Raw genomic sequence first — 144,179 nt, forward strand, 5'->3', positions numbered from 1 at the left:
GGGTACACAACAAGGGGGAGTCCATGAAGCCACTAGGTGTATCCAGAGCCACCGATGAGTATTCATTTGGGGCAACGCGGTCCCAGACCAGTACAATTGATAGAGTGGATCGAGTCTGGGTGGTGACTTGGTAATTCCAATTCCAGATGGATGGCAGTAAGTGGACAGGCACGCTGGGTCATCTCGACAACGCAGCTGACCCTGTGGTTGAGTCTAGGCAAGACACATCTTCTTCCCTTATCCTGCGTGGGTATTAGCCCCAGAACCTTGTCCCCTGGGTCCTTTCTCTAGATCAGAGGGAGCGAGTCGGGTGTTGCCTTCTGAGGGACCCACAGGGCCCACGTCACCCACAACAGTGACCCCTTTGCCCAAAGGCATGGGAAGGTTCTGTTAGACTAAACTGCTTGGACCAGGCACCTGGAACTTGGACACCTGGTATGACCTGGACAGAAGGAGCCATAAACGAGGCTGTCCGGCTGTCTGTGACCCGCTGATGAAGGGCTGGAGCCCAGAGAATATGTTCCTCTTGTGATTGCTTGTGATTGCTTTCAATCTGACCCAAGCTGGCTCCTTGGGAGTGCAGTGCTATGCCAGGTGTGCATGTTTCTTAATTCTGAAGGCCCTCTGGACCATTCCATACTTGGTTGCCATGCCTTTTACAACCACAAGGACTGACTGATTGGAAAGGGCGAGCAGCACACAGTGCGAGGTCAGGGTCCACCCAGGAGTGTTTCTGTTCACCACACTTCAGGTGGAGCCACTGGTGACAAACAAGGTCGTGGGAGATGCCACAGTACCACAGTCTGTCTTCCATTGCTACAGAACTAGCAGCCTCTCTCCTGCCTTGCACAGGTTGCGTCACTGTGTTACCCTCCAATCCGAGAAACGAATGCTCTTCCCCATTGTCACATTGGCACATGAGGATTTAAAGGGACACAGGTGTGACCATCTTCAGTAGGGGATTTCTTACTCTGCCCATCACTCTTCGTTGCCCCTATGTCTGTCTCAATCTAGGTCTCGTGCACCCTGCAAGGTTTGGAGATCTCTGTGCTACTGTGAAATAAACTGCAGAGAACCGAAAAATACTGTCTCTGGCTTTTGGAGCGTGGGCAGCAGAAACACGTGACAAGTGAGCACGTGGTCCGTGTTAGTTTGTAGAAAGAGAGATAAGAAGCTGGCATTAATAGAAGCCGAAATCAGTCCCTGATGCTTCTGTCAGGCCCCGCAGTCCATTCGTGCATCTACCAGGGGCACAGGAACAGGTCGAGGCCTGCGGTGTGTGTGGAGGTGTCCACTGTAGCACGGGCACACGTGGCCTCTCCTCCTCGGTCTCTCTGTTCTCCTCTGTCCTTCTACGCTGCGCTCTCGCTCCCTCTTCTCACCTCTCTGCACTCTCACTGTGTCTCCCCTTCTCTCCTGTGCAGTCTCTCACATCACCTCCCTACAACTCTCCTCCCCGAATCTCCCTCTCTGGCTCTCTTGCCGTGCCCTCGCTCTGCACTCTCTACACCTCTCCCTCCTCTGTCTCCCTTCCTTGCTCTTCTGTCTCTATCTCTTTCGTTCTCTCTGTCTCTCTCTCTCCAGCTCCCTGTCTGTCTCATGATGCTCTGTCTCTGCTGTCCTCCTCCCCTGTAGCTCTCTGTTTGCCTGTCTGTCCAAGCTATGTTTTTCTGTCTTCATCCTCTGCCTCTCTCCTCTCTCTCTGCCCCTCTCTTCTGTCCCTCTCTGCCTTTCTCCTCTGTCTTTAGCTGGCCCTCTCCTCTGTTTCTCTCTGCCTCTCTCCTCTCTTCTTTCCTTCTCTGTCCCTCTCTTCCTCTTTTGTCTCTCTCTGCCTCTCTCCTTTGTCTCTCTCTCTGCCTTCCTCATCTGTCTCTCTCTCTCTGCCTCTCTCCTCTGTCTCTCTCTCTGCCTCTCTCCTTCGTCTCTCTCTGCCTTCCTCCTCTGTCTCCCTCTTCCTCTTTCCCCTCTCTCTTCCCTCCTCCTCTCTCTCTCTGCCTCTCTTCTCTCTTCTTTCCTCCTCTGTCCCTCTCTTTCTCCTCTCTCTCTTCCTCTGCCTCTCACCTTCGTCTCTCTCTGCCTTCCTCCTCTGTCCCTCTCAGCCTCTCTCCTTTGTCTCTCTCTGCCTTCCTCTTCTGTCTCACTCTCTCTGCCTCTCTACTCTCTTCTTTCCTCCTCTATCTCTCGCTGCCTCTCCCCTCTCTCTTCCTGCCACCTCCTTCTCTCTGTGCCTATTTCCGCTCTCTGTCTTTCTCCTCTCTCTCTCTCTCTCTCTCTCTGTCTCACTCTGCCTTCCTCCTATGCCTCTCTCTGCCTTCCTCTGTCTCTCTGCTTTCCTTTAGCTCTCGCTGCCTCTCCTCTCTCTCTCCCTTGCTCTTTTTTCTCTCTCTCTTTCTTTATGTCTCTCCAGCTCCCTCTGTCTTTTATCATGCTCTGTGCCTCTCTGCCTGCCTCTCTCCTCTGTCTCTCTCTCTCGCTTTCTCGCTCCTTTGACTTTCTCTCTCTCTTTTTCTCTCTCTCTCTTCAGCTCCTTCTGTCGGTCTCATCGTGCTCTGTCACAGTGCCTCTCTCTCTCTCTCTCTCTCTCTCTCTCCTCTGCCACACTGCCTCTCTCCTCTGTCTCTCCCTTCCTTGCTTCTCTGTCTTTTTTCCTTTCTCTCTCCAGCTTCCCCTGTCTGTCTCTCATCATGCTCTGTCTCTTTCTGCCTCTCTCTTCCTTCCTCTTCTGTCTGTGTCTGCCTCTCTCATCTGTCTCTCTCTGCCTCTTTCCTCTGTGTTGGCCTCTCTCTCCAGCCCCGCATAACTGTCTCACCATGCTGTGTCTCTCTGCGTCTCTTTCTGTGTCTCGCTGCCTCTCTCTGCCTCCCTCCTCTGTCTCTCTACCTTCCCCCTCTGTCTCTCATCTTTCTCTCTCTCTCTGCCGCTCTCCTCTGTCCTTTCCTTGCTCATATCTCTCTCTCCCTCCAGCTTCCCCTGTCTCTCTCATCCTGCTCTGACTCTGTTGTCCTCTCTCCTCTGTCCCTCTCTGTCTTCTTCCTCTGGCTCTCTCCCCTGTCCCTTCCTTGCTCCTCTGTCTCTCTCCCTCTCTTTCCTCAGCTCCCCCTGTCTGTCTCATCCTGCTCTGTCTCTTTTGTCCTCTCTCTGTCTCTCTCTGCCTTCCTCCTCCTTCTCTCTCTGCCTTCCTCCTCTGTCTCTCTCTCCCTTCTTCCTCTGTCTCTCTCCCTCTCTCTCCCTCCAGCTCCCCCTGTCTGTCTTATCCTGCTCTGTCTCTGTTGTCCTCTCTGTCTCTCTCTGCCTTCTTCCTCTGTCTCTCTCCTCTGTCCCTTCCTTGCTCCCCTGTCTCTCTCCCTCGCTCTCCCCAGCTCCAAATGTCTGTCTCATCCTGCTCTGTCTCTTTTGTCCTCCCTCTCTGTCTCTCTCTGCCTTCCTCCTCTGTCTCTCTGCCTTCCTCCTCTGTCTTTCTCTGCCTTCCTCCTCTGTCTCTCTCTCCCTTCTTCCTCTGTCTCTCTCCCTCTCTCTCCCTCCAGCTCCCCCTGTCTGTCTTATCCTGCTCTGTCTCTGTTGTCCTCTCTGTCTCTCTCTGCCTCTTTCCTCTGTCTCTCTCTGCCTTCTTCCTCTGTCTCTCTCCTCTGTCCCTTCCTTGCTCCCCTGTCTCTCTCCCTCGCGCTCCCCAGCTCCCAATGTCTGTCTCATCCTGCTCTGTCTCTTTTGTCCTCTCTCTCTGTCTCTCTCTGCCTTCCTCCTCTGTCCCTCTCTGCCTTCTTCCTCTGTCTCTCTCTGTCTCTCTCCTCTGTCCCTTCCTTGCTCCTCTGTCTCTCTCCCTCGCTCTCCCCAGCTCCCCATGTCTGTCTCATCCTGCTCTGTCTCTTTTGTCCTCTCTCTCTATCTCTCTCTGCCTCTCTCCTCTGTCTCTCTCTGCCTTCTTCCTCTGTCTCTTCCTTGCTCCCCTGTCTCTCTCCCTCAGTCTGCCCAGCTCCCAATGTCTGTCTCATCCTGCTCTGTCTCTTTTGGCCTCTCTCTCTGCCTTCCTCCTCTGTCTCTCTCTGCCTTCTTCCTCTGTCTCTCTCTGTCGCTCTCCTCTGTCCCTTCCTTGCTCCTCTGTCTCTCTCCCTCGCTCTCCCCAGCTCCCCATGTCTGTCTCATCCTGCTCTGTCTCTGCTGTCTCGGGTCCTCCTCCCCCCCCTGTCTGGCTGTGGGCTGCGCTCAGTGACAGGAAAGACCTTTTGCATGCGGTTTTGAGGCTGAGGCTCGCTGGCGGCCCCACGCCCTCCTCACGCCTCATCATTCACCCTGCAGACCCTGCAAGACGAGCATCTCACTCACTCCGAGAGCAGAGACCAGCGCCCCCCACCCTCCAAGAGAGGTGAGTGAGGGCCCTAGCTATCAGGAGTGCAGTGCCACAGGGTGCGAGGCCCCCACAAGTGTGGCTCCCTTCTCCTTGCTCACATAGGGGTGCTTGGCACCCTGCTACACAGAAGAGAGGGGGCACATATGTGGGGTTCCTGGAGAGAGTAGCATAGCTACCAAGTTCCCCAGTCACGTGTGATGTGCTGTCTTTTCCTTTGAATTCTGGGACGTGTAGTCCTCTTTTACAATTGAATAAATAAGACTACACATCCCAGAATTCAACGGTAAACCCTGGACTGGAGCCGCACATCACGCATGGACCTTGGAAACCTGGCACTGCTGAAGTAGGGATGTGTAGGGTGGTGTGAAGGAGGCAAGGAAGGGCTTCGAGGTCCTGGTCACGATTCCTGCTGCAGGTGACTCCCATGGACCTCGTGAGCAACACTGTGTGATCTTGGGCGAATCCACTCAGCCTGTCTCAGCTTACATCCGTGTGCGTTGATCAGCTCTAGCTGAGTGAATCAGTCGATGATGGCGTAGATGTGCGAGTGGGGAGATGGGTGGCTGAGTGAGTGATTAGTGGAGTTGGTCCATTGGGTGAGTCTGGGTAGGTGAGTGATGAGAAGGGCGTTAATGAGCGATCAGTGGATGGATGGAAGTTTGAGTGGAAGGGAAGTGAAGCAGTGAATGAGTTTAAAGTGAATGTCTGTACTTGTACACGACTGAGATCCTTGAGTGAGTAAAGGAGACAGTGAGCAGTGCGTAAATGTGTGAGTAAGTCCCTTGGGCAGGCATGTGTGCTAAATTAGAGATTTAAAAAGAAAAATATTTACTTTTATTTTTCACAAGGTTAGAAAAATTAATGCATTGCAAATTAAAACAAATAAAAAATGTGAATTGCTAGCGACGTATTTATTTCTGCTCAAAGCAGGGAAATAAACAGCAGTAGATAACAAAAGTAAATAAAAAAATAAAAAAATTACCTGTAATGCGTCTGCTGTTTTATATCGCAACCACAATCGAGTAAAATATGTTGATGTTGACAATTGTTTCGCCCCGAGAAACGAATTGAGATGGGCCTTCTTCAGGGCAGGAAAACATGGAAAAGATACTTCTGTTATGAGCACAAGCACAAATCTTGGCCACGTAAGGGCTTATGTGTTATCCTTTATGTAAGGGTTTATGACAACACAAAACGTCTCAGGAAAGGAAAGTAATCAGTAATCAGAATGATAATTGTCATTAATATCAAGATATAACAGTTGCATCATTGTGATAGTGTTAACCTTTTGGGTGCTCTTTGTAATGACGCTGACTATAGAGATAAAAATGAAGAGTTTTTAGTCATCAGTACTGTACAATATTTTATGGGATTTTTAGGCTCCTCTAGGTGGAACCAGACGGTAATCAGAATCTACACCAATTGCAGCTCTTTTTGGCTGTTCCCTTGAATAGCTATAAATGTTTGTATTACTTTCCTGTGCCACACATGGGAGCACACTTGGGGCCAGATTTACAAGAAAGTGGCGCATCAGGTCAGATGCGCCATTTTTCTTGCGCCCCACCTGCACCCCGCTAACGACATCATGTATGCGCCATATTTGAAATACGGTGCACCGTGGCACACGTTATGCCAATAGCATTATAATTTATGACTCTGTTGTGGTACTTTGCCAGATTCGCGCCATAATTTGTGGCTCTAATCAAGAAAAGTAAAGGGAGGCCCATTGATTAAAATGGGTGCGTCATTTTAACGCCTGCTCTGAGCAGGTGTTAAAAATGACGCTAAAAATGGCGCAGTGAAATGTTGTAAATTTCTCTGCGCCATTTTTACAGGCCTCCCAGTGCCAGAACGCCCCCTTGCATACATTATGCCTGGCGCAGGGCTAATGTGGTGCAAGGGGTTCCAAAGCATTGCGCCACTTTGATATTTGTCGGAGAATGGCCTCCCTAACACCACATTAGCGTAAAAAAAAATAAAGCTATTGTGGCGCTAAGAGGTGCTAGGGCCTTGTAAATCTGGCCCCAGCATCCTTAGTAAGTTAGCCCGTTGAGGGTATACCATGTGGCCCTCGACTGTAAAGTATGCGACGGCCTAACCGTGGTTCAGCGGGACCAAGATGAGACTCCGTGTTCACAACTCAGCCCCTCGCTTGCTGCTTAACCTTCCAAGGTGACTGCCTGCGGGCCCTACTCTTGCTAAGCTGCATTGGTTCTTTTTTAAAGAAATGTGTTTCTGCCATCGTATTATTAACAGAAGAGGCCCTAGATACCTGCATCCTCTGGTTATACCATCCCATCCTAGAAGGAACTTAAGATCATCAGGTGACCACCGGGTGTGCATCCCTGTTGTAAAAAGAGTACGTTTCGGGGGTTGTTCTTTTAGTCTTGTGGCATCTAAAATGTGGAACTCTCCTCCCCTCTCTCTTAGGCAGGATAATACTGAACACTCATTTCCTAAAAACTTGCCTATTTAGAACTGACCGTGGCTAGTTGCTTGGATCTGTTTGGGGGTTATTTTTAGCGCCGGGATACTTCATCAGAAGTTACTAGGAGCTTTATAAATTGTCTTACTGTTACTAGATGCAGCTGCAAGGCTTGTGGGCAGAGGCAGGCATTGGAACCAGAGAACACCCACATAACACGACCTGCACTTGCTCCCCATATCCACAGGGACCAGCTGCACAACAGCCGCAACCTTAGAAAGCCTCAGGCCTTCTCAGATGGTTCCTCAGGAGGGGGGGGGGGTGCAGGGGGATAAATACGGCGCATTCCTGCCCTTTCCCTGTGACGCAGGGCAGCCAAGCAAGGTGACTTCTGCTACCCTGCTCTACAAAGCCCAGAAATGTGGGCCTAAGTTGGTATCCTCAGACTACTTTGTGGGAACAGTGCAAATGCGTTAAACAGAATATAGAATCGATGGTGAGTGGCCTCAACTAAATTTAGAAAAGCTCCAACCTTCCCATTAAAATGAACATTTAGATTTAAAAAAAAATATTTGACAGCTAAATAAATTATTTTCAGCATTTGTGTATTTGTTTGATGAAGGCTTGTGTCTGTAATTTTCGTGTATTGTTTAGGGATTTAAATTATCGAAAATATGTAGCCGAATTCCCCGCCTTCAAGTAATAACTCTGGGGGCGGTGTCTCCCTGGATTTCAATAATGAGTCAGTGGAGTCCCTGGGTTGCAGTAATGATAAAGTGGGGGTCCGCAGAAGTCTAACGGTTAAGAACCGCAGCAATATATAATTAAATGAATATAGTTGAAATCCAAGAATTTTGTGAAGCTTACCTAGATACCTGACTTTCGAACAATAGATACATTGAGGACACACTGTGCTGTTTCCACACCCTTTAAGTCCTGCATAACATGAGATTAATTCTAAGGTCCAAAGTAAATCCCTCTAAGCGCTTTGTCCCCTGAGAGATGGGGAGATGCGCTACGTAGTGACACAAACAGCATCACCAATCATTAGCTTTTGCATGGAAAGTGCTAAATGGTTTTGTGTTTGCGTCGCGTAGCGTCGGGCAGGAAGTGCGCATGACTAGCTAAGATTCCACGCAAAGCCAGATCAACTAAAATCACACAAAACAACAAGAAACCTAGCACTGAATGAAACCAGGTACAAACATGTGACAAAAGGATCCCACGTGTGACACAAGTACTTTGTGTGGAATTACACATGCCATACAAGTGAGTAGTTATGGGTTCCTTTGTTGGGGCTTTTCAAGCGCTGATCTTTTCTAGAAGGCAGTTCTAGCACCAGCAGTGATTAAAGATCAGATCAGGAACCATTCACATTTTAGAAGCAGCATCTGAAACTATTCCCATTTAGATGTCAGGACTACAGCTGTTCATGTTTAAAAGGAAGATCCAGAACTTTGATACTCACAAACATTGTCCTAGGGGATACAAAGTTTGGTTTGTGATGTGACCAAGGGCTAAATTGATGCCATCCAAGTGGCAGTCTTAGGGTAAGGGGGCAGTAAGGTGGGTATAGGTGAAGCAAAGCATGTACATCTAGTGGCTGAGTTGCACAATGTGAAACCAGAAAACCTGAGATTAATCCCAGCTCCCTCACTTAAATAAACTGTGTGATCCTAGGCAATTGTTTTATTTCAGTTTCTTCCTTTTTCCTTAGTTTCACATGTAAGAGGAGCTTTAAATTGCATGACTTCAGGATGTGCGCTATACAAAACTTTCTCCTGTGTTTGATTTAATAAGCTATAATGTTGTTCACGTATAATAGGAACCCAGGCCACCCCATGACTGCACATAATTGAGTTGCCTCTGAGCTCTCCATTGGCAATGTGGTCAGTGTGTGTGTAAGATTGAAAGTTTCTAAATACATGGTTAAAAACAATAACTTTCAAAAAATACTTCTCAATGCACTGTTATAACATGATGTACTACAGTAAAATGATTCTGCATGGTGATGGAATACATTTTTTTGAATTTTGAAGAGACCTTATCATATTTTCACACTTTTACTGCAAGATGGCTTTGAAAATGAATGTTTTCCTAAAGTCAAGTGATGCAGAACAACCTGGTTACTTCCTTGCTTTAACTTCAATGTAACTTCGAATAAAGACTTGCCTGTTCATTTAATATTGATTTAATGTTAGTGCTGAGCCACGTCCAATGCTGCTGTTGATCAGGGGGCCACACTTTGAGTATCACTGATCTAGAATGTTTAACTTTTTTCGGGCCAATCAGGAACTGTTCATGTTTAAAGAGCAAGCAATAACATTTCACTTTACAGGGCGGCTCTAGAACAATTGCCAATTAGAGGGCGGCTCTAGAACTATGTCATTTAGAAGGCAGCTCTAGAACTATGTCATTTAGAAGGCAGCTCTAGAACTATTGACATTTAGAAGGCAGCTCTAGAACTATTGTCATTAAGAAGGCAGCTCTAGAACTATTGACATTTAGAAGGCAGCTCTAGAACTATTGTCATTTAGAAGGCAGCTCTAGAACTATGTCATTTAGAAGGCAGCTCTAGAACTATGTCATCTAGAAGGCAGCTCTAGAACTATGTCATCTAGAAGGCAGCTCTAGAACTATGTCATCTAGAAGGCTGCTCTAGAACTATGTCATTTAGAAGGCAGCTCTAGAACTATGTCATCTAGAAGGCAGCTCTAGAACTATGTCATTTAGAAGGCAGCTCTAGAACTATGTCATTTAGAAGGCAGCTCTAGAACTATTGACATTTAGAAGGCAGCTCTAGAACTATTGTCATTTAGAAGGCAGCTCTAGAACCATGTCATCTAGAAGGCTGCTCTAGAACTATGTCATTTAGAAGGCAGCTCTAGAACTATTGTCATTTAGAAGGATGCTCTAGAACTATTGACATTTAGAGTGCACTTCTAGAACTGTTGTCATTTAGAAGGCAGCTCTAGAACGATTGTCACTTAGAAGGCAGCTCTAGAACCGTTGTCATTTAGAAGGCAGCTGTACAACTATTGCCATTTAGGAGGCAAATATTTTTCTAGTAATTTTACATGGTACATCTGAAACTATCTGTGTTCCAATTACCCTTAAAGCAGCATTTTTATTTAAAAAACGCATTTATGGATGTCATTTATTCCAATTCTGTTTTTTATTTAATGTAAAACACATCTGCATGTTTGTAAAACAGTGTGTGTGTGTTGCTGTATGAGTGTCACTGTGGGAATATGAGTCACTGTGAGTGCTTGCTGTGATATTCTGAGAGTAGCTCAGTGGGTGGCTGAGAGTGTGTTTCTATGCAGGTGATTGAATGACTAATGGTGACTATGGGAGACTTTTAGTGACAGACTGCAAGCGACTATGACTGAGTGACCATGGATGAGTGACTACTAGCGGCCCAGTGGGTAACTGCAAGTGTGGTTCTACGCAGGTGATTGAAAAACTGAGTGACTCTGAGAGACTTTCAGTGACAGACTACAAGGTATTATGTGAGTGTGACTGAGTGACCATGAATGAGTGTCTTCTAGGGGCTGTGTGTGTGACTGTGAGCATGTGTGACTGTTCGGTTATGAGTGACTCTGAGAGTGATGGAGTGTGCCAGTCAGTGCTACTTTGATTGACTCTGAGTGATGGAGTGTGCCAGTCAGTGCTACTTTGATTGACTTTGAGTGATAGATTTTAACTCAGTGAGTGACTGTGGTTGTTTTTTTTGCAGGGTAGTTAACTTTGTGAGTTGCTGTAAGTACCCATGAGTAAGTTACTGTAAGCATTGGACCTACTGTGAGATTAAAAGGAGATATGTGTGTGAGTGACTGATCTCTCCTAGTAAATGTGGTTGGCTTTGACTGATAGCTATTATCTGTGTCAGTAGCTGACAATTAGTGACTGTGGGGCTCATTATGACGGGGAGGTTGCCGCCATACATGCTATCTCCCTGCCGGCCTTATTAAGAGTTTCCCGCTAGGTCAGTGGGCCGAAACCTGAGTTTCCCCTTGCTGGCCTAGCGGGAAGCAGCCTACAGCATTATCTCCGCCTCGTAATCGAGCCAGCGGCAATGCTGTCGAGCGCAGGGTGCACTAGCACCCTCGCAATGTTAACTGTGTGCAGAGCAGACAGTGAACATTGCGAGGGTGCTGGCCAGGGGGACCCCTGCACTGCCCATACCAACTGCATGAGCAGAGCAGGGCCCCTGCGCCCGTTCTCCGCCAGCATTTTCATGGGGATGGTACCGCCTTGAAACCGCTGGCAGAGAAGGGGGTCGTACTCCCCAGGGCAGCTCTGCTTGCACCGTTGCCCTGGCAGATTATGACCGCCGCTATCTCCAGACCGCCGGGAACTCCGACCCTGGCAGAGGTGGAGGTTCACTGGCAGCCCGACCGTTAGGGTTGTGATGAGGCGCTCTGACTGCTGCATTTGCGGCAATCCAACCGCCTTCTGCGAGTCTGGTGGTCTAGTGACCGCCAGACTCGTAATGAGACCCTGTGTGTGAGACAGTATGAATGAGACTAACTGTGTGCGTTGCTGTGAGTAACCATGAGTTTGTGTCTGTGCATGTAACTGACTGTGAGTGGGTTGGTGATTGCTACTAACTGTGTGCGTTGCTGCGAGTAACCATGGGTGAGTGACTGTGTGTGTGACAGACTGTGTGTTACTGACTGATTGATATTAACTGGTAAGTTGCTGTGAGTAACCAGGAGTGAGTGACTGTGCATGTATGACAGATAGATTGTGAGTGTGTTAGTGACTGAGTGATAGCTATTATCGCTGTGAGTTGCTGTGAGTAACCATGAACAAGTGATTGCACGTGTGACTGACTGTTAGTGTGTTAGTGACTGAGTGACTGCTATTAACTGCCTAAGTTGCTGTGAAAAACCACGAGTGTGACAGACTGTGAGTGTGTTAGTGACTGTGTGATTGCTGTTAACTGTGTCAGTTTTTGTGAGTGACCATTTGTGAGCGGCTCGGCATGTGTGACAGACTGTGAGTGTGTTAGTGACTGTGTGATTGCTATTAAGTTATGAGTTGCAGTGGGTAACCAAGAGTGAGTGACTGAGTGTGAGTGTACTATTGACTGTAGTTACTGTGTGAGCTGCGAGTAACCATGAGTAAGTGCCTCTGCATGTGACTGACTGTAAGTGTGTGATTGACTGTATGAGAGTTACTATGTGAGCTGTGAGTAACCATGACTGAGTGACTCTGCATGTGACTGACTATAAGTGTATTAGTGACTGAGTGATTGCACCCATGTGAGTTGCTGTGGGAAAACACGAGTGAGTGACTGCATGTGTAACAAACTGTAAGTGTGTTAGTGACTGAGTACTGCTAATTGTCTGAGATGGTGTGAGTAACTACTAATGAGTGGCTGTGCGTGTGGGACAGAATGTGAGTATATTGGTGACTGAGTGATTGCTACTAACTGTGTGAGTTGCTGTAACCATGTGTGAGTGGCTATGTGTGTGTTGCAGACTGATTGTTAGTGACTGAGAGATTGATACTCACTGTATGATTTGCTGTAAGTAACCACTTGAGAGTGGATGTGACTGACTGTGAGTATGTTAGTGACTGTGACTGCTGATAACTGTGTGAGTTGCTGTGAGTAACCATGAGTGAGTGTCTGTTCTTGTGATCGACTGTGTGAGTGCGTTAATGACTGAGTGATTGCTACTAACTACATGAGTTGCTGTGAGTATCCAGGAGTGAGTGACTGTGACTGACTGTGAGTGTATCAGTGACTGAGTGACCGCTACTTTGTGAGTTGCTGTGAGTAACTATTCGAGTGGCTGTAAGTGTGTGACAGAGTGTCAGTATGTTAGTGACTGAATGATTGCTACGAACGATATGAGTTGCTGTGAGTAACCAGGAGTGAGTGACTGTGACTGTGAGTGTGTTAGTGACTGCTACTGTGTGAGTTGTTGCGAGTAACCAGGGGTGACTGTCTGTTAGTTACTGTGAGTGTGTTAATGACTGAGTGATTGCTACTCACAGTGTGAGTTGCTGCGAGTAACCAAGGGTGACTGACTGGCTGTTGGTGAGTCAGTGACTGAGTGACTGCAACTGTGTGAGTTTGCTGCGAGTAACCAAGGGTGACTGTCTGTGACTGGCTGTGAGTGTATCAGTGACTGAGTGACTGCAACTGTGTGAGTTGCTGCGAGTAACCAAGGGTGACTGCCTGTGACTGACTGTGAGTGAGTTAGTGACTGAGTGATTGCTACTCACATTGTGAGTTGCTGCGAGTAACCAGGGGTGAGTGACCCCATACCAGTGTGTGCTCTTGTAAGTGCCCCCCTCGTCCTGTGGTGAGCCCTCGCTCCCCAGGATGTGGCTATTATCTGTCATCCTCCACACATGAAGCGCTGCACGTGCTCAGAGGAAGACGCTCACACGGCTCCGGAAGTGCCCTCCCCAGACTCTGCTGACAAAAGCTACTTTTAGCAATCTCTGTAACCCTGAGGTATTCAGAGGCACAGGCACCTTCAAGTGTAATGAGATGGCACCGGTAAGTAGAAGAGGCTACAGGGTTAACACACTGCAGCTGGCAGGGGAGTGGTACAAGGCAGAGGTGGCCACCAGCCCCTCAAGCCCAGGACATTTTTGGCCAGTTCAGGACCAGGTCTGTCAGGGAGTATGAATGCCATACTGGTGCCTTGGGTGGAGCACTAGGGTAGTCGTAGGACCACCTGGGCATGAGTGCTAGACAGCTAAGGGCTTCTGATGGTAAGATGCCAGTGTCCGAAGGCCGCCTGGAAGTGACCGAGATACAATGGAGGGACTTCAGCCACCGCTGACGTGAGACTAGCAGTGTTTAGGCTCTGGCTGGGTACTCCCTGAAAGGGAAGGGGCAGGAATACACCGTACTTAACATTAAACAGACCATTTCTGTCCTTTCCTAGCCCTGGCCCACTTTTGGCTGCGATAACCCACGCAGGCACTCTTGCGTCATTGTACAAGGGTGCCTGGTTGCATGCAGGACTGTTTTTGTGCAGGAAGGAACACCTTCATGCACAAAAACAATCATCAGAGACTTTTTCCTCTTTCTACGTGTGCAGGGGACGTAGAAAGAGGAAAAAACGAGGAGAAATAAACATATTTCTCCTCCTTATGCCTCTCCTGGGTAGGCGTAGCATTTTGACGCATTCCCACGACTACTACTAATGGTAAATCTGGGAATGCGTCAAAATCCATGGGTGGATGCGTGAGACCACCCATGCTTCACACACGAACGCCTCCCTGCCGCATTTTGCAGCAAACTTTGAAAGAGGACAACACCATTAAGAATTGTTTTGGGCAGGAAGGTAATCCTGCCTGTAACTGAGGCACCCCTTCACCATGGCGTAAGGATGTCTGTGTTGGCACTAGGAACCACACTGTGCACCAGAGGTTGGAGGCAGTAGACGTGCACCATACCTTAGTTGGTATGGTGCATTTCTGCTGTCTCCTTTTCATGCAGTGCAGAGCAGCAGGTTGCCTTGCTGATTGTGTTGCATGAAATTTAATAATATTTGGAACATGCTTTTATCCTAGAGATTTTTAAACCACATTCAGCTCATGAAAACACATGCCAGTATGAACAGAGATGTAGAACAAACATCTCATTATAAAAAACGGGTGGATTTCACTCCAGTCGGTATACGACCAGGCTACCAGAAAATTGGTTGCCCCCTCCTAAATTGGCATGGTTGGCAAGTAAACTCCCCTTTCACAGGCCTGGGCTTGTGCTGACAAGTTATGTAACATAAAAGACCAAGGGCCTCATTACGACCCAGGCGACCGGCGGTAAGCTGGCGGTAACACTGCCATGGAAAGGCCGGCGGTAAGGGGGACTTGGGATTGCCCATGGGGACTCCTGCACTGCTCATGCACTTGGCATGGGCAGTGCAGGGACCCCTAGGCATAGACCCATCGCGCATTTCACTGCCCGAATTTCGCTACTGCACCCGCTGCACATCAGCATTGCCGCCGGCTCTATTTCGAGCTGGCAGCAATGTTGATGTGACTTCTCCGCTGGGCCAGCGGAGGGTAACACTGATACCGCCCGCTGGCCCAGCGGAAAAGTCAAAATAGGGAGCCAGAAATAGCACTAGCACTGGCAGTATTCTGGCGTCCGCAGCCTCAGCGGTTTTCTGTGAAGACCGCCGAGTTTGTAATGAGGGCCCAAATATTGCTAAAGTGTACCTCTCTGCTGGGCTCTACTGAAGCCTACGTATTTTCAGTTTCCCTTAACGCCCACTGTACTGCGTGGAAGCCATGCTACCCAGATGCTGAATAGCCACTCCTCTGGGGTGTTTGTAATTTTCCATCATGAGCACAGTTTTCTCAGTTTGTGTGTGTATAGGAAGCTGGCTCTTCATATAGTATACCAAGATGAGGTATACTGTGCAGAGTCCAGGGATTATTTTACTAGTGGACAGGGGCTTGCTCTAGCAATCCCAATGTGCTCTTTTAGGGGGTAGTCTGGCCGAGCAGCTTAATGCTTATCAGAAGGAGTGTTAGACATCCATCATAGGCACACAATAAATGAGACACACGACTCAAGGAGGAGATCAACACCAATTTACAAAAATAACAAGTATCTTATAAATGTTTTGGCACCACAATGAATTTGTTCAGGTAAGAACTTTTTGCAATAGAAATCATCACTGGTTTGAAAAGCTGGCTGTGCATTTTTCGGAAGCTGTAATTTTACCCTATGAGAGAGAAAACATACATGGCCAACAGGTACTCCACACCAGCTTACAAGACCAATCTTCCAAACTCAAGGTGAGTATAGGGGAGGGTCCTAGGCCACACCAACAGGTCACCTTGGGCGGCACTGGTTTGGCGGGTGCAGTGGTGCAGTTCAACCTCAGGTGCCCCGTGGAAGTCAAGTGGGAATGGTCCGGTGAGAAAGGTGCTGCAGACGGGGACTGTGGGACCAGTCCAGGTGAACCAACAAGGGTGTTCCGGTTTTGCAAAGTTCGGAGATATAGGGACACCTGTGGTCCTTTTCTCCTCAGTCCGGGGCAGCGAGGTGCGGAGGTGTCCTGGACTGTTGGGTCTCTGTTGCTGGTGGCGGTCGTGGTAGAGGAGACTGCAGAAAGAGGCTGCAGCGTGGACTGGGGGGGTCCAACAACAAGTGGGCTCAGGTCCCAAGGGGACGTAGAAACACCGGTGATCGTCTTCTTCTCGGTCCAGGGCACCCGGAGCAGTGGACCATCAGGATTACATCAACGTAGGCGGTTGATGTAGAGTAGGGCCTGCACAAAGAGGCTGCAGGCATCAGTGTAAAGGTCGCAGTGGAGAGACCCACGATGGACTTTGCCTCTGGAGATACTGGGGACCAAGCTAACGCCTTTGACCCTCTTCAACTCTAGCAAAGCATGTTACGTTAAATTAGGTGAATAGCTTATATATGTTTTAAAATTAACAAATATGGTCTGTAACACACAAAACATGCTTGCACTCATTTGCACCTAAATGGAAAAAGAAAGACAGAGATAATTGAAAAGCTTGAATTAAAGCCCACATTTCATCAAGATAATTCTCGCTGTACTATAGCTTTCAATCATCTGTGCTTCAACTCTGTTCCAAGTATGTGATGTTTGCCTTCCTCTCATCCTTTTCTGCAGTACATATAAAACTGTCCATCTCAAATCATTTTCATTATGATTATTGATCTGATAAAGTTCCACCATGGGGGCTCCTGCCACTGCACATGTAATTCGTGATCTCTGTTGTAATATTCTGGTCTTGACTGGCTGAATAGTTTGCCCTATGTACGTTAAGTCACAGGGAAATTGAATGCAGTAAACAACATTTTTTGTATTACAATTAGAAAACATGATTTGTCGATGTATTTTTCCATTAATGGTCATTATTTATTTTTGCCATTGGAGCAATGTACGAGCATCCTAATGTGTATTTATACGTTTGGATTTGCTGTTATAATATCTGGACACAATGTTTTTCCATAATACGTTCCTTCGCCTCTTTTTATGGTTTAAAAACACCCAATATAATATATAAGGAAGTCCAATATGCCTATGAGTTACGCGCCACTGGTTGTCACATGGGTTTCACATTGTAGGAGGCTGGACTGGCTTGTAGTGAGTACCAAGGGGTACTTGCACCTTGCACCAGGCCCAGTTATCCCTTATTAGTGTATAGGGTGTCTAGCAGCTTAGGCTGATAGATAATGGTAGCTTAGCAGAGCAGCTTAGGCTGAACTAGGAGACGTGTGAAGCTACTACAGTACCACTTAGTGTCATATGCACAATATCATAAGAAAACACAATACACAGTTATACTAAAAATAAAGGTACTTTATTTTTATGACAATATGCCAAAGTATCTTAGAGTGTACCCTCAGTGAGAGGATAGGAAATATACACAAGATATATATACACAATAGCAAAAATATGCAGTATAGTCTTAGAAAACAGTGCAAACAATGTATAGTTACAATAGGATGCAATGGGGAAACATAGGGATAGGGGCAACACAAACCATATACTCCAAAAGTGGAATGCGAACCACGAATGGACCCCAAACCTATGTGACCTTGTAGAGGGTCGCTGGGACTATTAGAAAATAGTGAGAGTTAGAAAAATAACCCTCCCCAAGACCCTGAAAAGTGAGTGCAAAGTGCACTAAAGTTCCCCTAAGGACAAAGAAGTCGTGTTAGAGGAATAATGCAGGGAAGACACAAACCAGCAATGCAACAACTGTGGATTTCCAATCTAGGGTACCTGTGGAACAAGGGGACCAAGTCCAAAAGTCACAAGCAAGTCGGAGATGGGCAGATGCCCAGGAAATGCCAGCTGCGGGTGCAAAGAAGCTTCTACTGGACAGAAGAAGCTGAGATTTCTGCAGGAACGAAAAGGGCTAGAGACTTCCCCTTTGGTGGACGGATCCCTCTCGCCGAGGAGAGTCGTGCAGAAGTGTTTTCCCGCCGAAAGAACGCCAACAAGCCTTGCTAGCTGCAAATCGTGCGGTTAGCGTTTTTGGACGCTGCTGAGGCCCAGGAGGGACCAGGAGGTCGCAAATTGGACCAGCAGAGAGAGGGGACGTCGAGCAAGACAAGGAGCCCTCTCTGCAGCAGGTAGCACCCGGAGAAGTGCCAGAAACAGGCACTACAAGGATGCGTGAAACGGTGCTCGCCGAAGTTGCACAAAGGAGTCCCACGTCGCCGGAGACCAACTTAGAAAGTCGTGCAATGCAGGTTAGAGTGCCGTGGACCCAGGCTTGGCTGTGCACACAGGATTTCCGCCGGAAGTGCACAGGGGCCGGAGTAGCTGCAAAAGTCGCAGTTCCCAGCAATGCAGCCCAGCGAGGTGAGGCAAGGACTTACCTCCACCAAACTTGGACTGAAGAGTCACTGAACTGTGGGGGTCACTTGGACAGAGTCGCTGGATTCGAGGGACCTCGCTCGTCGTGCTGAGAGGAGACCCAAGGGACCGGTAATGCAGCTTTTTGGTGCCTGCGGTTGCAGGGGGAAGATTCCGTCGACCCACGGGAGATTTCTTCGGAGCTTCTGGTGCAGAGAGGAGGCAGACTACCCCCACAGCATGCACAAGCAGGAAAACAGTCGAGAAGGCGGCAGGATCAGCGTTACAGAGTTGCAGTAGTCGTCTTTGCTACTATGTTGCAGGTTTGCAGGCTTCCAGCGCGGTCAGCAGTAGATTCCTTATCAGAAGGTGAAGAGAGAGATGCAGAGGAACTCGGATGAGCTCGTGCATTCGTTATCTAAAGTTTCCCCAGAGACAGAGACCCTAAAAGAGGGTTTGGCTACCTAGGAGAGAGGATAGGCTACTAACACCTGAAGGAGCCTATCAGAAGGAGTCTCTGACGTCACCTGGTGGCACTGGCCACTCAGAGCAGTCCAGTGTGCCAGCAGCACCTCTGTTTCCAAGATGGCAGAGGTCTGGAGCACACTGGAGGAGCTCTGGACACCTCCCAGGGGAGGTGCAGGTCAGGGGAGTGGTCACTTCCCTTTCCTTTGTCCAGTTTCGCGCCAGAGCAGGGCTAAGGGGTCCCCTGAACCGGTGTAGACTGGCTTATGCAGAATTGGGCACATCTGTGCCCAACAAAGCATTTCCAGAGGCTGGGGGAGGCTACTCCTCCCCTGCCTTCACACCATTTTCCAATGGGAGAGGGTGTCACACCCTCTCTCAGAGGAAGTTCTTTGTTCTGCCATCCTGGGCCAGGCCTGGCTGGACCCCAGGAGGGCAGATGCCTGTCTGAGGGGTTGGCAGCAGCAGCAGCTGCAGTGAAACCCCAGGAAGGGCAGTTTGGCAGTACCAGGGTCTGTGCTACAGACCACTGGGATCATGGGATTGTGCCAACTATGCCAGGATGGCATAGAGGGGGCAATTCCATGATCATAGACATGTTACATGGCCATATTCGGAGTTACCATTGTGAAGCTACATATAGGTAGTGACCTATATGTAGTGCACGCGTGTAATGGTGTCCCCGCACTCACAAAGTTCAGGGAATTGGCTCTGAACAATGTGGGGGCACCTTGGCTAGTGCCAGGGTGCCCTCACACTAAGTAACTTTGCACCTAACCTTTACCAGGTAAAGGTTAGACATATAGGTGACTTATAAGTTACTTAAGTGCAGTGTAAAATGGCTGTGAAATAACGTGGACGTTATTTCACTCAGGCTGCAGTGGCAGGCCTGTGTAAGAATTGTCAGAGCTCCCTATGGGTGGCAAAAGAAATGCTGCAGCCCATAGGGATCTCCTGGAACCCCAATACCCTGGGTACCTCAGTACCATATACTAGGGAATTATAAGGGTGTTCCAGTAAGCCAATGTAAATTGTTAAAAATGGTCACTAGCCTGTTAGTGACAATTTGGAAAGAAATGAGAGAGCATAACCACTGAGGTTCTGATTAGCAGAGCCTCAGTGAGACAGTTAGTCACTACACAGGTAACACATTCAGGCACACTTATGAGCACTGGGGCCCTGGGTTACCAGGGTCCCAGTGACACATACAACTAAAACAACATATATACAGTGAAAAATGGGGGTAACATGCCAGGCAAGATGGTACTTTCCTTCACAACCCCCCCCCCAAACGAAGGACAATAAGACTAGCCATGACCTGATGAGTCTTCATTGTCTAAGTGGAAATATCTGGAGAGTCCATCTGCATTGGAGTGGCTATTCCCAGGTCTATGTTCCACTGTATAGTCCATTCCCTGTAAGGATATGGACCACCTCAACAATTTAGGATTTTCACCTTTCATTTGTTTTAGCCAAAGTAGAGGTTTGTGGTCTGTCTGAACAATGAAGTGAGTGCCAAACAGGTATGGCCTCAACTTCTTCAGAGCCCAGACCACAGCAAAGGCCTCCCTCTCAATGGCAGACCAACGCTTTTCTCTAGGGGTCAACCTTCTACTAATAAAAGCAACAGGTTGATCCTGGCCCTCAGAATTAAGTTGTGATAGGACTGCCCCTACTCCTAATTCAGATGCATCAGTTTGGACATAGAATTTTTTAGAGTAACAAGGGCTTTTCAGGACAGGTGCAGAGCACATGGCCTGCTTCAGCTCCTCAAAAGCTTTCTGACAGTTTGCTTTCTATAATACCTTTTTAGGCATTTTCTTGGATGTGAGGTCATTAAGAGGGGCTGCAATGGAGCCATAGTTCTTAATGAACCTCCTGTAATACCCAGTGAGGCCTAGGAAGGCTCTCACCTGAGTCTGAGTGGTAGGGGGAACCCAATCAATAATTGTTTGGATTTTCCCCTGAAGTGGTGCAATCTGTTCCCCACCAACAAGGTGTCCCAGATAAACCACCTTACCCTGCCCTATCTGGCACTTTGAAGCCTTGATAGTGAGGCCTGCCTTTTGCAGGGCCTCCAAAACTTTCCATAGGTGGACCAGGTGATCATCCCAGCTGGAGCTAAAGACAGCTATATCGTCCAAATATGCTGCACTGAAAGCTTCCAGCCCTTGCAGGACTGTGTTCACCAACCTCTGAAAAGTGGCAGGTGCATTTTTCAAACCAAAAGGCATTACAGTAAACTGGTAATGTCCTCCAATGGTAGAAAATGCAGTCTTAGGTTTAGCATCTTCTGATAATTTGATCTGCCAATACCCTGCAGTCAAATCAAAAGTGCTTAGATACTTGGCAGATGCCAGTGTATCTATGAGCTCATCTGCCCTGGGTATAGGGTGAGCATCAGTTTTGGTTACCAAGTTGAGACCTCTATAGTCTACACAAAACCGCATTTCCTTCTTTCCATCTTTGGAATGGGGTTTTGGTAGCAGTACCACAGGAGAAGCCCATGGACTGTCAGAGTGCTCAACTACTCCTAGTTCTAACATTTTCTGGACCTCTTGCTTTATGCAGTCCCTGACATGGTCAGGCTGCCTATAGATCTTACTTTTGACAGGTAAACTGTCTCCAGTATCTATAGTGTGCTCACACCAAGAAGTGGTACCTGGCACAGTAGAGAAGAGTTCAGAGAATTGATCTAGGAGATTTATGCAATTGTCTTTCTGCTCAGCAGTAAGACAATCAGCCAAAACTACACCTTCCACAAGAGCATCTTGTTCTGTGGAAGAGAAGAGATCAGGTAGAGGATCACTGTCTTCTTCCTGTCCCTCATCAGTTGCCATGAGCAGGGTGAGATCAGCCCTGTCATAGTAGGGTTTCAGGCGGTTGACATGGAGCACCCTAAGGGGACTCCTGGCAGTGCCTAAGTCAACTAAATAGGTGACTTCTCCCTTCTTTTCAACAATTGTGTGGGGACCACTCCATTTATCTTGGAGTGCTCTTGGGGCCACAGGCTCCAAGACCCACACTTTCTGCCCTGGTTGGTACTGAACCAAAACAGCCTTCTGATCATGCCATTGCTTCTGGAGCTCTTGGCTGGCCTGAAGGTTTTTACTGGCCTTTTTCATGTACTCAGCCATCCTTGATCTGAGGCCAAGTACATAATCCACAATATCCTGCTTAGGAGCTTTTAAAGGTTGTTCCCAACCCTCCTTTACAAGTGTGAGTGGACCCCTAACAGGTTGTCCAAAAAGAAGTTCAAAGGGGCTGAAGCCCACTCCTTTCTGGGGTACCTCCCTGTAGGCAAAAAGGAGGCATGGTAGAAGGATATCCCATCTCCTGCGGAGTTTTTCAGGGAGACCCATAATCATGCCTTTGAGAGTTTTATTAAATCTCTCCACCAGTCCATTTGTTTGTGGATGATAGGGTGTTGTGAACTTGTACGTTACACCACACTCCTTCCACATGGCCTTTAAGTATGCAGACATGAAATTGCTTCCCCTGTCTGATACTACTTCCTTTGGGAAGCCCACCCTGGAAAATATTCCCAGGAGGGCCTTTGCCTCTGCAGGTGCTGTAGTGGTCCTTAAAGGAATAGCTTCAGGATATCTTGTGGCATGGTCCACTACCACCAAGATAAATCTATTGCCTGAAGCAGTAGGAGGGTCAAGGGGGCCAACTATGTCAACCCCTACCCTTTCAAAGGGAACCCCAACCACAGGCAGTGGAATAAGGGGTGCCTTTGGGGTGCCACCTGTCTTGCCACTGGCTTGACAGGTTTCACAGGACTTACAAAATTCCTTTGTGTCCTCAGACATCCTAGGCCAATGAAACAATGGAACCAGTCTGTCCCAAGTTTTCATTTGCCCCAGGTGCCCAGCTAGGGGAATGTCATGTGCCAGGGTTAGGAGGAACTTTCTGTACTCCTGAGGAATCACTAATCTCCTGGCAGCTCCAGGTTTAGGATCCCTATGCTCAGTGTACAAGAGGTTGTCCTCCCAGTAAACTCTGTGAGAGTCACTGACATCCCCATTAGCCTGTTTGACAGCTTGCTGTCTGAGACCCTCTAATGTGGGACAGGTTTGCTGTGCCACACTCAGCTCCTCTCTGGCAGGCCCCCCTTCACCCAAAAGCTCAGCAGTGTCTGCTTCCAGCTCCTCTGGTGTAGGTTCTGCACAGGGAGGGAATTCTTCTTCCTCAGAAGTTGAATCCACTGTAGAGGGAGGGATAGTAGGAAGTGGTTTGCTTCTACTAGCCCTAGCTTTAGGGAGCACTTGGTCCATTGTTCCAGGATCCAAGCTTCCCTGTCCTTTTTGCTTTTTGGCCTGAGCCCTTGTCAAAGCAAAAATATGCCCTGGGATGCCCAGCATTGCTGCATGGGCCTCCAACTCCACATCTGACCAAGCTGATGTCTCCAAATCATTCCCTAATAGACAGTCTACAGGTAAATCTGAAGCTACCACAACTTTCTTTGGACCAGTAACCACCCCCCAGTTGAGATTAACAACAGCCATGGGGTGGCTAAGTGTGTTGTTGTGAGCATCGGTTACTTGGTACTGGTGACCAAGTAGGTGTTGTTCAGGGTGGACCAGTTTCTCTATGACCATAGTCACACTGGCACCAGTGTCCCTGTAGGCCTGAACCTCAACACCATTTATTAGGGGTAGCTGCTTGTACTTATCCATATTAAGGGGACAAGCAACTAAGGTGGCTAAATCAATAGCCCCTTCAGAGACTAACACAGCCTCTGTGGCCTCCCTAACAAGGCCAACCCCAACTAAGTTACCAATAGTGAGCCCAGCTACTCCCTTGGATTTGCTATTAGTAGGTTTGCTCCCACCACCACTGCTATTAGTAGGGACACTAGGTGTAGCAGTAGGGGTTGTAGTGGTAGGAGGCTTGGTGCCTTTCTTTGGACAACTGGGATCTGTTGTCCAATGGCCTTTTATTTTACATAAATAGCACCATGGTTTCTTTTCCTTGTTCTGATTAAAAGAGGATTTGGGCCCACCACCCCCACCAGAGTGTTTTTGTGGGGCTGATGAAGACTCATTTTTAGATTTGTCCCCACCCTTGTCAGAAGACTTACCATCCTTCTTTTTGTTGCCATCTTTGTCACCCCCTGTATGAACTTTTCTGTTCACCCTTGTTCTGACCCATTTGTCTGCCTTCTTTCCCAATTCTTGGGGAGAGATCAGATCAGAGTCCACCGAGTACTGGTGCAACAAATCAGACACACAATTATTAAGAATATGCTCTCTCAGGATCAAGTTATACAGGCTGTCATAATCAGTAACCTTACTGCCATGTAACCACCCCTCCAAGGCCTTCACTGAATGGTCAATGAAATCAACCCAGTCTTGTGAAGACTCATTTTTGGTCTCTCTGAACTTTATCCTGTACTGTTCAGTGGTTAAGCCATAACCATCCAGGAGTGCATTCTTAAGAACTTGGAAATTATTAGCATCATTTTCTTTCACAGTAAGGAGCCTATCCCTACCTTTTCCACTAAATGATAGCCATAGGATAGCAGCCCACTGCCTTTGAGGGACATCTTGTACAACACAGGCCCTTTCAAGTGCAGCAAACCACTTGTTAATGTCATCCCCCTCCTTATAAGGGGGAACTATCTTGTGCAGATTCCTGGAATCATGCTCTTTTGCAGGATGACTATGGGGAATACTGCTGCTGCCACCATGGGTTTCTAAACCCAGTTTCTGTCTCTCCTTCTCTACTTCTAAAGTCTGTCTATCCAAATCCAGCTGTTGCTTCTTGAGCTTCAGTCTGGTTTGTTCCACTCTCAATCTATTGAGCTCCCTTTCTAACAATCTGTCATCAGGGTGGGTGGGAGGGACATGCCTTGAAACAGAAGTATGGTGAGAATGGACAGAAGGAGACCTGTCCCTTACAGAAGCCACCCTAACAGCTTGGCTAACAGAAACATCACTACCAGTATGGTGAGAATAAATGCTTTTGCTATGATGTGAGACAACACTATTTATATGGTGTGGCTCATCATCATTACCAACTATGCTAGACTGTCTAGTAATGGGCAGGCTAGGAAGTTTCTTTCCTGAATCTTTTCCTGGGGGAGTCCCTGGATCAGATTGAGAACCATTAGCTACTTTTTCACCAGATTGGGCACTTATGGCCTTATCCTGTACTCTAAGCATGTTAATTAACAGTTCTAAGGAAGGATTCTTCCCTACACTCAAACCTCTCTCTATGCAGAGACTCCTTGCTCCTTTCCAGCTAAGGTGATCATATGCAAGTTTGGACAGATCAACATTTTGGCCTGTGCCAGACATTTTTAGAGAGAGTTAAAGTGATAGTAAAAGATAAAAAGTTTGTCAGAGCTTTTAGAAAGACAGAGAAAAAAAAACTTTTAAAACTTTTTAGAAAGTTAGAAGTACTTTTCAGCACTTAGAAAAGAGGAAAAAGAGGAAATGCAAAACTTTTTGGCTATGTGTATATACACTGACCTTGTTTTGTATATTTTTCTCTTATGAAAAGTACAATGACAAGAGTGGTAAGTAGTCTCAAAGCACTTATCCCACCGCTGCACAACCAATGTAGGAGGCTGGACTGGCTTGTAGTGAGTACCAAGGGGTACTTGCACCTTGCACCAGGCCCAGTTATCCCTTATTAGTGTATAGGGTGTCTAGCAGCTTAGGCTGATAGATAATGGTAGCTTAGCAGAGCAGCTTAGGCTGAACTAGGAGACGTGTGAAGCTACTACAGTACCACTTAGTGTCATATGCACAATATCATAAGAAAACACAATACACAGTTATACTAAAAATAAAGGTACTTTATTTTTATGACAATATGCCAAAGTATCTTAGAGTGTACCCTCAGTGAGAGGATAGGAAATATACACAAGATATATATACACAATAGCAAAAATATGCAGTATAGTCTTAGAAAACAGTGCAAACAATGTATAGTTACAATAGGATGCAATGGGGAAACATAGGGATAGGGGCAACACAAACCATATACTCCAAAAGTGGAATGCGAACCACGAATGGACCCCAAACCTATGTGACCTTGTAGAGGGTCGCTGGGACTATTAGAAAATAGTGAGAGTTAGAAAAATAACCCTCCCCAAGACCCTGAAAAGTGAGTGCAAAGTGCACTAAAGTTTCCCTAAGGACAAAGAAGTCGTGTTAGAGGAATAATGCAGGAAAGACACAAACCAGCAATGCAACAACTGTGGATTTCCAATCTAGGGTACGTGTGGAACAAGGGGACCAAGTCCAAAAGTCACAAGCAAGTCGGAGATGGGCAGATGCCCAGGAAATGCCAGCTGCGGGTGCAAAGAAGCTTCTACTGGACAGAAGAAGCTGAGGTTTCTGCAGGAACGAAAAGGGCTAGAGACTTCCCCTTTGGTGGACGGATCCCTCTCGCCGTGGAGAGTCGTGCAGAAGTGTTTTCCCGCCGAAAGAACGCCAACAAGCCTTGCGAGCTGCAAATTGTGCGGTTAGCGTTTTTGGACGCTGCTGAGGCCCAGGAGGGACCAGGAGGTCGCAAATTGGACCAGCAGAGAGAGGGGACGTCGAGCAAGACAAGGAGCCCTCTCTGAAGCAGGTAGCCCCCGGAGAAGTGCCAGAAACAGGCACTACGAGGATGCGTGAAACAGTGCTCGCCGAAGTTGCACAAAGGAGTCCCACGTCGCCGGAGACCAACTTAGAAAGTCGTGCAATGCAGGTTAGAGTGCCGTGGACCCAGGCTTGGCTGTGCACACAGGATTTCCGCCGGAAGTGCACAGGGGCCGGAGTAGCTGCAAAAGTCGCGGTTCCCAGCAATGCAGCCCAGCGAGGTGAGGCAAGGACTTACCTCCACCAAACTTGGACTGAAGAGTCACTGGACTGTGGGGGTCACTTGGACAGAGTCGCTGGATTCGAGGGACCTCGCTCGTCGTGCTGAGAGGAGACCCAAGGGACCGGTAATGCAGCTTTTTGGTGCCTGCGGTTGCAGGGGGAAGATTCCGTTGACCCACGGGAGATTTCTTCGGAGCTTCTGGTGCAGAGAGGAGGCAGACTACCCCCACAGCGTGCACAAGCAGGAAAACAGTCGAGAAGGCGGCAGGATCAGCGTTACAGAGTTGCAGTAGTCGTCTTTGCTACTATGTTGCAGGTTTGCAGGCTTCCAGCGCGGTCAGCAGTCGATTCCTTATCAGAAGGTGAAGAGAGAGATGCAGAGGAACTCGGATGAGCTCGTGCATTCGTTATCTAAAGTTTCCCCAGAGACAGAGACCCTAAATAGCCAGAAAAGAGGGTTTGGCTACCTAGGAGAGAGGATAGGCTACTAACACCTGAAGGAGCCTATCAGAAGGAGTCTCTGACGTCACCTGGTGGCACTGGCCACTCAGAGCAGTCCAGTGTGCCAGCAGCACCTCTGTTTCCAAGATGGCAGAGGTCTGGAGCACACTGGAGGAGCTCTGGACACCTCCCAGGGGAGGTGCAGGTCAGGGGAGTGGTCACTCCCCTTTCCTTTGTCCAGTTTAGCGCCAGAGCAGGGCTAAGGGGTCCCCTGAACCGGTGTAGACTGGCTTATGCAGAATTGGGCACATCTGTGCCCAACAAAGCATTTCCAGAGGCTGGGGGAGGCTACTCCTCCCCTGCCTTCACACCATTTTCCAAAGGGAGAGGGTGTCACACCCTCTCTCAGAGGAAGTTCTTTGTTCTGCCATCCTGGGCCAGGCCTGGCTGGACCCCAGCAGGGCAGATGCCTGTCTGAGGGGTTGGCAGCAGCAGCAGCTGCAGTGAAACCCCAGGAAGGGCAGTTTGGCAGTACCAGGGTCTGTGCTACAGACCACTGGGATCATGGGATTGTGCCAACTATGCCAGGATGGCATAGAGGGGGCAATTCCATGATCATAGACATGTTACATGGCCATATTCGGAGTTACCATTGTGAAGCTACATATAGGTAGTGACCTATATGTAGTGCACGCGTGTAATGGTGTCCCCGCACTCACAAAGTTCAGGGAATTGGCTCTGAACAATGTGGGGGCACCTTGGCTAGTGCCAGGGTGCCCTCACACTAAGTAACTTTGCACCTAACCTTTACCAGGTAAAGGTTAGACATATAGGTGACTTATAAGTTACTTAAGTGCAGTGTAAAATGGCTGTGAAATAACGTGGACGTTATTTCACTCAGGCTGCAGTGGCAGGCCTGTGTAAGAATTGTCAGAGCTCCCTATGGGTGGCAAAAGAAATGCTGCAGCCCATAGGGATCTCCTGGAACCCCAATACCCTGGGTACCTCAGTACCATATACTAGGGAATTATAAGGGTGTTCCAGTAAGCCAATGTAAATTGGTAAAAATGGTCACTAGCCTGTTAGTGACAATTTGGAAAGAAATGAGAGAGCATAACCACTGAGGTTCTGATTAGCAGAGCCTCAGTGAGACAGTTAGTCACTACACAGGTAACACATTCAGGCACACTTATGAGCACTGGGGCCCTGGGTTACCAGGGTCCCAGTGACACATACAACTAAAACAACATATATACAGTGAAAAATGGGGGTAACATGCCAGGCAAGATGGTACTTTCCTACACACATGAACAGCGGTATGTGGTTTAGCCACGCACAATGTTAGCACACAATACGGACGGCTACTAGTTGTTTTGCATCGACCTCGGAATGGTTTCTCCTCCGGTTTGCATGCTCCTCAGCTCTCCCCCTGCAATTTAGTAACACTGGTATGCAGTTACATGTTTTTTAAGAGCGCTCGTAAATGCATGAGTTTATGGTCGGAGCGACTATGCAGGAAGGACGATCTGGTGACATCCTCCTACGTTAATTCAGATATGAGTTAGCACAGCCTCCTACGCTCGCCACCTTTGGAGGTGAGGAAGAGCGTCTTGCGTAATGCTACACGAGTGGTAGTTACATCCCGCTATCGGTATAATCTAACTCGTGTATATAAGTAAACTTAAATGGTCTTTACTTTTTATTTACAATCTGTGGTTTTCTTTGCATGCCAACAATTTATTACTTTACTTTTAGCATGCGGCCAGGCATTATAGATGGTTGAGGTGTTTCCCATGGCATGTACTGCCGAATACAGCCTTTTTGCAGCAAAAAGCTTTCTTTAAGGTCAGTAGAATATAGCTTCTGTTTTTAGTGTTGGGCTTCACAATTTTTAAGTAAGGTGGCAAGGCTTTATCTTGTCTGTATTATAGGGCATTCCTCTATTTCGAGAGGTCTCTTACACTAACCGCTTGTTACATGGGTGACTTCTAAATTAAATTATGCTTGACAAAATGGTTTAATCTTCTATTATGGTTGACTTTTTTTCTGATTGATTACACGGGCACCAGTGGGTGCTGTTTTATAATGACCATGGTCGCCTATTGGACTTGCTCTTTATAAGTGTGGCACACCTGGAGGACCCATATTAGCTTGCCGAGGTACGCTGAGGTTTTTTTAATACATTTAATAATTGTATTATTTACTTTAATTAGGCTGATGATTTCTTCCATGCTCCTGAGGAGGCCCATAGCCAAGAGGGCCGAAACGCGTCAACCTTTTTGATTTGAAGGAGTCCATATAACGTGGAATGTTTTTGGAAGTAATCAGTATACAATGTAAAGGAACTGAAGCCAAAGATGTCTTCTATCTTGTTTACGTTTTCTTAATTCAGACTACCTTGGACTGTGGACTTTGTATATAAAATAATGTGTAAAGCCACATAACAAAAAATGATGGAAAAATCCAGTTAAGCCTTATTTCTTTTATATGTCATGGCTTTTTGTATTATTTTCTTTTTGTGTATATATTTATGTTCATTGACAATATCTCCAGGTATGAGTAATTTAAGAAGTAGGTTTGGCTTGTATATAGTGAAATTATAATTCATCATGATATCGGTGATTCATTTAGTGTTTTCACTTTGGAAAGGGTTTCTTGATTGGTCCCTACTGTGCCACTTGTTTTTTTTAATTATAGTTTCTGTCCAGGCAATGTAGGGTTAGGTGGGCAAGCCCAGTTAATATGCACAATTGTCAAAATCAGCAGGCAGGCTTGGCGCCGAGTCGGTCACTGGTCTTCAGCTCTTGCTTTTGCATCTCTGGAGTGTCTTTCTTCTTCAGGTCAATAGAATCTGATTTTCTGGTGCCAGGGGTTCCCCTACATAATGAATTTCGGGGTGTTAGGGGAGTGTAGTGTTGTAGGCAATGGGCTACTTACCCCTGGGTCACTACGCCCCCTATATGACCACTTCCTGTGGGAAGTGGGCATAACCTTGTCCTACAGTTTCTAGTTCTGCCATCACCTAGATGACAGCCGTTTACATTTAAAATTTGTGTCCACATCAGGCAGCTCATCTTAGGGGTGGAACTGACCCAAGGGGTGATCACGCCTCTCTGAATACTGATTTTCCTGCCTGTCCAGGTGCCAAATGGGCCCTGGTCAGGTGGGTCAGCAACCCCTCTGAGGGAAGCCAGATCTACATATCAATGGTAGTGGGTTCTTTGAAGCCCCCTACCTTCAAATGCAGATTTGCATGTCATCCTGTTGGGAGGGGTGTTACCACCCTTGCCAGAGCAGGCTTTGTGCCTGAGCTCCCAAGAGCACAGGCTCTCACACTTGGGGTTCAGAAACATGTCTGTTGGTGTCAGGCTGGCTAAAACTAGTCTACCAGTACACCAGCAGTTGGTAAGGCTTTCAGGGGGCAGTCTAAGGTGCCCTCTGGGTGCATGTATTATTAACTCCATCACTGGAATCAGCGAGGGTTTATTAACACAAGATGTTTGATACCAAACATCCCTAGTTTCAGTGAAGCCATCATGTAGCTAGGGAACTCGTATTGACCAGTGTTCAGAACATGTACTTAAAATGACTTCCATGATTGCTTACTTTAACTAAGAATCAGCAAAGACGGCAGGGGCATATCTGCTCTTGCAGATATGTCCACACATGTAATATAGTGCACCTGCCTTAGGACTGGAAGGCCTGTTGTAGGTGTGACTTACATATATTGCATGTAGTGTTAATGGGCATGGCACACCGGCTGTGTGCCATGTCATTTTTTCACTTTTAGCTCCACCAAGATATGCAGCCTGCAATAGCAGTCTGCATGAACTAGGTGAGGGGTCCCTGAGGATGGCACAATACATGCTCCGTCCCTTCGGGCCCTTTTTAGTACCTCAGACCCTATATCACTGGGCTGCCATTTACTAGGGACTTACAGGGGGGCCGAAGGTATTGGCAATTGGGAAACAATCGTACAGTTTTAGGGAAAGAGATATGGCACTGGGGGGCCAGGATAACAGGAACCTGCAGCATTTTTTTTGTCAAAATTGCATCACACACTAGGTAAAAAGTGGGGGTGACCATGTCAAAAAGGGTCACTTTTCTACAATTTGGTTTTATGTATTTTTTTTTTTGTAGCAGAGGAATATTTCAGTGTGGGACTGCATTTATAAATTAGCTGTGTATTTTGACTTACTTTTTTGGTGTGCAGTTTAAGACAACTGGGACACCCTTTACTTATTTGGTGCTCAGTTTTCTAAATCACATTGTATGTAGGTTTGATATTCCACATTCATTAAGCTAAAAATGCCAATATTTTAGATTTCTTTCGTATAAAACGTTCTAGATTCATATGCTGGTTAATTGGTGGAATAAATGACCCTATTTTATTCTCTAAATCTCCCTGTTCGTTGAACCCAAATGACGACATGTAAGAGAGTTGTTTGTGTGTGGTGAAGATCTGACCTACTTTGCTGTAACTTTCCTCAAGTGACACCTTCAACCAATCCTGTTGTTTTTTTTGCCAAAATCACTTTGCATGCTAGAGTTTTCAGGCCATGCTTACACTGTTGAAAGTGAGTGGCAGACTGCACCTGTGGACTAGTAAGCCAGGAGTGGGTAGATCATTGGCTTGGCACTTGTTTGTTTGCAGGACCTTGCCTGCTGACTTCCTTCACACCTGCAGGGATTGAGGCTTGCATTCTCCATGACTCTGCAGTGCTTTCCCTCTGCAGCAGTTGGTTGTATCAGTCTTGTGTTTTTGTGGTCTTTGGAGAAAGTGCTAATGTTGCATATTGTCACCTCATTTTAATGTGCTTATGTTTAATCTTGATGATCCCTTTCAACACATTGGTTTGTAGCATCATAAAGATTATCGGAGAGCTGGACATAACTAGGTAATGTAAGAAAATACGATTTGATTTGCTGGTGGCTGGAGATGCCAGGTTCAGGTGTGGAGCATCCAGGCCTGGAGCACTGCAACAGCAAAACATTCTGAGACGAATTTAAGAAAAGTGGCGCTGCACCCAAAGCAGCACCACTTTTCTTGTGTGCCGCTGTGCCCCCCTAATGCCACCATGTATGCGGTGTATTTAAGATACTCACCATGGCGGTAGTTAGAACAATAGGTTTACATTTTTTCACAATATTGTGCTGCTTTGCTGCACTAGTGTCAAAAATGTTGACGCTAGTGCAGCAAAGTGCAAGGAGGTCCGTAGGTTTCTACGGGTGCGTCATTTTAAGGTCTGGTCTGAGCAGGCATTAAAAATGACAGAAAAAATGTGCCGTGAAATCTTTTAGATTTGCATACATTATGCCTGGCACAGGCATAATGTGGCTCAACAGGTTACAAAGTGGGGCAATGCGAGCATTGCCCACTTTGTAAATAGGGTGCAGGGAAAAGGCCACTTTAGCATAAAAAAATTACGCTAAGGCGGCGCTAAATTGGTGCAAGGGTCTCTTAAATCTACCCCTATTTTTGCAAGAGCACTGAGCATCCTTGTTCCATCCCTGATGAGGTAAACTGATCTGTATATTATAAATAGGGCTCCCGGATCTATGGTATTTATTCTTTTGACATTTACGTCTGTATTTATTCATATTAATTTTCTGCTAATTCTATCTGTATTTATCCATATTCATTTTAGGTTTTGTGGAAAAAGAAACTGAAAATAGTATATTTCCATATTTATTTAACAGAAAAATGTACATTCTTATTTGAATGTCTACCAGTTTTCAATGATATTAAGACCGATAGATGATAAATCAATACACTTTTAGGAAAATATGGTACTTTTAGCATTAATCCTATGCATATATACTGCTCTCCAAGCATCATTATTAAAATGTCTTTATTTTTTGACCTACTTACCTGTCAATCTGCACAGCTTTTGTCCTGACAGTCACGACTATCAAAATTTAGAATTACTCAGAAAAGATCCTCATTTCCACTCTTATCCACATTTAAAAATAAACAGACAGAAAAATAAATGGTTTTCTGTCTGTATTTATCTGTAAATATCTGTAAAAATGAAAAACAGAAAGCCTTAATTATAAACAGAAGTTTCTCTTTAGCTGTAGACCCAGATAGTTCTGGCCATACTGAATATTCTTTGGAATCAGATTTCAGAAGAGGAAAGTTAGAGATTAAAAAAAAAAATTTGAACCTCAAATGTGTAGATGTTCTCTTAACCCCATCATGGATTCCCTCATATTGTTTGGGAGAAAGAGGACCCCCCAGAATCTCATGCCACTGGCCATGCACCAGCAAGGTGCCCAGAGGTAAGTCCTCCTGTGGAGCTCTGTAGACATGTGTGATCAATTGTTGGCCCCCGGCCATATTCAGTAAGGCTCCCAAACGTTGGGATTCATATTGAGCATTATAGAAGGAGGGCCACATCCCATGGGCCGTGGCCGCTATCTTAGCAAACTTTAAGAGCTGACCAGTCCCAAAGGCAAACGATTCCACTGCATCTGCCAGTGTGATTAATGTATCCGTAGGGTATAAGTTGCGCAACGTGCCACATCCACCTTCACGTCAACGATCAACTGGCATAGTTCGTGCAACTAGCGCCAACGGGCGCGATTATCTCTACTTCTGCCCTCGCAGCCTGTGTCCTGCTCGTGGGCTGAACAGTAGTGTTAGAGGGCTGAAAGCGATGCGTGAAGGAGCGTTTTTGGATACACTGAACAGTCTGGCTGCTCCAAGAAGCAGATGAAATATGACTTGTCCCTCATTCTCTGAGGACCCCCTTGCGAATAAATAAAGTAAGGAGAATCAGGTAAGCATGATGCAAGCATGCATCCCTTCCCTCACCTTCCACCCCTCGCACGCTCCCCTCTGTCCCCTCACCCCCACTTTTACTGTACTTTGAGTCTGTCTTTTTCTGTCTCTGTAGCTTACGGTCACAGCTTCGCAGACATCCGGGGGGGCTTGCCATCTGTCAAGGTCACAGCAGACAAGCCAGTGGCATGCAAGTTTAGTGGGCAATCATACTGTGCTGTGTGGGAAGGTTCACACTCAACATGGCGCTGGACTAGAACGCCGTATCTTCGATGAGGGATTTATCCCGGGACATCTTATCAATATATCAGAATCGAATATTCTCACTGATTTATACAATGGATTTCCTTTAAAGAATAATACTAGCCTTGAAAAAGCCCCAGGTGAACCCACCATTAGAGGGCGAAACACATGTCGGCTGTACGTCTACAAGTCAAAAACTCCTTATTCAAAGAGAAACATCTAACTAGTGTTTTTGATCTTCAGACCATATGCTCACCAATAAATGCATTTGGATTCAACATTTGGACTTGATGTATTAATTTCTGACGATAAATCGTATCATAACTGCTAATTCGGTATCTTATAACAAAGTGGGTTTTCAATCCTCCATTACTTCATGTTTCAGACTTGGGGCAAACTGGTCCACACCTCTTTTTGTTAACTCACAATATGGAAGTTAATTGGGCATTTTCCCGGAAGAGAGAAGTGGACCACACAAACTTTATTCTTTGCACAATCATACCGACTGTGTGGGAAGGTTTACTTGCTGTGTGATGCTGAGGGCTCCTAGACACTGACATGGGCTTATCATAGTCCACACCTCTGGCTCTCTCCCAAAATCAAGATGAGCTGCTGAACAGGAGAACTCAGACATTTCCACTCTCCTCCACCACCACATAACAGCAAAGAATTTTTTTCATTGTGTGCCCCTGGGCCTCCAAGGGAGAACTGATTTGTAGAACAGAGAGGTGAAAAGCACCACTGTAAATGTAAAGGGTTTCTCTGCAGGGGATGAATACAAAGTCATCAGTGTGAACGCCTGTTAATGGGGTCCCTTGTTACACCCTACCCTTATGTTTGGAAGAGGGAAGAGAGGTTGGCTTAGCTCACACTTGGAAGGCAAAACATGGCAGACTCCAGGGTGTTTTATACATTCCTAATTTAATTAGAAGTGTGTGCGCAGTACCGGCTTTAGCACTGGTGGCTCCCGGTGCGACAGCCTCTGTTGGCACCCCCCCAGGGCCTTCTCCAGGGATTTCCCTCACCACCACTCTACAGCAGTGCCCTTGTCTCTCCATTGCCCCTCTCTGACATACATTTAGGGGCATACTGTATTTAAGAGCCCCTAGCGTCACCGAAGAGTCACTTTTTGTGACACTCCAGTGGGGCTAAGCACTGCTCCATATTTACAATGAGGTGTAACGCCACTTTTTTAGGGGCTTACGCCTCCTTGTAAATATGGGCCCCTCCAATGCAGTTTTCTGCATCAGAGGGGCGTGCAAGGGGTGTTGCAGTGGGCGTTCCACAGCAGCACCCATTGCTTTTGACTCTGCCTCAGATTTACGAGTTGTCGTAAACCTGGGCAGCGCCAACAACTAACACCACCCCACGGGTGGCATTAGCATGGCAAAACGAGGAGGAATGCTTTTATTCCTCCTCGTATTTTGCCTGTTTTTCTATGTGTGGTGCATTCTGCAGCACACAAAGAAGAAGCAAAATGCCATGGACAATTGTTTACATGCAGGAGGGACACCTTCCTGCACATAAACAATCATTCAAAATGACATTTGGTACTTCTATGTGTGCTGCATTTTGCAGGACACATAGAAGTGCCAAATCTCCATTATAGATGGTTTATGTGCGGGAACAGACACCTTCCTGCATGTAAACATTCTATCCCCTCAATGCAGACACCTTTGCACTATGGTGCAAGGATACCTGCGTTGGCGGTAGCAGGCTTAATTCAGCGCCAGCACAGGGGGAAAAACAGGGGTGCGTCATATTCCTCTAAATACGGTGCACCTCTGCGTTTCTAAAGTGGTGCAGCACTGCTATTTTTGGCACAGCACTGCACCCCTTTAACATAAATCTGGGCCTTACTTTTTTATGGCTCTACTCATAGTTCCCTCACACTCAGTTCTGTGATCTGCATGGTACACATTCTTTGCAGCAGGCACATTAACCCCCTGCGCTACTGTAGAATGAGTCAAAACTACCACCTGATTTAATTCCGATCTCTCACCAGTAGGAACATTAATCACCAAAGTTATCATAACATTTTTATTGTTGCCTGAAAACTGCTGGACGCACAAGGAAGTTCAGGTGCTTTTAAACCACTAGTTATTTTTAAAAAAGGCACCCCCATCAAACTCAGCACCGGGTGCGGCTGCACCGGTCGCACCGCCCTCAAGCCGGCCCTGTGTGCGTGTTCCTGGAATTGAGATGCAGGGCAGAGTAAGAAAGCTGTGCACACAGTCAGGCTGCACCTTAGAGGGAACATAGCTCCTGAAGGTTAATCTAGGAAACTACATTTCCCAGGAATCTTCATCACTCTCACTATGTATGCAGATGGCAGTGGCCTTTTTAAAGTTTTTGAGTATAAGTTCCTTATGGTCCAGAGCGTCTTTGCCAGGCACTGTTTCTGCAGCCAGGACCTTCTTGCCAGACTTCAAGGCGAACCTTGGAGATTGTTGACCTTTTTGGAAGGGACTGAAGTCCGACCTGAATAGGGAGAAGTATTCATAGAAATCCAATTATATTGTCGAAACAAACTTTCACATCACACAGTTTTTACTATAAAAGTATACAGGCTGCACCTTGAATGATATTGACAGCAACCCCATTCTAACAAACTGTATGGGATTAATAAAATATGAAAATGTAGTACTAGTGTGTCAGTTTCAACATTTCTATCCACTTAAGGGGCATTTTTATGGGGATTTGGCGCAGGGCAGCATGTCATCCTGCTGCGCTGCCCTGCGTCAAAGTGTAAGGACAGGAATGCGCCGTATCTGTGGCATATGACGCATTGCTGTCCCTTCCCCCTAGGCTGGATCACGATGGGATGCGTAGCGCCAATGCAGGCATCCTTGCGCCATGGTCCAAGGCTGCCTGTGCTGTAGGCAGGATTGCTTTGGTGCAGGAAGGGGCAATCCTGGGAGGCAATTTGCGCTTTCTGTGTGTGCTGCAGAATACAGTTCACATGGAAAGAGGTAAAAACGAGGAGAACTAGAAATATTGCTCCTCACTGCACTTCCCATGGGAGGCGTAAGGTTTTGGCACTTCCTGGGAATGCATTAAAACCCATGGGTGTTGCGTGAGAAAACCCACCGCAACGTACAAAGATTGCCTCCCTTGTGCATAGTTAGGCTATGAAGCAATTTGTGCTGCGTTGCCTTACGTCATACCTATGAGTCCATTCAAAACTCCCAGGGTGGCTTTGCGAGGCCTCATAGATATGATGCGATGGATTACAACGCCAGAGCGTCACAAAAAGTAATACAACGGTAGTGCAAGGGGCTCATCAATATGCCCCTACGTGTGTATCAGTGGGGCTCATCTTGTATATGCAAACACGTGACTGTGCCCTGTACAAGCTAGAAGAGCAATCGAAAGGCCCATTAGGAGTAAATGGCTCAGGGTCACACCGCTGTGACCCTGAGTAGTTTTATACCACAAAGCACCACATTTACAAGAATTTTGCACCGCCCTAGCATAATTTCTTTTGAGACTAAGGTGGCACAAACCAGTCCCCCACCCCACATTTACAAACTGGTGCAACGTTACCATTGCGCCAGTTTGTAAAGCCTTGCGCCACATTATACCTGGGCCAGGTATAATGTATGCAAGGTAGGCATTCCACCGTTAAAAGCCCAGCAGAAATGGCGCAGTGAAATCTACAAGATTTCACTGCGTCATGCTGCGCCAGCATAGCGTCTTTTTTCTAACACCTGCTCAGAGCAGGCTTCAAAAGTGACACTGTGCTGTTGTCTATGGGGCCCTCTTAAAATTGCTGAACTAGCATAAAAATGTTGACAATAGTTCAGCAATGTTAAGCGCCACAACAGCGTCAGAATTTCAGACGCTGTTGTAGAAACATTGGGGCATATTTACAAGCCCCTTGCGTCACACTAGCGTAATTGTTTTTGCACTAATGTGGCGTTAAGGAGACCATTTCCCTGCTCCATATTTGCAAAGTGGTGCAATGCATTTATTGCGCCACTTTGTATCACTTTGCACTGCATTATGCCTGCACCAGGGATATGTATGCAAGGGGGTAATTCCCCCGCTAGGAGGCTCAGAAAAATGGCGCAGTGAAATCTATGAGATTTCACTGCGCCATGCTGCACCAGCAAAGCCTCTTTTTTTCTAACGTCTGCTCAGGGCAGGCGTCAAAGTTGACCGTTGTTCAGCAATGTTAAGGTTAAGTGCCACAACAGCGTCAGAATTCCTGACGGTGTTGTGGACACTTTGGGGCATATTTACAAGCCCCTTGCATCTCCTCTCGCCACTCTAGCATAATTTTGTTTACGCTAATGTGACGTTAAGGAGGCCATTTCCCCGCACCATATTTACAAAGTGGCGCAATGCGTGAATTTCACCACCTTGTAACCCCTTGTGCCACATTGTGCCTGCGCCAGGCATAATGTATTCAAGGGGGGAATTCCCCCGTTAGAAGGCTCAGAAAAATGGAGCAATAAAATTCACGAGATTTCTTCGCACCATTTTTCCCATCATTAAAGTGACGCTCCCACTGTTTCCAAAGGGCATCCCCACGCATTGCTGGACTAACTTCAATATTTTGGGCGTTAGTCGACCAATGCACCACAAACCCGTAAAAAGTTTTGACGCTATTGTGTTAATGCGCACCTTGGTGCGCTGTATTGTAAATACGGCGCTACCATGGTGGCATTAGAGGGTGCACAAAAATTGGCCCATCATGGCTGACGCACCACTCTCTTGTACTTGTACATATGCCCCATTGCACCATGGAGCACTGTATTGTAAATGCAGCGCTACCGTGGCATCGTTAGGGGGCGGCGCAAGAAACCTGGTGCCACGATCACGATGCACCAGTTTCTTGTACACGAGCTCCAGAGTCTGTGATACGGGCTGCAGCAGTTTTTCATCCACTCTACAGAGAACCAGGCCTATGGTAATTCCGATGATAGAAAGGTGCACATACGACAACAAGCACAGTCTTGTTACTGAAGAGGCAGGAAGAGGAAATGAGTCAATGTTTCGGCCTCGGGGTCACGTGGGTGTTGTATGCAAAGCAGAGGAAGAGAATTAAGGAGAACATCATCTGAGCTCACCCTATGGAGTGATGAGAGATGTTGGAGCTTTGATTGCAACAAGAATGTGAGAAGTAGAGGGGGATTTATTTGTGGTCCCTAAAATCCGGCAAAGCACCTACAATTTTGAGCAGTGTGTACATATGTCTTTGTGTAATGTCATGCACTAGTCACCTGAACGCAGGACAAGTCACTCGTACGGTGTCTTTCCTAAAATGGGAGGACCAGACGGGTTAGACCCTGAATTGAAGTAAAATATTGTTGATGCAAGAAGAAAAACTAGCGCCTAGCTCAAACGAAATGGCGTTACCAATGGTTGTTCAAGCTTCCTTCAGCTCACACGAGGCAGGGCAGCTCGCGGTTTAGACATTTTTGCATGCCCTGTTTCTGGAAGTTTAGGGAATATTTCAGGCCAGTCATTCTGAGAGCTTACATTAACTGGAAATGGGTAATAAATGCAAAGTTATTAAAAAAATAGGACCTCAAAATATACTTTGCCAAAGGCCCACACAGCTCCTTAGCTGTACTGCTGACCCTAGCAGCTGCCGGAAATCCTGGTGGAGCAGGTGTAGAGTCAGGCACATGTCAAGCATACCTGACATGAGCCTGACTCCCTCTCAGCCCTGTGTGCCTGACTCTCCCTCAACCCTGTGTGCCTGACATGAGCCTGACTCTCTCTCAGCCCTGTGTGCCTGACATGAGCCTGACTCTCTCTCAGCCCTGTGTGAGCCTGACTCTCTCTCAGCCCTGTGTGCCTGACATGAGCCTGACTCACTCAGCCTTGTGTGCCTGACGTCTGCCTGGCTCTCTCTGAGCCCTGTGTGCCTGACATAAGCCTGACGCCCTGTCTGCCTGACATGAGCCTCTCTCAGCCCTGTCTGCCTGACATGTGCCTGACTTTCTCTGTCAGCCCTGAGTGCCTTACATGAGTGTGACTCTCCCAGCTCTGTGTGCATGGTGTGCCTGGCCCTCTGTCAGCCGTGTGTGCCTCACATTGACCTGACACTCTCTCTCAGCCCTGTGTGCCTGACATGTGCCTGTCTCTCTCTCAGCCCTGTGTGCCTGACATGTGTCTGACTCTCTCACAGTCCTGTGTGCCTGACATGTGCTTGGCCCTCACTCAGCCCTTTGTGCCTGACATGTGGCTCTCTCAGCTTCGTGTGCCTGACATGTGCCTGACTCTCTCTCAGCCCTGTGTGCCTGATATGTGTCTGACACTCTCAGCCCTGTGTGTCTGAGGTATGACTGACTCTCTCTCAGCCCTGTGTGTCTGACATGTGCCAGCCTCTCTCTCAGCTCTGTGTGCCTGACATGTGCCTGACTTTCTCTCAGCCCTGTGTGCCTGACATGTGCCTGATTCACTCTCAGCTGTGTGTGCCTGACATGTACCTGACTCTCTCACAGCCCTGTGTGCCTGACATGTGTCTGGCTCTCTCTCAGCCCTGTGTGCCTGACATGTGCCTGATTCACTCTCAGCCCTGTGTGCATGACATGTGTCTGACTCTCTTTCTCCGCCCTGTGTGCCTGACATTGCCTGGCTGTAGGAGGCTGGACTGGCTTGTAGTGAGTACCAAGGGGTACTTGCACCTTGCACCAGGCCCAGTTATCCCTTATTAGTGTATAGGGTGTCTAGCAGCTTAGGCTGATAGATAATGGTAGCTTAGCAGAGCAGCTTAGGCTGAACTAGGAGACGTGTGAAGCTACTACAGTACCACTTAGTGTCATATGCACAATATCATAAGAAAACACAATACACAGTTATACTAAAAATAAAGGTACTTTATTTTTATGACAATATGCCAAAGTATCTTAGAGTGTACCCTCAGTGAGAGGATAGGAAATATACACAAGATATATATACACAATAGCAAAAATATGCAGTATAGTCTTAGAAAACAGTGCAAACAATGTATAGTTACAATAGGATGCAATGGGGAAACATAGGGATAGGGGCAACACAAACCATATACTCCAAAAGTGGAATGCGAACCACGAATGGACCCCAAACCTATGTGACCTTGTAGAGGGTCACTGGGACTATTAGAAAATAGTGAGAGTTAGAAAAATAACCCTCCCCAAGACCCTGAAAAGTGAGTGCAAAGTGCACTAAAGTTCCCCTAAGGACAAAGTAGTCGTGTTAGAGGAATAATGCAGGAAAGACACAAACCAGCAATGCAACAACTGTGGATTTCCAATCTAGGGTACCTGTGGAACAAGGGGACCAAGTCCAAAAGTCACAAGCAAGTCGGAGATGGGCAAATGCCCAGGAAATGCCAGCTGCGGGTGCAAAGAAGCTTCTACTGGACAGAAGAAGCTGAGGTTTCTGCAGGAACGAAAAGGGCTAGAGACTTCCCCTTTGGTGGACGGATCCCTCTCGCCGTGGAGAGTCGTGCAGAAGTGTTTTCCCGCCGAAAGAACGCCAACAAGCCTTGCTAGCTGCAAATCGTGCGGTTAGCGTTTTTGGACGCTGCTGAGGCCCAGGAGGGACCAGGAGGTCGCAAATTGGACCAGCAGAGAGAAGGGACGTCGAGCAAGACAAGGAGCCCTCTCTGAAGCCGGTAGCACCCGGAGAAGTGCCAGAAACAGGCATTACGAGGATGCGTGAAACGGTGCTCGCCGAAGTTGCACAAAGGAGTCCCACGTCGCCGGAGACCAACTTAGAAAGTCGTGCAATGCAGGTTAGAGTGCCGTGGACCCAGGCTTGGCTGTGCACAAAGGATTTCCGCCGGAAGTGCACAGGGGCCGGAGTAGCTACAAAGTCGCGGTTCCCAGCAATGCAGCCCAGCGAGGTGAGGCAAGGACTTACCTCCACCAAACTTGGACTGAAGAGTCACTGGACTGTGGGGGTCACTTGGACAGAGTTGCTGGATTCGAGGGACCTCGCTCGTCGTGCTGAGAGGAGACCCAAGGGACCGGTAATGCAGCTTTTTGGTGCCTGCGGTTGCAGGGGGGAGATTCCGTCGACCCACGGGAGATTTCTTCGGAGCTTCTGGTGCAGAGAGGAGGCAGACTACCCCCACAGCATGCACAAGCAGGAAAACAGTCGAGAAGGCGGCAGGATCAGCGTTACAGAGTTGCAGTAGTCGTCTTTGCTACTATGTTGCAGGTTTGCAGGCTTCCAGCGCGGTCAGCAGTCGATTCCTTATCAGAAGGTGAAGAGAGAGATGCAGAGGAACTCGGCTGAGCTCATGCATTCGTTATCTGAAGTTTCCCCAGAGACAGAGACCCTAAATAGCCAGAAAAGAGGGTTTGGCTACTTAGGAGAGAGGATAGGCTACTAACACCTGAAGGCCTATCAGAAGGAGTCTCTGACGTCACCTGGTGGCACTGGCCACTCAGAGCAGTCCAGTGTGCCAGCAGCACCTCTGTTTCCAAGATGGCAGAGGTCTGGAGCACACTGGAGGAGCTCTGGACACCTCCCAGGGGAGGTGCAGGTCAGGGGAGTGGTCACTCCCCTTTCCTTTGTCCAGTTTCGCGCCAGAGCAGGGGCTAAGGGGTCCCTGAACCGGTGTAGACTGGCTTATGCAGAATTGGGCACATCTGTGCCCAACAAAGCATTTCCAGAGGCTGGGGGGAGGCTACTCCTCCCCTGCCTTCACACCATTTTCCAAAGGGAGAGGGTGTCACACCCTCTCTCAGAGGAAGTTCTTTGTTCTGCCATCCTGGGCCAGGCCTGGCTGGACCCCAGGAGGGCAGATGCCTGTCTGAGGGGTTGGCAGCAGCAGCAGCTGCAGTGAAACCCCAGGAAGGGCAGTTTGGCAGTACCAGGGTCTGTGCTACAGACCACTGGGATCATGGAATTGTACCAACAATGCCAGGATGGCATAGAGGGGGCAATTCCATGATCTTAGACATGTTACATGGCCATATTCGGAGTTACCATTGTGAAGCTACATATAGGTAGTGACCTATATGTAGTGCACGCGTGTAATGGTGTCCCCGCACTCACAAAGTTCAGGGAATTGGCTCTGAACAATGTGGGGGCACCTTGGCTAGTGCCAGGGTGCCCTCACACTAAGTAACTTTGCACCTAACCTTTACCAGGTAAAGGTTAGACATATAGGTGACTTATAAGTTACTTATGTGCAGTGTAAAATGGCTGTGAAATAACGTGGACGTTATTTCACTCAGGCTGCAGTGGCAGGCCTGTGTAAGAATTGTCAGAGCTCCCTATGGGTGGCAAAAGAAATGCTGCAGCCCATAGGGATCTCCTGGAACCCCAATACCCTGGGTACCTCAGTACCATATACTAGGGAATTATAAGGGTGTTCCAGTAAGCCAATGTAAATTGTTAAAAATGGTCACTAGCCTGTTAGTGACAATTTGGAAAGAAATGAGAGAGCATAACCACTGAGGTTCTGATTAGCAGAGCCTCAGTGAGACAGTTAGTCACTACACAGGTAACACATTCAGGCACACTTATGAGCACTGGGGCCCTGGGTTACCAGGGTCCCAGTGACACATACAACTAAAACAACATATATACAGTGAAAAATGGGGGTAACATGCCAGGCAAGATGGTACTTTCCTACACAACCCCCCCCCCAAACGAAGGACAATAAGACTAGCCATGACCTGATGAGTCTTCATTGTCTAAGTGGAAATATCTGGAGAGTCCATCTGCATTGGAGTGGCTACTCCCAGGTCTATGTTCCACTGTATAGTCCATTCCCTGTAGGGATATGGACCACCTTAACAATTTAGGATTTTCACCTTTCATTTGTTTTAGCCAAAGTAGAGGTTTGTGGTCTGTCTGAACAATGAAGTGAGTGCCAAACAGGTATGGCCTCAACTTCTTCAGTGCCCAGACCACAGCAAAGGCCTCCCTCTCAATGGCAGACCAACGCTTTTCTCTAAGGGTCAACCTCCTACTAATAAAAGCAACAGGTTGATCCTGGCCCTCAGAATTAAGTTGTGATAGGACTGCCCCTACTCCTAATTCAGATGCATCAGTTTGGACATAGAATTTTTTAGAGTAACAAGGGCTTTTCAGGACAGGTGCAGAGCACATGGCCTGCTTCAGCTCCTCAAAAGCTTTCTGACAGTTTGCTGTCCATAATACCTTTTTAGGCATTTTCTTGGATGTGAGGTCATTAAGAGGGGCTGCAATGGAGCCATAGTTCTTAATGAACCTCCTGTAATACCCAGTGAGGCCTAGGAAGGCTCTCACCTGAGTCTGAGTGGTAGGGGGAACCCAATCAATAATTGTTTGGATTTTCCCCTGAAGTGGTGCAATCTGTTCCCCACCAACAAGGTGTCCCAGATAAACCACCTTACCCTGCCCTATCTGGCACTTTGAAGCCTTGATAGTGAGGCCTGCCTTTTGCAGGGCCTCCAAAACTTTCCATAGGTGGACCAGGTGATCATCCCAGCTGGAGCTAAAGACAGCTATATCGTCCAAATATGCTGCACTGAAAGCTTCCAGCCCTTGCAGGACTGTGTTCACCAACCTCTGAAAAGTGGCAGGTGCATTTTTCAAACCAAAAGGCATTACAGTAAACTGGTAATGTCCTCCAATGGTAGAAAATGCAGTCTTAGGTTTAGCATCTTCTGACAATTTGATCTGCCAATACCCTGCAGTCAAATCAAAAGTGCTTAGATACTTGGCAGATGCCAGTGTATCTATGAGCTCATCTGCCCTGGGTATAGGGTGAGCATCAGTTTTGGTTACCAAGTTGAGACCTCTATAGTCTACACAAAACCGCATTTCCTTCTTTCCATCTTTGGAATGGGGTTTTGGTACCAGTACCACAGGAGAAGCCCATGGACTGTCAGAGTGCTCAACCACTCCTAGTTCTAACATTTTCTGGACCTCTTGCTTTATGCAGTCCCTGACATGGTCAGGCTGCCTATAGATCTTACTTTTGACAGGTAAACTGTCTCCAGTATCTATAGTGTGCTCACACCAAGAAGTGGTACCTGGCACAGTAGAGAAGAGTTCAGAGAATTGATCTAGGAGATTTATGCAATTGTCTTTCTGCTCAGCAGTAAGACAATCAGCCAAAACTACACCTTCCACAAGAGCATCTTGATCTGTGGAAGAGAAGAGATCAGGTAGAGGATCACTGTCTTCTTCCTGTCCCTCATCTGTTGCCATGAGCAGGGTGAGATCAGCCCTGTCATAGTAGGGTTTCAGGCGGTTGACATGGAGCACCCTAAGGGGACTCCTGGCAGTGCCTAAGTCAACTAAATAGGTGACTTCTCCCTTCTTTTCAACAATTGTGTGGGGGCCACTCCATTTATCTTGGAGTGCTCTTGGGGCCACAGGCTCCAAGACCCACACTTTCTGCCCTGGTTGGTACTGAACCAAAACAGCCTTCTGATCATGCCATTGCTTCTGGAGCTCTTGGCTGGCCTGAAGGTTTTTACTGGCCTTTTTCATGTACTCAGCCATCCTTGATCTGAGGCCAAGTACATAATCCACAATATCCTGCTTAGGAGCTTTTAAAGGTTGTTCCCAACCCTCCTTTACAGGTGTGAGTGGACCCCTAACAGGGTGTCCAAAAAGAAGTTCAAAGGGACTGAAGCCCACTCCTTTCTGGGGTACCTCCCTGTAGGCAAAAAGGAGGCATGGTAGAAGGATATCCCATCTCCTGCGGAGTTTTTCAGGGAGACCCATAATCATGCCTTTGAGAGTTTTATTAAATCTCTCCACCAGTCCATTTGTTTGTGGATCATAGGGTGTTGTGAACTTGTACGTTACACCACACTCCTTCCACATGGCCTTTAAGTATGCAGACATGAAATTGCTTCCCCTGTCTGATACTACTTCCTTTGGGAAGCCCACCCTGGAAAATATTCCCAGGAGGGCCTTTGCCACTGCAGGAGCTGTAGTGGTCCTTAAAGGAATAGCTTCAGGATATCTTGTGGCATGGTCCACTACCACCAAGATAAATCTATTGCCTGAAGCAGTAGGAGGGTCAAGGGGGCCAACTATGTCAACCCCTACCCTTTCAAAGGGAACCCCAACCACAGGCAGTGGAATAAGGGGTGCCTTTGGGGTGCCACCTGTCTTGCCACTGGCTTGACAGGTTTCACAGGACTTACAAAATTCCTTTGTGTCCTCAGACATCCTAGGTCAATGAAACAGGGGAACAAGCCTGTCCCAAGTTTTCATTTGTCCTAGGTGCCCAGCTAAGGGAATGTCATGTGCCAGTGTTAGGAGGAACTTTCTGTACTCCTGAGGAATCACTAATCTCCTGGCAGCTCCAGGTTTAGGATCCCTATGCTCAGTGTACAAGAGGTTGTCCTCCCAGTAAACTCTGTGAGAGTCACTGACATCCCCATTAGCCTGTTTGACAGCTTGCTGTCTGAGACCCTCTAATGTGGGACAGGTTTGCTGTGCCACACTCAGCTCCTCTCTGGCAGGCCCCCCTTCACCCAAAAGCTCAGCAGTGTCTGCTTCCAGCTCCTCTGGTGTAGGTTCTGCACAGGGAGGGAATTCTTCTTCCTCAGAAGTTGAATCCACTGTAGAGGGAGGGATAGTAGGAAGTGGTTTGCTTCTACTAGCCCTAGCTTTAGGGAGCACTTGGTCCATTGTTCCAGGATCCAAGCTTCCCTGTCCTTTTTGCTTTTTGGCCTGAGCCCTTGTCAAAGCAAAAATATGCCCTGGGATGCCCAGCATTGCTGCATGGGCCTCCAACTCCACATCTGACCAAGCTGATGTCTCCAAATCATTCCCTAATAGACAGTCTACAGGTAAATCTGAAGCTACCACAACTTTCTTTGGACCAGTAACCCCCCCCAGTTGAGATTAACAACAGCCATGGGGTGGCTAAGTGTGTTGTTGTGAGCATCGGTTACTTGGTACTGGTGACCAAGTAGGTGTTGTTCAGGGTGGACCAGTTTTTCTATGACCATAGTCACACTGGCACCAGTGTCCCTGTAGGCCTGAACCTCAACACCATTTATTAGGGGTAGCTGCTTGTACTTATCCATATTAAGGGGACAAGCAACTAAGGTGGCTAAATCAATAGCCCCCTCAGAGACTAACACAGCCTCTGTGGCCTCCCTAACAAGGCCAACCCCAACTAAGTTACCAATAGTGAGCCCAGCTACTCCCTTGGATTGGCTATTAGTAGGTTTGCTCCCACCACCACTGCTATTAGTAGGGACACTAGGTGTAGCAGTAGGGGTTGTAGTGGTAGGAGGCTTGGTGCCTTTCTTTGGACAACTGGGATCTGTTGTCCAATGGCCTTTTATTTTACATAAATAGCACCATGGTTTCTTTTCCTTGTTCTGATTAAAAGAGGATTTGGGCCCACCACCCCCACCAGAGTGTTTTTGTGGGCCTGATGAAGACTCATTTTTAGATTTGTCCCCACCCTTGTCAGAAGACTTACCATCCTTCTTTTTGTTGCCATCTTTGTCACCCCCTGTATGAACTTTTCTGTTCACTCTTGTTCTGACCCATTTGTCTGCCTTCTTTCCCAATTCTTGGGGAGAGGTCAGATCAGAGTCCACCAAGTACTGGTGCAACAAATCAGACACACAATTATTAAGAATATGCTCTCTCAGGATCAAGTTATACAGGCTTTCAAAGTCAGTAACCTTACTGCCATGTAACCACCCCTCCAAGGCCTTCACTGAATGGTCAATGAAATCAACCCAGTCTTGTGAAGACTCCTTTTTGGTCTCTCTGAACTTTATCCTGTACTGTTCAGTGGTTAAGCCATAACCATCCAGGAGTGCATTCTTAAGAACTTGGAAATTATTAGCATCATTTTCTTTCACAGTAAGGAGCCTATCCCTACCTTTTCCACTAAATGATAGCCATAGGATAGCAGCCCACTGCCTTTGAGGGACATCCTGTACAACACAGGCCCTCTCAAGTGCAGCAAACCACTTGTTAATGTCATCCCCCTCCTTATAAGGGGGAACTATCTTGTGCAGATTCCTGGAATCATGCTCTTTTGCAGGATGACTATGGGGAATACTGCTGCTGCCACCATGGGTTTCTAAACCCAGTTTCTGTCTCTCCTTCTCTACTTCTAAAGTCTGTCTATCCAAATCCAGCTGTTGCTTCTTGAGCTTCAGTCTGGTTTGTTCCACTCTCAATCTATTGAGTTCCCTTTCTAACAATCTGTCATCAGGGTGGGTGGGAGGGACATGCCTTGAAACAGAAGTATGGTGAGAATGGACAGAAGGAGACCTGTCCCTTACAGAAGCCACCCTAACAGCTTGGCTAACAGAAACATCACTACCAGTATGGTGAGAATAAATGCTTTTGCTATGATGTGAGACAACACTATTTATATGGTGTGGCTCATCATCATTACCAACTATGCTAGACTGTCTAGTAATGGGCAGGCTAGGAAGTTTCTTTCCTGAATCTTTTCCTGGGGGAGTCCCTGGATCAGATTGAGAACCATTAGCTACTTTTTCTACAGATTGGGCACTTATGGCCTTATCATGTACTCTAAGCATGTTAATTAACAGTTCTAAGGAAGGATTCTTCCCTACACTCAAACCTCTCTCTATGCAGAGATTCCTTGCTCCTTTCCAGCTAAGGTGATCATATGCAAGTTTGGACAGATCAACATTTTGGCCTGTGCCAGACATTTTTAGAGAGAGTTAAAGTGATAGTAAAAGATAAAAAGTTTGTCAGAGCTTTTAGAAAGACAGAGAAAAAATACTTTTTAAACTTTTTAGAACTTTTTAGAAAGTTAGAAGTACTTTTCAGCACTTAGAAAAGAGTGAAAAGAGGAAATGCAAAACTTTTTGGCTATGTGTATATACACTGACCTTGTTTTGTATATTTTTCTCTTATGAAAAGTACAATGACAAGAGTGGTAAGTAGTCTCAAAGCACTTATCCCACCGCTGCACAACCAATGTAGGAGGCTGGACTGGCTTGTAGTGAGTACCAAGGGGTACTTGCACCTTGCACCAGGCCCAGTTATCCCTTATTAGTGTATAGGGTGTCTAGCAGCTTAGGCTGATAGATAATGGTAGCTTAGCAGAGCAGCTTAGGCTGAACTAGGAGACGTGTGAAGCTACTACAGTACCACTTAGTGTCATATGCACAATATCATAAGAAAACACAATACACAGTTATACTAAAAATAAAGGTACTTTATTTTTATGACAATATGCCAAAGTATCTTAGAGTGTACCCTCAGTGAGAGGATAGGAAATATACACAAGATATATATACACAATAGCAAAAATATGCAGTATAGTCTTAGAAAACAGTGCAAACAATGTATAGTTACAATAGGATGCAATGGGGAAACATAGGGATAGGGGCAACACAAACCATATACTCCAAAAGTGGAATGCGAACCACGAATGGACCCCAAACCTATGTGACCTTGTAGAGGGTCGCTGGGACTATTAGAAAATAGTGAGAGTTAGAAAAATAACCCTCCCCAAGACCCTGAAAAGTGAGTGCAAAGTGCACTAAAGTTCCCCTAAGGACAAAGTAGTCGTGTTAGAGGAATAATGCAGGAAAGACACAAACCAGCAATGCAACAACTGTGGATTTCCAATCTAGGGTACCTGTGGAACAAGGGGACCAAGTCCAAAAGTCACAAGCAAGTCGGAGATGGGCAAATGCCCAGGAAATGCCAGCTGCGGGTGCAAAGAAGCTTCTACTGGACAGAAGAAGCTGAGGTTTCTGCAGGAACGAAAAGGGCTAGAGGTTCCCCTTTGGTGGACGGATCCCTCTCGCCGTGGAGAGTCGTGCAGAAGTGTTTTCCCGCCGAAAGAACACCAACAAGCCTTGCTAGCTGCAAATCGTGCGGTTAGCGTTTTTGGACGCTGCTGAGGCCCAGGAGGGACCAGGAGGTCGCAAATTGGACCAGCAGAGAGAAGGGACGTCGAGCAAGACAAGGAGCCCTCTCTGAAGCCGGTAGCACCCGGAGAAGTGCCAGAAACAGGCACTACGAGGATGCGTGAAACGGTGCTCGCCGAAGTTGCACAAAGGAGTCCCACGTCGCCGGAGACCAACTTAGAAAGTCGTGCAATGCAGGTTAGAGTGCTGTGGACCCAGGCTTGTCTGTGCACAAAGGATTTCTGCCGGAAGTGCACAGGGGCCGGAGTAGCTGCAAAGTCGCGGTTCCCAGCAATGCAGCCCAGCGAGGTGAAGCAAGGACTTACCTCCACCAAACTTGGACTGAAGAGTCACTGGACTGTGGGGGTCACTTGGACAGAGTTGCTGGATTCGAGGGACCTCGCTCGTCGTGCTGAGAGGAGACCCAAGGGACCGGTAATGCAGCTTTTTGGTGCCTGCGGTTGCAGGGGGAAGATTCCGTCGACCCACAGGAGATTTCTTCGGAGCTTCTGGTGCAGAGAGGAGGCAGACTACCCCCACAGCATGCACAAGCAGGAAAACAGTCGAGAAGGCGGCAGGATCAGCGTTACAGAGTTGCAGTAGTCGTCTTTGCTACTATGTTGCAGGTTTGCAGGCTTCCAGCGCGGTCAGCAGTCGATTCCTTATCAGAAGGTGAAGAGAGAGATGCAGAGGAACTCGGCTGAGCTCATGCATTCGTTATCTGAAGTTTCCCCAGAGACAGAGACCCTAAATAGCCAGAAAAGAGGGTTTGGCTACTTAGGAGAGAGGATAGGCTACTAACACCTGAAGGCCTATCAGAAGGAGTCTCTGACGTCACCTGGTGGCACTGGCCACTCAGAGCAGTCCAGTGTGCCAGCAGCACCTCTGTTTCCAAGATGGCAGAGGTCTGGAGCACACTGGAGGAGCTCTGGACACCTCCCAGGGGAGGTGCAGGTCAGGGGAGTGGTCACTCCCCTTTCCTTTGTCCAGTTTCGCGCCAGAGCAGGGGCTAAGGGGTCCCTGAACCGGTGTAGACTGCCTTATGCAGAATTGGGCACATCTGTGCCCAACAAAGCATTTCCAGAGGCTGGGGGAGGCTACTCCTCCCCTGCCTTCACACCATTTTCCAAAGGGAGAGGGTGTCACACCCTCTCTCAGAGGAAGTTCTTTGTTCTGCCATCCTGGGCCAGGCCTGGCTGGACCCCAGGAGGGCAGATGCCTGTCTGAGGGGTTGGCAGCAGCAGCAGCTGCAGTGAAACCCCAGGAAGGGCAGTTTGGCAGTACCAGGGTCTGTGCTACAGACCACTGGGATCATGGAACTGTACCAACAATGCCAGGATGGCATAGAGGGGGCAATTCCATGATCTTAGACATGTTACATGGCCATATTCGGAGTTACCATTGTGAAGCTACATATAGGTAGTGACCTATATGTAGTGCACGCGTGTAATGGTGTCCCCGCACTCACAAAGTTCAGGGAATTGGCTCTGAACAATGTGGGGGCACCTTGGCTAGTGCCAGGGTGCCCTCACACTAAGTAACTTTGCACCTAACCTTTACCAGGTGAAGGTTAGACATATAGGTGACTTATAAGTTACTTAAGTGCAGTGTAAAATGGCTGTGAAATAACGTGGACGTTATTTCACTCAGGCTGCAGTGGCAGGCCTGTGTAAGAATTGTCAGAGCTCCCTATGGGTGGCAAAAGAAATGCTGCAGCCCATAGGGATCTCCTGGAACCCCAATACCCTGGGTACCTCAGTACCATATACTAGGGAATTATAAGGGTGTTCCAGTAAGCCAATGTAAATTGGTAAAAATGGTCACTAGCCTGTTAGTGACAATTTGGAAAGAAATGAGAGAGCATAACCACTGAGGTTCTGATTAGCAGAGCCTCAGTGAGACAGTTAGTCACTACACAGGTAACACATTCAGGCACACTTATGAGCACTGGGGCCCTGGGTTACCAGGGTCCCAGTGACACATACAACTAAAACAACATATATACAGTGAAAAATGGGGGTAACATGCCAGGCAAGATGGTACTTTCCTACACTGGCCCTCTCTCAGCTCTGTGTGCCTGGCATGTGCCTGACTCTCTCTCTCAGCCCTATGTGCCTGACATGTGTTTGACTCTCTCACAGTCATGTGTGCCTGACATGTGTCTGGCTCCCTCACACTCCTGTGTGCATGACATGTGCCTGGCCCTCTCTCAGCCCTGTGTGTGTGACTCTCCCTCAGCCTTGTGTACCTCACATGTGCCTCACTCTCTCTGTCCTATCTGCCTGACTCTCTCTAAGCCCTGTGTGCCTGACATCTTCTGACTTTCTCTCAGTCTGGTGTGCCTGATATCTTCTGACTCTCTATCAGCCCTGTGTGCCTGCCATGTGTCTGACTCTCTCTCAGCCATGTGTGCCCGACATGTGCCTGACTCTCTCTCAGCCATGTGTCTCTGACATGTGCCTAACTCTCTCTCAGCCATGTGTGCCTCACATGTTTCTGACTGCCTCTCAGCTCTCTGTGCCTGAATCTCTCAACGCCCTGTGTGCCTGACGTGATTGACTCTCTCAGCCCAGTGTGCCTGACATGCGCTTGACTCCCTCAGCCATGTGTGCCAGTCTCTCTCTCAGTCCTGTGTGCCAGTCTCTCTCTCAGCCTTGTGTGCCTGACGTGTGCCTGACTCTCTCTCCCAGCCGTGTGTGCCTGACATAAGCCTGACTCTCTCTCACCCCTATGTGCCTGGCTCTCTCTCAGCCCTGTGTGCCTCTCTCTCTCACCCCTGTGTGCCTGACATAAGCCTGACTGTCTCTGATCTCTGTGTACTTGACATGTTCCGACTCTCTCTCAGCCGTGTGCCTGACTCTCTCTCACCCCTGTGTGCCTGACATAAGCCTGACTGTCTCTCAACTCTGTGTACTTGACACGTTCTGACTCTCTCTCAGCCATGTGATATGAGTGTGCTCGTGTACACCCACATTTTCACACTCGCTATCAATTCTTTGCCACATGAAGAGTGGCGCCCCCACCCTAAGCCCGCTACCCCCTTGCCACAGTCTGCTCAGTGCGTACAAAGCTCGAAGCACTTCCTTCCTGTGCGGCCGTGGCACGCGCCTCCACCCACCCACACGCGCAGGTTTCAGGGTGCAGAGGAACCTCAAAATAAACCAGATGGAAAGTAGTCAAATAACTCGCTCCAAAAGCAGGTCTTTTGGGTGGGTGAGGACCTGCATGAGATGAACTGATAAATAACCAGGAGAACAATAGGACTGCCAACCTGTGGGAGTGAGTGAGTACAGTAAGTGAGGCTTAGAACTTAGAGCTGCCAGCTTGTGCCATCTCAAGTGAGTGAGACTCTACTGAGTACAGTAAGTTAGGCTTAGAACTTAGAGCTGCCAGGTTGTGCCATCTCACGTGAGTGAGACGTCAGTGAGTGCAATAAGTGAGGTTTAGGGCTGCCAGGTTGTGCCATCTCAAGTGAGTGAGACTTCAGTGAGTGCAAGAACTGAGGCTTAGAACTTAGAACTGCCAGGTTGTGTCATCTCAAGTGAGTGAGGTGTTAGTGAGTTCAATAAGTGAGGCTTAAGGCTGCCAGGTTGTGCCATCTCAAGTGAGTGAGATGTTAGTGAGTTCAATAAGTGAGGTTTAAGGCTGCCAGGTTCTACCATCTACTGTAGAGGTGCAGGGCTGCCAGTCTGCACCATCCTATGCCAGTGAGTGAGACAGCAGTTGAGGTTCAGGAATGCCAGTCTTTGGCATGTCGGTGCAGTGAGTGAGACTGCAGTAGAGATGCATGGCTACCAGTCTTTGCCATCTCGTGCCAGTGAGTGGGATTGAAACAGAGGTGTGTGGCTGCCAATCTGCACCATCTCATGCCAGGGAGTGAGATTGTAGTAGGTGTGCAGGTCTGCTAGTCTTTTCCATCTCATATCAGTGAATGAGACTGCACTAGAGATGCAGGGCTTCAAGTCTCCACCATCTCATGCCAGTGAGTGATACTGCAGTAAGGGTGCTGGGCTGCCAGTGTGCACCATCTCATGCCAGTGAGTGAGACTGCAGTAGAAGTACATGACTGCCAGTCTGTACCATCTTCTGCCAGTGAGTGAGACTGCAGTAGAAGTACATGTCTGGCATTCTGTACCATCTCATGCCAGTGATTGAGACTGCACTAGAGGTACAGGGCTGCCAGTCTGCGTCAGCTCATGCCAGTGAGTGAGACTGCAGTAGAGGTGCAAGGCTGCCAGTTTGCACATCTCATGCCAGTGAGTGAGACAGCAGTTGAGGTTCAGGAATGCCAATCTTTGCCATCTCGTTGCAGTGAGTGGGACTGCAGTAGGTATACATGGCTGCCAGTCTTTGCCATCTCATGCCAGTGAGTGAGACTGTAGTAGAGGTGCAGGGTCGGCCAGTCTGTGTCATCTCATGCCAGTGAATGAGACTGCAGTAGAGATACATGGCTACCAGTCTTTGCCATCTCGTGCCAGTGAGCGGGACTGCAGCAGGGGTGCCAGGCTGCCAGTCTGCATCATCTCATGTCAGGGAGTGAGACTGCAGTAGAGGTGCAGGGCTGCCAGCCTTTGCCATCTCATGTCAGTGAATGAGACTGCACTAGAGATGCAGGGCTGCAAGTCTCCACCATCTCATGTCAGTGAGTGATACTGCAGTAAGGGTGCAGGGCTGCCAGTGTGCACCATCTCATGCCAGTGAGTGAGAATACAGTATAAATGCACAGCTGCCAGTCTGTGCCATCTCATCCCAGTGAGTGAGACCGCAGTAGAGGGACAGGGCTGCCAGTCTGTGTCAGCTCATGCCAGTGAGTGAGACAGCAGTTGAGGTTCAGGAATGCCAGTCTTTGCCATCTCGTTGCAGTGAGTAAGACTGCATTAGAGATGCACGGTTGCCAGTCTGTGCCATCTCATGCCAGTGAGTGAGACCTCAGTAGAGGTGAAGGGCTGCCAGTCTGCATCAGCTCATGCCAGTGAGTGAGAATACAGTAGAAATGCACAGCTGCCAGTCTGTGCCATCTCATCCTATTGAGTGAGACTGCAGTAGAGGTGCAGGGCTGGCAGTTTGCACATCTCATGCCAGTGAGTGAGACAGCAGTTGAGGTTCAGAAATGCCAATCTTTGCCATCTCGTTGCAGTGAGTGAGACTGCAGTAGGTATACATGGCTGCCAGTCTTTACCATCTCATGCCAGTGAGTGAGACTGTAGTAGAGGTGCAGGGCTGCCAGTTTGCACATCCAATGCCAGTGAGTGAGACTGCAGTAGAGGTGAAGGCCATCAGTCTGCACTATCTATTGCCAGTGAGTGAGACTGCACTAGAGGTGCAGAGCTGCAAGTCTTCGCCATCTCATGCCAGTGACTGAAACCGCACTGGAGGTGGAGGGCTGCCAGTGCGTATCATCTCATACCAGTGAGTGGGACTGCTGTAAAAGTGCAGGGCTGCCAATCTTCACCATCTGCCAGTGACTGAGACTGCACTAGAGGTGCAGGGCTGCCAGTCTGCACCATTTCATGCTAGTGAGTGAGAATGCAGTAGAAATGCACAGCTGCCAGTCTGCACCAACTCATGCCAGTGAGTGAGACTGCAGTGGAGGTGCAGGGCTGCTGCCAGTCTATACCATCTTATGACAGTGAGACAGCAGTAGAGGTTCAGGAATGCCGGTCTTTGCCGCCTCATGCCCGTGAATAAGGCTGCGGTAGAGATACATGGCTGCTAGTCTGCACCAGCTCATACCAGTGAGTGAGACTGCAGTAGAAGTGCATTGCTACCAGTCTGTACCACTTTATGCCAGTGAGTGAGACTGCAGAAGAGGTGCAGGACTGCCAGTCTGCACCATCTCATGCTAGTGAGGCTGTAGGAGAGGTGCCAGGTATCCATTTTGCACCATCTAATGCTAGAGAGTGAGATTGCACTAAAGGTGCGGGGCTGCCAGTCTGTACCATCTCAAGCCAGTCAGTCAGACTGCAGTAGAGGTGCAAGGCTAGCGGTCTATACTATCTCATGCCAATGAGAGAGACTTCAGTAGAAGTGTAGGTCGTGAGACTACTGCAGTCTCACTCACTGGCAGAAGATGGTACAGACTGGCAGTCATGTACGTCTACTGTAGTCTCACTCACTGGCATGAGATGTGCAAACTGATAATCTTGCACGTCTACTGTAGAGGTGCAGGGCTTCCAGTCTGCACCATCTCATGTCAGCGAGTGATACTGCAGTAAGGGTGCTGGGCTGCCAGTGTGCACCATCTCATGCCAGTGAGTGAGACTGCAGTAGAAGTGCATGACTGACAGTCTTTACCATCTTCTGCCAGTGAGTGAGACTGCAGTAGAAGTACATGACTGCCATTCTGTACCATCTCATGCCAGTGATTGAGACTGCAGTAGAGGTACAGTGCTGTCAGTCTGCGTCAGCTCATGCCAGTGAGTGAGACTGCAGTAGAGGTGCAAGGCTGCCAGTTTGCACATCTCGTTGCAGTGAGTGAGACTGCAGTAGGTATACATGGCTGCCAGTCTTTACCATCTTCTGCCAGTGAGTGAGACAGCAGTAGAAGTACATGGCTGCCAGTCTGTACCATCTTCTGCCAGTGATTGAGACAGCAGTAGAGGTTCAGGAATGCCAGTCTGCCATTGCATGTCAGTGAGTCAGACTGCAGAAGATATGTAGGGTCGGCCAGTCTTTGCCATCTCGTGCCAGTGAGTGGGACTGCAGCAGATGTGTATGGCTGCCCGTTCTGCACCAGCTCATGCCAGTGAGTGAGACTGTAGTTGAGGTGCAGGGCTGCCAGTTTGCACATTTAATGCCAGTGAGTGAGACTGCAGTAGAAGTGCATGGCTACCACTCTGTACCACCTCATGCCAGTGAGTGAGAGTGCAGAAGCGATGCAGGGGTGCCAATCGGCACCATCTCATGCCAGTAAGTGAGACTGCAATAGAGGTGCAAGTCTACCAGTCTGCATCATATCATGCCAGCGAGTGAGACTGCAGTAGAGGTGTAGGGCTGCCAGTCTTCGCCATCTCATGCCAATGAGTGAGACCACAGTAGACGTGCACAGCTGCCAGTCTGCAATATCTCATGCCAGTAAGTGAGACTGCAGTAGAGGTGCAGGGCTGCTTGTCTGCACCATCTCATGCCAATGAGTGAGACCACAGTAGAAGTGCATGGCTGCCAGTCTGCAATATCTGAAGCCAGTGAATGAGACTGCAGTAGAGGTGCAGGGTCGGCCAGTCTGCGTCATCTCATGCCAGTGATTGAGACTGCAGTAGAGGTACATGGCTGCCAGACTTTGCCATTTCATACCAGTGAGAAAGTCTTCAATGGGGGTGCACAGCTACTAGTCTGTGCCATCTCATCCCAGTGAGTGAGACCGCAGTAGAGGGACAGGGCTGCCAGTCTGCGTCAGCTCATGCCAGTGAGTGAGACTGCAGTAGAAGTACATGACTGCCAGTCTGCACCATCCTAGGCCAGTGAGTGAGACAGCAGTTGAGGTTCAGGAATGCCAATATTTGCCATCTCGTTGCAGTGAGTGAGTCTGCAGTAGATATACATGGCTGCCAGTCTTTGCCATCTCGTGCCAGTGAGTGAGACTGCATTAGAGATACACGATTGCCAGTCCTTGCCATATCGTGCCAGTGAGTGGGACTGCAGCAGCGGTGTAAGGCTGCCAGTCTGCACCATCTCATGCCAGAGAGTGAGACTGTAGTAGATGTGCAGGGCTGCCAGTTTGCACATATAATGCCAGTGAGTGAGACTGCTGTGGAGGTGCAGGGAGTGATACTGTAGTAGAGGTGGAGGGCTATCAGTCTGTCCTGTCTCACATCAGTGGGTAAGAATGCAGTAAAGGTGCTGGGCTGCCAGTCTGCACCAGCTCATGCCAGTGAGTGAGAATATAGTAGAAATGCACAGCTGCCAGTCTGTGCCATCTCATCCTAATGAGTGAGACTGCAATAGAGGGACAGGGCTGCCAGTCTGCGACAGCTCATGCCAGTGAGTGAGACTGCAGTAGAGGTGCAGGGCTGCCAGTTTGCACATCTCATGCCAGTAAGTGAGACAGCAGTTGAGGTTCAGGAATGCCAGTCTTTGCTATCTCGTTGCATTGAGTGAGACTGCAGTAGAGGTGTAGGGCTGCCAGTTTGCACATCCAATGCCAGTGAGTGAGACTGCAGTAGAAGTGCATGGCTGCCACTCTGTACCATCTCATGCCAGTGAGTGAGACCACAGTAGATGTTTATGGCTGCCAATCTGCAATATCTCACACCAGTGAATGAGACTGCAGTAGAGGTACAGGGCTGCCAGACTTTGCCATTTCATACCAGTGAGAAAGTCTTCAATGGGGGTGCAGGGCTGCCAGACCTTGCCATCTCATGCCAGTGATAGAGACTGCACTAGAGATGGAGGACTTCCAGTCACCGCCATCTCATGCCAGTGAGTGAGACTGCTGTGGAGGTGCAGGGATTGAGACTGTAGTAGAGGTGAAGGGCTACCAGTCTGTCCTGTCTCACATCAGTGGGTGAGAATGCAGTAGAGGTGCTGGACTGCCTGTCTGCACCATCTTATGCCAGTGAGTGAGAATACAGTAGAAATGCACAGCTGCCAGTCTGTGCCTTCTCATCCCAGTGAGTGAGACTGCAGTAGAGGGACAGGGCTGCCAGTCTGCGTCAGCTCATGCCAGTGAATGAGACTGCAGTAGAGGTGCAGGGCTGCAAGTCTTCGCCATCTCATGCCAGTGACTGAAACCGCACTGGAGGTGGAGGGCTGCCAGTGCGTACCATCTCATACCAGTGAGTGGGACTGCTGTAAAAGTGCAGGGCTGCCAATCTTCACCATCTGCCAGTGACTGAGACTGCACTAGAGGTGCAGGGCTGCCAGTCTGCACCATTTCATGCTAGTGAGTGAGAATGCAGTAGAAATGCACAGCTGCCAGTCTGCACCAACTCATGCCAGTGAGTGAGACTGCAGTGGAGGTGCAGGGCTGCTGCCAGTCTATACCATCTTATGACAGTGAGACAGCAGTAGAGGTTCAGGAATGCCGGTCTTTGCCGCCTCATGCCCGTGAATAAGGCTGCGGTAGAGATACATGGCTGCTAGTCTGCACCAGCTCATGCCAGTTAGTGAGACTGCAGTAGAAGTGCATTGCTACCAGTCTGTACCACTTTATGCCAGTGAGTGAGACTGCAGAAGAGGTGCAGTACTGCCAGTCTGCACCATCTCATGCTAGTGAGGCTGTAGGAGAGGTGCCAGGTATCCATTTTGCACCATCTAATGCTAGAGAGTGAGATTGCACTAAAGGTGCGGGGCTGGCAGTCTGTACCATCTCAAGCCAGTCAGTCAGACTGCAGTAGAGGTGCAAGGCTAGCGGTCTATACTATCTCATGCCAATGAGAGAGACTTCAGTAGAAGTGTAGGTCGTGAGACTACTGCAGTCTCACTCACTGGCAGAAGATGGTACAGACTGGCAGTCATGTACGTCTACTGTAGTCTCACTCACTGGCATGAGATGTGCAAACTGATAATCTTGCACCTCTACTGTAGAGGTGCAGGGCTTCCAGTCTGCACCATCTCATGTCAGTGAGTGATACTGCAGTAAGGGTGCTGGGCTGCCAGTGTGCACCATCTCATGCCAGTGAGTGAGACTGCAGTAGAAGTGCATGACTGACAGTCTTTACCATCTTCTGCCAGTGAGTGAGACTGCAGTAGAAGTACATGACTGCCATTCTGTACCATCTCATGCCAGTGATTGAGACTGCAGTAGAGGTACAGTGCTGTCAGTCTGCGTCAGCTCATGCCAGTGAGTGAGACTGCAGTAGAGGTGCAAGGCTGCCAGTTTGCACATCTCGTTGCAGTGAGTGAGACTGCAGTAGGTATACATGGCTGCCAGTCTTTACCATCTTCTGCCAGTGCGTGAGACAGCAGTAGAAGTACATGGCTGCCAGTCTGTACCATCTTCTGCCAGTGAGTGAGACAGCAGTAGAGGTTCAGGAATGCCAGTCTGCCATTGCATGTCAGTGAGTCAGACTGCAGAAGATATGTAGGGTCGGCCAGTCTTTGCCATCTCGTGCCAGTGAGTGGGACTGCAGCAGATGTGTATGGCTGCCCGTTCTGCACCAGCTCATGCCAGTGAGTGAGACTGTAGTTGAGGTGCAGGGCTGCCAGTTTGCACATTTAATGCCAGTGAGTGAGACTGCAGTAGAAGTGCATGGCTACCACTCTGTACCACCTCATGCCAGTGAGTGAGAGTGCAGAAGCGATGCAGGGGTGCCAATCGGCACCATCTCATGCCAGTAAGTGAGACTGCAATAGAGGTGCAAGTCTACCAGTCTGCACCATATCATGCCAGCGAGTGAGACTGCAGTAGAGGTGTAGGGCTGCCAGTCTTCGCCATCTCATGCCAATGAGTGAGACCACAGTAGACGTGCACAGCTGCCAGTCTGCAATATCTCATGCCAGTAAGTGAGACTGCAGTAGAGGTGCAGGGCTGCTTGTCTGCACCATCTCATGCCAATGAGTGAGACCACAGTAGAAGTGCATGGCTGCCAGTCTGCAATATCTGAAGCCAGTGAATGAGACTGCAGTAGAGGTGCAGGGTCGGCCAGTCTGCGTCATCTCATGCCAGTGATTGAGACTGCAGTAGAGGTACATGGCTGCCAGACTTTGCCATTTCATACCAGTGAGAAAGTCTTCAATGGGGGTGCACAGCTACTAGTCTGTGCCACCTCATCCCAGTGAGTGAGACCGCAGTAGAGGGACAGGGCTTCCAGTCTGCGTCAGCTCATGCCAGTGAGTGAGACTGCAGTAGAAGTACATGACTGCCAGTCTGCACCATCCTAGGCCAGTGAGTGAGACAGCAGTTGAGGTTCAGGAATGCCAATATTTGCCATCTCGTTGCAGTGAGTGAGTCTGCAGTAGATATACATGGCTGCCAGTCTTTGCCATCTCGTGCCAGTGAGTGAGACTGCATTAGAGATACACGATTGCCAGTCCTTGCCATATCGTGCCAGTGAGTGGGACTGCAGCAGCGGTGTATGGCTGCCAGTCTGCACCATCTCATGCCAGAGAGTGAGACTGTAGTAGATGTGCAGGGCTGCCAGTTTGCACATATAATGCCAGTGAGTGAGACTGCTGTGGAGGTGCAGGGAGTGATACTGTAGTAGAGGTGGAGGGCTATCAGTCTGTCCTGTCTCACATCAGTGGGTAAGAATGCAGTAAAGGTGCTGGGCTGCCAGTCTGCACCAGCTCATGCCAGTGAGTGAGAATATAGTAGAAATGCACAGCTGCCAGTCTGTGCCATCTCATCCTAATGAGTGAGACTGCAATAGAGGGACAGGGCTGCCAGTCTGCGACAGCTCATGCCAGTGAGTGAGACTGCAATAGAGGTGCAGGGCTGCCAGTTTGCACATCTCATGCCAGTAAGTGAGACAGCAGTTGAGGTTCAGGAATGCCAGTCTTTGCTATCTCGTTGCATTGAGTGAGACTGCAGTAGAGGTGTAGGGCTGCCAGTTTGCACATCCAATGCCAGTGAGTGAGACTGCAGTAGAAGTGCATGGCTGCCACTCTGTACCATCTCATGCCAGTGAGTGAGACCACAGTAGATGTTTATGGCTGCCAATCTGCAATATCTCACACCAGTGAATGAGACTGCAGTAGAGGTACAGGGCTGCCAGACTTTGCCATTTCATACCAGTGAGAAAGTCTTCAGTGGGGGTGCAGGGCTGCCAGACCTTGCCATCTCATGCCAGTGATAGAGACTGCACTAGAGATGGAGGACTTCCAGTCACCGCCATCTCATGCCAGTGAGTGAGACTGCTGTGGAGGTGCAGGGATTGAGACTGTAGTAGAGGTGAAGGGCTACCAGTCTGTCCTGTCTCACATCAGTGGGTGAGAATGCAGTAGAGGTGCTGGACTGCCTGTCTGCACCATCTTATGCCAGTGAGTGAGAATACAGTAGAAATGCACAGCTGCCAGTCTGTGCCTTCTCATCCCAGTGAGTGAGACTGCAGTAGAGGGACAGGGCTGCCAGTCTGCGTCAGCTCATGCCAGTGAATGAGACTGCAGTAGAGGTGCAGGGCTGCCAGTCTGCACCATCTCATGCCAATGAGTGAGACCACAGTAGAAGTGCATGGCTGCCAGTCTGCAATATCTGAAGCCAGTGAATGAGACTGCATTAGAGGTGCAGGGTCGGCCAGTCTGCGTCAGCTCATGCCAGTGATTGAGACTGCAGTAGAAGTACATGACTGCCAGTCTGCACCATCCTAGGCCAGTGAGTGAGACAGCAGTTGAGATTCAGGAATGCCATTCTTTAACATCTCGTTGCAATGAGTGAGACTGCAGTAGATATACATGGCTGCCAGTCTTTGCCATCTCGTGCAGTGAGTGAGACTGCATTAGAGATACACGATTGCCAGTCCTTGCCATCTCGTGCCAGTGAGTGGGACTGTAGCAGCGGTGTATGGCTGCCAGTCTGCACCATCTCATGCCAGAGAGTGAGACTGTAGTAGATGTGCAGGGCTGCCAGTTTGCACATCTAATGCCAGTGAGTGAGACAGCTGTGGATGTGCAGGGAGTGATACTGTAGTAGAAGTGGAGGGCTATAAGTCTGTCCTGTCTCACATCAGTGGGTAAGAATGCAGTAGAGGTGCAGGGCTGCCAGTCTGCACCATCTCATGCCAGTGAGTGAGAATACAGTAGAAATGCACAGCTGCCAGTCTGTGCCATCTCATCCTATTGAGTGAGACTGTAGTAGAGGGACAGGGCTGCCAGTCTGCGTCAGCTCATGCCAGTGAGTGAGACTGCAGTAGAGGTGCAGTCCTGGCAGTTTGCACATCTCATGAAAGTGAGTGAGACAGCAGTTGAGGTTCAGGAATGCCAGTCTTTGCCATCTCGTTGTATTGAGTGAGACTGCAGTAGATATACATGGCTGCCAGTCTTTGCCATCTCATGCCAGTGAGTGAGACTGCAGTAGGGGTGCAGGGCTGCCACTCTGTACCATCTCATGCCAGTGAGTGAGACTGTAGTAGAGGTGCAGGGCTGCCAGTTTGCACATCCAATGCCAGTGAGTGAGACTGCAGTAGAAGTGCATGGCTGCCACTCTGTACCATCTCATGCCAGTGAGCGAGACCACAGTGGATGTTTATGGCTGCCAGTCTGCAATATCTCACGCCAGTGAATGAGACTGCAGTAGAGGTGCAGGGTCGGACAGTCTGCGTCATCTCATGCCAGTGATTGAGACTGCAGTACAGGTACAGGGCTGCCAGACTTTGCCATTTCATACCAGTGAGAAAGTCTTCAATGGGGGTGCAGGGCTGCCAGACCTTGCCATCTCATGCCAGTGAGTGAGACTGCTGTGGAGGTGCAGGGAGTGAGAATGTAGTGGAGGTGAAGGGCTATAAGTCTGTCCTGTCTCACATCAGTGGGTAAGAATGCAGTAGAGGTGCTGGGCTGCCAGTCTGCACCATCTCATGCCAGTGAGTGAGAATACAGTAGAAATGCACAGCTGCCAGTCTGTGCCATCTCATCCCAGTGAGTGAGACTGCAGCAGAGGGACAGGGCTGCAATCTGAGTCATCTCATGCCAGTGAGTGAGACAGCAGTTGAGGTTCAGAAATGCCAGTCTTTGCCATCTCGTGCCAGTGAGCGGAACTGCAGCAGAGGTGTATGGCTGCCAGTCTGCATCATCTCATGCTAGGGAGTGAGACTGTAGTAGAGGTGCTGGGCTGCCAGCCTTTGCAATCTCATACCAGGGATAGCGACTGAAGTAGGTGTGCAGGTCTGCGAGTCTTTGCCATCTCATGTCAGTGAATGAGACTGCACTAGAGATGCAGGGCTGCCAGTGTGCACCATCTCATGCCAGTGAGTGAGAATACAGTATAAATGCACAGCTGCCAGTCTGTGCCATCTCATCCCAGTGAGTGAGTCTGCAGTAGAGGGACAGGGCTGCCAGTCTGTGTCAGCTCATGCCAGTGAGTGAGACTGCAGTAGAAGTACATGACTGCCAGTCTGTGCCATTTCATGCCAGTGAGTGAGACTGCAGTAGAGGTGCCAGGCAGCCAATCTGCACCATCTCATGCAAGGGAGTGAGACTGTAGTAGAGGTGCAGGGCTGCCAGTTTGCACATCTAATGCCAGTGAGTGAGACTGCAGTAGAGGTGCATGGCTGCCAATCTGTACCATCTCATGCCAGGGAGTTAGAGTGTAGTAGAGGTGCAGGGCTGCCAGTTTGCACATCTCATGTCAGTGAGTGAGACTGCAGTAGAGGTGCAGGGCTGCCAGCCTTCGCAATCTCATACCAGGGATAGCGACTGAAGTAGGTGTGCAGGTCTGCAAGTCTTTGCCATCTCATGTCAGTGAATGAGACTGCACTAGAGATGCAGGGCTGCAAGTTTACAGCATCTCATGTCAGTGAGTGATACTGCAGTAAGGGTGCAGGGCTGCTAGTGTGCACCATCTCATGCCAGAGATTGAGAATACAGTATAAATGCACAGCTACCAGTCTGTGCCATCTCATCCCAGTGAGTGAGACCGCAGTAGAGGGACAGGGCTGCCAGTCTGTGTCAGCTCATGCCAGTGAGTGAGACTGCAGTAGAAGTACATGACTGCCAGTATGCACCATCCTAGGCCAGTGAGTGAGACAGCAGTTGAGGTTCAGGAATGCCAATCTTTGCCATTGCGTTGCAGTGAGTGAGACTGCAGTAGATATACATGGCTGCCAGTCTTTGCCATCTCGTGCCAGTGAGTGAGACTGCATTAGAGATACACGATTGCCAGTCCTTGCCATCTCATGCCAGAGAGTGAGACTGTAGTAGATGTGCAGGGCTGCCAGTTTGCACATCTAATGCCAGTGAGTGAGACTGCTGTGGAGTTGCAGGGAGTGATACAGTAGAAGTGGAGGGCTATCGGTCTGTCCTGTCTCACATCAGTGGGTAAGAATGAAGTAAAGGTGCTGGGCTGCCAGTCTGTGCCATCTCATCCCAGTGAGTGAGACTGCAGTAGAGGGACAGGGCTGCCAGTCTGCATCAGCTCATGCCAGTGAGTGAGACTGCAGTAGAGGTGCAGGGATCCAAGTTTGCACATATTATGCCAGTGAGTGAGACAGCAGTTGAGGTTCAGGAATGCCAATCTTTGCCATCTCGTTGCAGTGAGTGAGACAGCAGTAGATATACATGGCTGCCAGTCTTTGCCATCTTGTGCCAGTGAGTGGGGCTGCAGCAGGGGTGTATGGCTGCCAGTCTGCACCATCTCATGCCAGAGAGTGAGACTGTAGTAGTGGTGCAGGGCTGCCAGTTTGCACATATAATGCCAGTGAGTGAGACTGCTGTGGAGGTGCAGGGAGTGATACTGTAGTAGAGGTGGAGGGCTATCAGTCTGTCCTGTCTCATATCAGTGGGTAAGAATGCAGTAAAGGTGCTGGGCTGCCAGTCTGCACCATCTAATGCCAGTGAGGGAGAATACAGTAGATATGCACAGCTGCCAGTCTGTGCCATCTCATCCCAGTGAGTGAGACTGCAGTGGAGGGACAGAGCTGCCGGTCTGCGTCAGCTCATGCCAGTGAGTGAGACTGCAGTAGAGGTGCAGGGCTGCCAGTTTGCACATTTCATGCCAGTGAGTGAGACAGCAGTTGAGGTTCAGGAATGCCCGTCTTTGCCATCTCCTTGCAGTGAGTGAGGCTGCAATAGATATGCATGGCTGCCAGTCTTTGCCATCTCGTGCCAGTGAGTGGGACTTCAGCAGAGATGTATGGCTGCCAGTCTGCACCAGCTCATGCCGGAGAGTGAGACTGTAGTAGAGGTGCAGGGCTGCCAGTCTGTGCCATTCCATGCCAGTGCGTGAGACTGCAGTAGAGGTGCCAGGCAGCCAATCTGCACCATCTCATGCAAGGGAGTGAGACTGTAGTAGAGGTGCAGGGCTGCCAGTTTGCACATCTCATGTCAGTGAGTGAGACTGCAGTAGAGGTGCAGGGCTGCCAGCCTTTGCAATCTCATACCAGGGATAGCGACTGAAGTAGGTGTGCAGGTCTGCGAGTCTTTGCCATCTCATGTCAGTGAATGAGACTGCACTAGAGATGCAGGGCTGCAAGTTTACAGCATCTCATGTCAGTGAGTGATACTGCAGTAAGGGTGCAGGGCTGCCAGTGTGCACCATCCCATTCCAGTGAGTGAGAATACAGTATAAATGCACAGCTGCCAGTCTGTGCCATCTCATCCCAGTGAGTGAGACCGCAGTAGAGGGACTGGGCTGCCAGTCTACGTCAGCTCATGCCAGTGAGTGAGACTGCAGTAGCAGTACACGACTGCCAGTATGCACCATCCTAGGCCAGTGAGTGAGACAGCAGTTGAGGTTCAGGAATGCCAATCTTTGCCATCTCTTTGCAGTGAGTGAGACTGCAGTAGATATACATGGCTGCCAGTCCTTGCCATCTCATGCCAGAGAGTGAGACTGTAGTAGATGTGCAGGGCTGCCAGTTTGCACATCTAATGCCAGTGAGTAAGACTGCTGTGGAGGTGCAGAGAGTGATACAGTAGTAGAAGTGGAGGGCTATCGGTCTGTCCTGTCTCACATCAGTGGGTAAGAATGCAGTAATGGTGCTGGGCTGCCAGTCTGCACCAGCTCATGCCTGTGAGTGAGAATACAGTAGAAATGCACAGCTGGCAGTCTGTGCCATCTCATCCCAGTGAGTGAGTCTGCAGTAGAGGGACAGGGCTGCCAGTCTGCATCAGCTCATGCCAGTGAGTGAGACTGCAGTAGAGGTGCAGGGATCCAAGTTTGCACATATCATGCCAGTGAGTGAGTCAGCAGTTGAAGTTCAGGAATGCCAATCTTTGCCATCTCGTTGCAGTGAGTGAGACAGCAGTAGATATACATGGCTGCCAGTCTTTGCCATCTCGTGCCTGTGAGTTAGACTGCAGTAGAAGTGCATGGCTGCCATTCTGTACCATCTCATGCCAGTGAGTGAGACTGCAGAAGAGGTGCCAGGCAGCCAGTTTGTGCCATTTCATGACAGTGTGTAAGATTGCACTAGAGGTGCAGGGCTGCCAGTCTGTACCATCTCATGTCAGTGAGTGAGATTGCACTAGAGGTGTAGGGCTGCCAGTCTGTACCATCTCATGTCAGTGAGTGAGATTGCACTAGAGTTGCAGGGCTAGCAATCTGTACCATTTCATGCCAGTTAGTCAGACTCTAGTAAAGGTACAAGGCTAGCGGTCATCAGTATCTCATGTAAGTGAGCGAGACTGCAGTAGAAGAGCAGGGCAGAAGACTACAGTACAGGGTTGCCAGTCTGCACCATCTCATGCCAATGAGTAGAGATGCAGTAGGGGTGCAGCGCTGCAAATCTCCACCATCTTGTGTCAGTGAGTGATACAGCAGTAGAGGTGCAGGGGTGCCAATCTGCACCATCCCATGCCAGTGAGTGAGACTATAGTAGAGGTGCAATTCTACCAGTGTGCACCATCTCATGCCAACGTGAGACTGCACTAGAGGTGCAGGGCTGCCAGTCTTTGCTATCTCATGCCAATGAGTAAGACCACAGTAGAGGTGTACGGCTGCCAGTGTGCAATATCTCATGCCAGTGAATGAGACTGCTATAGAGGTGCAGGGTCGGCCAGTCTGCGCCATCTCATGCAGGTGAGTGAGACTGCAGTAAAGGGGCAAGGCTGCCAGTTTGCGTGTCTCATGCCAGTGAGTGAGACTGCAGTAGAAGTGCCTGGCTGAGACTGTAGAAGAGTTGCATGGTTGCCAGTCTGCACCATCTCATGCCAGTGAGCGAGACTGCAGTAGAGGTGCACGGCTGTCAGTCTGCACCATCTCATGCCAGCAAGTGAGACTGCAGTAGAAGTACAGGGCTGCCAATCCGTTCCATCTCATGCCAGTGAGTGAGACTGCAGTAGAGATGCACGGCTGCCAATCTGCACCATTTCATGCCAGTGAGTGAGACTGGAGTAGGGGTGCAGGGTTGCCAGTCCGTACCATCTCATGCCAGTGAGTGAGACTGCTGTAGAGGTGCCAGGCAGCACATCTCATTCCAGTGAATGAGACTGCAGTAGAGTCACATGTTTGCCAGTTTGCACATCTCATGCCAGTGAGTCAGACTGTGGCACGTGAGACGAACGACTGTTCTCTGCCATCTCAAGTGAGAGAGAGTACACATAGTCCAGTGGGCACACACTGGGATGTCACCTATTGGGCACTGATGCAAGAAGTCAGTTCTTTTCTAAGAAGCAGCCCACAGGGCGCGGTGTGGGGGACGAAATTCAGTCAGCACGGTTTCATGCAAGTATCTAAAGCCTTTACCAGTCTAGTCACATCCGACGTGTAGTTTTGGTAAATGTTTTTGTTCTTTTCACTAAATTATTTTCTGTAATTTAAGATTAGGTTCGAACTGTATATGCACCTGTCCTTGTGTGGACTCTGCTGCTCCAGAACTGGGACCTTGGGCGCAGCTCCATCAGTGCACCGCGGTTCACACACTCCAAGCCCTCAGCCGTGCCACTGCCAGGAACCCCACACACGATGTCTGCCAGAGCACCTCAGTTCTTACAGTCAGTACACTATGCTGTTCCAGGACTGGGACCTCGGATGCAGTTCCATCAGTGCACCTCAGTTCACACACTACATGCCCTCAGCTGTGACTGTGCCAGAACCGCACACACGCTGTATGGCAGAGGACCTCAGTTCTTACAGTCAGTACACTATGCTGTTCCAGTACTGGGACCTCGGACGCAGCTCCATCAGTGCACCTCAGTTCACACACTACATGCCCTCAGCTGTGACTGTGCCAGAACCCCACACACGCTGTCTGCCAGAGCACCTCAGTTCTTGCAGTCAGTACACTCTGCTGTTCCAGTATTAGGACCTCGGGTGCCGCTCCCTTCCTTTCCTATACTGGGGCCCCGCTCATGTACAATTCCATTACAGCAGCTCAATTCTAATATTCAGTCCCACTGCCAAGCCAATACTAGACCCAAAAGAGCAACACACAGCTCAGTCAGTGCATCTCAAGTCTAACATCCAACACCACTGTTGATGGGAACCATCACAGCTCCCCCAGAATTTATCAATTCCAACATTCAGGGCACATTTCTACCCAGTACTGAGGCTCACACACACGCCTTCAGGACCCCTCGCTTCTGTGGTTCAGAGGCAACGCCACTCCCATACTGGGCCCCACTCGCAGGTTTACCAGGGCACCCCCAGACTAACACTCAGCAACACTGGCACGTTTGCTCTATTTCTTCCCTTAGTTGTGTTTTCATTTTCTCGCTCTTTCTTTACCTTCTTTCTTTTATGTCTTTGTGACCCCTTCTCTTTCTTCCTTTTGTCTGTTGTATTCCTTTCGCTTCTCAATTTCTGCCCCATCCGCTTTCTCTCCTGGGGCCTAGTTATTAATGGAGCAACAGGTGCAGTGGCACCGAGGCCCATAGACCTATGGGCCTCACATAACTCTAATTACTGCTGTGTTTTCCTACCGAAATTGCAGTGAACCAGTTCCTTTCTTACTCCAGGGCCCATAACACCCTTACTACACTACTTGTCCTCTGCATCTTTACTCCTGACTCCCTCTTTCTTTTTACCCTTCAATCCCCAAATGATATTTTTGTTATGGTGTTTTGAGCATTTCACTCTAATGCCAAAAGTCTATTTCTGATAAAGGTTAATATGATAATTGCATATGTTTTAGGATAGAGGAAGAAGGTAAATGGAAGTGCTTTAGTTAAATGCTAGACCACTGGAATTATATGGTAGGAAAAAACAAAATTATGAGGCAGGGTTGACCAATTTATGTGGCAAGAATAGTCCAGTTATGAATTTACAATACCAAAAGCTCTAACTTAATAAAATGCAAGACCTATTGCATTGCAAGCACTTGTTCTCATCTTATTCTCCTAAATATAGAACATGTGTTGGTAATGGCAGCTTAAGTACTTTTTAAGTCGTTTGTGGAAGATTCTATTCTTTAATTTCTTGTTCATTTTGCTAATTACAATTAGCATTTGATATAGTCACCTTTCTGCATGAAGGAGACGAACCCATTGTGACAAGAAGTGTTCAAAGGAGTGAGAAAGGGAACTGTCAGCCCCCGGGTGAACATTTCTTTCTATATATTTTTTCAAGGTAGCCGCATCCTTCTAAAGAGAGAGTTCTTTTTTTTTAACTCTTTCTGGTTTCATGCATTTTTCTTGCAGACCTTCCGTTTTTTTGCCGGTGGTTGCGGTGTTGGTACTATTGGTGCACATATTACTTTTTCAAGTTTCTGGCTCTGATGGTATTCTTATCATACCCTGAGCCACGGGTGGACTGCAGACAACCCAATAATGTTGCAAATATTACAGTGGTACCCATGGGGGATATTACCATGCACACCCACAGCAAGTGGCAAGTGTTCATTATTGTTTCAAATTAGGACCTCAATTAAAGTTATAGAACTGAGAGAAGCTGCAGGAAGTGAGGTGATCGGATGTAGTCTGCATGTGTAGACTGCAGGAAGTGAGGTGATGGGGCGTAGTCTGCATGTGTAGACTGCAGGAAGTGAGGTGATGGGGCGTAGCCTGCATGTGTAGACTGCAGGAAGTGAGGTGATGGGGTGTAGCCTGCATGTGTAGGCTGCAGGAAGTGAGGTGATGGGGTGTAGCCTGCATGTGTAGACTGCAGGAAGTGAGGTGATGTGGTGTGGTCTGCATGTGTAGACTGCAGGAAGTGAGGTGATGGGGTGTATTCTGCAAGTGTGCGTGTATAGAGACTGCAAGTGTGAGTGTAGAGAGACTGCAGGAAGTGAGGTGATGGGGTGTAGTCTGCATGTTTGAACTGCAGGAAGTGAGGTGATGAGGTGTAGTCTGCATGTGCAGAGACTGCAGGAAGTGAGGTGATGGGGTGTATTCTGCAAGTGTGAGTAGAGACTGCAGGAAGTGAGGTGATGGGGTGTAGTCTGCATGTTTGAACTGCAGGAAGTGAGGTGATGAGGTGTAGTCTGCATGTGCAGAGACTGCAGGAAGTGAGGTGATGGGGTGTATTCTGCAAGTGTGCGTGTATAGAGACTGCAAGTGTGAGTGTAGAGAGACTGCAGGAAGTTAAGGAATGGGTTGTAGTCTGCATGTTTGAACTGCAGGAAGTGAGGTGATGAGGTGTAGTCTGCATGTGCAGAGACTGCAGGAAGTGAGGTGATGGGGTGTAGTCTGCATGTGTTAACTGCAGGAAGTGAGGTAATGGGGCGTAGTCTGAATGTGTAGACTGCAGGAAGTGAGGTAATGGGGTGTAGTCTGAATGTGTAGACTGCAGGAAGTGAGGTAATGGGGCGTAGTCTGCATGTGTAGACTGCAGGAAGTGAGGTGATGGGGTGTAGTCTGCATGTGTAGACTGCAGGAAGTGAGGTGATGGGGTGTAGTCTGCATGTGTTAACTGCAGGAAGTGAGGTGATGGGGTGTAGTCTGAATGTGTAGACTGCAGGATGTGAGGTGATGGGGTGTAGTCTGCATGTGTTGACTGCAGGATGTGAGGTAATGGGGTGTAGTCTGAATGTGTAGACTGCAGGAAGTGAGGTAATGGGGCGTAGTCTGCATGTGTAGACTGCAGGAAGTGAGGTGATGGGGTGTAGTCTGCATGTGTAGAGGCTGCAGGAAGTGAGGTTATGGGGTGTAGTCTGCATGTGTAGAGACAGCTGGAAGTGAGGTCATGGGGTAGTCTGCATGTGTAGACTGCAGGAAGTGAGGTGATGGGGTGTAGCCTGCATGTGTAGACTGCAGGAAGTGAGGTGATGGGGTGTAGTCTGCATGTGTAGAAACTGCAGGAAGTGAGGTGATGGGGTGTAGTCTGCATGTGTAGACTGCTGGAAGTGAGGTGATGGGGTGTAGTCTGCATGTATAGAGACTGCAGGAAGTGAGGTGATGAGGTGTAGTATGCAAATGTAGAGATTGCAGGAAGTGAGATGATGGGGTGTAGTCTGCATGTGTAGACTGCAGGAAGTGAGGTGATGGGGTGTGGTCTGCAGTCTGCATGTGTGAACTGCAGGAAGTGAGGTGATGGGGTGTAGTATGCATTTGTAGAGACTGCACGAAGTGAGGTGATGGGGTGTTCTATGCATGTGTAGAGACAGCTGGAAGTGAGGTGATGGGGTGTAGTCTGCATGTGTAGAGACAGCTGGAAGTGAGGTGATGGGATGTAGTCTGGATGCATAGACTGCCGGAAGTGAGGTGATGGGGTGTAGTCTGCATATGTAGAGACTGCTGGAAGTGAGGTGATGGGGTGTAGTATGCATGTGTAGAGACTGCAGGAAGTGAGGTGATGGGGTGTAGTCTGCATGTGTAGAGACAGCTGGAAGTGAGGTGATGGGATGTAGTCTGGATGCGTAGACTGCCGGAAGTGAGGTGATGGGGTGTAGTCTGCATATGTAGAGACAGCTGGCTGTGAGGTGATGGGGTGTAGTATGCATGTGTAGAGACTGCACGAAGTGAGGTGATGGGGTGTTCTATGCATGTGTAGAGACAGCTGGAAGTGAGGTGATGGGGTGTAGTCTGCATGTGTAGAGACAGCTGGAAGTGAGGTGATGGGATGTAGTCTGGATGCGTAGACTGCCGGAAGTGAGGTGATGGGTTGCAGTCTGCATATGTAGAGACAGCTGGATGTGAGGTGATGGGGTGTAGTATGCATGTGTAGAGACTGCAGGAAGTGAGGTGATGGGGTGTAGTCTGCATGTGTAGAGACAGCTGGAAGTGAGGTGATGGGATGTAGTCTGGATGCGTAGACTGCCGGAAGTGAGGTGATGGGGTGCAGTCTGCATATGTAGAGACAGCTGGATGTGAGGTGATGGGGTGTAGTATGCATGTGTAGAGACTGCAGGAAGTGAGGTGATGGGGTGTAATCTGCATGTGTAGACTGCAGGAAGTGGGGTGATGTGATGAATTCTGCATGAGTAGACTGCAGGAAGTGAGGTGATGAGGTGAAGTGTGCACGTGTAAAAAGACTGCCAGATGTAAGGTGATGGGGTGTCACCTGTGTGTGCATGTGTAGAGAGACCGCTGGAAGTGAGGTGATGGGATGCAGTCTGCAAGTGTGCATGTAGAGAGACCGCTGGAAGTGAGGTGATGGGATGCAGTCTGCAAGTGTGCATGTAGAGAGACTGCAGGAAGTGAGGTGATGGGGTGTATTCTGCAAGTGTGAGTAGAGACTGCAGGAAGTGAGGTGATGGGGTGGATTCTGCAAGTGTGCGTGTATAGAGACTGCAAGTGTGAGTGTAGAGAGACTGCAGGAAATGAGGTGATGGGGTTAGTCTGCATGTGTAGACTGCAGGAAGTGAGCAGGTGGGGTGTAGTCTGCATGTGTAAGTGCAGAGAGACTGCAGTAAGTGAGGTGACTGGGTGAAGTGTGTGCGTGTAAAGAGACAGCAGGAAGTGATGTGATGGGGTGTAGTCTGCGTGTGAGTATAGAGAGACTGCAGGAAGTGAGGGGATATGGTTTAGTCTGCGTATGAAGTGAGGTGATGTGTGTTAGAAATGGGGTTTCTGATTGGCCAGGATATTCACCTCAGCCGGGCACAACCCACCACTCTAGTCAGGGCGAGTAAGTTACACACAAAAGATAACCTGTGCTCACCCCCTGGTAGCTTGGCACAGAGCATTCAAGCTTATTCCCAGAGGCCAAGTGTTAAGCATTTGCGTAACACACTCACACCAGTGACACAATAAATACACCACAAAAGAGACTTCACACCGGATTATATAAAAATATAAAGTATATTATGCATAAACCATAGACTATTACAACATAAATCCTAATTACTGTGCATATTATGTAATTCCTGGAATAGTACTCGTTATCCTGACAATGGCAGGCAAAGCATCATGTATTATTCGCACGGGTCATGGAATGCATCAGTGGATTGGAACATAAACATATAAATCACCTATGTCCAAAGTACCCAAATCTCCTGGCATCCTCACCCATATACCTGTAACAGTGTGTCTAGATATGTACAGGGTCTCCTGCCCTCATACATGTGCGACTACGGTAATCCTGGGAACATCTGGTGGGGAAAGACGTACTTAGAGCACTGGGCCTGCGTGGAAGATCTAACCCGTAATAAGAGGCCACCAGGTAAGCACCCCCAGGTGTGGGCCAAACACAGTGAAGCACACACCCAGTAAGTCTGGCCCAGTGCACCAGTGCTACTCTTAAGATTATGGTAATACACACAGAGGCTCTCCCCCTTGCCTCCCTCTGTGCCCGCTATAGAGCTCCTACTCCGATAAACTATGCCCCGGGACAGAGGAAGCACCTCTACAGCGTATCCCCACAGGAACTTTCTGCGGAGATACCTAGCTGGGCCACACCTGTACATGGAGCTTGTCAGCCACGGGTGGTAAATGGCCATAAATTGTTACATTTATCCAAAGAGAAACAAACACAGATTGTGTGCATGCTGCACCTTACAGCACGCGCTGAGTGTATGAAATGTTTTGCAAATGTCTAGGCACAAGGATTTTGTACTGGAAGAGTATACTTAAGGTATAAAACCTATGCACCTATGCTGAACCACACACACACACTTTTGCGCACATGCCTCCACACTATGGTGCAAAGGTGTGTGTGTGTGATGCTAGACACACTGTTTGCGCCAGCGCAGAGGAAGAGAGAAACATGGTGCTGCGCAGCTTCCCCTTGCACAACGCAGAGCAGCAACTTTGGTTGGTGTGCTCTAGTTTAGTAAATCTGCCCCTCTGTTTAATATACCAACTCACAAAACACACACACCGCACTGTCTCAGGAGACTGACCGCGAATCATTCTCAAACAGAGGGTCAGATTTACCAACATTTTGTGCTGTGTTTGCATCTCAAACATGTCAAACAAACCAGCACAATATGCCGTGCTGTGTCACTTCTAAAACGCGGGGATGTGCCGTATTTGGAACAATACGCCACATCCCTGTGTATCTCCCTGTACCGGTGCTAAATTAGCTGCTGAGCGCCAACACAGCCACCCTTGGGCCATGATGCAAAGATGACCGAGTTGCGGGGGAGATTGTTTTTTTTGCAGGAAGGTGTCCCTTCCTGCAAAAAAATAATCTTTAATGGCGATTTGCTCCTTCTATGTGTGCTGCACAATGCACCACAGACCCCCATAGACAGACTTTGAAGAGACTGTCTTAGTCATATCAAGTTAGAGCATTGATGGGCTCCAAAGCTGTGACACTGGATTAGCGGGTAGAAAATACATCGTCAGAGGGAGTTAGAGGATGATGGATGAAGAGCAGCCTTTAGTTTCTCCCCTACTCATTGATACCTTCATTAGCCTTAGGATCAGGGAGAATAGCTTAGGGGCAGTGTGTGGCCAAATCCTCTACCTATAGGATGGGGTAGAGGCAGCCATTGATAAAGGATGTTAAAATCTTTCTCTCCTTCCTCGCCGTGTTTACAAGATTCTGTCGAGGCACAAGTGAGGTAAAATTATCAGGCGAGATCCTTCAGTGCGTGTGAGAAAATGGGGTGTTGGTTAAGGGGGTGAAATCCTACTCAAGCATGTGAGAAAGTAGCCTCTTTCTAGCCTTGTTACCCCCACTTTGGGCCTGTTTGTGAGTGTATGTCAGGGTGTTTTCACTGTCTCACTGGTATCCTGCTTGCCAGGGCCCAGTGCTCATAGTGAAAACCCTATGTTTTCAGTATGTTTGTTATGTGTCACTGGGACCCTGCTAGTCATGACCCCAGTGCTCATAAGTTTGTGGCCTATATGTATGTGTTCCCTGTGTGGTGCCTAACTGTCTCACTGAGGCTCTGCTAACCAGAACCTCAGTGGTTATGCTCTCTCTTTACAAATTGTCACTAACAGGCTAGTGACCAATTTTACCAATTTACATTGGCTTACTGGAACACCCTTATAATTCCCTAGTATATGGTACTGAGGTACCCAGGGTATTGGGGTTCCAGGAGATCCCTATGGGCTGCAGCATTTCTTTTGCCACCCATAGGGAGCTCTGACAATTCTTACACAGGCCTGCCACTGCAGCCTGAGTGAAATAACGTACACGTTATTTCAAAGCCATTTTACACTGCACTTAAGTAACTTATAAGTCACCTATATGTCTAACCTTTACCTGGTAAAGGTTAGGTGCAAAGTTACTTAGTGTGAGGGCACCCTGGCACTAGCCAAGGTGCCCCCACATTGTTCAGAGCCAATTCCCTGAACTTTGTGAGTGCGGGGACACCCTTACACGTGTGCACTACATATAGGTCACTACCTATATGTGGCTTCACAATGGTAACTCCGAATATGGCCATGTAACATGTCTATGATCATGGAATTGCCCCCTCTATACCATCCTGGCATAGTTGGCACAATCCCATGATCCCAGTGGTCTGTAGCACAGACCCTGGTACTGCCAAACTGCCCTTCCTGGGGTTTCACTGCAGCTGCTGCTGCTGCCAGCCCCTCAGACAGGCAGCTGCCCTCCTGGGGTCCAGCCAGGCCTGGCCCAGGATGGCAGAACAAAGGACTTCCTCTGAGAGAGGGTGTTACACCCTCTCCCTTTGGAAAATGGTGTGAAGGCAGGGGAGGGGTAGCCTCCCCCAGCCTCTGGAAATGCTTTGTTGGGCACAGAGGTGCCCAATTCTGCATAAGCCAGTCTACACCGGTTCAGGGACCCCTTAGCCCTGCTTTGGCGCGAAACTGGACAAAGGAAAGGGGAGTGACCACTCCCCTGACCTGCACCTCCCCTGGGAGGTGTCCGGAGCTCCTCCAGTGTGCTCCAGACCTCTGCCATCTTGGAAACAGAGGTGCTGCTGGCACACTGGACTGCTCTGAGTGGCCAGTGCCACCAGGTGACGTCAGAGACTCCTTGTGATAGGCTCCTTCAGGTGTTGCTAGCCTATCCTCTCTCCTAAGTAGCCAAACCCTCTTTTCTGGCTATTTAGGGTCTCTGTCTCTTGGGATTCCTTAGATAACGAATGCAAGAGCTCATCCGAGTTCCTCTGCATCTCTCTCTTCACCTTCTGCCAAGGAATCGACTGCTGACCGTGCTGGAAGCCTGCAAACCTGCAACATAGTAGCAAAGACGAATACTGCAACTCTGTAACGCTGATCCTGCCGCCTTCTCGACTGTTTTCCTGCTTGTGCATGCTGTGGGGGTAGTCTGCCTCCTCTCTGCACCAGAAGCTCCGAAGAAATCTCCCGTGGGTCGACGGAATCTTCCCCCTGCAACCGCAGGCACCAAAAAGCTGCATTACCGGTCCCTTGGGTCTCCTCTCAGTACAACGAGCGAGGTCCCTCGAATCCAGCAACTCTGTCCAAGTGACCCCCACAGTCCAGTGACTCTTCAGTCCAAGTTTGGTGGAGGTAAGTTCTTGCCTCACCTCGCTGGGCTGCATTGCAGGGAACAGCGACTTTGCAGCTACTCCGGCCCCTGTGCACTTCCGGCGGAAATCCTTTGTGCACAGCCAAGCCTGGGTCCACGGCACTCTAACCTGCATTGCACGACTTTCTAAGTTGGTCTCCGGCGACGTGGGACTCCTTTGTGCAACTTCGGCGAGCACCGTTTCACGCATCCTTGTAGTGCCTGTTTCTGGCACTGCTCCGGGTGCTACCGGCTTTAGAGAGGGCTCCTTGTCTTGCTCGACGTCCCCTCTCTCTGCTGGTCCAATTTGCGACCTCCTGGTCCCTCCTGGGCCTCAGCAGCGTCCAAAAACGCTAACCGCACGATTTGCAGCTAGCAAGGCTTGTGGCGTTCTTTCGGCGGGAAAACACTTCTGCATGACTCTCCACGGCGAGAGGGATCCGTCCACCAAAGGGGAAGTCTCTAGCCCTTTTTGTTCCTGCAAAAACCTCAGCTTCTTCTGTCCAGTAGAAGCTTCTTTGCACCCGCAGCTGGCATTTCCTGGGCATATGCCCATCTCCGACTTGCTTGTGACTTTTGGACTTGGTCCCCTTGTTCCACAGGTACCCTAGATTGGAAATCCACAGTTGTTGCATTGCTGGTTTGTGTCTTTCCTGCATTATTCCTCTAACACGACTTCTCTGTCCTTAGGGGAACTTTAGTGCACTTTGCACTCACTTTTCAGGGTCTTGGGGAGGGTTATTTTTCTAACTCTCACTATTTTCTAATAGTCCCAGCGACCCTCTACAAGGTCACATAGGTTTGGGGTCCATTCGTGGTTCGCATTCCACTTTTGGAGTATATGGTTTGTGTTGCCCCTATCCCTATGTTTCCCCATTGCATCCTATTGTAACTATACATTGTTTGCACTGTTTTCTAAGACTATACTGCATATTTTTGCTATTGTGTATATATATCTTGTGTATATTTCCTATCCTCTCACTGAGGGTACACTCTAAGATACTTTGGCATATTGTCATAAAAATAAAGTACCTTTATTTTTAGTATAACTGTGTATTGTGTTTTCTTATGATATTGTGCATATGACACTGAGTGGTACTGTAGTAGCTTCACACGTCTCCTAGTTCAGCCTAAGCTGCTCTGCTAAGCTACCATTATCTATCAGCCTAAGCTGCTAGACACCCTATACACTAATAAGGGATAACTGGGCCTGGTGCAAGGTGCAAGTACCCCTTGGTACTCACTACAAGCCAGTCCAGCCTCCTACAAAGCAGCAGCCACAATCCTTGTCAGGGTAAACCACAAACAGTCACTAAATTAACCTGTGCTTGACCCTCTTGGAGCTTGGCACAAAAGCAGTCAGGCTTAACTTAGAGGTAATGGGTAAAGCATGTATGCAGCACTCAAACACAACACAAGAAATATCCTACACCAATTTAGAATTTTGAAAAATTTAGAGTAAAATGTAATAAATGATTTGACATCAAAAGGACAGAAATCCAATCAGTAGAAAAATAGATATGCAATTTTACAGATTTAAGTTTAGTATAGTGCCTAAAAGCACAAATTGCCACTCGCGGCTATCTGGTAAAACAAACCTTTTGCTAAGTTTAAAACTCCCCAGTTAATACCTAATCATCACCCCTAGGGTAGGCCCTAAACAGCTCACATAACTAGGTACAGTATTTAAAAAGTTGGACATGTTCTTGTTAGTTTTACATGTCCTCATGGTGAAAAACACACACATTAGTTTTCCACTGCTATGAAGCCTACCTTTCCCATAAGATAACATTGGGTTACCCTAATACGTTTATTAAGTGCTAACTTTTATTTGGGAACAGGTAAAAATGTTATGTTTAGTGTTTAAAGAAGTGTAATTTAAAATCCTCTTTAATGGTAAAGTCAGATTTTAAGTCACAATTCTGAAAATACCACTTTTAGAAAGTTGGCATTTTCCTGTCCTAACCATTTGGTGCCTGAAGCCTGTATCCTGGGTACTTGGCAATTGGCCTTTGTGTATTCCTTTCAGAATGTAACACAAACTGGAGCTAGGTGTTGGCAGGATGGGAGATCCTGAGAGATGGGCGGGGAAGAGCTGTGCACAGCCCCACTTACATTTCAAAAGAGCTGCCTCAGCACACACAAAGAACTTCACACAAGCTTGCTTTCTGTGACTTCCCCACTACCCTGGACCCAGAAGAGCCTGGACAGGGATGCAGGAAATTCCAGGACCATCAGTGGGGGGGGGACACTCTAGAAGTTTCTTCCACTTCAAAGTTGGCACCTGGTATAAAAATATGACCCTCAGACAAACTCTTCAGTTCACTCCTGGACTTTCGGATACAACATAAAAAAAACTGCCCTGTTGCCAGGGGACTGACCTGCTGATTGAGGCCTGCCCTGCTCTCTGAGAAAGAATAATGGACCTTCTCCCTTCATCTCAGGCAGAGTGACTCCAAGGGTCAGAAGGCTGACCTCCTGTTCTGAACTACAGGGACCCGACAAGCTCCAGAAACATCCCTTCAACTGCCCAGCTGGTCCGCTGCAACTGGACCTGCCTAAACCATGCTGGCCTCTGCTAAAGTGAGTCCATGATCCCCAAGAGGCGACTTTCCCGGTCCTGGGCCCTTGGTTAGCATCAGAGTGCACTACCTTGGAGACATTTTGGGCTCTTTGTGACTGCAAACGAGCCTGTTCATGCTGAGATCCCACTGCCCGCAATGACCGCCAACGTGAAGCTTGGGTGGACCCAACTCTTTACACTACAGTGACCACCAGCAATGACTGACAAAGCTAGATCCTCACTTCGCCATACAGCATCTACAGCCTGTGGTGACTGCCAAAGCGAAGCTCCAGCAGCAACTGTCCAGGATCTCTGTACTAAAGCAATGACTGTCCATGATGTCTGGCCTACTCTTTGTGCTACTGTAACGGCCATTTGCCAGGCTCTCCCTGCTCCTCACAACCTCCTCCACCGCGAACTGGACACTTTGCATCAGATTTAAAAAAAGATAACTTTCTCGGTGGGACTAATCTGGTCTCTGTATCTGGCCAGCACTCCATATAAGTTGACCTGAACTTGTGACTTTCACCATAGTCTAGCATTACTGGATGACCATGAGTGGCACTTTGTACTTTTAGATGCTATACTTACCTAAACCTTTGAAACTGTATACCTCTAGTTCAACTCATTGGCTCTTTGTCATTGTGGTGCCACATCATTTACTACATTTTACTCTATTTGTCTAAACTTGAGTGGGATTTTTCTAGTGTTGTGTTTTCTCATTGTTATTGTCTGTGTGCTGCAAAAATATTTTACGCATTGCCTTTAAGTTTAGCCTGATTGCTTTTGTGCGAATCTACCAGAGGGTTAATCACAGGTTTAAGTTAGTGACTTTTGTGGGTCACCTTATCTGAGATTGTGGTTGCTGCTTGAGAAGGGTATTCACCCACCTCAACCAAAAGCCCAGTTTCCCACAGCAACATATTACGAATTCAGAGATCTTACATCATACCTAATACTTGATCAGTTGTTGGCCACATGCAACTGCAAGAGGTTCAAGAATGTTTGCATATCTGTGAAGACTCTACCTTAGACTAAGCAGTAGATAGTACCAGAAGCATGGAGAATTTATAAGAAGATGCCCAACAAATCAAAGCGCCCTTGTCTATCATGATTGTGGCCAGCGAAACAGCTTCCAAAACACAACAGAATCAAAACACCACAGTACAGCAAAGTAAATTCACACCACCTAATAAACAATTTTTAAGACTTATGTGTTACACATGTGGGTCACCCTCAAGTGTCAAGTGCAAAAACTGTCCCGCTGTAGCTTTAGAAGTGGTCAATTTGGAAATCACGATCACCAAAGTTGAGGCATAGGTGATTCCCATGCCAGACTAGCATGAACAAGGTATTTATTGAAAAGCAGGAAAGAAAGGATGGTAGACGCCGGGCCTGGGCTAACCTGACACAGAACCAAGAAGAGTCTGATTCCAAAATAGAATTTCCACACCCAACCCTAGCCCTGATGAGGGCCTTCCTTGGCAATACCACGTCTGTCAGGATCAAGGACAACAGTTTAGGAGCTGTGTTTGGGTTACTACCTACACATATAGGATGGGGGTGAAGCTGGCATCAGGGTAGTTTTCCAACCCCAAGTACCTGGAATGAATGATCCATTTAAATCTAGTTGGTGAAAGGACCATGGTGAGGGTGCCCTTACCAACTCATGACTTGGCTGAGCCTCGGTATGACCCCCTCCTTGAGCCCCAAGATCCTGTGCACACAAAATTTAATGAATGCTGTAATGGATGGGCTTTGAAAATCTGATCTTGGGTCAAACACTCAACTGGGTCCCTCTGGCTGCTAGGGTTGTGTAAAAGATCTGATGTTACTCCAGTGGTGTAAGTTGTGCTCAAAATATTAACATAGTGTTATAGAAAGATGTATACTGTTAGTTGCCCTGTGAATATCTGGTGCATTATATCAGTACTGAGTGTGAAAGACAGCAGAGAGATGTGTAACTGACAATGCCAGCTGTAAGTGACTGATAACTCTCTTCTTTCTCACAGAGACGCTTCAAACCTCTCCATGGCGCGTGCCAACCTCCTGCAGCTCTGGTGGCCTCTCTTCATCATTCCTACCGTCTTTGGGTCGAATGCTCGGACCACATCCGAACTGACCACCATACTTATCCTGCTTTTCGTCTTTCTGTTGCTGCTTATAGTCCTCATCTTCAGTTGGCACAGGCTGAACCTTGACACTGACAACAAGTATCACCCCCGGAGACTGTGCTGTGGAGGCAGCGATGACGAAGATGGCAGAGGACCCTTGGCGTCACTTGCCGGAGATGTAGCTGACAGGTGGCGGACCATTCGGAACCGAGTGATGGGGAGCTCATCTGCCCAGCTCAGCCAGTCCGAGGATGGCATGGAGCAGGAGCCGGCAGGACACCCAGAGGATGAAGACATGGAAAGCAACGAGGAGTATGATGACCATCATGATCGAACCAGCGATTTAGGTGATGAGACGGATGCCAACGATGATGATTACTCAAGCATGGAAATAGCACAGCCAAGGGCAAAGAAAGAGATGGACGCTTCTGACCCACCTGCTGAGAGAAGATCAACCAACAGCCAAACAGTGGACACCCTACAGGTCCTGCTACCCAACTTCTCCGGCTCTGCCGCCTGGGAGGACGAAGGCCCAGAGGGCAGCGTCAGTGTGCATGTCACCGCACTGTAACAAGCATTGGGTCACAAGATCAACAAATGAACCATTCCAGACATGACCATCCTGCTATCCTGAACAAAGAAAACATTGATATGTCTCAAGACCAAATCCTTGTACAAAGCCTCTTTGCATTCCTGCATTCCCCTCCTCACCAGGATGGCACAACTTGTACAACTACACACATCTCAAATCACAGACCTATTGGCCCCAAGTGTGAGACATACGGATGATCCTATGGGACATAGTAATGATACTGTGAGACATACCAATGATCCTGTGAGACATACTGACGATCCTGTCAGACATGACATAATGATCCTATGGAACATACCGATGACCCTGTGGGACATACCGATGGTCCTGTGGGACATACTAATGTCCTGTGGGACATACCTGTGGACCGGTGGGACATACAATGATCCTGTGCTAGATACTGATGATCCTGTGGGACATTCTGATGATCATGTGGGGCTTACCGATTATCCTATTGGAGATACAGATAATCCTGTGGCACATACCTATGGTCCTGTGTCACATACAATAATTCTGTGGGACATATCAATGATCCTGTGAGACATTCCGATGATCCTGTGGGACACACCAATGATTCTGTGGGACATACTGATTATTCTGTGAGAGACACTTATGATCCTGTGGGACATACCGATGATATTGTGGGACATAAAGATGATCCTGTGGGATACACCGTTGATTCTGTGGGATGTACCGATGATCCCAAACTTATAGGTTCCAAAGCAAGAGAGGCAGTTTGAGTACATAATACTTACGTTGACTTTGATCCCATTTTCCCTCCCACCGTTGAATGTCCACTGTTTGCACACACCTGTGCCTTCACTAAGATGCTGAGAGCAGTGCAGCACTATTCACCATACCAGGTGTACAAGTACCAATTTTAGGAATGGTTCACTGTTGGACCTTGATGAAGAAGGCACCCTAGGTTCAGGGGCAGGAAGTCTGGAGCTGCTAACATATAATTTGCCTCTCTACATTTTGATATTATGTGGTCAGAGCATAGCACCAGCAAGGTCCATAATGAGCGTTTTACAAGAACTCCACCATGTTCCACCTCCTACCAAAGTCCAGGGGAAAACTGGCTATAGAAGCAGCTTGGGTTTTGTCAGCAAGGTTAGGCCTGCAGTATTCAAGATGCAAGACGGTGTGTGCACCCTGAGCAGCATTGTCTTAAGGATTTTGGGGGCCCTGGGCAAGACGAACATTAGGGGCTCCTGTTCAGAACAACTTTGCATTTAATTTTCCATTTTGCTAACTCAAACCCCATGTTGCCAAACACTGGAACAATATGTTATAAGTTGAGATGGAGAAATAGACAGATGAGCGATAGAGAGAAACTTCACTTTCCCAAGGGCCCCTGTGAAAGTGGGGACCCTGGGTGAATGCCCACTTTTCCCTGGCTTAAGGCGCCTCTGACCCTCAGCAGGCAACCGGTTGGATGACCCTGTATAAAATAGCGTGGTAAAGGCCACTTTATACCAAGCACTGGAAACTTCTAGAGACGTCAAGCAAGACACAAACGCATATGGGGTTGGGGTGGCGGGGTGAAATGGACACTAGAAAATGGACGACAGCAAGCATCTCACCACGTGAGAATGATTTTTGAAGAATGCTGATCCGGGTGAGGGCCAACAACAGAGAAACAATGGATTCTGGGGCCTTGTGGGCTATTATGCCAAAATGGCCACCTGTGAAGAGGTGATAGGTCAGCACTTCCTGTCTATCGTGTATATGTGGGCCTTAGTCGTAACTTCTGGTATTCAACTGGTGTTTTACCAATGTTAGCTCCCAGTTGCTGGAGACACAAAAACAAAATATTGGATTTGGAACAATAGATCTTGTTAAGGTTTTTCTATTTTCGTTATTACTTCCTTCCAGGAAGCTGAAAATGGCTGCTCTTGCTGTAGTCACTTTCTGTTTCACTGGAGTTTGTTCTCTTTAAGTGTGGCTTTCATTGCAACTGATGCAAAAAATATTGGTACACAAACATACATGGTGCTGTCAGGAATTCTAATGGAATGTCATTTTTTCTTTAGTGCTTGGCGAGGAGTTTAAATATAGCACCACTAGGATAATGCATGCAGTTTGTCATCTCACCAGGGAAGGATATTAAAAGAGTCCAGTCCTCGCAACGGTCAAGTTAGAGTCAGGCACCACTGTTTAAGTGCAGTGAGCATGCCCTCCTGAAAGATGGGTCAGATTATTTTTGTTTGTATTTTCTAAATACCAATAACTGTACAGCAAATCCATACTGCGTCATTTATTGAATGGAAAAAGTGCTTGCATCAAGCTAATGATGTGCTTTCTGCAGGAACAAAACTAAAGATTTCGAGCACTCCTAGATGATCCAGAGCATGTTCAAGCCACATTTATAGTTCACAATAAAAAGTATTTCATAACTGACCTGAAAGAAATAATAGACTACCTACCTACACATACATCTCTTGCACAATCTTACTTTTAAGTTTGGGGGAATTTGCGCTCTTTCACAAGCGTTCCTTCAGTGCTCCCTTCTTTTGATGCCTCCTTCCCCCCAGAACTCCCACCTCTGGTCTCTTTTTCTTTCCTGGGATTCTATCTTGCTTCCGTGAGTGTCTCCATCTTCCCTATGTCTGGTGTTTTCCTTTTTTGCCCATGGAGCTCTCGTTCTTTCACTGCTCAGTTCCTCTCCTTAGGGTCTCGCTCCCTTTTAGGTTTCGGGCTTCCTCTTTTATTTCCTCTGTGGGTCGTTCTTTCTTAAGTATCTCTCATTTCTTATCCTCAGTGTCTCGCTCCTTCCCTAATACTGGTGTTACCCATTTATTTCCTAATGGAGCTCTTTTTCTTTCACCCCTCAGTTTCTCTCTTTAGGGTCTCGCTCCCTTCTAGTTTCTCCCTTTTCTTTCCATGTGGGTTGTTCTTTCTTCCTTATGTATCTCTCTTTCTTATCCTTGGTGACTTGTTCTTTCTCCAAGTTTGGTGTTTCTTGTTTACTTTCCTCAGTGGTTTCCAGTTAACTTGTCTCCATTTACTCTGCTTCTCTGAGTGGCCGGGTATTTCTAAAGGTTTTATGCTTGCCCCAATCTTTCCTCTGTGTCCTTGGATTGCTTAGGCACATTTCTTCTACCCATAAATAGGTATCTATATTTTTGGGTACTTGATAAAAAATGTTATCCATGTCTCACCAAAATGTATTTTTCTCTATTTTTACACTGTGACTTTCTCTTCTGTTTTTTCTGACCTGCTACTATTCCACCCCCTTAGCATCCCTTTTTCACTCTTCACTCCCTTTTTTTCAAGTTCAAAACTGTTTATTAAATTAACACAGAAAGAAGTGTAAAACTGTGAAATTAGGCGAAACTCCTACAGCCTATCTCCTTTCAAAATTAAGTTTCGTGGCACAAATCTGAAAAGGTTACGGATCAATAAAATGAAACATGCAATGAAACTAAAAAAATACAACAGCTTATGCTTACATGTGGATTACGGTAGGTTGTCATTTGCACTACTGTATCTCTGATCCACATTCACCAGATCATTTATAAATGTAGCATAACTTAGTAGCTGAGCACTGAAACAGTGAAGTGCACCTGGAAGTGGGGACTGGAAACAGGGCTGAGAGAGCAGGAAATCAGAATAACATAACAGAGGGGACAGGAAAGTGAAGTGTAGAAGGAAAGACGGAGACAGAAGATAGGAAAGCATCTGTTTGATTGTATCTGCTGGTGTATTGTGGACTCTCGACAGGCAAATTCCAACAGGAGAAGCAGAGAGGAAGTATAACTTGAGGGCAGTGAACTGAACTTCCTGGACATGCCAGAGGTCACTGTGGTTCAATGGTTGTAAACATAGGTCAAGGTTGCTGGTGTCTTGAAAATTGCAGATATTAAGTCCCATATTTATACAGTTTTTGTGCCGCATTTGCGCCATTTTTTGACGCAAATGCAGCGCAAACTTACAAAATATAATCGTATTTTGTAAGTTTGCTCCGCTCTTGCGTCAAAAAATGTGGCGCACAAAAAGTATAAATCTGGGCCTAATTATGTTGGCGGCTTTACATCTGTGTACACAGCACAAACACAACCACCAGGAATTACGTGATGATCTGTTTGTATTTTTCCAGATACACATGATTGTTTTTCGAGTAAGAGCAGTTCATGTATCTAAGAAAGTATCTCTAGTATTTTCTATGGTCCACCTGCACACGTTTTTGAACATGACATTCCAGGAGTATGTACTTATGTTTTGATCAAATGACTGTATTTTATTCTATTTCACAGCAATTTTCATTGTAAAAATAAGTACTGCCATGAAACATTTGGTACAGCAATGGGGTCACATATGGCACTGAATTATGTGAATATACTGCAACCTAGTTTTGACTATTAATAAATCCTCTCACAGAGCAGGTTGTAGCTGTCCCAGGCCAGGAAACCAGCAATACCTTATGAACACCCACAAATATGTGAATATGAGTATTCACAAAGCTTTTGGTGGGACTTTCCGCCATGAACATGGCTGCTGGTCTGCTTCCAGCAAGGCCTGTAATAAATACAATACTAGATGGAAAACAGAAGTTACTTCTCTCAAAGTAGGTGGGTATGTAGCAGCAAGGATTTCTCCTGGAGAAAGAAAGAAACAAAAATAATGCAGTGGAAATGTACTACATTTATGGATGTGGAAATGTGCACTTGTCAGGTCTCGAAGTATGCTGATTGTTATGCATGCAGGTACTCCTGGAAAGCTGAAGCCCGCATAAGTAACTTTCTGAGTTTTTTTCATGAATCTTGGTTTTCAAAAAAGAATGTGATCAATTGTTTACCATGCAATCAATTGTTAAGAGCTGAACATATTGTTGCATCTCTATAACAGCAAGTTAAAATGCAATTGAAGTTGTAAAATAGGGTTATTCAAATGAGAAGTAAACATAGGCGTATGAATGCACACGTACAATGTTTAGGGAACCCACGCTGTGTAATGGAAATATGAATCAGGAGCCAAAAATATATTGCTATATACTATACTTTCTAATCAAACTAAGACTCATTGAAATGATTTGAAAATTTAAAAAAAGAGGAAATACTTCACTTGGCGCCCAGTTATTTGTATATATACACACTAGCAAGATTAGTGAAAAGTTAGTGACGTGTCAATATTTCGATTACAAATGTCAGAAGGTTTATCACTTCTTTTTAAAGCTGGTACTCGCGTCACCATCTCAGTAATCAGAATGTTGTAATTAAGGGGGACATCATTTTACATCCAACAAAAACCATTACAACAATGGTGGCAAAATGTACTGTAGAATTCAATGACAATATTCTCGAAATGTGGAAGCTATTCCAACCTTGAAAACAGCGGGTCATTTTGAATTAAACTTTTACAAATATAATTGGCAGATTTTTTTGTATTAAATACTGAGCCTCCCAGTGGCCTCAGTGAATGTAATATATCATTACACATGTGGAAATGTCTCTGCATAGGCAAAAAGGTACTCACAAAAGGTTTCTAGAAATATGCTTGGAAACCTGTGATTAGTGCAGCTTTTCAGGCTTAATTCTAGAAAGGTTGTTGAACTTCAGAAAGTCCTTATATCTACAACCTTGCATAGGTGAAGATTGAGGGTGCATATCTACATCTTTTTGATTGAAGCCCCCAGTCTCAGACTTCTTTATATTTGCTTAAAGAGCTTAGCATTGCTTATGGATTATGTTTTTTCAGTTTAAACCCTTAAGTATGGAATTTTGTGTTGTAGGGACTGTTTGTAAGCAAACGATCAGTAGCTTAGTTTCTGTAGAACTCACTCCTACCAGAATACATTTAATATTTAATGTCAAGAGTATACTAACAGCATAGTCCTACTTTTTGTAGCCAGGCTATGATCCTTTTGTATCAATGTGTGGTAAAGTGATACAACAGCAAAATAATACTCCTACAGAATATGCCACATAATTTTTCATTTTTTCACATAATTTAGTCTACCTTGCCACATAAAATGGCCCTTCATTACCACATATGCACAGTGGCCTCTGATTTTATAACTAGTACAATGACCAATTTACTTGTATTAATAGGTTTGGAGTTGTAACTTCACATTCCATTTTGCGGAAAGGAGTTCATCGCCCAGATGGGAAGCAGTTATGTTGTATATATTAGTTACTTGTTTTTAAATGAGAGCTTTATGTTATTTCGATCGAATATCTTTTTGAGTTTTACTATTTCTTTAAGAAGTTTTGTCTCAGCAACCCTGCATCCTGCCATGTTTTTAAATATTTGTCCCTTGTGTTTGAATGATTGGAAGGGAGGACACTATGTCCACCTCAAAAGTAGCAAACAGACTGACACTTGATGTACATTTTTTTCTCAGTTTCCAGTGTTTGTAGCATTGGCCCAAAGGCATAAAAGACGCACTGGCTTATTATCTGTTACAGGATATACTGAGTGCACTTCCTGAACTGAAGAAGTTAACAATGTCAGTGAAACACAGTGGAAACTTGAATCATTTTATATTGTTTTATATATATTTTCTAAAGCTTCTATGGAATTATGTTTTGCAGCCTACCATTATTTGCGGGCTACTAGGAGCTTTTTCTGATTTAATCCTGTAAATATAAGACTGTCTAAAACAACAAAAATATTCCTTTAAAAATATATATTATTTGTATGCCATTAAATTAATTTTCTTTTCTGAATTACTGTCAGTGTTTTTACTGTTTTTAATATACTTGTAAGTGTGCCGCTTATTCTGTGGGATTTCTACAAATGTGAAAGTCTGGAGGGACGCTATTTCTCTTTTGGGATGTCTCAATCTGACCATTTGGGTGTTGCTACCTGTAACGTCCCCTCTGACAGTTATTACTACCTTCAACAGGATCATCACAAGGGGAGAGCAACTGGGGCACTTTTTTGGGCCTGCGCTCCTGTTAAAAATTAATTAACATAACAAACAAGTATTACAAAGCCAATAGGCCTCACTTTTTTGATCTATTGGGATTCTCAGGAAAAACATTTAAAAAAGAAAATAGAGCACAATGATGTGTGCATGCTCATGCATGCAAATGTATCATGACAGTATGACAACCAAGCGTGAGTCAAATGCTAGTGCATGAATTACAACATATGTGCACATACAGCATAACAGTCAGCATTTCCTTACTTTTTAACTTACCTTTTCAAGATATTGGATGCTATTTGGGGTGGTAAATAAAATACAAGCATTTGCAATGCAATAGGTCTTGCATTTTCTTGAGTTAGAGCTATTGGCATTGTAAATTCAGAACTGGGCTTTTCTTGCCACATAAATTGGTCTACCCTGTCTCATAATTTTGTCTTTTCCTGACATGTTTTGGTGGTCACTGCCGGCTACTGACATTAGAAATCACAAGCCCTTGTGGAGAGACGAGAAGATGACTGCACTACCTCGCATTGTGTAAACGTCGGAACAGAATTTGGAAAATAAGACTGGAAAAGTATGTTCTTTTTATCTTAACAGAATGAAAAGTCTTGCAAGCATTCTTGCCTCGAGCAGCCTGAGGAGATTAATGGCCCCAATAAAGGAGATAAGCAATGCCTTGTGCGCGATGTCGTGAGTGCTGGCAGGGAGGGGCCCTGGAGAGAGAGACTGCAGATGCAATACAAGGCTAAGCAAGTTTCACAGCATTGCTTTTAGGTTTAGCTATGTTTTACCAGAAAGGGCATATTGTGGCTTTTGTGAACAGTGAGCTAAACGACCGGGTGTTACCTTTGTAAAATAAGCTTATTTTAGGAACAGAGGAAAACGAGGATAGCACTGGAATAAAGCCAAAACAAATGTCATCTACATGGGAGGAAATGGGAGGAATGGAATGCTGCAATAAAATGCAGGCAGGTACCAGCCTAAAACACCCACAGTATAAGCAGAGCACCAGAGAAATAACAAAAAAAGTCCATCAAAGCAACAGATAAAGAAACCAAAGTGGAATAATACAGTAGTTGGTCACTACTCTGAAACAGACAAAGGAGAGAGGAAAAGGCAGAACTGAGCACTAGCAAGAAGGACACTGCAAACAACAAATTATATTTGCTTTTAGCCATAAGAAGTATAATAAAGTATACACAAGGTCGAGCACTTACGCTCAATCTAAACAAATATGCTTGTACAGAATGGAATGAGAGATCTGGGCAGCAAATAGCAGCTGCCCACCTCGCCCCCCCCCCCCCCCACACACAAAAAAAAGAAAATTTAAAAAGTGGTTTAAGGACCACAATGGGAAGGGTGGGAAGATTGTATATAAAATGCAAATAAAATAAACAGAGCAGGGAATCAATGGACAAGCTGGGGCCTATGGGAGGAGGGAGCAATACACAGCTCATGGGACAGCATTTGAGGGGGGAAGCAGCAAACAAGGGAGAGAGAAAGAATACACATGCATTCTCATGGAGTTCCTTGATTGTGGACATTGGAAGGATACGAGTCATCTAATCAAAAGGATAAGAAAGAAGCTTCAGGGGCAGGGCAAACCCAGCTTTTCAAAGCACTGAACAAAGTACAGAAACAAACAATATAACAATTATAGTGTAAAACTAAGAGGCATCAAAGGACTGCAAATTAGCAGCATTAAGAAAGGAGAGTGGCAGAGACTTCCAATGCTTCGGGCCAGAAGAGAGAAGTGTTGAACGAAAGATTGGTCACGTGGAGGATGCAGAGAGACAAGCAACAGACAATCAGAGAGACAGAATAAGGGGCATATTTAATAAAAGTGGCGCTGCCCCTTAGTGTCCCCCTAACGTCACCATGTGTCGGTAGTTGGAGGATTAGCATCAGATATTTTGATGCTAGTCTGGTGCTTTGCAGGATTAGCTTAAAAAAATTGGTGTAATCCTGAAAAGCACCCAGAGGCCCATTGTAACCAATGGAAGCCTCAGTTTAACGCCTGCTCTGAGCACGCGCTAAAAGTGTTGAAAAAAATGACGCAAAGAAATCAAATCTCTTAGATTTCTTTGTGTCACTTTTTTGACCCCCCCCCCAATGGAGGAATGTCCCCTTTGCATACATTATGCCTGGCTCAGGCATATTGTAGTGCAAAGGGTTACAAAGTGGTGCGGTGTTTTTGACCTTCTAATGCCACATTAGCATCAAAAAATTACGCTAATGTGGCATTAGAATGGCATTAGAATGGCACTAGGGGCCCTTAAATATGGCCCTAATTATGACCAGGGACATACAGTGAAGCAAGAGATAAAAATTGAGAGGTCAATACAATGGATGCATTAAACACAATGGATACATTGTGAAAAAGAGCAGGATGATGGAAAGGGGCCAGTGGAGGGACACTGGGGAGGGTGAGACAGAATTAGTAGGAAGCAGGTGGAACTGAGTAGAATACAGGTATTTAAAATAGGGTACGAGAGTAAGTAGGATGTAATAGAGAGGATGTAACAGAGACGGTCAGTTATTCAGGAGAAAGAGAGAGTGGGGGCTCATCCATGGTGTTATTGGGGCACCGACCCACCAAATTATGTTGCCTCACTCTGCAATTAATCCCTCAGGTTGTCACAGCTTTTACATGAAAGCAATCTGAACAGTCATTTCCATTGCAATATAAGAGGGCTCCACTATGCTAACCAACTCACACTTTTTACAATTCATTATGTGACATTATGCACTAGCCACTGCATCGCAGCATGTCACCTAATGGAGATTAGGTTTGGCTTGTCAGTCATTCGGGTTTATGTTGTAATTGGCCAGGCACCGACAAGGTTTTTTAAATCAAATTCGAATCATCCAACATATCTTTCCAACAATGCCTTTATTTTCTTCAACAAAGAAGAAGACAGCCAACACGTTTCGACACCACCTGTGAACTTCCTCAGGACATAACAAATCTCTCAACAATGTGATGCACCGTAATCACCACGTATGCCAGACCTCACAATCAAACCTATTCCAGCATAATACGCCTTTGATGCGCCATGTAGTAACTCCTGATCACACCATGATAAGTGGCTCACATAGCTGTTACAAACACTCGGCAGGACGCCGTGGTACAAGTCATTCGCCGTTATGGCCAGCCAAGAGTAAGGTAAAGGAAAAGGGACTGACTTGAGCCCTTTCCTGGCTTCTGATTGGGCACCAGCTCATGAACCTGGCTCCGCTGCGCTGTTGGGACAAGTGCAGGACGCGCACTGTGGGCCCTCGAGGGCGAGCCGGGTGGCTGCTGAGGACAACCTCCGCTAAGTTTTATTTTCAGCAGCTCCCACCTCGTCTGTAAGCATGAGGGCATAGCATGTTTGTGGGCCTGTCTGCACGTGTGCACCGGTGTGTAAACCTGTGTGCAAATGAGCATTTGCTTGTATCTGTGAGACTGTGACAGCACCTGCAGTTATTATTATGTTTTTTTAGTTTTTTAACAAATTAAGCAGTGGCTGGCAGCAGGTGCAGCAAAGGAAGCTTGCACACAATGAAACACGTCAAACAGAATATAAAAATCTCTGTAAGGCTGCCATAAGCTGTGTTAGATGGATGTGTAAGAATGACTGGGGCGTCCTCAGGTTATGAGAAGAGCCCCTGATAGATTCTAAAAAACAAAAATTATTTTCAGCAGAGCAGATGCACAGTGATGTACCTGCAGCTCCTCTTTCAGACTCGAAGCTATTCCAAGTCCACAAATTGTCTTAAACAAAACCCTTTTCAAGCAGACATAAACTTGGGAACAAATTCCAGAAAGAAATCACTTAGAATCCCTTCAAATCTACTCAAAACAAGATCTCAGAGCCTGAGAAAAAACTAATATGGATCAACAACAATAAGATCTTGTTTTAGGTATAATCTGCTCCTGCGTTCCAAGCACCTAAAATAACTGGCTCGCTCTTACCCCTTATAACGTAAAGCAGTTCATCGACCATGAGAGAATGAATGTCAAAGTCTGCTCTTCCAATTGACACACACATATAAGGAACCAGTTTAAAACCCAATAAGCTATCTAACTCACTAATACCAGCCATGCCATTGCTTCCTTGTTATTTCAATACATTTGCTAATGAACACTTTGTATTAATTGTAGAAGAAAAACATTGCGTCATGATGAGGTCAGACAGCACAGTGAGTTTAGCACCTGCTGCTCAGATCTAGATGTAGTCCTCAGTGCACATGTTGCCATGGCAGGATCGAGTCAGCCTTTCATCATTCCAGAGTTGATTTAATGTGAGCCCTCCCCCACAGGTCAAGCAATAATAAGACATTAGTTAAACATGATAGGAAAAAGTAATCTTTTAAAAACTGGACTACTTAGGCTTGCCTTCAGCTAATACTAACCTTACTCAGGAGGGGCGGCCAGGCCCACTGCACTGAAACATCCCCTGGCTACACGAGGCGCTTCAATAAATAAATAAATTAATGAACAAATTAATGGTCAATATTGAGACTTGCTTAAAAAACTTGCTGTGCTCTCGGTTTGGCTGAAGGAACTTAATATAATGTCAGCAAACACCGTTGTGAGCTTCTCCTTCTGTGCTAGTTGTTGGTGCTATTATACAGAAGTGGGACAGGGTGGGTGGCAAGAAAAAGGAGACGAAGCGGAAAATAAAATTATTTCTGTTTTTATAAGGTTTGAGATGCAGAAAAATAGTTGACATCCAGGCCTCAAACAATGGACAATTGTAAAGATTATCTAGGAAGAAACACCAACAACAGATTTTTAAGACAAAGACCTTTCCTATCAGAAAGAAAACTGATGAAGCAAAAGACCCCCTAAAAAGGTTTAACAGTCAAACCATCTACCTAAGTGCCCTCAGGAGGGACCACTGACTCCCCAGCAGATAAATGTGAGGAATTATCTGCTTATTTTGATGACAAAGTAAATAAGATAGGGAAGTCGAGATGCCTTGAACACTGTGGGATGGTCCAGAAACCCTCAACCATTGAGCTCTCTTTCACAGCTGTGACCCAAACGGTACCAAACCATTCTCCTATTTCCTGGGGAAAAAACCAAGGGGCATATTTAAGAGCCCCTAGCACCACTGGAGCGCCACCTTTAGTGACCCTCTGGTGGAGCTATGCACTGTACCGTATTTACAAGGTGGAGTTAAGCCACCTTTTGTGGCTTAACGAAACCTTGTTCATACGGCCCCTTCACATGCAGCACTTTGCATGGAAGGGGCATGCAATGGGTGTTGCTGTGGGTGTGCCACAGCAACACCCACTGCATTATCATGCTCCCCCCAGATTTATGAGTTTTTGTAAACCTAAGATAGCGCCAAAATCTTACGCATGGTGCAACAAGGAGAAATGTTTTAATTTCATTCTGCAGCACACACAGAAAGAGCAAATCACCAGTGAAGATTGTTTTTGTAGAGGAAGATGTCCCTTCCTGCACAAAAACAATCTACCCCACAACGCAGCCATCCTTGCACTGTGGGGCAAGGGTGGTTGCGTTGGGAAGGTGTCCCTTCCTCCACAAAAACAATCTCCCCCTCAAATCATCCATCCATGCACTGTGGCAGCAAATTTTGCACCAGTGCAGGGGGAAACACAGGGGTGCACTGTAGGAGGCTGGACTGGCTTGTAGTGAGTACCAAGGGGTACTTGCACCTTGCACCAGGCCCAGTTATCCCTTATTAGTGTATAGGGTGTCTAGCAGCTTAGGCTGATAGATAATGGTAGCTTAGCAAAGCAGCTCAGGCTGAACTAGGAGACGTGTGAAGCTACTACAGTACCACTTAGTGTCATATGCACAATATCATAAGAAAACACAATACACAGTTATACTAAAAATAAAGGTACTTTATTTTTATGACAATATGCCAAAGTATCTTAGAGTGTACCCTCAGTAAGAGGATAGGAAATATACACAAGATATATATACACAATAGCAAAAATATGCAGTATAGTCTTAGAAAACAGTGCAAACAATGTATAATTACAATAGGATGCAATGGGGAAACATAGGGATAGGGGCAACACAAACCATATACTCCAAAAGTGGAATGTGAACCACGAATGGACCCCAAACCTATGTGACCTTGTAGAGGGTCGCTGGGACTATTAGAAAATAGTGAGAGTTAGAAAAATAACCCTCCCCAAGACCCTGAAAAGTGAGTGCAAAGTGCACCAAAGTTCCCCTAAGGACAAAATAGTCGTGTTAGAGGGAGAATGCAAGGAAAACACAAATCAGCAATGCAACAACGATGGATTCCTGTCTGAAGGTACCTGTGGAACAAGGGGACCAAGTCCAAAAGTCACAAGCAGCTCGGAGATGGGCAGATGCCCAAGAAATGCCAGCGGTTGGTGCAAAGAAGCTCTTACTAGGCTGAAGAACTGTGAATACTGCAGGAACGACAAGGGCTAGAGACTTCCCCTTTGGAGGATGGATCCCCCACGCCTTGGAGAGTCGTGCAGAAGTGTTTTCCCGCCGGAAGGACGCCAACAAGCCTTGCTACACGCAAATCGTGCGTTTGGCGTTTTTGGACGCTGCTGGGGCCCAGGAGGGACCAGAAGGTCGCAAATTGGACCTGCAGAGAGAGGGGACGTCGAGCAAGACAAAGAGCCCTCACTGAAGCAGGTAGCACCCGGAGAAGTGCCAGAAACAGGCACTACGAGGATGCGTGAAACGGTGCTCGCCGAAGTTGCACAAAGGAGTCCCACGTCGCCGGAGACCAACTTAGAAAGTCGTGCAATGCAGGTTAGAGTGCCGTGGACCCAGGCTTGGCTGTGCACGAAGGATTTCCGCCGGAAGTGCACAGGGGCCGGAGAAGCTTGCAAAGTCGCGGTTCCCAGCAATGCAGCCCAGCGAGGTGAGGCAAGGACTTACCTCCACCAAACTTGGGCTGAAGAGTCACTGGACTGTGGGGGTCACTTGGACGGTGTCGCTGGATTCGAGGGACCTCGCTCGTCGTGCTGAGAGGAGACCCAAGGGACCGGAAATGCAGCTTTTTGGTGCCTGCGGTTGCAGGGGGAAGATTCCGTCGACCCACGGGAGATTTCTTCGGAGCTTCTGGTGCAGAGAGGAGGCAGACTACCCCCACAGCATGCACAAGCAGGAAAACAGTCGAGAAGGCGGCAGGATCAGCGTTACAGAGTTGCAGTAGTCGTCTTTGCTACTATGTTGCAGGTTTGCAGGCTTCCAGCGCGGTCAGCGGTCGTTTCCTTATCAGAAGGTGAAGAGAGAGATGCAGAGGAACTCGGCTGAGCTCATGCATTCGTTATCTCAAGTTTCCCCAGAGACAGAGACCCTAAATAGCCAGAAAAGAGGGTTTGGCTACCTAGGAGAGAGGAAAGGCTACTAACACCTGAAGGAGCCTATCACAAGGAGTCTCTGACGTCACCTGGTGGCACTGGCCACTCAGAGCAGTCCAGTGTGCCAGCAGCACCTCTGTTTCCAAGATGGCAGAGGTCTGGAGCACACTGGAGGAGCTCTGGACACCTCCCAGGGGAGGTGCAGGTCAGGGGAGTGGTCACTCCCCTTTCCTTTGTCCAGTTTCGCGCCAGAGCAGGGGCTAAGGGGTCCCTGAACCGGTGTAGACTGGCTTATGCAGAATTGGGCACCTCTGTGCCCAACAAAGCATTTCCAGAGGCTGGGGGAGGCTACTCCTCCCCTGCCTTCACACCATTTTCCAAAGGGAGAGGGTGTCACACCCTCTCTCAGAGGAAGTTCTTTGTTCTGCCATCCTGGGCCAGGCCTGGCTGGACCCCAGGAGGGCAGATGCCTGTCTGAGGGGTTGGCAGCAGCAGCAGCTGCAGAGAAACCCCAGGAAGGGCAGTGTGGCAGTACCAGGGTCTGTGCTACAGACCACTGGGATTATGGAATTGTACCAACAATGCCAGGATGGCATAGAGGGGGCAATTCCATGATCATAGACATGTTACATGGCCATATTCGGAGTTACCATGGTGAAGCTACATATAGGTAGTGACCTATATGTAGTGCACGCGTGTAATGGTGTCCCCGCACTCACAAAGTTCAGTGAATTGGCTCTGAACAATGTGGGGGCACCTTGGCTAGTGCCAGGGTGCCCTCACACTAAGTAACTTTGCACCTAACCTTTACCAGGTAAAGGTTAGACATATAGGTGACTTATAAGTTACTTAAGTGCAGTGTAAAATGGCTGTGAAATAACGTGGACGTTATTTCACTCAGGCTGCTGTGGCAGGCCTGTGTAAGAATTGTCAGAGCTCCCTATGGGTGGCAAAAGAAATGCTGCAGCCCATAGGGATCTCCTGGAACCCCAATACCCTGGGTACCTCAGTACCATATACTAGGGGATTATAAGGGTGTTCCAGTAAGCCAATGTAAATTGGTAAAAATGGTCACTAGCCTGTCAGTGACAATTTGGAAAGAAATGAGAGAGCATAACCACTGAGGTTCTGATTAGCAGAGCCTCAGTGAGACAGTTAGTCACTACACAGGTAACACATACAGGCACACTTATGAGCACTGGGGCCCTGGGTTACCAGGGTCCCAGTGACACATACAACTAAAACAACATATATACAGTGAAAAATGGGGGTAACATGCCAGGCAAGATGGTACTTTCCTACACAACCCCCCCCCAAACGAAGGACAATAAGACTAGCCATTACCTGATGAGTCTTCATTGTCTAAGTGGAAATATCTGGAGAGTCCATCTGCATTGGAGTGGCTACTCCCAGGTCTATGTTCCACTGTATAGTCCATTCCCTGTAGGGATATGGACCACCTCAACAATTTAGGATTTTCACCTTTCATTTGTTTTAGCCAAAGTAGAGGTTTGTGGTCTGTCTGAACAATGAAGTGAGTGCCAAACAGGTATGGCCTCAACTTCTTCAGAGCCCAGACCACAGCAAAGGCCTCCCTCTCAATGGCAGACCAACGCTTTTCTCTAGGGGTCAACCTTCTACTAATAAAAGCAACAGGTTGATCCTGGCCCTCAGAATTAAGTTGTGATAGGACTGCCCCTACTCCTAATTCAGATGCATCAGTTTGGACATAGAATTTTTTAGAGTAACAAGGGCTTTTCAGGACAGGTGCAGAGCACATGGCCTGCTTCAGCTCCTCAAAAGCTTTCTGACAGTTTGCTGTCCATAATACCTTTTTAGGCATTTTCTTGGATGTGAGGTCATTAAGAGGGGCTGCAATGGAGCCATAGTTCTTAATGAACCTCCTGTAATACCCAGTGAGGCCTAGGAAGGCTCTCACCTGAGTCTGAGTGGTAGGGGGAATCCAATCAATAATAGTTTGGATTTTCCCCTGAAGTGGTGCAATCTGTTCCCCACCAACAAGGTGTCCCAGATAAACCACTTTACCCTGCCCTATCTGGCACTTTGAAGCCTTGATAGTGAGGCCTGCCTTTTGCAGGGCCTCCAAAACTTTCCAAAGGTGGACCAGGTGATCATCCCAGCTGGAGCTAAAGACAGCTATATCATCCAAATATGCTGCACTGAAAGCTTCCAGCCCTTGCAGGACTGTGTTCACCAACCTCTGAAAAGTGGCAGGTGCATTTTTCAAACCAAAAGGCATTACAGTAAACTGGTAATGTCCTCCAATGGTAGAAAATGCAGTCTTAGGTTTAGCATCTTCTGACATTTTGATCTGCCAATACCCTGCAGTCAAATCAAAAGTGCTTAGATACTTGGCAGATGCCAGTGTATCTATTAGCTCATCTGCCCTGGGTATAGGGTGAGCATCTGTTTTGGTTACCAAGTTGAGACCTCTATAGTCTACACAAAACCTCATTTCCTTCTTTCCATCTTTAGAATTGGGTTTTGGTACCAGTACCACAGGAGAAGCCCATGGACTGTCAGAGTGCTCAACCACTCCTAGTTCCAACATCTTCTGAACTTCTTGCTTTATGCAGTCCCTGACATGGTCAGGCTGCCTATAGATCTTACTTTTGACAGGTAAACTGTCTCCAGTATCTATAGTGTGCTCACACCAAGAAGTGGTGCCTGGCACAATGGAGAAGAGTTCTGAAAATTGTCCTAGGAGATTTATGCAATTATCTTTCTGCTCAGCAGTAAGACAATCAGCCAAAACTACCCCTTCCACAAGAGCATCTTGTTCTGTGGAAGAGAAGAGATCAGGTAGAGGATCACTGTCTTCTTCCTGTCCCTCATCTGTTGCCATGAGCAGGGTGAGATCAGCCCTGTCATAGTAGGGTTTCAGGCGGTTGACATGGAGCACCCTAAGGGGACTCCTGGCAGTGCCTAAGTCAACCAAGTAGGTGACTTCACCCTTCTTTTCAACAATTGTGTGTGGACCACTCCATTTATCTTGGAGTGCTCTTGGGGCCACAGGCTCCAAGACCCACACTTTCTGCCCTGGTTGGTACTGAACCAAAACAGCCTTCTGATCATGCCATTGCTTCTGGAGCTCTTGGCTGGCCTGAAGGTTTTTACTGGCCTTTTTCATGTACTCAGCCATCCTTGATCTGAGGCCAAGTACATAGTCCACAATATCCTGCTTAGGAGCTTTTAAAGGTTGTTCCCAACCCTCCTTTACAAGTGTGAGTGGACCCCTAACAGGGTGTCCAAAAAGAAGTTCAAAGGGGCTGAAGCCCACTCCTTTCTGGGGTACCTCCCTGTAGGCAAAAAGGAGGCATGGTAGAAGGATATCCCATCTCCTGCGGAGTTTTTCAGGGAGTCCCATAATCATGCCTTTGAGAGTTTTATTAAATCTCTCCACCAGTCCATTTGTTTGTGGATGATAGGGTGTTGTGAACTTGTAAGTTACACCACACTCCTTCCACATGGCCTTTAAGTATGCAGACATGAAATTGCTTCCTCTGTCTGATACTACTTCCTTTGGGAAGCCCACCCTTGAAAATATTCCCAGGAGGGCCTTTGCCACTGCAGGAGCTGTAGTGGTCCTTAAAGGAATAGCTTCAGGATATCTTGTGGCATGGTCCACTACCACCAAGATAAACCTATTGCCTGAAGCAGTAGGAGGGTCAAGGGGGCCAACTATGTCAACCCCTACCCTTTCAAAGGGAACCCCAACCACAGGCAGTGGGATAAGGGGTGCCTTTGGAGTGCCACCTGTCTTGCCACTGGCTTGACAGGTTTCACAGGACTTACAAAAATCTTTTGTGTCCTCAGACATCCTAGGCCAATGAAACAGTGGTACCAATCTGTCCCAAGTTTTCATTTGACCCAGGTGCCCAGCTAAGGGAATGTCATGTGCCAGTGTTAGGAGGAACTTTCTGTACTCCTGAGGAATCACTAATCTCCTGGCAGCTCCAGGTTTAGGATCCCTTTGCTCAGTGTACAAGAGGTTGTCCTCCCAGTAAACTCTGTGTGAGTCACTGACATCCCCATTAGCCTGTTTGACAGCTTGCTGTCTGAGGCCCTCTAATGTGGGACAGGTTTGCTGTGCCACACTCAGCTCCTCTCTGGCAGGCCCCCCTTCACCCAAAACCTCAGCAGTGTCTGCTTCCAGCTCCTCTGGTGTAGGTTCTGCACAGGGAGGGAATTCTTCTTCCTCAGAAGTAGAATCCACTGTAGAGGGAGGGATAGTAGGAAGTGGTTTGCTTCTACTAGCCCTAGCTTTAGGGAGCACTTGGTCCATTGTTCCAGGATCCAAGCTTCCCTGTCCTTTTTGCTTTTTGGCCTGAGCCCTTGTCAAAGCAAAAATATGCCCTGGGATGCCCAGCATTGCTGCATGGGCCTCCAACTCCACATCTGACCAAGCTGATGTCTCCAAATCGTTCCCTAATAGACAGTCTACAGGTAAATCTGAAGCTACCACAACTTTCTTTGGACCAGATACCCCCCCCCAGTTGAGATTTACAACAGCCATGGGGTGGCTTTGTGTTATGTTGTGAGCATCGGTTACTTGGTACTGGTGTCCAAGTATGTGTTGTTCAGGGTGCACCAGTTTCTCAATCACCATTGTGACACTGGCACCTGTGTCCCTGTAGGCCTGGACCTCAACACCATTTATTAGGGTTAGTTGCTTGTACTTCTCCAAGTTATGGGGGCAAGCAACCAAAGTGGCTAAGTCAATAGCCCCTTCAGAGACTAAAGTAGCCTCTGTGGTCTCCCTAATCAGACCAACCCCAACTAAATTACCAAAAGTGAGCCCAGCTACTCCCTTGGATTGGCTATTAGTAGGTTTGCTCCCACCACCACTGCTATTAGTAGGGACACTAGGTGTAGCAGTAGGGGTTGTAGTGGTAGGAGCTGTGGTGCCTTTCTTTGGACAACTGGGATCTGTTGTCCAATGGCCTTTTATCTTACATAAATAGCACCATGGTTTCCTTTCCTTGTTCTGATTAGAGGAAGGTTTGGGCCCACCACCCCCACCAGAGTGTTTTTGTGGGCCTGATGAAGACTCATTTTTAGATTTGTCCCCACCCTTGTCAGAAGACTTACCATCCTTCTTTTTGTTGCCATCTTTGTCACCCCCTGTATGAACTTTTCTGTTCACTCTTGTTCTGACCCATTTGTCTGCCTTCTTTCCCAATTCTTGGGGAGAGGTCAGATCAGAGTCCACCAAGTACTGGTGCAACAAATCAGACACACAATTATTAAGAATATGCTCTCTCAGGATTAAGTTATACAGGCTGTCATAATCAGTAACTTTACTGCCATGTAACCACCCCTCCAAGGCCTTCACTGCCTGGTCAATGAAATCAACCCAGTCTTGTGAAGACTCCTTTTTGGTATCTCTGAACTTGATCCTGTACTGTTCAGTGGTTAAGCCATAACCATCCAGGAGTGCATTCTTAAGAACTTGGAAATTGTTAGCATCATTTTCTTTTACAGTAAGGAGCCTATCCCTACCTTTTCCAGTAAATGATAGCCATAGGATAGCAGCCCACTGCCTTTGAGGGACATCCTGTACAGCACAGGCCCTCTCAAGTGCAGCAAACCACTTGTTAATGTCATCCCCCTCCTTGTAAGGGGGAACTATCTTATGCAGATTCCTGGAATCATGCTCTTTTGCAGGATGACTATGGGGAATACTGCTGCTGCCACCATGGGTATCTAAACCCATTTTCTGTCTTTCCCTCTCTATTTCTAAAGACTGTCTATCCAAATCCAGCTGTTGCTTCTTGAGCTTCAGTCTGGTTTGCTCCACTCTCAATCTATTGAGCTCCCTTTCCAACAATCTGTCATCAGGGTGGGTGGGAGGGACATTTCTAGATACAGAGGTATGATGGGAATGAACAGAAGGAGACCTGTCCCTTACAGAGGGCACCCTAACAGCTTGGCTACCAGTATAATGTGAGAGCACATCATCAGTATGATGTGATTCAACCTCTGTACCAACTATGCTAGACTGTCTAGTAATGGGCAGGCTGAGAAGTTTCTTTCCTGAACCTTTTCCTGGGGGAGTCCCTGGATCAGATTGAGAACCATTAGCTACTTTTTCTACAGATTGGGCACTTATGGCCTTATCCTGTACTCTAAGCATATTAATTAACAGTTCTAAGGAAGGATTCTTCCCTACACTCAAACCTCTCTCTATGCAGAGACTCCTTGCTCCTTTCCAGCTAAGGTGATCATATGCAAGTTTGGACAGTTCAACTTTTTGGCCTGTGCCAGACATTTTTTAGAGAGAGTTAAAGTGATAGACAAAGAGAAAAAAGTTTTCAGAACTTTTTGGAAAGACAGAAAAAAACTTTTTAAACTTTTAAGAACTTTTTGAAAGTTTAGAAGTGCTTTTCAGCACTTAGAAAAGAGTGAAAAGAGGAAATGCAAAACTTTTTGGCTATGTGTATATACACTGACCTTGTTTTGTATATTTTTCTCTTATGAAAAGTACAATGACAAGAGTGGTAAGTAGTCTCAAAGCACTTATCCCACCACTGCACAACCAATGTAGGAGGCTGGACTGGCTTGTAGTGAGTACCAAGGGGTACTTGCACCTTGCACCAGGCCCAGTTATCCCTTATTAGTGTATAGGGTGTCTAGCAGCTTAGGCTGATAGATAATGGTAGCTTAGCAAAGCAGCTCAGGCTGAACTAGGAGACGTGTGAAGCTACTACAGTACCACTTAGTGTCATATGCACAATATCATAAGAAAACACAATACACAGTTATACTAAAAATAAAGGTACTTTATTTTTATGACAATATGCCAAAGTATCTTAGAGTGTACCCTCAGTAAGAGGATAGGAAATATACACAAGATATATATACACAATAGCAAAAATATGCAGTATAGTCTTAGAAAACAGTGCAAACAATGTATAATTACAATAGGATGCAATGGGGAAACATAGGGATAGGGGCAACACAAACCATATACTCCAAAAGTGGAATGTGAACCACGAATGGACCCCAAACCTATGTGACCTTGTAGAGGGTCGCTGGGACTATTAGAAAATAGTGAGAGTTAGAAAAATAACCCTCCCCAAGACCCTGAAAAGTGAGTGCAAAGTGCACCAAAGTTCCCCTAAGGACAAAATAGTCGTGTTAGAGGGAGAATGCAAGGAAAACACAAATCAGCAATGCAACAACGATGGATTCCTGTCTGAAGGTACCTGTGGAACAAGGGGACCAAGTCCAAAAGTCACAAGCAGCTCGGAGATGGGCAGATGCCCAAGAAATGCCAGCGGTTGGTGCAAAGAAGCTCTTACTAGGCTGAAGAACTGTGAATACTGCAGGAACGACAAGGGCTAGAGACTTCCCCTTTGGAGGATGGATCCCCCACGCCTTGGAGAGTCGTGCAGAAGTGTTTTCCCGCCGGAAGGACGCCAACAAGCCTTGCTACACGCAAATCGTGCGTTTGGCGTTTTTGGACGCTGCTGGGGCCCAGGAGGGACCAGAAGGTCGCAAATTGGACCTGCAGAGAGAGGGGACGTCGAGCAAGACAAAGAGCCCTCACTGAAGCAGGTAGCACCCGGAGAAGTGCCAGAAACAGGCACTACGAGGATGCGTGAAACGGTGCTCGCCGAAGTTGCACAAAGGAGTCCCACGTCGCCGGAGACCAACTTAGAAAGTCGTGCAATGCAGGTTAGAGTGCCGTGGACCCAGGCTTGGCTGTGCATGAAGGATTTCCGCCGGAAGTGCACAGGGGCCGGAGAAGCTTGCAAAGTCGCGGTTCCCAGCAATGCAGCCCAGCGAGGTGAGGCAAGGACTTACCTCCACCAAACTTGGGCTGAAGAGTCACTGGACTGTGGGGGTCACTTGGACGGTGTCGCTGGATTCGAGGGACCTCGCTCGTCGTGCTGAGAGGAGACCCAAGGGACCGGAAATGCAGCTTTTTGGTGCCTGCGGTTGCAGGGGGAAGATTCCGTCGACCCACGGGAGATTTCTTCGGAGCTTCTGGTGCAGAGAGGAGGCAGACTACCCCCACAGCATGCACAAGCAGGAAAACAGTCGAGAAGGCGGCAGGATCAGCGTTACAGAGTTGCAGTAGTCGTCTTTGCTACTATGTTGCAGGTTTGCAGGCTTCCAGCGCGGTCAGCGGTCGTTTCCTTATCAGAAGGTGAAGAGAGAGATGCAGAGGAACTCGGCTGAGCTCATGCATTCGTTATCTCAAGTTTCCCCAGAGACAGAGACCCTAAATAGCCAGAAAAGAGGGTTTGGCTACCTAGGAGAGAGGAAAGGCTACTAACACCTGAAGGAGCCTATCACAAGGAGTCTCTGACATCACCTGGTGGCACTGGCCACTCAGAGCAGTCCAGTGTGCCAGCAGCACCTCTGTTTCCAAGATGGCAGAGGTCTGGAGCACACTGGAGGAGCTCTGGACACCTCCCAGGGGAGGTGCAGGTCAGGGGAGTGGTCACTCCCCTTTCCTTTGTCCAGTTTCGCGCCAGAGCAGGGGCTAAGGGGTCCCTGAACCGGTGTAGACTGGCTTATGCAGAATTGGGCACCTCTGTGCCCAACAAAGCATTTCCAGAGGCTGGGGGAGGCTACTCCTCCCCTGCCTTCACACCATTTTCCAAAGGGAGAGGGTGTCACACCCTCTCTCAGAGGAAGTTCTTTGTTCTGCCATCCTGGGCCAGGCCTGGCTGGACCCCAGGAGGGCAGATGCCTGTCTGAGGGGTTGGCAGCAGCAGCAGCTGCAGAGAAACCCCAGGAAGGGCAGTGTGGCAGTACCAGGGTCTGTGCTACAGACCACTGGGATTATGGAATTGTACCAACAATGCCAGGATGGCATAGAGGGGGCAATTCCATGATCATAGACATGTTACATGGCCATATTCGGAGTTACCATGGTGAAGCTACATATAGGTAGTGACCTATATGTAGTGCACGCGTGTAATGGTGTCCCCGCACTCACAAAGTTCAGTGAATTGGCTCTGAACAATGTGGGGGCACCTTGGCTAGTGCCAGGGTGCCCTCACACTAAGTAACTTTGCACCTAACCTTTACCAGGTAAAGGTTAGACATATAGGTGACTTATAAGTTACTTAAGTGCAGTGTAAAATGGCTGTGAAATAACGTGGACGTTATTTCACTCAGGCTGCTGTGGCAGGCCTGGGTAAGAATTGTCAGAGCTCCCTATGGGTGGCAAAAGAAATGCTGCAGCCCATAGGGATCTCCTGGAACCCCAATACCCTGGGTACCTCAGTACCATATACTAGGGGATTATAAGGGTGTTCCAGTAAGCCAATGTAAATTGGTAAAAATGGTCACTAGCCTGTCAGTGACAATTTGGAAAGAAATGAGAGAGCATAACCACTGAGGTTCTGATTAGCAGAGCCTCAGTGAGACAGTTAGTCACTACACAGGTAACACATACAGGCACACTTATGAGCACTGGGGCCCTGGGTTACCAGGGTCCCAGTGACACATACAACTAAAACAACATATATACAGTGAAAAATGGGGGTAACATGCCAGGCAAGATGGTACTTTCCTACATGCACCATATTATTGTAAATACGGTGCATCCCTGCGTTTTGAAAATGACAGAGTGCGATACTGCCAAATTTGGCGCAGAACAGCGCTCCGTTATTTCCCTTAAATCTTGCCCTAATTCCCTCAGCAACACCTTATTGGACAAACCTAATTAATATCTCCTTGTCCCAAGGCACATCCCAGACTTTGTAAAAATTGGTGAGATCTCCCCCTAACAAAAAATACAAGGGCCCAGATTTACAGGGAATTGGTGTAGGCAGCTCTGCAAGTCATCTTTCTGAGCTGCCCTACTCCAAAGTGAAAGGGCAGGAATGCACTGTATCTATGCAATACGGACCATTCCTGTCCTTTCCCCCTGCTCTGGTGCACAGGGGACTGTCTGGCGTCAATGCAGGCACCTTTGCACCATGGTGCAAGGGTGCCTGTGTTGCATGCAGGATTATTTTTTTGCACAAAGGTGCACCTTCCTGCACAAAAACAATCCAGAGAGGTGTAAAAATATTTCTATTTGGTACGTCTCATCTTGGGCCTGAGTTGGCAGGATTGTTTTTGTGTAGGAAGGCGCACCTTCCTGCACAAAAACAATCCAGAGAAGTGTAAAAATATTTCTCCTCATTACGCCTCACCTCAGGCGGCGTAAGGTTTTGGCGCATCCCCATGTTTACAGGCTCTCATGAACCTGGGAATGAGTCAAAATCCATGGGTGATACTTGGGAAAAACCCAACTCAATGCCCATGGAATGCCTCCCTGGAGCAAAGTAAGGCAACATAGTTATTTTCACTGCTTTGCCTTACTGCATATGTATGAGGCCATTCAAAGCCACGCAAAGTGGCCTCAAAGATATGGATGAGAGGTTTGCGCCACCACTGCATCACAAAAAGTAAGTCTCTCATAAATAAGCCCCCAAGTTCAGACATTGAGACCCAGATTTATATTTGCTTTGTGCTGAATTAGAGTAATTTTCTTTTACGCTAATTCAGCGCAAACTTAACTCCATAATCATATTTTGACGCTAGACCCATCTAGCATCAAAATATTGGAGTCAATGTAATTTTTGGGATGCGTGAAACCACCTTGTATCAATGAGATGAATGGTAGGCATCCCGTCCAAAATATGACTCTAAGACCCTAGCGCCATGTTTATCCACCACGGCAAAAATGACGCACAAGCGGAAGGCAGACCCAAAAAAATGACATTAACTCGATTTGCGTCAAAATTTTAATGCCTGAGTCAGACCAGGCATTAAAATGAGGTCCACATATCACTACTTAACGAAAACACACAGAAGCAACATTACCAACCCACAGGACAACATGGAAGTGATACTGCTCCAGCTTGCGAGACGACGCAGAGGACAGCAACAACATCTGCAACCACCACCACAACGGGACCCACAAAGGCAATGCAGAAGGCAGGAGAGGATATTCAGAAACAGGACACCCCTCCTTGGCCTCAGGGAACAAGACATTATAAGGACATACAGACTCAACCGGCAAACAATACTACACCTGCTGCACCACACTGAGCCACAGATCACAGCCAGCCTGCAGACCTCACTTAATATACCACCTGTGGCAAAGTTTCTAGCTGTCCTGCACATGCTGGCAAGTTGCTCATTTCAAACAACGGGTGCCCTGGTTGCTGGTGTGTCACAGCCGTCATTCTCGGTGTTCCTGCCAAAGGTGCTAAACGCAATTATCTCTCTGACACCCGCCACATCTGGTTCCCCAACACCCATCAAATGCAACAGGAGATAACACAGGAGTTCTACCAAATTGATGGCTTACCGCGTGTGCTCGGTGCAATTGACTGCACCCATGTCTGACTTGTTCCACCTGCAGCAACAGAGCATTTATACTGGAATAGCAAACACACACATTCCATAAATGTGCAGGCCATAGTGGACCACCGGGGACTATTCACAAACATTTTGGCCAAGTATCCTGGGAGTTTCCATGACGCCTACATATTCAGGCACAGCAGGATCAACCAACACTTCCAGGATGGACAATATGGAAATAGCCTACTTGTGGGTAAGTCAACAAACCTAGCAATTTACACACAACACACCAACCCTGTAGGACACACAAGACATACACCTCTCCAAAAGAACATGGTCAGGGTAACACAGATGTACAGGTAACAACACATATGCACCATGCTGCAGTACACCACAACCAGTGCACACCACAAACATATACACCCACGTGTACGTAACACACCCACAACTTGACAGGCACACCACGTGAAGGACAGGTGCAGATATGTACCCTTTGCAAAAATAAATATGTACACAAACCACTACAAGTGCCCACAGGTTGCCCACTGCGTACACTTCACACACACAGTACACCAAACAAAGATTAGCACAGCAATGTCAATGGCATACACCATGCTCATAACATAAGTCGCACATAGGCACAGATCACTCAAATCATGCTGTGCAAGTCTCAGCCAGAATAAATATAAAATGCAAGACTACATCCTATCAACATATGCCTGACTTACCTGTAGTGTGCATATACAACTGCCTGATGCATTGGGTCACACACATAGGAATACAACATCAATGGCCATCACATACCATGTGCCACATTTGTGAAACGTGGCACCACACCTACTGTAGTGTCACCTCACATGCACCACTTACTGACCCATAACATCATCATGTCTGTACTGTAAACAATAAATGGCCCACCATGGGGCAGAGTCACCGTTAGACAGTGCAGATCATGGATGCCAGAGTGGGACCCTGTAGGAGTAATTAGGACATCACTGACCTTACATGCACTGTCCTAAGGGACACATTTGCTAAGTAGCTGAGCTCCATCCCATAGCCTGCACTGTACATGTGTGGACAGTATAAATACTTATTAATGATTTGGAAGATTGGAGAGACACTGGTAGTGATGTAGATCATCCCGAAACAATGGGATACACACCCTTGGACACCTGATGACTGGCACAAACATCAGCTGCCACTCAGGATCACTAAGGGGCCTCTGTAAGAGCCCCCATTGCCATTGTCATGGCCTGCACTGTATGTACAAGTTTGCCCATGACCACTCTTTTGTGACTTGAAGCCACATTGCAAATCGGCCACACTCCCACACATCACTTAGCGTGGAAGGGGCTTGTAATGTGTGTAGCTGCAGGTCTGTCACCACAAGATACATAGCATTGTGATGCTGACACAGATGTAGGTGTCACCTAAAAACTGAGGCAGTGAGAACACCAAACACCACCCCAGGGGTGCCGTTTGCAGGTTGCAATAAGGAAATACACTGTGATTTGACCTCATATGAATGTGCCACCTATGCATGCTGCATAATGCTGCACACACAGAAAGAGCCAATTGCCCTTCAAAAATGTATGTATATAGGAAGGTGCCCCAACCTGCATAGATACATCCACCTCCACAGGGCAGCTTGCCAAGCACCCTGGTGCAAGGATGGTAGTCTTGGTGCACGGCTGCATATTAGGTGCCGGCGCAGGGGATAACAAAGGGTTGCCTAGTAACATGTAACACATGGTGCATTCTTGCATTGTGAAAACGTTGCAACGCAGTGCTGCCAGTGTTGGAGCTGTGTTGTGCATTGTTACTTACTCATTAAAATGGGTCTAAGTGTTGCACTTCATCTGTAATGACACATGGCAAAATGGCTGGGATGTCCAGGCTCAGAGGGCTACCACGTTGTCACCACATCTGACCCATTGTGTTGTGAGGATATGTCATGTCCCCTCTAGTGATGGAACACTGATACAAAGGTGCACTACACAACACATGGTACATCCATACTGAGCATCATTTAGGATTACAAAGTATATGTCCCAGGTCCTTGAGCCAATACCCAATATTGTCATGTTCAACAACACAGTGCTACGAAAACTTTGCACAAGGCCAGGAACTCACACCATTCCACAAACACGTATGTGACACAACAAAATCACAATAACAACTGCCATGCAACTTGACAAATCTTTTGTCATCCTAAGCAACAACTTACACTTTTTATCTTTTGCAGGGGATCAGGGTTATGGCATATAGCCATGGATGATGACCCCTTTTTCAAACCCAAGCACAGCAGCAGAGCGTGCACACAATGAGGAACACCGTAAGACACGCAATACCGTTGAGAGGACATTTGGCATACTGAAACAAGATTCAGGTGCCTGGACCTCACAGGAGGCAGCCTTCTACATGCCCCACACATTGTGTGCAAAATCATCCTGACATGTGCTATCCTGCACAACATATGTGTGCGGATGAACATTCCGATGTATGACCAAGTAGGTGACTTGCCTGAGGAGGAGGAGGAGAATGGTGCTGATGAAATGGAGGGGAAACACCACAACACAGCTGCTGGGGTACGCCAGAGACAGCACATAGTTGACAACATTTACTCCGAAGAACCACTGAATTCACCTTGTCAATTTTGTAAATAAACACTTCACTAATACAACCAATCCTGCTTTGGTCTTTTCAATCTCCAAATAGGAATCTGACAAGTACTGTTGCAACTTCGTATGTGGTGTGTAAGATTGTACTGCCACCATCACACACATGACTAACATCCTCATCACTGGTATGTGACAACTGAAGGACACAATCTATGGACCACTACATATTTTGTACATCCACATTGCCAACGTCTAAGTCAATAGGTCATCAGACACAACTACATCATGTCTAAATAGGATTTATGCAAGGGGCCCACACATGAGGTACTGGATGTCAATATATAGAAATTAGGGGCCAGATGTAGCAAACCGTTTGCGAGTCGCAAACGTGGGTTTGCCATGCAGAAATGCATATTGCGAGTCGTTACCGACTCGCAATATGCATTTCCGACTCGCAAATAGGAAGGGGTGTTCCCTTCCTATTTGCGGGTCGCTGTGGGATGCAATACCATTTGCGACCGCGTACGCGGTCGCAAATGGCATCGCAGTTACCATCCACTTCAAGTGGATGGTAACCCACTCGCAAATTGGAAGGGGTCCCCATGGGACCCCTTCCAGTTTGTGACTGGACCCAAAAATATTTTTTCAGGGCAGGGAGTGGTCCAAAGGACCACTCCCTGCCCTGAAAAAAAACCGAAACTAAAGGTTTCGGATTTTTTTTAAGTGCAGCTCGTTTTCCAGTAAGGAAAACGGGCTACACTTAAAAAAAAAAAAATGCTTTATTTAAAAGCAGGTCACGAACATGGAGGTCTGCTGACGTCAGCAGGCCTCCATGTTAGCGAGTGCCTATACTCGCAATGGGGCCGCAATTTGCGACCCACCTCATGAATATTGATGAGGTGGGTCATTGCGACCCCATTGCGAGTCGCAGTCGGTGTCTGAGACACCGTACTGCATAGCAAATTGCGACTTGCAATTTGCGAGTCGGATGGACTCGCAAATTGAAAGTCGCAATTTTGCATTTTGCAACATCTGGCCCTAGGTCATGATGGAACTGAACACTGTCACAACTCAGTGTGAGAGTTGCAATGGATGCATGGAACATGTGCGACAAGTGGGGGGGAAACATCATTAGTAACAATGGTCATCATGATTTACCTGGCATAACAACCAATGGTAGAAGTTGGGCCTGCGCAGTATATCCATGGTAATATGTCCTGCCACTGCCATGGGGCACAATCCTGACACAGGGTACACATGACTTCACACATTGAACGAACACATCGGTGGAATGCACATCAGCATGGATGAGACCATATGCAGCTAGGGCTGCAGGTACACCACACAAAAACAACCACCATTGGTAATTGCAATGAGTTCAATAAAACTTTTGTGATCAAAACATATTTTGGGTGGAATGTAGGCAGAGTGTGTCACATACACTATGTACCAAAAATGTACATATGTCAGGCAAATATGCAGGCTTCACACAAGTCTCCATAAACTCAAAATCTACATATGGAGACAGTTGTTGGGTAATATTTCATAGGTAGCAATGGTTGACCCATCATCAACAATGCCTGACCTGCGTATGTAGCTTAAAATATTATGCTCTGTATGACAACATCAAACATCACAGACAAAAATACAATACACAATCACAAATCAGAACTATTGCATTGAACTGAATGGCAAACATATGTGGATGCACTGTTGTCACACATGCATATATATGCACGACGTGCAACAATTTGCATGCTGTTGAGTTTGTAACCCACACATTGGTGGAACAGACTAATCACACCCTTATCACATTGTTGCATGGACTACTGCATGTGGCCATACCCAAAATGCCACACTGCAGCACAGCCCATGTCATATGTATGTTGATTCAGGGTGCATCTAATGACAATGCAAAAAAACACGCAATCAGGAACTGAGCCAAAAAATATGACGCAAACGCATCTAAAACATCCGCAAACGGAAGGTAAATGGCACATGGGCCCTTAGCGTGAATTCCACCTTCGCACACCTCTCAATGCTGCCTTCAGTGAAATCGACACATAACCGTCATGCATCTATATAAATGATGCACATGCATTATGCGTCTAAAAAAACCTACGCAAATGTCAAATGCGTCACATAAATACAGACATAACTGAAAAACGTGATGCATGGGGACAGGAAGTGATGTAATAGGAAATCCTGTCTACATGCATGGCACAGTGGGTGTAGTTTCACTTTCTCTTCACTGTCTGTGCCTTTTTGACTGTGTGGTTGTGTTTTGGAGCTGGTGGTTGTGTCTTGGTTGTTGATTGCAGTTTGTGGTGTCCCTCCTGTTGTGTCCTGTCATTAATTGTGTACATTTTGTCCCAGTAGTTGTGATATTGTGTGTTTATTGTCTAAATTTGTATTTGTACAGTGAGGTGTCTGTCTGGGGTAGTTTATCATTTGAGATGGTTTGGATTTGTTAGTGGGGTTAAGTTTCTGTTTATTTTTCCTTTTTTTCTTGGTATTTGGGGTCAACTTTGACCATTTACAACATGTCTGGCAGGGGGAGGCTGACGAGGATGTCAGAGGAAGAGGTAGGTGAATTTGTGTGGCTGGTATGCCACTACCTTCCCATGATGCTAGAGATGGGTGGCTGTGTCATCCAGGGATACCCGACGGAGGCCAGGTGGCTGCAGTGGGGCAAGGTGCTCCACCACCTGAAGGGAGTGTATAGGAGTGGCAGGAATGAGCACCAGCTCAAGCATCGCTGGGCAGATCTGGTGGCCAGGGAGCAGGATCTGCTTGATCACCTTGGTGTAGAGATCAGCGGACCTGTTGGTGAGTCTCCCATTGGCATACTATTTACTGTTCACTGCTCTTGAATGACAGTCGCAGCAGAGTTGGGGTGCTGCATGCAATACTTGTGGACAGGTTGTATACAACCAGAATGAAGTGTATCTGCGCCAGTCTAGACCTGGAGCTCATATGTCCAACCATGATACCAATGCAGGTTAGATGTCTGGTGAGTCCTGCACAACCATCACGTAGGCACACATTTCAGAGGCCATGGTGACACATGTGCCCTGGCATAGTGTCATGTGTGAAACACCAAGGCACCGTCAGCCTACCATATTTTCCGTGGATTGTGTCAACAAAGTTGGGCAATGCATGTATAGTGCAACTTTGTCATCATTTAACACACATGACCCCTGCCATTATATTAGCAAAGGGGGCTTACCCGCCTTAGGGGCAATTTAGATGGGGCATTTGAGACCATTTGACAACTTTTCCACATAAGCCGTGGACTAATCAATTCCTTATCATTGCAGACAAAGTTGAGCTGCATGCCTATCACAAAGCGCTTCTGGGTGCCTTGCAGGACAGGCTTGAGTGCCTGAGTCATATGTCTTGCAAAGCGCCAGAGTAGTGTCATGTTTTTTTTACACAACTCCCCCTTATACCATGTTGTTCCTTCTTCTATGGATGGCACACATGTGGTTGTTGCAGGGTGTAGCACTACATGAGTCTATGGCCCAGTGTTAGTGTTCAGATGTGTGGCTCTTACTCACCTGAGTATCTGTGTCACTGTGTGATCGTAGTGGTGTGTCTGTTGCACTCTTTTCTACTAGGATAACCAGCTCACTCTCTCAACTAGTTCACACTGAAATTTGTTGTCCACTTGCAGTGACTGTGATATGACACTAAGCATGGTTTTCCATTCATGTCTTACTGGTGGACCTGCCCCAACACAATAACCAAAGTGGCGCAATTTAAGGACCCAGATGTATCCAGTAAGTGTGATAAAGTGTCACCATAATACACAAAAACACCATCAAAATCCCTACCAACACCAATGATACCCTAGACAACACAGAACACCTACACTTTGTAATACACATCAACGCCAACACCACCCTTAGAGGAACCCTCATTTACAAACCACCAGGACCCCGTCCCCCATTCTGCGACACCATTGCAGATACCATCAACCCCCACATCCTCACCTCCACAGACTACATACTCCTTGGTGACCTCAACTTTTACCTGGAAAACACCCACAACTGCAACTCCACAGCCCTGCTGGACAACCTCACAAACCTCGGCCTCAAGCAACTGGTCATCTCACTCAGCGGGACACACGCTTGATGCCATCTTCACCTCCAGCAGCCACATCACCTTCACACACACCACCAAGCTCCACTGGACTGACCACCACTGCGTCCACTTCTCCTTCATGAAACCCCCCCACCCACCACCAACCACACACTACCGCAAATGGAACAAGATCTCCAAAGAACACCCGATCGCCAGTCTCACACAAGCTCCACCTCCCGTCACCAACAACCCCAACACCGCCGCCCACAACCTCACACAATGGTTAACAACCTGCGCAGACTCCCTCGCCCCATTGAAAACAAACAACAACACCCGCACCGTCAAGACCACCCCCTGGTTCACCACAGAACTCCAGGCTTCCAAACGAAAATGCTGTAAAATTGAGAAAGCCTGGTGCCAAGAACCCTCAATGAGCAACTTCTCCACCTTCAAAACAGCCATGCGCAAACACCACCAACTCATCCGGACCACCAAATGGTCCTTCGACAAAGAACGCATAGGCAACAACACACACAACAGCAAATAACTCTTTGCCATCTTCAAAGAACTCACCAAACCCAAATCCAGCACCATCGACCCTCCACACTCCCAAAACCTCTGCAACTACCTCTCCAACTACTTTCACCGGAAAATTGCAGACATACACAACAGCTTCACAGCATCAGCACCCACCATCACCACCACCGACACAACCAACAACACAACACTCTCCCGCATCAACCAACTACACATCTGGACCCCCACCAACGATGAAGAAATTGGCAAAGCCATGAAATCCATCCACTCTGGCTCCCCAACAGACCCTTGCCCCCACCACATTTTCAACAAGGCCAGCCAAATCATCGCTCCCCAGCTCCGCGTTGTCATCAACAGTTCCTTCGACACCGCAACCTTACCAGATGTTTGGAAGCACGGCGAAGTCAACGCTCTTCTCAAAAAACCCAAAGCAGACCCAGAAGTCCTCACAAACTACTGTCCTATCTCTCTTCTACCCTTCCCCGCAAAGGTCGCTGAGAAGATAGTCAACGCTCAACTGTCCCACTTCTTAGAAGAAAACAACATACTTGACGCCTCCCAGTCTGGATTCTGCAAGAACCACAGCACTGAGACCTCCCTCATCGCCTGCACAGATGACATCAGGACCAAAGTGCACAAGGGCGAGATCATCGCCCTCATCCTCCTAGACCTCTCTGCAGCATTCATCACTGGATGCCACCAAACCCTCCGCGCATGCCTTTTTGATGCCGGGATGTGAAACCAGGCCCTGGACTGGCTCACCTCCTTCCTCGCCGAAAGAACCAAAAGAGTTTGCCTCCCTCCTTTCCGGTCTCCAGCCACCAAGATCATCTGCGGGGTCCCCCAAGGATCCTCCCTCAGCCCCACCCTCTTCAACATCTACATGGTCCCTCTCGCCAACATCCTCCGCCCCCACAGAATCACCAACATCTCATATGCAGACGACACCCAGCTCATCATCTCCCTCACCAGGAACCCAGCCACCACCAAGATAAACCTGGACACCGGACTCCACGACATCCCCAAATGGATGACAGCAAGCCACCTCAAACTAAACTCAAAGAAAACGGAAATCATAATCTTTGGGCCCAACAAGACGGCATGGAACGACTCCTGGTGGCCCACCACCTTCGGACCACCCCCAACACCCACCTCCCACGCGTGCAACCTTGGCATCGTTCTAGACTCATCTCTCTCCATGACCCAGAAAATCAACGCCATATCATCCTCCTGCTTCAACACCCTTCGCATGCTACGCAAGACTTTCAAATGGATTCCTTTAGAAACAAGAAGAACAGTCACCCACGCTCTCATCAGCAGCAGACTGGACTACGGCAATGCCCTCTACGCAGGGACCACAGCCAAGCTTCAAAGAAAACTCCAGCGAATTCAGAACGCAGCCACACCTCTCATCCTCAACCTCCCTCGCCACTAACACATATTCACCTACCTCAGATCCCTACACTGGCTGCCCATCAACAAGAGGATCATCTTCAATGTCCCCGTCCACGCTCACAAAGCCCTCCACAACACTGGACCGGCCTAACTCAACGAACGAGTACATTTCCACATACCAACTCGACAGCCCCGCTCCGCCGACCTTGCCCTTGCTACAGTCCCCCGCATCCAACGCACTACCTCCGGCGGCAGATCGTTCTCCCACCTCGCCACCAAGACCTGGAACTCCCTCCCCACCAACCTACGCAAGACTCAGGACCTCCTAACCTTCAGAAAGCACCTTAAAACATGGCCTTTTGAGCAGTTCAGGCAACCCCCCCCCACACAGCACCTTGAGACCCTAACAGGTGAGTAGTGCACTTAAGAAATTATTTGATTTGATTTGATTTGATGTGTGTCCTGTGAAGTAATCCAGGGCTTTGTGTGAGTGAGTCCTGTGTGTTGAATGCAATGCCAGATGTGATGAGCTGTCAAATGATCAGATATCAAAGTAGGCTGGATGCTGACATTATAGCTCTTTTAAAGGATCCCCATGAACCACCAAAGGGTCACATCTTGTGAGGCTCGTGGTGCACAATGGCCAGCATCATGTACACAAGGTGATGGCAAGCCACATGTAGGGCCATATGTGACTATGAATGACAGAGTGCAACTCTGTGAGAATATTGGTAGTGGCGCACTCCATCATTCCCACAACACAGGGATGCACCATGTTGAACCTAATTTGGTGCATCCCAGTATTGTCATGAAGATGGAGGAGTGGGCTTGCAATTGTCCCCCAACATGGCACTCCATCTTTAGCACTCCGTGCATGTTACACTTATGTCGAATGTAATTGGCTTGCATGCGGGTCAAGACCAAACGTGTGCTGGCATGGAAATGGGTGTGTAAGGAATAGTAGTGGCAGATCAGGTATTGATGGGTGTCTACACCTGGACACATGAATGTAGATGTGATAGACCTATGGATACCAGATTCCTAGTTGTCAGCTGTAAAGAAATGGCTCCCTGTTGCAGTTACCCCCCACTTTTTGCCTGATACTGATGCTGACTTGACTGAGAAGTGTGCTGGGACCCTGCTAACCAGGCCCCAGCACCAGTGTTCTTTCACCTAAAATGTACCATTGTTTCCACAATTGGCACAACCCTGGCACCTAGGTAAGTCCCTTGTAACTGGTACCCCTGGTACCAAGGGCCCTGATGCCAGGGAAGGTCTCTAAGGGCTGCAGCATGTCTTATGCCACCCTAGGGACCTCTCACTCAGCACAGACACACTGCTTGCCACCTTGTGTGTGCTGGTGGGGAGAAAATGACTAAGTCGACATGGCACTCCCCTTAGGGTGCCATGCCAACCTCACACTGCCTGTGGCATAGGTAAGTCACCCCTCTAGCAGGCCTTACAGCCCTAAGGCAGGGTGCACTATACCACAGGTGAGGGCATAGGTGCATGAGCACTATGCCCCTACAGTGTCTAAGCAAAACCTTAGACATTGTAAGTGCAGGGTAGCCATAAGAGTATATGGGCTGGGAGTCTGTCAAAAACTAACTCCACAGCTCCATAATCGCTACTCTGAAAACTGGGAAGTTTGGTATCAAACTTCTCAGAATAATAAACCCACACTGATGCCAGTGTTGGATTTATTAAAAAATGCACACAGAGGGCACCTTAGAGATGCCCCCTGTATTTTACCCAATTGTTCAGTGCAGGACTGACTGGTCTGTGCCAGCCTGCTGCTGAGAGACGAGTTTCTGACCCCATGCGGTGAGAGCCTTTGTGCTCTCTGAGGACAGAAACAAAGCCTGCTCTGGGTGGAGGTGCTTCACACCTCCCCCCTGCAGGAACTGTAACACCTAGCAGTGAGCTTCAAAGGCTCAAGCTTCGTGTTACAATGCCCCAAGGCAGTCCAGCTAGTGGAGATGCCCGCCCCCCTGGACACAGCCCCCACTTTTGGCGGCAAGTCCAGGAGAAATAATGAGAATAACAAGGAGGAGTCACTGGCCAGTCAGGACAGCCCCTAAGGTGTCCTGAGCTGAGGTGACTCTGACTTTTAGAAATCCTCCATCTTGTAGAAGGAGGATTCCCCCAATAGGATTAGGGATGTGACCCCCTCCCCTTGGGAGGAGGCACAAAGATGGTGTACCCACCCTCAGGGCTAGTAGCCATTGGCTACTAACCCCCCCGACCTAAACACGCCCTTAAATTTAGTATTTAAGGGCTCCCCTGAACCTAAGAATTTAGATTCCTGAAACCTACAAGAAGAAGAAGACTGCTGAGCTGAAAAACCCCTGCAGAGGAAGAACAGAAGACATCAACTGCTTTGGCCCCAGTCCTACCGGCCTGTCTCCTGCCTTCCAAAGAAACCTGCCCCAGCGACGCTTTCCAAGGGACCAGCGACCTCTGAATCCTCTGAGGACTGCCCTGCTTCAAGAAAAACAAGGAACTCCCGAGGACAGCGGCCCTGCTCCAAAAGACTGCAACTTTGTTTCAAAGGAGCAGATTTAAAGACCCCTGCAACTCCCCGCAAGAAGCGTGAGACTTGCAACACTGCACCCGGCGACCCCGACTCGACTGGTGGAGAACCAACACCTCAGGGAGGACCCTCCGGCGACTCCGAGACCGTGAGTAACCAAAGTTGTCCCCTCTGAGCCCCCACAGCGACGCCTGCAGAGGGAATCCCGAGGCTCCCCCTGACCGCGACTGCCTGAACTCCATTTCCCGACGGCTGGAAAAGACCCTGCACCCGCAGCCCCCAGCACCTAAAGGAACGGAACTCCTGTGCAGGAGTGACCCCCAGGAGGCCCTCTCCCTTGCCCAGGTGGTGGCTACCCCGAGGAGCCCCCCCCTTGCCTGCCTGCACCGCTGAAGAGATCCCTTGATCTCTCATTGAAAACCATTGTAAACCCGATGCGTGTTTGCACACTGCACCCGGCCGCCCCCGCGCTGCTGAGGGTGTACTTTTTGTGCTGACTTGTGTCCCCCCCGGTGCCCTACAAAACCCCCCTGGTCTGCCCTCCGAAGACACGGGTACTTACCTGCTGGCAGACTGGAACCGGGGCACCCCCTTCTCTCCATTGAAGCCTATGTGTTTTGGGCACCTCTTTGACCTCTGCACCTGACCCGCCCTGAGCTGCTGGTGTGGTAACTTTGGGGTTGCTCTGAACCCCCAACGGTGGGCTACCTTGGACCCAAACCTGAGACTTGTAAGTGATTTACTTACCTGACAAAACTAACAAAAACTTACCTCCCCAGGAACTGTGAAAATTGCACTGTGTCCACTTCTAAAACAGCTTATTGTGTTTTATGTAAAAAGTATACATGCTACTGTAATTATTCAAAGTTCCTAAAGTACTTACCTGCAATACCTTTCAAATGAGATATTACATGTAGAATTTGAACCTGTGGTTCTTAAAATAAACTAAGAAAATATATTTTTCTATAACAAAACCTATTGGCTGGATTTGTCTCTGAGTATGTCTTCCTCATTTATTGCCTGTGTGTATGTACAACAAATGCTTAACACTACTCCTTTGATAAGCCTACTGCTCGCCCACACTACCACAAAATAGAGCATTAGTATTATCTCTTTTTGCCACTATCTTACCTCTAAGGGGAACCCTTGGACTCTGTGCATACTATTCCTTACTTTGAAATAGTGCATACAGAGCCAACTCCCTACATTGGTGGATCAGCGGTGGGGTACAAGACTTTGCATTTGCTGGACTACTCAGCCAATACCTGATCACACGACAAATTCCAAAAATTGTCATTAGAAATTGATTTTTGCAATTTGAAATTTTTCTGAATTCTTTAAAGTCCTGCTAGGGCCTTGTGTTAGTCCCTGTTAGCATTTCTTTTAGAGTTTAAAAGTTTGTGAAAAGTTTGAATTAGAACCTAGAACTAGTTTTAGATTCTTAAAAAGTATTCCAACTTTTAGAAGCATAATGTCTAGTACAAATATGAATGTGGTGGAACTCGACACCACACCTTACCTCCATCTTAAGATGAGGGAGCTAAGGTCACTCTGTAAAATAAAGAAAATAGCAATGGGCCCCAGACCTTCCAAACTACAGCTCCAGGAGCTGTTGGCAGAGTTTGAAAAGGCCAACCCCTCTGAGGATGGCAACACAGAGGATGATGATAGTGACTTGGAGGGTGATTCCCCCCTACCAGTCCTCTCTAGGGAGGACAGGGCCTCTCAAGCCCTGACTCCAAGCATAGTAGTCAGAAATGCTGGCTCCCTCACAGGAGGGACCAACATCTCTGAAATCACTGAGGATAACTCCAGTGAAGAGGACATCCAGTTAGCCAGGATGGCCAAAAGATTGGCTTTGGAAAGACAGATCCTAGCCATAGAAAGGGAAAGACAAGAGATGGGCCTAGGACCCATCAATGGTGGCAGCAACTTAAACAGGGTCAGAGATTCTCCTGACATGTTGAAAATCCCTAAAGGGATTGTAACTAAATATGAAGATGGTGATGACATCACCAAATGGTTCACAGCTTTTGAGAGGGCTTGTGTAACCAGAAAAGTAAGCAAATCTCACTGGGGTGCTCTCCTTTGGGAAATGTTCACTGGAAAGTGTAGGGATAGACTCCTCACACTCTCTGGAAAAGATGTAGAATCTTATGACCTCATGAAGGGAACCCTGATTGAGGGCTTTGGATTCTCCACTGAGGAGTATAGAATTAGATTCAGGGGGGCTCAAAAATCCTCGAGCCAGACCTGGGTTGATTTTGTGGACTACTCAGTGAAAACACTGGATGGTTGGGTAACTGGAAATGAAGTGCATGACTATGTTGGGCTTTATAATTTGTTTATGAAAGAACACATTTTAAGTAACTGCTTCAATGAAAAGTTGCATCAGTATCTGGTAGACCTAGGTCCAATTTCTCCCCAAGAATTGGGAAAGAAGGCAGACCACTGGGTCAAGACTAGGGTAACCAAAACTTCCACTGGGGGTGACCAAAAGAAAGGGGTTACAAAGACTCCCCAGGAGAAAGTGGGTGACACTAGAAACAAAGAAAAAGAGTCCTCTGTAGGCCCCCAAAAACCAGAACAGGTGGGTGGGCCCCAAGACACAACCCAAAACAAAGGTGGGTACCAGGGTAATAACTGGGATGCCACTAAGGCATGGTGGCATAACTGTAGACAGACAGGGCATCACACCAAGGACACTTCTTGTCCCAAAAACAAACCCCCTAGCAAAATCCCAGGGGTAACCAGTGTAGCCATTGGGGATGACTCCTCAGATGAGGAGGTCTTCATAGCTTTCAACTGGAAAAAGGGCCCAACAGGTGAGTTGGAGATTCCAGAGGGAAGTAGACACTTCCACCACCTACTGGTGAATGGAATCCCAGCCACTGCCCTAAGAGACACTTGTGCCAGTCACACTATTGTGCATGACAGGCTGGTGTTCTCAAACCAGTACATCCCAGGTGAGACTGCCAGAGTAAGAGTTAGCCCAGACAGGGTCACTAATAGGCCTGTGGCTTTTGTGCCCATAGAAGTGGGTGGGACTTTTAGCTGGAGAAGGGTGGTAGTCAGTACAGACCCCCCCCCCTTGATTGTCTCCTTGGAAATGACTACCCAGAGGTTAGTCAGAGCCCAAGAGAGGAACTGGTCCAGTGCCAGTCCTCTCCCAAGGATTCTGGAGTTCCTGCCTCTGCAGTAAATGCAAGTAGGCACCAGAAGAAAAAGAAAAGAAAACAGTGTAGGAAGGGTGGACAACCTTTAGCCAAGGTTCCAGCAAGCCAAGGAGAATCTGCTCCAGTAGGGGAGAACTCCAAAAGTGGCACTGGTAAAGTCCAACCTGACCCACAAGAAGTCCTGGCTAGTCAGGCAACTGTTAAGCCTGAGTGGGTGGCTCCTCAGCTAACAGAAGAAAGAGTGGAAGAAGGGTGTTTACTACAAGATGTGGTAACCCCCCACTCTAATACAGCAGACAGGCACCCTGGACCCAAAGAAGCCTGTAACTTAGCCCCTTCCCTTGTAGGGGAAGAGCTAAAGGTGTGGTTCTGGGCACTGACGGCTGTCAGTGGCCTCTGCTGGGTGTTAGCCTTTATGGCTGCACTATCCTTGGCATGGTGGTCTGACCCCATGCCAAATAGCAAGTTAGGCCCCCTGACCCTATTGGTCATGGTGGGGTTACTCCAGCTCTGGGTAACCTCTTTGGGTAAGCTAGGGGTGACCCTGGCTAAGATTAGATTAGCAGAGGTGGATACCTCTAACCCCAAAATAGAGAGAATGGGTGGAGACATTAAAGACACAGACAAGAGGCAATTCAGACTAGGTCCTATCACTGTGGAAGTGGGTCAGTTCCCCAGAGGGAATGACCTGAACAGGAGGATGTAAGGCAGAGTAGGCCCTGCAACAAACCAGCCTATTTCCTCTACTCTTCCTCGCCTGACAGACTAGGAAGACTCTCCCAGCTTTGGCTGAGTCTCCTGGCCTGTGGGCTGGGGGGGGGCTTGTGTAAAGAAATGGCTCCCTGTTGCAGTTACCCCCCACTTTTTGCCTGATACTGATGCTGACTTGACTGAGAAGTGTGCTGGGACCCTGCTAACCAGGCCCCAGCACCAGTGTTCTTTCACCTAAAATGTACCATTGTTTCCACAATTGGCACAACCCTGGCACCTAGGTAAGTCCCTTGTAACTGGTACCCCTGGTACCAAGGGCCCTGATGCCAGGGAAGGTCTCTAAGGGCTGCAGCATGTCTTATGCCACCCTAGGGACCTCTCACTCAGCACAGACACACTGCTTGCCACCTTGTGTGTGCTGGTGGGGAGAAAATGACTAAGTCGACATGGCACTCCCCTCAGGGTGCCATGCCAACCTCACACTGCCTGTGGCATAGGTAAGTCATCCCTCTAGCAGGCCTTACAGCCCTAAGGCAGGGTGCACTATACCACAGGTGAGGGCATAGGTGCATGAGCACTATGCCCCTACAGTGTCTAAGCAAAACCTTAGACATTGTAAGTGCAGGGTAGCCATAAGAGTATATGGGCTGGGAGTCTGTCAAAAACGAACTCCACAGCTCCATAATGGCTACACTGAAAACTGGGAAGTTTGGTATCAAACTTCTCAGAATAATAAACCCACACTGATGCCAGTGTTGGATTTATTAAAAAATGCACACAGAGGGCACCTTAGAGATGCCCCCTGTATTTTACCCAATTGTTCAGTGCAGGACTGACTGGTCTGTGCCAGCCTGCTGCTGAGAGACGAGTTTCTGACCCCATGCGGTGAGAGCCTTTGTGCTCTCTGAGGACAGAAACAAAGCCTGCTCTGGGTGGAGGTGCTTCACACCTCCCCCCTGCAGGAACTGTAACACCTAGCAGTGAGCTTCAAAGGCTCAAGCTTCGTGTTACAATGCCCCAGGGCACTCCAGCTAGTGGAGATGCCCGCCCCCTGGACACAGCCCCCACTTTTGGCGGCAAGTCCAGGAGAAATAATGAGAATAACAAGGAGGAGTCACTGGCCAGTCAGGACAGCCCCTAAGGTGTCCTGAGCTGAGGTGACTCTGACTTTTAGAAATCCTCCATCTTGTAGAAGGAGGATTCCCCCAATAGGATTAGGGATGTGACCCCCTCCCCTTGGGAGGAGGCACAAAGATGGTGTACCCACCCTCAGGGCTAGTAGCCATTGGCTACTAACCCCCCCGACCTAAACACGCCCTTAAATTTAGTATTTAAGGGCTCCCCTGAACCTAAGAATTTAGATTCCTGAAACCTACAAGAAGAAGAAGACTGCTGAGCTGAAAAACCCCTGCAGAGGAAGAACAGAAGACACCAACTGCTTTGGCCCCAGTCCTACCGGCCTGTCTCCTGCCTTCCAAAGAAACCTGCCCCAGCGACGCTTTCCAAGGGACCAGCGACCTCTGAATCCTCTGAGGACTGCCCTGCTTCAAGAAAAACAAGGAACTCCCGAGGACAGCGGCCCTGCTCCAAAAGGCTGCAACTTTGTTTCAAAGGAGCAGATTTAAAGACCCCTGCAACTCCCCGCAAGAAGCGTGAGACTTGCAACACTGCACCCGGCGACCCCGACTCGACTGGTGGAGAACCAACACCTCAGGGAGGACTGTCCGGCGACTCCGAGACCGTGAGTAACCAAAGTTGTCCCCCCTGACCCCCCACAGCGACGCCTGCAGAGGGAATCCCGAGGCTCCCCCTGACCGCGACTACCTGAACTCCATTTCCCGACGGCTGGAAAAGACCCTGCACCCGCAGCCCCCAGCACCTAAAGGAACGGAACTCCTGTGCAGGAGTGACCCCCAGGAGGCCCTCTCCCTTGCCCAGGTGGTGGCTACCCCGAGGAGCCCCCCCCCTTGCCTGCCTGCAACACTGAAGAGATCCCTTGATCTCTCATTGAAAACCATTGTAAATCCGACGCGTGTTTGCACACTGCACCCGGCCGCCCCCGCGCTGCTGAGGGTGTACTTTTTGTGCTGACTTGTGTCCCCCCCGGTGCCCTACAAAACCCCCCTGGTCTGCCCTCCGAAGACGCGGGTACTTACCTGCTGGCAGACTGGAACCGGGGCACCCCCTTCTCTCCATTGAAGCCTATGTGTTTTGGGCACTTCTTTGACCTCTGCACCTGACCGGCCCTGAGCTGCTGGTGTGGTAACTTTGGGGTTGCTCTGAACCCCCAACGGTGGGCTACCTTGGACCCAAACCTGAGACTTGTAAGTGATTTACTTACCTGACAAAACTAACAAAAACTTACCTCCCCAGGAACTGTGAAAATTGCACTGTGTCCACTTCTAAAACAGCTTATTGTGTTTTATGTAAAAAGTATACATGCTACTGTAATTATTCAAAGTTCCTAAAGTACTTACCTGCAATACCTTTCAAATGAGATATTACATGTAGAATTTGAACCTGTGGTTCTTAAAATAAACTAAGAAAATATATTTTTCTATAACAAAACCTATTGGCTGGATTTGTCTCTGAGTATGTCTTCCTCATTTATTGCCTGTGTGTATGTACAACAAATGCTTAACACTACTCCTTTGATAAGCCTACTGCTCGACCACACTACCACAAAATAGAGCATTAGTATTATCTCTTTTTGCCACTATCTTACCTCTAAGGGGAACCCTTGGACTCTGTGCATACTATTCCTTACTTTGAAATAGTGCATACAGAGCCAACTTCCTACATCAGCCTTCTTAACATATGGTCCACTCCTTGACTCCATGTATGAGTGGGCATGCCTTGGTGGATGACCAAGACAGTTGAGATGATGGATTGCATGGCCATCCCCCCTTAGGTTAAGGGAGAGTCAAATACAAAATTTGTAGGTAGATGTGATGCTCACAGTGGAGGTGACAGCCATATTGATCAGGCTTGCATGTGTACCTATCAGCTCTGGCCCCTTATGGTTACCAACATCATCCCACCCTCCCATTAACATGTCCAAGTTCCTGGTGATGTATGATTGGAAATAGACACAGATGATGAGGAAGTTTGGGCCTGATCTATGTCAAGCGTGCACTGCCTTTACTTTATTGTTTATAATGCACACTTCCATGTGTCTGGTTCATTTTCGTGTTTTGCGTCCTATTGGCAATAAAAAGATGCGAAGGCAGCGTTGTTGTTACATTTATCAGGGTCTACCGGCATATCCTGGCAGTGGAATCTGGCTTTCGTAGGATGGCTTGCTGCTACTGTGCTGAGAGGGCAACGGTGGAATGGCGGGCATTCCCACAAGGGGTCCCCACAATGGCAAAGAAGGCACCGCAGACCCATGTCTCCTCAGCACTGCAGGGGGCACATCTGGCACCATTTCCACTACTTTAGCTGCAACAACTTCAACTACTACAGTGCAACAGCCCACACCACCTAATGCCATGGATACGCAAATGCTGCAGTATCTGAAGAGGGATGTTTCCCAGGTCCTAAAACATTTGGACAGTCTGGAGAAGGAGGTGGCTGACAACACAAAGAGGCTGAAGTACATAAAAAAAAACTGAAGATAGCCAACCTCTAAGCGAATCTGAACTGCCTCCTCCAAGTTCTGCCCCCTCCCTTCTGCTTTTAAGTTATGTTTGATTGTGGGTTTTAGGGGGATAGTGTTAGGTTAGCGTAGGTATGCAGTTTAGTTAGGATAAGTGGGTTTGGGTGGTGGGTTATTTACTTATTACGTGTTAATTGGTGGGTGAGGGGTCATGTTGGGTTATATATGTGTTTAAAAAAATATATATATATATGTGTTTAGATTTAGTTAGTATATGTGTTGTATTAGTATATGTTGTCCTGCATGTGTCCTGTAACTTAAGGGGCTGGGGGGCAATGTTTAGAGTGTGGTGTTAAATGTATATGTTAAGTTGAGCATAGGGTAGTTAGCTTTAGTTGTTGGTTAAGTATAGTTAGGATAGGGTAGGTTTTATTAGTTGTTTAGCACAGTTTAATGCCTAATAAAAACTTTTTTTATACTCCTATACATTTTGTGTTATATGCTAGTGTCTCAGGGTCTTCCCATGAGTACATAGTGCAAATTGGTTGTTGGCCTAGGGATTCCGTCCTGCCTCCGAATCCCTCTCTTGACATGTGCATCGCCCATTGACAATTGAGCTGTCACATTGGCAGCAACAACACATCTACCTGCCCATGCATCTGCCATCCAGTGTACCCACCACTCAAGGTGACTATGTTAGCTTTGTATTGGACAGGTAGGCATAGTAATTCAGCTGTCAGTGTTTGGGTCCTGTGTAGGATTGTTGGGGACTGTGGCACATCTCACAACAGCCTACATTTGAACTCTATCCTGCAAACGTGACCCGTGGCAATCACTGATGAGGTTAGGTACCTCTGTTTCACACCAATGTGTTCTACTGGTACTACCAGCAGACGATATTGCCCGAGAACTGTTTCACAGCCATTCCTGCCATACAACCTTGTGTGTAGGTATGTGCCCCCATATTCCTGCACTCTTGTACTGACACTCTGTGACGAATGACATGGTTACACACATTACAATTCCTAAGCGTAGTGGATGTGTCACAATACACAAAGACAGGCTGTTTGTGTAGGAGATGTTTATACAATGTCCAGATCAGTGACCCCAATTGTGAAATTCATACAATTGTGCACAACACAAGTCCAGGGTTGAGGGACATATCGTGGGACATGCATGGGTGAAGTGTTGTCACTTGGAAAGTGAGAGACAATGACAGTCCATGCCAGACAGGTCAACAGTCTGTCGGTGAAGAGTGCACATATCCAACTGTGCTAACACTGGCATGATCTCAAGCACAGGACAAAGGAAAACACTGCCCATGTGGCATGGGCTGGTGCTACTGGGAACTCTTATAGGTGTAGATGATCTGTTCCACATCTTCATTCTCCGATGTGTGTGGTGTCTCCTCTGCCCTTGATAGTGGTGGTGGGGAGATAGAGGGGCCCACACACACTTCAGTGGTTGGAGATGTGGACTCCCAATTCTCAGCAGCTGCTATCTGTGGAACAACATATGGCATCATTGCAGCAAGGAGGAGCTGCTGATATTTGAGGATAGCAGCGACCCCATAGCGACTAAGGGCACTCACGGGGATGGAGGCCTGCTGGGAACAGCAGACCTCCATGTCCGTGACTGCTTTTCAATAAAGCTGTTTTTTTTTTCCAAGTGTAGCCCGTTTTCCTTAACGGAAAACGAGCTGCACTTAGAAAAAAAAACCGAAACCTTTTGTTTCGGATTTTTTCAGGGCAGGTAGTGGTCCCTTGGACCACTGCCTGCTCTGAAAAAAATAAATTTGGGTCCAGTCACAAAGGGGATGGGACCCCTTCCCGTTTGCGAGTGGGTTACCATCCACTTCAAGTGGATGGTAACTGCGACTCCATTTGCGACCACGTACGCAGTCGCAAATGGAATTGCATACCACTGCGACTCGCAAATAGGAAGGGAACACCCCTTCTTATTTGTGACTCGGAATTGCATTTTGCGAGTCGGTTCCGACTCGCAAAATGCATTTCTACATAGCAAACACGCATTTGCGACTCGCAAACGGCGATTTTCGTCGTTTGCGAGTCGCAAAGTGTTTGCTACATCTGGCCCTTATTGTCATCTTACTTCCCAAACATTGTTCTGGTACATCATGGTTGCAGTCTATCAGCCCTTTGCCCCACCTGAGTGTCAGATGAGGGGAAGCTCAGGTGGCGCAATTGGCTGCGTCATATCTACTAGGTGGGATGTATATCCTATATGTCTACAATAACAAGCTGGTGTCAAGCCTCCCTATGCATCCATTTGCATGGTAGGGCCTTGCAATGGGTGTTGCAGTGGTCAAGCCACAGCACCACACATGGAAATATGCCCCTGTCCCAGGCTTACATGTTTCACATACACCCATGCGGTGCTGAGACCTTGCACCACCCCAGGGATGGCATTGCCATGACATTATGCTGTTGTTTCCTTTGATAGCTCCTCGTGTTGATGTATGTGTCCTACATTGCACAGCACACATGGACCTAGCAGATTTCCATTTCTTCTTCTGTCTGTGCTGGTAGGTGCACCTTCCAACACAACTATGATCTCCCCCGCAAAGCAGCCAACCTTGCACTATAATGCTAGAGATGCAGCATGGTGGCAGTGCAGCTAATTTGACACAGGAACAGGGGTAGACCCAGGGATGGCCAGCATAGGTTTAATTTTCTGCTATATACATCATTTTGTATGTGACAGTGCCTGATGGTAAATGAGTTTATGGACATAGCTAGTTAACTGGAACTGAACTTAGGTCAGGGCCTCGAGCTAGTGTGATGGTGATTCTGAAGGTTGTCATACTGGTCCCTCATTACAAGTGCAGCAGCCCTATGACCACCTGACTGCCATTGTCTATATGACCACCACCAACAGCGCAGGTGGTAGTGGCATATGTTGTCAATGGGGAATGCCACGTGGGCCAGTGGTCTGGCAGGTTTCCAGCAGCTTACAGACTGGCAATGCCATCTGTCTTGTGACACCAGACTAGTATTACGATCAACGCTACCCTCCAGGTATGTTCCAGCTTTTCCACCAGCCTTTGCATGGTGATGAAAACCCCATGCAAAGGGTGGTGGTGATGTGGTATGGTGTGCCCCTGGGTGCCCCTGCACAGCCCATGCACCTGGCATGGGCAGTGCAGGGGTCCCATGCCCTGCCCCTTTGCCCTTTCCACTGCCTGATTTACAGGACTAGGAGCAGTGTGCCCTGTCACACCCAATTCACCCCAAGACTGATCAATCAACAATGTTGTGCTAAGTGCCCCATAGAGCTTCCATGAGCAGACAGATTTCCACCCGCCATCCCAACGTGTGACTCATACCGCCAACCGCAAAGGGTACACTGCACTAGCAGTCTTACCAACACCAGACTTGCCCATGCACCATCCCCTACCCGTCAATGTGGCATTATACATCATTATGTTCACAGTCATACACCATGAGTTGTATGTGTGTGTTTATTTCCCCATTCCTATGTGTCCCACATGGTTGTGTCTGAGTAGTTGTGGGCTCAGCCTGTATCTGTTGTGACTTACACTTTGCTATCTGTGGTACATATTTTCTGTAGTGGCACATTTCTGATCAGCATCAAGATGTGTGGTTCCACACTATACCAGTTTAGTTGCTCTGGGTAGTGGCATGTTTCCTGTGATACAGGACCACCCTGCTATTCCCCCAGCACCTGCTGTGATTATTTTCCCCTGCACCCAGGGGGCATCCTCATTGCATGATGGAGAGGTGGCTGCTTTATGTGGATGTGTGGTTCATGTGCGAGGTGGTGGTGCCACCGGCACATGTCTAGGTACTGTTGGGACGGTTGCAATGACTTGTGAGCTGTGAGATGCAGCACACATGTTTGGGCAATGAGGCAAGGCAGTTGCAAGGTGTTACTGCAAGGGACACCACCATGACGTAACCCCAGGGATTGTATTGAGTGACTTCCTAGTCTTGGTTGTGTTGGTAGGGTTAATATGACTATACGGGAGGGATGGTGTGATGACACAACCAGAGACACATTCATTAGACATGCCATCCATCCCATGTGCTGCATTTGCACATGTAGGTATTTAGCCCTGGTGATTGACATAGGTTGTGAATGTGTTGTGGTGCATGGCACTACCAAGGTGTAGGTACATGTGTAGCTTATGTCAGCATGGTGCAACTTGCTTCATGTGCAATGTGTCCCTCTGCACTCCTTTGACATGCATTGAGTGTGTCCTATGTGCCCCTCCCCTTCTTGCACTTGACAATTTAGCATTATTTTCCCCTATGCAACTTACCCTGTATTTGTGTTGTTTCCTGGTAGTCTGCCCTGTCCTGTGCTGCGATTCCTGTGACGATTTCCCCCGGGATGACCGCTGCAACCATCTACTCCTTCTCGTCCAGGTCCTCTTGTGGTGCTGGACTCCCACCTCCAGTTTGCAGTGCTGCCTTCCTGTTCCTTGCCACTTTTTCCTTTGTCCTTCACTTGCAGTCATGCCAGCGTTTCTTGCACTCAGTTACTGTTTTCCTCACCTCTGCCACACTGTAAATCTTGTCTACTATCCGCTGCCAGATTGCCTCTCTCCTTCCAATTGAAAATTTTAAGCTGATGAAGAGTTGATGTTGATGCTCCGTCACCTCTCTCACCAGAATTTCATGCTCCTCCGCACTGAAACAACGCTTTCTCTTTTTCTTCTTCCCCCCTGGGTCATGTGTGTCCTCCTGGCTGGTTTCTGGTTGATTGGGGTCACCCTGGGTCTCTCCTGGCTTCGTGGCTCCATTTTGCCTATCATTTGCACTGTTTTCTGCATTAGCGTCTAAAGTTAACACTAACCCGGTAAAAAATGGTGTATTTCCATTTTGCAACATGTTTATGTGTCGTAAAACAGGTTAGAGTAATTTTTCCGGTGTTAACGTCATTTTGCCTTACGAGAAGGAGCAATGGTTAACGTCAAATTTTTTTACTCTCACCTGTTTTTAGCGGCACCCAATGTCATAGTATAAATATGACGCAGGTGGCGTTAAAAAAGTTCGATAGCCAGTGCTAATCTTTTTGACACAAAACTGTGTTTGCACAGTTTTGGTCAAAAAGTATAAATCTTACCCTGAGGATCTGAACAACTTCCTGTCCAGTTCTAAATCTATCCTTTCCTGCAAAAATACTGAAATCTGTGTGGTGCCCTAGTGTAATTGTAGTAATCACGCTGACCAAGAGTAAATTCAAGTTGTTTACTCATGAACTCCTCAACACATCTGAGTGTCGAGCTCTCTCAACATTCCAAAGCAAACTCCCAGCTAGTCCATCGGCCTCATATTCCAAGGTAAGCCAGGAGTGTACCATTGGTTATTTGTTCACATTAGGTTCAATACTCTTAATGATGTCTAATACATATTTAACAACATGACCTTAAATACAATATTTACAAAACTTTTGAATGACAGTTTATCTTCTATGGCCTTCTGTTTTGCTTATCATGTGCTTATAACATATCTCCCTCCCTTAAGAGGAAAGTCCTTATGCCAGATAGGTCTTTTCCTGATCCGGATGCTACAGCTTCGATGTTGTGCACTTGTAGAATTGTTGGTATCATCTCCTGCTGCTAAATTGCCTTCCTGCCTGTTCACTGTTGGTGGCACAAAATACGGTCCATACTCCAAATCTTGCCATCCTCCAATTTAACAACATTTTTGTATATTTCCTTAATCCTAATAGGTTCAGAGAATTTACTACTATCTTTTTGAGTGCTAACAGGGAGCTTGACTCTGACCCACTGCCCTACTTGCCATGTCCTATCCTTGGTTCCAAATTTGTTGTTGTACCATCTCTCGTACTTTTCTTTTTTGTGTCGAACACACTCTGCAGACACTTCTCTTTGCTCACATACATGCTCACCCCCTTCAACCAGTTGGGATTTAATTTGGTTCCTGGATGCCTTCATTTTAAAGACTGGAAGGGTGACAATCCTGTGACTACATTAGGTGTGGTGTGGTAAGACCACAACATCTGGTTTAGCGCTGCCTCACTTGATATGCCCGACACTCTAGCTCTTTGAATGTACTCTTTCAACATCCTGTTCAATCTCTCAACCAACCCATTAGCTTTGGGGTTGTATAAAGCAGTTCTGAAATGATGAATGCCCCACTTCTTAAGGAATTCTTTCATAACATCTGAAGTGAATTGTACTCCATTATCTGTTACTAATGTGCTGGGAATTCCTTCCCTCATAAATGCCTCTGTTAGGAAGTTAACAGCATCCACAGTTGTTATTTGGTTCACTTTTTTGAACATTGTCCAATGTGAATAATAATCAATTAAGGCAAAGATGTAGTGACTCTTGTTCCCCAGGTGATTTATAGGTCCTAATATGTCAAGTCCTAGTTTGTCCCAGGTTTTCACAGGAACGCTCACAGGTGACAACGGAGCTTTACATGTTAAGTTAGTTTTGTCACTCATGGCACACGCAGCACACTCTCTTACCACGTTCTCTTCCAACCCATTCATCTTTGGGAACCAATACATAGCGCGCAGTTTCTTTTTCATGAGGCTTTGCCCCAGATGTCGCTAGCTCCACTAATTTGTCCCACAATTTGCTGGGGGGTATAATTCTTTCTCCTCCCATTACTAGCTCATTAGAAATATGAAGTTCCACTATGATATCCCAATAACTCTTTAGATCTTCCTCTACATCTCTTACTCTATTTGGCCAAACCCTAACAATCCTTTCTCTGAGTAATTGTAGTGTATGATCCTTCTTAGTTTCTTCTACCCATTCCTCCTTCGTCAGGCTGGCTAAGTCTACCCACAACACAGGTTCATGCGTGTGTGATTCCCATGTACACTCCTGCTTGCCAACCTCTTCCGAGTTATGCCTTGTAGATCTCGATAAGTAATCAGCAATGGTATTCTTGCTACTAGGAGCATATACTACATCAAAATTGTAACCCTCAAGGCCATATCCACTTGGCTATGCGTGGAGTGGCACGTACCTTGCCTTGAGTTGTAAACATGTTGACTAAGTTTAAAGAAATGGCTCCCTGTTGCAGTTACCCCCCACTTTTTGCCTGATACTGATGCTGACTTGACTGAGAAGTGTGCTGGGACCCTGCTAACCAGGCCCCAGCACCAGTGTTCTTTCACCTAAAATGTACCATTGTTTCCACAATTGGCACAACCCTGGCATCTAGGTAAGTCCCTTGTAACTGGTACCCCTGGTACCAAGGGCCCTGATGCCAGGGAAGGTCTCTAAGGGCTGCAGCATGTCTTATGCCACCCTAGGGACCCCTCACTCAGCACAGACACACTGCTTGCCAGCTTGTGTGTGCTGGTGGGGAGGAAATGACTAAGTCGACATGGCACTCCCCTCAGGGTGCCATGCCAACCTCCCACTGCCTGTGGCGTAGGTAAGTCACCCCTCTAGTAGGCCTTACAGCCCTAAGGCAGGGTGCACTATACCACAGGTGAGGGCATATGTGCATGAGCACTATGCCCCTACAGTGTCTAAGCAAAACCTTAGACATTGTAAGTGCAGGGTAGCCATAAGAGTATATGGGCTGGGAGTCTGTCAAAAACGAACTCCACAGCTCCATAATGGCTACACTGAATACTGGGAAGTTTAGTATCAAACTTCTCAGAATAATAAACCCACACTGATGCCAGTGTTGGATTTATTAAAAAATGCACACAGAGGGCATCTTAGAGATACCCCCTGTATTTTACCCAATTGTTCAGTGCAGGACTGACTGGTCTGTGCCAGCCTGCTGCTGAGAGACGAGTTTCTGACCTCATGCAGTGAGAGCCTTTGTGCTCTCTGAGGACAGAAACAAAGCCTGCTCTGGGTGGAGGTGCTTCACACCACCCCCCTGCAGGAACTGTAACACTTAGCAGTGAGCTTCAAAGGCTCAAGCTTCGTGTTACAATGCCCCAGGGCACTCCAGCTAGTGGAGATGCCCGCCTCCTGGACCCAGCCACCACTTTTGGCGGCAAGTCCAGGAGAGATAATGAGAAAAACAAGGAGGAGTCACTGGCCAGTCAGGACAGCCCCTAAGGTGTCCTGAGCTGAGGTGACTCTGACTTTTAGAAATCCTCCATCTTGTAGAAGGAGGATTCCCCCAATAGGGATAGGAATGTGACCCCCTCCCCTTGGGAGGAGGCACAAAGAGGGTGTGCCCACCCTCAGGGCTAGTAGCCATTGGCTACTAACCCCCCAGACCTTAAATTTAGTAGTTAAGGGCTTCCCTGAACCTAAGAATTTAGATTCCTGCAACTTACAAGAAGAAGAGGACTGCTGAGCTGAAAACCCCTGCAGAAGAAGAAAGAAGACACCAACTGCTTTGGCCCCAGTCCTACCGGCCTGTCTCCTGCCTTCTAAAGAAACCTGCTCCAGCGACGCTTTCCCAAGGACCAGCGACCTCTGAACCCTCAGAGGACAGCCCTGCTTCAAGAAAGACTAGAAACTCCCGAGGACAGCGGCCCTGTTCCAAAAAGACTGCAACTTTGTTTCAGAGGAGCAGATTTAAAGACCCCTGCAATCCCCGCAAGAAGCGTGAGACTTGCAACACTACACCCGGCGACCCCGACTCGACTGGTGGAGAAACAATGCTACAGGGAGGACCCTCCGGCGACTCCAAGACTGTGAGTAACCAAAGTTGTCCCCCCTGACCCCCCACAGCGACGCCTGCAGAGGGAATCCCGAGGCTCCCCCTGACCGCGACTGCCTGACTCTAAAATCCCGACGGCTGGAAAAGACCCTGCACCCGCAGCCCCCAGCACCTGAAGGAACGGAACTTCAGTGCAGGAGTGACCCCCAGGAGGCCCTCTCCCTTGCCCAGGTGGTGGCTACCCCGAGGAGCCCCCCCCCTTGCCTGCCTGCACCGCTGAAGAGACCCCTTGGTCTCTCATTGAAAACCATTGGAAACCCGACGCGTGTTTACACACTGCACCCGGCCGCCCCCGCGCTGCTGAGGGTGTACTTTTTGTGCTGACTTGTGTCCCCCCCGGTGCCCTACAAAACCCACCCGGCCTACCCTCCGAAGACGTGGGTACTTACCTGCTGGCAGACTAGAACCGGGGCACCCCCTTCTCTCCATTGAAGCCTATGTGTTTTGGGCACCTCTTTGACCTCTGCACCTGACCGGCCCTGAGCTGCTGGTGTGGTAACTTTGGGGTTGCTCTGAACCCCCAACGGTGGGCTACCTTGGATCCAAAACTGAGACCTGTAAGTGATTTACTTACCTACTAAAAATAACAATACTTTACCTCCCCCAGGAACTGTGAAAATTGCACTTTTAAAACAGCTTATTGTGTTTTATGTAAAAAGTATATATGCTACTGTGATTATTCAAAGTTCCTAAAGTACTTACCTGCAATACCTTTCAAATGAGATATTACATGTAGAATTTGAACCTGTGGTTCTTAAAATAAACTAAGAAAATATATTTTTCTATAACAAAACCTATTGGCTGGATTTGTCTCTGAGTGTGTGTTCCTCATTTATTGCCTGTGTGTATGTACAACAAATGCTTAACACTACTCCTTTGATAAGCCTACTGCTCGACCACACTACCACAAAATAGAGCATTAGTATTATCTCTTTTTGCCACTATCTTACCTCTAAGGGGAACCCTTGGACTCTGTGCATGCTATTCCTTACTTTGAAATAGCACATACAGAGCCAACTTCCTACATTGGTGGATCAGCGGTGGGGTACAAGACTTTGCATTTGCTGGACTACTCAGCCAATACCTGATCACACGACAAATTCCAAAAATTGTCAATAGAAATTGATTTTTGCAATTTGAACTATTTTTCTAAATTCTTAAAAGATCTGCTAGGGCCTCGTGTTAGTCCCTGTTTAGCATTTCCTTTTAGAGTTTAAAAGTTTTGTGAAAGTTTGAATTAGAACCTAGAACTAGTTTTAGATTCTTAAAAAGTATTCCAACTTTTAGAAGCATAATGTCTAGTACAGATGTGAATGTGATGGAACTCGACATCACCCCTTATCTCCATCTTAAGATGAGGGAGCTAAGGTCACTCTGTAAAATAAAGAAAATAACATTGGGCCCCAGACCTTCCAAACTACAGCTCCAGGAGCTTTTGGCAGAGTTTGAAAAGGCCAACCCCTCTGAGGATGGCAACACAGAGGATGAAGATAGTGACTTGGAGGAAAATTCCCCCCTACCAGTCCTAACTAGGGAGAACAGGGCCTCTCAAGCCCTGTCTCCAAATATAGTAGTCAGAGATGCTGCTTCCCTCACAGGAGGGACCAACATCTCTGAAATCACTGAGGATAACTCCAGTGAAGAGGACATCCAGCTAGCCAGGATGGCCAAAAGATTGGCTTTGGAAAGACAGATCCTAGCCATAGAAAGGGAAAGACAAGAGATGGGCCTAGGACCCATCAATGGTGGCAGCAACATAACTAGGGTCAGAGATTCTCCTGACATGTTGAAAATCCCTAAAGGGATTGTAACTAAATATGAAGATGGTGATGACATCACCAAATGGTTCACAGCTTTTGAGAGGGCTTGTGTAACCAGAAAAGTGAACAAATCTCACTGGGGTGCTCTCCTTTGGGAAATGTTCACTGGAAAGTGTAGGGATAGACTCCTCACACTCTCTGGAAAAGATGCAGAATCCTATGACCTCATGAAGGCTACCCTGATTGAGGGCTTTGGATTCTCCACTGAGGAGTACAGGATTAGGTTCAGTGGGGCTCAAAGATCCTCGAGACAGACCTGGGTTGATTTTGTAGACTACTCAGTGAAAACACTGGATGGTTGGGTAACTGGAAATGAAGTGCATGACTATGTTGGGCTTTATAATTTGTTTATGAAAGAACACATTTTAAGTAACTGCTTCAATGAAAAGTTGCATCAGTATCTGGTAGACCTAGGTCCAATTTCTCCCCAAGAATTGGGAAAGAAGGCAGACCACTGGGTCAATACTAGGGTAACCAAAACTTCCACTGGGGGTGACCAAAAGAAAGGGGTTACAAAGCCTCCCCAGGAGAAAGTGGGTGACACTAGAAACAAAGAAAAAGAGTCCTCTGTAGGCCCCCAAAAACCAGACCAGGTGGGTGGGTCCCGAGACACAACCCAAAACAAAGGTGGGTACCAGGGTAAGAACTGGGATGCCACTAAGGCGTGGTGCCAAAACTGTAGACAGACAGGGCACCACACCAAGGACACTTCTTGTCCCAAAAACAAACCCCCTAGCAAAATCCCAGGGGTGACCAGTGTAGCCATTGGGGATGACTCCTCAGATGAGGAGGTCTTCATAGCCTTTAACTGGAAAAAGGGCCCAACAGGTGAGTTGTAGATTCCAGAGGGAAGTAGACACTTCCACCACCTACTGGTGAATGGAATCCCAGCCACTGCCCTGAGAGACACTTTTGCCAGTCACACTATTGTGCATGACAGGCTGGTGTTCTCAAACCAGTACATCCCAGGTGAGATGGCCAGAGTAAGAGTTAGCCCAGACAGGGTCACTGATAGGCCTGTGGCTTTTGTGCCCATAGAAGTGGGTGGGACTTTTAGCTGGAGAAGGGTGGTAGTCAGTACAGACCTCCCCCTTGATTGTCTCCTTGGAAATGACTACCCAGAGGTTAGTCAGAGCCCAAGAGAGGAACTGGTCCAGTGCCAGTCCTCTCCCAAGGATTCTGGAGGTCCTGCCCCTGCAGTAACTGCAAGCAGGCCCCAGAAGAAAAATAATAGAAAACAGTGTAGGAAGGGTGGACAACCTTTAACCAAGGTTCCAGCAAGCCAAGGAGATTCTGCTCCAGTAGGGGAGAACTCCAAAAGTGGCTCTGATAAAGTCCAACCTGACCCACAAGAAGTCCTGGCTAGTCAGGCAACTGTTAAGCCTGAGTGGGTGGCTCCTCAGCTAACAGAAGAAAGAGTGGAAGAAGGGTATTTACTACAAGATGTGGTAACCCCCCACTCTAATACAGCAGACAGGCACCCTGAACTCAATGAAGCCTGTAACTTAGCCCCTTCCCTTGTAGGTGAAGAGTTAAAGGTGTGGTTCTGGGCACTGACAGCTGTCAGTGGCCTCTGCTGGGTGTTAGCCTTTATGGCTGCACTATCCTTTGCATGGTGGTCTGACCCCATGCCAAATAGCAAGTTAGGCCCCCTGACCCTGTTGGTCATGGTGGGGTTCCTCCAGCTCTGGGTAACCTCTTTGGGTAAGCTAGGGGTGACCCTGGCTAAGATAAGATTAGCAGAGGTGGATACCTCTAACCCCAAAATAGAGAGAATGAGTGAAGACATTAAAAGCACAGACAAGCGGCAGTTCAGATTAGGTCCTATCACTGTGGAAGTGGGTCAGTTCCCCAGAGGGAATGACCTGAACAGGAGGATGTAAGGCAGAGTAGGCCCTGCAACAAACCAGCCTATTTCCTCTACTCTTCCTCGCCTGACAGACTAGGAAGACTCTCCCAGCTTTGGCTGAGTCTCCTGGCCTGTGGGCTGGGGCGGGCTTGTGTAAAGAAATGGCTCCCTGTTGCAGTTACCCCCCACTTTTTGCCTGATACTGATGCTGACTTGACTGAGAAGTGTGCTGGGACCCTGCTAACCAGGCCCCAGCACCAGTGTTCTTTCACCTAAAATGTACCATTGTTTCCACAATTGGCACAACCCTGGCACCTAGGTAAGTCCCTTGTAACTGGTACCCCTGGTACCAAGGGCCCTGATGCCAGGGAAGGTCTCTAAGGGCTGCAGCATGTCTTATGCCACCCTAGGGACCCCTCACTCAGCACAGACACACTGCTTACCAGCTTGTGTGTGCTGGTGGGGAGGAAATGACTAAGTCGACATGGCACTCCCCTCAGGGTGCCATGCCAACCTCCCACTGCCTGTGGCATAGGTAAGTCACCCCTCTAGTAGGCCTTACAGCCCTAAGGCAGGGTGCACTATACCACAGGTGAGGGCATATGTGCATGAGCACTATGCCCCTACAGTGTCTAAGCAAAACCTTAGACATTGTAAGTGCAGGGTAGCCATAAGAGTATATGGGCTGGGAGTCTGTCAAAAACGAACTCCACAGCTCCATAATGGCTACACTGAATACTGGGAAGTTTAGTATCAAACTTCTCAGAATAATAAACCCACACTGATGCCAGTGTTGGATTTATTAAAAAATGCACACAGAGGGCATCTTAGAGATACCCCCTGTATTTTACCCAATTGTTCAGTGCAGGACTGACTGGTCTGTGCCAGCCTGCTGCTGAGAGACGAGTTTCTGGCCTCATGCGGTGAGAGCCTTTGTGCTCTCTGAGGACAGAAACAAAGCCTGCTCTGGGTGGAGGTGCTTCACACCACCCCCCTGCAGGAACTGTAACACCTAGCAGTGAGCTTCAAAGGCTCAAGCTTCATGTTACAATGCCCCAGGGCACTCCAGCTAGTGGAGATGCCCGCCTCCTGGACCCAGCCCCCACTTTTGGCGGCAAGTCCAGGAGAGATAATGAGAAAAACAAGGAGGAGTCACTGGCCAGTCAGGACAGCCCCTAAGGTGTCCTGAGCTGACGTGACTCTGACTTTTAGAAATCCTCCATCTTGTAGAAGGAGGATTCCCCTAATAGGGATAGGAATGTGACCCCCTCCCCTTGGGAGGAGGCACAAAGAGGGTGTACCCACCCTCAGGGCTAGTAGCCATTGGCTACTAACCCCTAGACCTAAACACACCCTTAAATTTAGTAGTTAAGGGCTTCCCTGAACCTAAGAATTTAGATTCCTGCAACTTACAAGAAGAAGAGGACTGCTGAGCTGAAAACCCCTGCAGAAGAAGAAAGAAGACAACAACTGCTTTGGCCCCAGTCCTACCGGCCTGTCTCCTGCCTTCTAAAGAAACCTGCTCCAGCGACTCTTTCCCAAGGACCAGCGACCTCTGAACCCTCAGAGGACAGCCCTGCTTCTAGAAAGACTAGAAACTCCCGAGGACAGCGGCCCTGTTCCAAAAAGACTGCAACTTTGTTTCAGAGGAGCAGATTTAAAGACCCCTGCAATCCCCGCAAGAAGCGTGAGACTTGCAACACTGCACCCGGCGACCCCGACTCGACTGGTGGAGAAACAACGCTACAGGGAGGACCCTCCGGCGACTCCAAGACTGTGAGTAACCAAAGTTGTCCCCCCTGAGCCCCCACAGCGACGCCTGCAGAGGGAATCCCGAGGCTCCCCCTGACCGTGACTGCCTGACTCTAAAATCCCGACGGCTGGAAAAGACCCTGCACCCGCAGCCCCCAGCACCTGAAGGAACGGAACTTCAGTGCAGGAGTGACCCCCAGGAGGCCCTCTCCCTTGCCCAGGTGGTGGCTACCCCGAGGAGCCCCCCCCTTGCCTGCCTGCACCGCTGAAGAGACCCCTTGGTCTCTCATTGAAAACCATTGGAAACCCGACGCGTGTTTACACACTGCACCCGGCCGCCCCGCGCTGCTGAGGGTGTACTTTTTGTGCTGACTTGTGTCCCCCCTGGGGCCCTACAAAACCCCCCCGGTCTACCCTCCGAAGACGCGGGTACTTACCTGCTGGCAGACTAGAACCGGGGCACCCCCTTCTCTCCATTGAAGCCTATGTGTTTTGGGCACCTCTTTGACCTCTGCACCTGACCGGCCCTGAGCTGCTGGTGTGGTAACTTTGGGGTTGCTCTGAACCCCCAACGGTGGGCTACCTTGGATCCAAAACTGAGACCTGTAAGTGATTTACTTACCTGCTAAACATAACAATACTTTACCTCCCCCAGGAACTGTGAAAATTGCACTTTTAAAACAGCTTATTGTGTTTTATGTAAAAAGTATATATGCTACTGTGATTATTCAAAGTTCCTAAAGTACTTACCTGCAATACCTTTCAAATGAGATATTACATGTAGAATTTGAACCTGTGGTTCTTAAAATAAACTAAGAAAATATATTTTTCTATAACAAAACCTATTGGCTGGATTTGTCTCTGAGTGTGTGTTCCTCATTTATTGCCTGTGTGTATGTACAACAAATGCTTAACACTACTCCTTTGATAAGCCTACTGCTCGACCACACTACCACAAAATAGAGCATTAGTATTATCTCTTTTTGCCACTATCTTACCTCTAAGGGGAACCCTTGGACTCTGTGCATGCTATTCCTTACTTTGAAATAGCACATACAGAGCCAACTTCCTACACTAAGGGTTTATGATCTGTTCTAATTGTGAATGGTAAACCCCATAAGAAGAACTTAAAGTGTGTTATGGCCCAGAAGTGTCAGAGTCACCAGATCCTCGGGGTCTGTGCACGTTCCCAACACGTCCACCACTGAACAGCTCCAAGACTCTGGTAGATAAATCACAGAGACTGAGAGAGTTCAAGAGGGGAAGAGGGGATTAGGAAGGGAACAGCTGGGAAGGAGACCTGTAGTAAGAAAAAGGTTAGAACACACAATATGAAAATTATATCTCCTGAAATCAAAACTAGACTATGATTCTAAGCCTAGTCACTCTGAAAACATGAACAATCTAAGAGTTAAGTTTAAAATGACTAAGTTTTAAGATGGCCCGATACGTGTAGGGGAATCAAGATGAATTAAATGAAAACTTTCTTATTCAAGTACTTTCCTTTACATGAGAATCAGAAAAAACGTTCTGACTAAATTTTAAACCAGTCATATAAATCCTGTTTTGAAAATGTATACTAGGACCATACCATATTGCATCTAGAAACTCTGGCCTTCTGTGTACTCTTAAAATGTTTCAACACAAATTGCACATATTGCAAATATATATATATATATATATATATATATATATATATATATATATATATATATATATATATATTAAACAGCATAAAAGGATTGTGCACCATGAATAACACAATATGGATTCATGAAACAAATCACATAACTTGTCAACTCGAATATTACATCATAAATATCTTAGAATAGTGGCATACAATAAACAACATGAAATAAACTCGAGGAGAGAATTGTGCGTCTTGCCGATTCGAGTGTCACCATGTAAAATACCAAGAAATGGTAGCACGCAATGAATATCAAAGTCAAATCATCATTAATCGAATCGCACATCTTGTCGATTCGTAAAACACGATGTAAATGTCACGAAATAACAGCTCACAATAAATAACAAGATCAAAGTACAATGAAACGAATCGCGCTTCTTTTGCCGATTCTTAAGCCACCATGTAAATGTCAAGAAATGGTAGCGCGCAATGAAAAACAAAGTTAATTCCTCATGAAACGACTTGCGCATCTTTCCAATTCGTAAAACATCATGTAAATGTCAAGAAATAGTAGCGCGCACTGGACAACAATGTTTAAACACCATAAAACGAATCACGCGTCTTGCCGATTCTCAAGCCACCATGCCAATGTCAAGAAATGGTAGCACGCAATGAATAACAAAGTCAAACCTTTATGAAACAAATTGCACGTCTTGCCTATTTGTAAACTACCATATAAATGTCAAGAAATGGTAGCGCGCAAGTAATCTGTTACTCATTTAAGAATTAAGGGGGTCATTCTGACCCCGGCGGTCTCAGACCGCCGGGGCCAGGGTCGGCGGGAGCACTGCCGACAGACCGGCGGTGCCCCGCAGGGCATTCTGACCGCGGCGGTTCGGCCGCGGTCAGACTAGGAAAACCGGCAGTCTCCCGGCGGTTTTCCGCTGCCCTACAGAATTCTCCATGGCGGCGGAGCGCGCTCCGCCGCCATGGGGATTCTGACACCCCCTACCGCCATCCTGTTCCTGGCGGGTCTCCCGCCAGGAACAGGATGGCGGTAGGGGGTGCCGCGGGGCCCCTGGGGGCCCCTGCAGTGCCCATGCCAATGGCATGGGCACTGCAGGGGCCCCCGTAAGAGGGCCCCACTTTGTATTTCAATGTCTGCTTTGCAGACACTGAAATACGTGACGGGTGCCACTGCACCCGTCGCACCTTCCCACTCCGCCGGCTCAATTCTGAGCCGGCGTCCTCGTGGGAAGGTTGATTTGCCCTGGGCTGGCGGGCGGCCTTTTGGCGGTCGCCCGCCAGCCCAGGGCAAATCCCAAAATACCCTCAGCGGTCTTTCGACCGCGGAGCGGTATTTTGGTGGGGGAAGTCTGGCGGGCTTTTTACATTTGATCTCATTGCTTCCTTTTACTTGTAACACAAATTTACTGTGAGAATCTTGGGAGTCTTCCACTTTCTGTATTACTTTCCTTCCATTACACTCATTCTTGCCTCCTTTGCACACTCAGGCATAATGTCCCTTGGCTCCACATTTCCTGCATATACAACTCAGAGCTGGGCACTCTGGGTTGTTGGCCAGATGTCTAACATTTCCGCATCTATAGCATCTACTTCTTGTATTTCCTGTGGTGTTTTTCTTTAGTGAGACTTCCTGGACTTTACTTTCTTCCTCCATTTTAGGTTCCCTGCACTCTTGATTGGAACTAACCTTGACTTACTTTACTTCGTCTACTATGGTAGTATTGTTTATTAGTTTCATACACTCTGCTGTGTGCTCAATACCCTTGGCCACCTCGATCGCTTCCTTTAAGGAGGGGTTTAGTATTAATGGTTTCTCCTGTACCTTGATATTGTTGGTGCATCTTACTAATTGGTCTCAGATTAAAGAGTTCTCCAGGCTCCCAAAATCACATGTTGTTGCAAGACCTTTCAAGCTAGCAACATAACTTGAGACCCTCTCATTTCTACCTTGTGTCCTACTGAAAAATGTATGTCTTTCAAGTACCACATTTACTCTTAAACCAAAATGACTT

At 47.6% G+C, this 144,179-nt stretch overlaps 1 protein-coding gene across 1 annotated transcript; it reads left to right on the forward strand.

The window, feature by feature from the left end:
• Positions 1 to 4,260: 4,260 nt before the first annotated feature.
• LOC138293637 (uncharacterized) lies at positions 4,261 to 88,907 on the forward strand. The gene is made up of 2 exons (XM_069232924.1): positions 4,261 to 4,360; positions 81,551 to 88,907. Exon 2 carries the CDS (start codon positions 81,570 to 81,572, stop codon positions 82,221 to 82,223), a length of 654 nt encoding a protein of 217 aa, XP_069089025.1. The 5' UTR covers positions 4,261 to 4,360; positions 81,551 to 81,569; the 3' UTR covers positions 82,224 to 88,907.
• Positions 88,908 to 144,179: the final 55,272 nt, after the last annotated feature.

Source organism: Pleurodeles waltl, chromosome 4_2, assembly GCF_031143425.1.
Source record: "Pleurodeles waltl isolate 20211129_DDA chromosome 4_2, aPleWal1.hap1.20221129, whole genome shotgun sequence".
Taxonomy (NCBI): domain Eukaryota; kingdom Metazoa; phylum Chordata; class Amphibia; order Caudata; family Salamandridae; genus Pleurodeles; species Pleurodeles waltl.

Bases quoted from the DNA above. Each gene is read 5' to 3' on its own strand.
- LOC138293637 (XM_069232924.1), top strand. From the start codon at position 81,570: ATGGCGCGTGCCAACCTCCTGCAGCTCTGGTGGCCTCTCTTCATCATT.